Below are 144179 nucleotides of genomic sequence, written 5' to 3'. Positions count from 1 at the left end.
ATATAGTATACAGAAATGTTAACAAGTGTTTACAATAAGAATGAATCAAGTACCAATACATAGTAACAGGGGCGGATCCAGGAATTCTGTAAAGGGGGGGGGGGTGTAACTATTATTTTTGGTGCCACTTCCTGGTTTCATTTCATTTTCTTCTTTTTATTTCTTTTGTTTTTACCGATAAATAAAGGTGGGGGGGGGGGCGTGCGCCTCCTGCGCCCCCCTCTGGATCCGCCACTATAGTAATAGAAATTCAAGTTTGTGGGGATTATTTCACAAAGACCTACAAGAAAAAAAAAATGTTATGTCCGTCATTGTCATCATTTGGGAGCACACTCTTGCACATCTCCTATTCATTTCTTTGTGCCGTGATTCTTTCTTGGCAACACTCAACATGAAACAAATTTGGTTCTGCGCCCTTTGCAGCAGACATCTTTCAAATAACATCTCAAATTTCATGACACGTAAACGGATACTGAGATAAAATGAAAACAACAACCAAAAAATCATGATGTGTAACTTCATGCTTTCTGACAAAGGGAAAGGACACCAAGATGGTTTATGACTATCCTTCCATTTTCTTGTGAGTGTTGAAGGAATTTTCTGTCCATCTGGACGAGAAAAAGCTCCTCGTCCTAGGCAAATATTACACTGCTTGTGATAAACATGACTCCAGATCGCAAGCTGCACACAGTCCACCTGGCACAGACAGTACTCATTAAGTTATAAATCACAAACACAGACACGCTCACTCACAGGCTGAAAATCACTAATATGACCATTCTCTGTGTCTTCATGCTTGGGGGGGGGGGGGGGGCAAGGTCTTTCCTAGAGGGAATAATGAAAGAGGGACATCAAAGCCATTACACATTTTCTTCAGGACAGACAGAGCACTGCACAGGCAAGCACAGAAGCAGAGTTTACAGAGCAGCTTCCACACATCTGCTTTTTCCCTCCCCACAGAAAAGATACAATTAGGAAATAATTGGTGCTTTGAGTCTTCAAATAAAGCCAGTATTTACCATTTGCAGATGAAAAACAAAAAGCAACCCAGCGTCAGTGCTTCAAAATAGTTCCATAATATGAGTTAGGGATTGAAACAATCAATGTAAAAATATCAAACAATATAATCATTGTTAAGCACTGTAAATACACAAAATGTGAACAAAAGTTTATCACAATTGTTTCTAGAATAAACTATCTATAGGTAAGGTTTATCGAGAAAATCAGTGATCTCTCCTCATATTTGTGGCTTTATTGCAAAAAATATTTATATGCTAGGATTTTTTGTGATACAACTGAGCTATGCATAAACATCAAATGCAATATGATAACTCAAACACTTTTTTTTTCAATCACTGCTCCCAATGGTAAACAGTGGCTTTAAGGTTGATAAACAATTTTGTATATAATCATTATTATGTTTTTATAATCCCCATGACACTATAATCATCCATGTAAGATCTGGCACGACAGTAAACCCTACATGTATGTAATGAATATATATGAAATAAAGATGGCTGTTTACCTACTTTTACAGTAAAATGCATCCACAGGCTTGAGCCATAAACTGAGAAACAACTGGTCAGGTATAAATAATTCATAACCTATCTATCATTCAGCTTTTTAAGACATACAGACCATACTGGTCAACAGCTCAAATGTCAAGGAAAAAAACATTAAACAAGAGACCCGCGGGTCTAGCGCTCACCTGAGTATCGCAAGTTCACCTTTCACGCAGTCACTAATCTAAATTATTCACAGCTCTACCAAAATTTGACCAGGCATTCTCAAGTAGAAGATGAAAATGTACAACAAGGGCCCAATTTTTTTAAGATTCCTTAATTTGGGGGGATTGGGGCCCCCTGGGGCCCTCTGGGTGGGGCATGGTGCCCATTTTGATAAATTGAGATCCTGACCCCCTAGGGATGCTACCTGCCAAGTTTGACAAAAATCCATCATGAGGTTTTCAGGAAGAAGATGAAAATGTACAATTCAGGCCCCCATTTGGACCCTTCCAACCACCCCCCCCCCCCCCCACCCAAGAGGGGCACCCCTGGATCTCCTATGAACAAACTTGAAACTACAGTCATTAATGTACTCACTCATAGTATTATCTCAGCTCTATAACTTCTGATTTTAGAGAAGATTTATAAAGATTCCTTCATTTGGGGGGTTTGGGACCCCTGGGGGCCCCCTGGGTGGGGCATGGTGCCCATTTTGACAAATTGAGATCCTAACCCCCTAGGGATGCTACCTGCCAAGTTTGGTGAAAATGGGTCATGGGGTTCTCAAGAAGAAGATAAAAATGTACAATTTAGGCCCCATTAGGACCCCTCCTCACCCCCTCCCCTGGGTCCCAAGGGGGGCACCCCTGATTCTGCCATGAACAAACTTGAAACTACAGTCATCAATGTACTAACTCATAGTATTAACTTAGCTCTATCACTTCTGGTTCTAGAAAAGAAGATTTTTGCGGATTCCTTAATTTTGGGGGGTGGGGCATGGTGCCCACTTTAACAAATTGAGTTCCTAACCCCCTAGGGATGCTACCTGCCAAGTTTGGTGAAAATGGGTCATGGGGTTCTCAGGAAGAAGATGAAAATGTACAATTTAGGCCCCATTAGAACCCTTCCCCACCCCCCTCCCCTGGGTACCAAGGGGGGCACCCCTGATTCTGCCATGAACAAACTTGAAAATACAGTCATCAATGTACTAACTCATAGTATTAACTTAGCTCTATCACTTCTGGTTCTAGAGAAGAAGATTTTTACAGATTCCTTAATTTTGGGGGGTGGGGCATGGTGCCCACTTTAACAAATTGAGTTCCTAACCCCCTAGGGATGCTACCTGCCAAGTTTGATGAAAATCGGTCTTGGGGTTTTCAAGAAGAAGATGAAAATGTAAAAAGTTTACGCACGACGCACGACGGACGACGGACGACGCACGCCGGACGCCGGACGAAGGGCGATCGCAATAGCTCACTTGAGCCTTTGGCTCAGGTGAGCTAAAAAAAAACTCTTTTACTTGGTGAATGCTCTAGGGCATTGCTCATTTGACATTGTGTAGTACAACATATAATATTAGAAGGTAGGACTATCAACATTGGCAGATATTGAGAAAACATAAGATTTGTCATACCTGTTTCCTCCTCTATGACTTCAAGGTAATATGCCTTTTCTTTTTTAATCTTAAAGTGTATATACATTGGTTTTTTTTTTCTCAAAAGATACCAAATATAATTGCTATACATATAAGAGTGTGAGACACACTGTAAAACACTTCCACACAATTTCTACAATTTAGGGAGTTGATGAATTGATAGCAAACTGTCATGACTATTTTTTCCACCCTTTTTGCTTATTTCTTTACAGTTTCCACACTTTCTACAAAAATTACTCAATATATTGGGTGTTTTACATAATGCTGAGTAAGGTACTTTTTATTATTATTATCTCTAAGAACTTGTAATTTGTATGTTGATTTGTTTATTGAAAATGGTGAATGGCTTAAAATATGAAGGAGGAACAGCTATGATTACACTTTTTTATACACATTTTTTTTTGTTTTTTTGTGGGGGGGGGGGGGGGGGGGGCAATAAAAAAGGTTACTATTTCCAGAACGATGCAAATCATTATTCTTGACATGCTCAACCTGTGATTCAATAAAAATCTTTCAATTAGTTGTTATCTCAGAAATTCAATTCTGAAAAGACTTGGAAATGGATTACGGGTTATTGCCCATTAAAGGTTGCAACCTCTGCGGCCATGGTACAAACATTAGGAATCTCAGGATTGACATAGTTTGTGGATTAATTCACTGATCCACGACAGCTCTGTGATTTTTGCTTCCTTGGTGAGAGATGAGAGCTCACAGCATAACATGTGTGTGCATGTATGTGCACATATGGTGTCTGTTTTTGTGTGTGTGTGTACGTTTTCAATATGCAATACACTACTTCATTTTGATACAATCATGTGTGGCTGTGTAATCTTAACAACTGTACATATCAACAGATCACCAGCGCCCATTATTTTGAATTTTATAGACACCACTGACGAATGTTTCAAGTGTTGAATCAAGGGAGAATGCCCTTCCCTGCCCATCCTAAACCCATCAAACACTTAATACAACATCCCCAACCCCTCCACCTCCCCACTCACTATCCATCACACACACAGGACTACCCCGCCCCCGATTACCTAAAACCATGACCAATTCTCTTCCCGGCACCTAACCATAAACTAACCACACTGATATCCATTTTGATATTCAAATCAATTTCACATGTTGCATGCTCTTGGTATACCTGAGTTTCCCTAATGGCTAGTAAGTTAAGTTCAGAATTCTACCAAACTTGCGGCATAGTCACCACACTACTGTGTCACCTGCACAGGCTGATCAATCTTTACTTAGCTCATATTATCTTACATACAATAGTCAACATGTTGTTAAAGCACTTATATTTACAAAAAATTCAACAGAAACGTTCATAACTTGTTTGGTTTGTGTGTGCAGGTTTTAAAATGACCAGCATCTCATGTGGAAGTACCTCAAGAAGAGGCACCAGTATGGATGATCTGTACAAAGCATGCCGGTGGCTGGCAACAGCTCTAGTCCACGTCCAAACATGACTCCGTGTGCCGCATCAAGTCTGCATGTTTGTTGAGGGGGAATTCCCGCAGACAGCGGGGGCACTGCAGGGGCTCCTCCCCACCATCAGACGGACTCGCCTGGAGTTTGTCCACAGCATGAGATCCGTCCTGGGCACTGGGGCCGTCCACTTCATCCCGCCCCTTCCCAGAGGCAGTGGCAGTTGCGGGCTCTGCAGGTTCCGTGGGAGGGGAGATCGGGGGCGAGGAGAAGGAGGAGTACGCTGGCGAGGACGCGAGTGGGAAACTCTGGGGACCGTCACGGAGCACGCTGCGTGGCAGAGTTGGGAAATCCTCCAGGGATACATGGGTGTGTCCACCACTGTGTGGGATGAGCTCTCTCCCCTCCTGTCACAAGCAGAATAAAATAATAATCATAGGTAAGTTTCTGACAAGCAAATACTTCCTTAAGTGGAGAAAGATGGAGCTAAAAGCATTAAATCAATGCACAGTATCTCATAAAATATTTCATCCATATTACAAAATGTTGCGTTTACATTCATTGTCTTTACGACATCACACAGTCTTCACAAAAGTCACACCATGCTGTTCCACACATGACGAGTTTCTTTCCTAGCAAGCTGTCACTGAAATTCATTCTGTGCAAGTACTGATTACTTGTTGAAACCCTGGGATGTTTCTACTTACAATTCATCATGGGGATTTTCTAGAATATATCTGTACCAGGCCCACCTTCCCTCCACACAAATTCCCATGCTACTGGATCTGTAAGTATGAAGTTTCTTCCTAGAGGTCATGACCTTACACATCTCAATATTTACCAGGGTCATCCAAAGTGTTAGATACGAGCCTTGAACTCAATCAAAATTATGTAAAAAGTAATAAAAACATTCTCCACACTTTTATTTGTCTTCTGTCTATATTTACCTTTAATACTGATACTATCACACTTGCCCGTTACATACGCTAGCTGACTACGGAAGAAATTATGCGATATCTAATGCCCGTTTGGAGCCATACCCTGTACAAAATAAGACTACCTTTTGATTACTTCTCATTAATCATTTAATTGGCTTAATCGTATATCTATTGGTGTCTCTTTATGGATTTCTTTATTTATTCATGTACACTTTTTCTTTATTTACTATATGTGACCCTGCACCTCAAAACATACAAAAAGTCGCCAGACATGCATTTTTATTTACGACCATATTCTGAAAGAGCAGACTTTAAGCTTTAAAATGATGTATAACTCAAATCAAATGGACTCTCCTAACTTATCTAAATATTGGAAAGAAAGCACAAACTCAGGAAAATTGTGAACTGAGAAAAGAGGCTCTGAAGTACAGTGTCTATTCAAGCGCTTAATCTTTACCAAACCGTGCTGGCTGAGTGATGAATGGGACAAAAACAGGAAGTAAACCACCAGAGTAACAACAATGAAGGGATTATCAGATTAAACTGAAATTAAGCATGTCTCATTAACACATTCTGTCCATAATTAATGCCAACATTCAAAGCAGTAGCACTATCCTTTCAAAAGCTATTAGAGTTGAAAGTGAAGAGTGTGGACAAGGTTTTTCAGAAATGAAAAAGGGACTCTAAAGACACACCTAATCACGCTATTCTACCAAAAATGTTCGAGATAAACTGTTAAAAAACACACTTTCCTGCCTGTTTTATTATACCAAATTTTAGCATAATGTAAAAGAAGACCCGCTCTTTCAGAAAATATGAAAAAGTCAAGTTCAGCTAGGTTGACCCATTTCACTTATTTTCAGTCCTCACGCAAAATTAGTGTGTGCGACTTTATGTTCATTTTGAGGTGCACGGTCACATATTCATTCTGTCAGAGAGTATCTATGAAGAGCAGGAGTGAAAGTAGAGTAGCAGCAAGCTGTAGCATACCCTTGGTGCATTCCTTTCATCTTGGATGTACTGCATAAGTTGCCGGATGTGTGTCTTGAGTTCTTTGATCTCCTTATCAGCTTGATCCAGCTGAAAGATGGGGGAAAATGAATCATAACTCCATGAGGAAAGTTGCTGCATGTCACAACATGTTCTGAAGAAAACTAAACAATGAAATGTGGGGGTGCTGCGGCATAGTAGATAAGACTCCCAACTCCCGATCGGAGGACCCAAGTTCGAATCTCACCCAGTGCTTACGTCCTTAGACAAGATACTATTACCCACCATGTCCCTCTCGACCCAGGTGTATAAATGGGTACCTGGCAACACTAGGGTAATAATAATGGCAGGGCCCTCTGGTAGAGCAGTGGTAACATTGAAGAGGCTACCCTGGATAAATAAGACCTTAGTATTATTGTTATTATTAAAAGTAGAAAAGTTTGTTACTTTTTTTCCATCTGGATCACTCCCACGTAAGAAAGAATTAGTATGAAAGCAAAGAGAGAACATAGGTTAACAATAGAATAGCAGCAGCTGAGAATGGGAGTGCCAATAGTAATCCCACTTTGAGGTCAAGCTATAATCAGATATAGCAGGCAACCTTCTTGAAAGGTTTCAAAATCTATTTGACAAGTGCCCTTGAGTGTAATGTCATTGAGAGGGTTCTTCTTTGGAATGAACCAAGACCAAAAGACCAAAAAAAAAAAAACCAACAACAAACAAACCTGGAAATGGAAAAAAAAAAATGTTGCTAAGAGGTCTGCAGGAAGGCTACTTGGCAGCTGAAATAAAATTAAAACCAGGCTTGATATCATTCAGGTACCCTCACACATGATATATTGGGTATTTTTTTTCTCTGTTTGTTCATATCCAACATCATCTGATAACATCTGGCAGTATCACGCGGGAGCAACAAACACCACCGGCTTCTAGCTTGATCGATGCATTGTTACGTGGACCTTGATCTGCAGCGAGTGTTTTTTTTCACTGGCCCACAGCCAAGGGTGGAAGGTAAGTTTGTGGGTACATGAGCATCGGTCAAAACTCTTACTTTGCTGCTCAGCTCCCTGATGTAGTTATCGCTTTCCAGAATTCGCCGGTTCAAGATGCTGTTCTCAACTTTCAGTTTCTCTTTCTCCCTATGCTCCTTGTTGAAGTCTTCTGTGAACTGTTTGAACTACAAGGAGAGAGACAGCACGAGAGACAAAGAAGAGAAAGTTATGATCTTGTTGACAAATTCAAAAACTCTTTGCACAGTTGCCAAGTGCCTTGCTTCAAGACAGATAACACACACTAGCGCAGTCTACCACCACAACTATGTGCTCACAAGACTACACAGCCACAGATACAGCACCATTCAACAAGAGATGGCGCTCTAACACAGCAGGCAGGGACAGCACATTGATTACTTGCGGTTTACATTGTACGTAAAATGTGTCATAATGAGAGTAAAACAGTAGAAAGAAAAGCGGCAGCACATATAAGGACAATTCAACATCAACTGCATTTACTATCACATTTGGTATGCACTCCTCTTTCATTTTCTCCCATGCATAGATTACTGGCAATTACTCCTGCAGTATTGCAATAACTATTATTTCACGCAACACTGTCATGACTGGAGTGTTTACCACTGTGCATTCCGCATCAAAATCCCAACTCTTCTGGGAATGGTATTTCGTAAATCTTTTCTTAGGTCTAGCACTTGAAATCAAGGAATATATCAATTTATTTCCTCTAGTCTCGGCGGGTTTCCTTTTTTTTTCGCTACCATTCACCAAGACGGCTGCCATGGAATTGGCAATAGATCCATTGAGAGACAAAAAGAAGAGAATGGAGGGGGGACCAACAAAATGAAGACAGACCCTGGAATCACAAAAAGACAGATGCACACACACACACAACCACATCGTACACTCACCTGCTGCTTCACAACCTCCATGTCATAGCGGGAGCTCTCCTGCCTCATGCACGTTACCTCCCCCTCCAGGTCCAGCACCTTCTTGTTGAGCTTGCGGATGGTGCTCTCCCTGGCTGCCGCTACAGCGTGACCTACCCCTCCCTGCTGATGTTGCTGCTGGTCGTTCATTTCCTGGAGCCGCTCCTGGAGCCTTGACATGGCCTCCTCATAGTCCTTGATGTTCCTCTCAAGAACCTGGAAGAAGGACAAGAAGGTAAACTACAGGTAATCAAAAAAAAAAAAAAAAACCCAAACAAACAAAACAAATAAATAAATAAAAATTGATCTTGCACCAGATACCACCACAGAACATCTCCAGATAAGATTTTGTTGTTGTTGTTGTTGTTGTCGTTGTCATTGTTGCTGTTGTTGTTTTAAGCCAGGTGTTTAAAACCTCAGTTTAGATGCTCAGCAGGATGATGCATCAAGTTCCATAAAGTTATTAGAATTGGAAACATCTACTTTGTTGCAATACTTGGTAGAAAACCAAACTTCCTGAATATTACTTTTGTAAAAAAAGGGGAAGAAGTAGGGATATACAGAGTCTAAATAAGCATATATTTGTTGCATTAAAGGTACATAAAAAAAATCAAATTCCATGGCACCCACCATTAAGGGATCATCCTGAACCTAGTATACTGATGGAATACATTCTGGTTTATTTTATTCTATTTATCACAAGCAGTAATGTAATTGCTCATTGTTTTTACAAATTCTGGTAAGGTTTATCAGGCACAAAACAGAAATATAAACCTGAGAGAAATAGGTGTCACAAGTAAAAACACACAGCAATAAGAATTCAAAATTGCTTTTACTCTCTCCCATGCTGCCACACTTCAGATTTTGAGGGAAGGAACGCTAGACCAGCAAACAGCAATGAAAATTGTTGATCTCAGATATAATTATTCTGAGGCCTACTGAGTAGTTGACTGCCCTTGTGTTGTTGTTGTTGTTGTTTGTGTGTGTATGTGTGTGTGTTTGTGTGAGGCCACAAATGGTACCAGCTTTTTTCTTTTACCAGGATCAGCATGGGTCAAGGATATAGTCAGGCTACCAGGCAGTCCATCCTACCACATCAGACCAGTATACAAACATACTCTGTATTCAATATGCTTTTATAACAAGCCTACAACTTTACAACCACATAGCTTTCTTCTGTGCCTTGTCTCACAGAGCAATATTTAATGTTAACAAAGTGGTCCCCATGGTACACCGTAAACACACAGCACAGGCATATCAATTACAATAATACTTTGTTACAGGGATATGAGCAGAGGAATAAAAATTGCAAGCTCAGAAAGACAACAAACTAGTGGTCACTGTGTATTAAAGCATATGCCGTGATACTGATGTCATCACAGACAAGTGTAAAGAAGGTTCATATGGAAGGAACAAACATTGGGTGATGTTCATGATTTGAAGGGGTTGTCAATCTGAAAATGAAATAAAGTTCATTATATCAAAACACACAAATTCCCTATACCTTGAGGCTCCTTACCCAGAAAATGAAAAAGGGTTTGTTAATCAAAACATTTGCCAAGTTTTTCCGAAGGTTCATAATTCCAATCTAAGATAGGTTGAATATTCCAAAGGTTCTTTAATCCAAGAATGTATCAATGTTCGAAATTCCAAATGTTCCTTAATCTGATAATGAAATAAGGTTTGTTATTCCAAAGATTTGTTCAGCTGAAAATGAAATGAAATATGTTAACCCAAACATGTAAAGACGGTGAAAACTTAATGAACCTTTGAACTTAGGAACCTTATTTCATTTTTCAGATTAACAAACCTTCAAAACTTTCTTCCATTTTCAGATTTAAACCTATAAAATGCAGTCCTTATTTGATTTTCGGAATTTTTCAAACCTTGGGGAAAACGGACTATAACCAATGGACCTACCTGCTTCTGGCTTTGCACCTCATTCTTGGTCGTAACCAGTTCCGTGATGGTGGCCTCCTGCTTGGTGTTGAAGCGCTGCCACCTCTTGTTCATCCGTACCACCTCTTTGAGGTGTGTCCCGAGCTCGCTCTTCTGCCGCTCCAGGTGGTTGACCTGTTCCTCGGTCAAGCGCAGCTGCTCCTCCAGGCTGACTGGTGTGTCGCTGACCACAGGTAATGTCGTCTGCAAAGGGGCAAACAGTTATGTACTCTTTATAGAATGGGTTGAAAATGAATTAGTGAACATGTGCTCATTTATGCCAAGAACTATCATAGATTGGAACGCACTACTACCGTCAGACACATCATAAACAAGGATTCTTTCAAAACAGCAACCCTCCATCACAACCAAGAGCAAAGCAAAGTCTAGTTTCTAAGCTTCTCTCTCCATGCTACCAACATCAGCGCACCCCCTGAAGTGTCTGGTTGGACAGTATCAAAGAAGAAGTACTATTAAACTTAAAAATGCGATACCTTAGTTGCTTCATGTTTGATTTTGGTAATTTTTATTTTTCTGTTCCCAAATCTTGATTTGTTAACACTAATAACAGTCAATTTGGATATTAGTTTGGAATTTAAGAGTGAACACACAATAAAATGTTGAGATAGTTGGCAAAAACAGGTTCAATGTTTGGGAGTTTTGGATAAATTTACAGACCATTTCAAGTGGCCACTGGACAAGCACGTGAATCCTTGCAAAAAGCAGTGAACAGCAGCAACCAGCAAGATAGAGGACACAATCGAGGGCCTATATTAAGTATAGTTTCAGCACACAGTTTGCAAACATGTAGGTCAAGGACTTACAATATAGGCACACAAAGTAGTCAAATTGAACAAGCACAGACATGTTGTTGCAACATGCTATTCAAACACTTCCCTGTCCCTCTCTTCATTTCACTGAGCATGTCCCTTCAAGTTAGTCATTGGATAAAAGTTTGGGCTTCCAAACAGTCAGATACAATGAAAAATTTCTGTTCAACATTAAAGGTATAGTTTACCATTGGGAGCAGTGATTTGATGATGCATATTATGCATGTGTCAGCTGTATCTCAAAACATCCTACAATTAACATTTTACACTAAAGCCCAAATATAAGGAGATATCGCTATTTTTCTTTCAAAAAAAACATATCTGTAGACGGTTTATTCTGGACACAATTTTCTTGTAACTATTTTCACATTTTGTGTATTTAACAATACTTAACACATTATACTGATCAACATTTTTACTTTGGTTGTTTCTATCCCTAACTCACATTTAAGATCTATTTTAAAGTACTAAAGCTGGGTTTTTGTTTCATCTGCAAATGATAAATTATGCCTTTAAGACTGACAAGCACTAAAAGTGTATTAACTATACACTTTACTCCGACCACTGAATTTAAAAGCACTGATTCTCGACATCTTCCATGTATTCCATTCTAATTACACTGACAAAGGACATGACTCAAAGCAGAATGTCCTTCATCCTTTTCTTCCAGGCAAGAGACACGCCTCATCCTACATAGATGACACATGACTTCAATCAATGGAGGAGTTTTGTGAATTTTTATGAACACAAATGACTTCTGCATGTTTCAGTTCCTAATGAGGAAGTGCTATGCAAAAAAAAAGACAGCCCACACCCATGTCAAATATCTGACACACAAAGTAAATGCCTATTTGATACACCCACATACATTGTAAGTCCCCCACATTGTACTCCCTCTAAATAACCCCACTGACTATCAAAATCCAAACATTGTTATGTCCTGTTTGTATATGCTGTCATTCCATAGTAACTGACAAACGGAGTGAACTTTACATGAAAATAGAGCAAATCTGCTCGCACAGCGCAGGATATTTCTTTACCTAGACCTTATTACATAAAAGTTGAGATCAAACTTATTTTCCAAACTTATACATGTAAGTTATATTTCATGCATTAAGACTGATCTCAACTGTAACAGCGTCCAGATTTGGTTGGAATTAGTTTCAACAAGCTTGCTGATGCCCATATTAAGATGTTCCCATCGGTTTATAGAATCACACAGAAAAGCGTGAAAAGAATGCTAGTTATTGTCACTAACTTGCCATCTGCAAGTTCCCCATCCCCTCCCCCCCCCCCCCCCCCCCCCACTTGAAATACCAGAATGGGTACGTTGATGTAGACTTAGACATGTTTGATTTTCTGATTTTAGTAAGTCTCTGAACACTCAATCTGGATAACATTTGATTTTCTGAGTTCAAATATCTTTGATTGCTTTTTTTCATGGAAAAGGGCCCTGGGGTATTCAGACAGGCAGATGGATGGACGTCCTTGAAACTATCAAAACCTCCAACACTCTTTGGGTTAGAGGAATGAAAATACAGCTGTAGGGTTTTTGTTTTGTTTTTTTTTTTTTAGAAATGGGTAGGATCAAATCTCCAAATCGCTCATGACAGATAATGATCACAAAAGGAAGCCAGTAGGACAGAAGGAAGTCGTTGAGTCAATGCAGATGTCCATCATAGAAATTCAACGCATAGCAACCGGTAAAGAAGGGACAAGTTCAGTTTTTGCTCTTTGCCAACTGCAGGCATTGCAGAATGCCCTGCACTAACTTCAAATGTCAAATGTATCATGTCTAAGAAAGGGGATTTCAGACCACACTTTGCAATTATGAATGATAAAAAAAAATATGACAGCAACTGATTTTAGGTTTAATGACATGCCACTAGTACAGGCCATACCTTATCTCATGACACTATCAAAATCCACTAAACTCTGTATTTTTAAGAGAATTTATACATTGATCTTGGAAGCAAGCTTCAACTGGTGAAAGTCCACCTACACTGTACATGATGTAATGAACACACTATGCAAACACATGTGTAGGCCTATTTGGTCCAAGAATATACACATACATGTAGTTCCCTTTTGCAGAAATTAAGAATTATGTATGTGAATATGTTTAAACAAATATGGAATGTTTATTTCAACTAGTAGGCCCTGATATGCAATGTTGACTGTGTCAATGAATAAAATAAAAGACCCTTGCTGGTTTGATCACATCGAGATTTCACAATATTTCCCTACATGATCTATACCACACATCCCACTGATATCCTTGATATCTGCTAAACTGACCACAGCTTCCATGAGTCATCGGTCATCTCTTTAATAAATTATACACAACAACCTCATGGCCCTCAAAGTGGAAAGGAAAAATACTAGGTAACCATCAAAGGGGGCATATCAGACCAAGTCCTATTCTGTGGGTATCAGTTACATAATTAAAGAGGAAGAAAAAGAAAGCAATAAAAAAGAAAACCACACAACAGGGTTATTCATCGAAGACAAACTCTAGGCCTATACACCAGCATTGTGTGCTGATGATAGGTACCTTGCGGAGGTGACGAACGATTGGCAATCTGCAGGAGGATGGCTTGTCCTAAATTTCAGGGCTGCCACAACTCACGGTAAAAAAAATCAGGGAGATTCCAAAAGTTTTCAGGGACATGCACCTGTGTGTGTTGCATGAATCTAATGCATCAAAATTATATCCCAATTCGTGGCAACTTTTTAAATCAACTTATTCATCAAGAAAAGGGGAAATAATTTGTCAGGGATTTATCTGCATCTGCACAGAGACTTGGCAGATCATCTGAGTTCCCCATCCAATGCAATCTCCCCATCTCTGCCAAACCTGAATGTTTTGATGTTCTCCTTGGCACGGACACAGTACTTTGGAAGGAAAGCTGTGATGCAAAAGGGAGGGGGGCAGGACCACTGATTAACACAATGCCAGCCATCATCAACTACAGTACCACAAGAATCCTCTTCTTATACAGGACACTTTGTATACAAATGATCGTTTAGTTCCAGGATGATGTGTTTGTGGTTGGTGCAGAGGACCACAAAACCTTAAAAACAAATGCTCATGGTTGCAACACATCCTCTTGGGAATCAAGCACATGACCTCGGCTCATCTCTGGAATGGTAATCATGACCTTCATGCTTATCACTCTGTTCTTGGCAACAGCTGGAAACCTTTTCTTTCCCTTTACCTCCCACAAAATAACATCCTTGTTGGCCAAGGACGACTTCTGGCAAAAGATGCAGGCACTCCGGGTCGCCCAGGTGTCGCTGTACATTGTAGGTCCATTTCACAACATTGGCAAGTCTTGATGTTTGAAAAATCGACTTTCTGAAAGCTCAAACCTTGGACTAATCAATTACATTCCTAAAATCATATTACTAAGTGCTTACCTCTCTTCTTGGGAAGAGCTGACAATGTTTGCCAATCATCTCCTGTAAACTAATTAATTGTACACATATCCTATTTGGCCCAGGAGGACTTCACTATTAAAGTCTTCAGGCACAAGTACAAACATGTCAAGCTGTAGGTCCATTCACTTAAAAATGAAATGTCACAATGTTGAAAAATCATCGCGCAGGAGAAATTGATCATTCAAGCTCAAACATCATCTGTTACACTACGTAGCTTAATCTGTTACACTTACTCTGCTATAAAAAAAAAACAACAACTACATATTGTAAATAATATGGAATAAAGGACAATTTTGAGAACTTTTGCCACCATTATGTAGCTTTAATGCACAGAAGTTGGCTCAGCAGTCTGCACTGATGCATTTTCTGCAATGATGTAACAAAAACCTGGCCAGCTGGCTGATTATTACTCATGGACATGGGGGGGATCTCAATATTGAATGGGAGTCATATGAGACGAATTTCATAATTTTTATCAGGTGAGCATACTTATTGCAAAATTTGGCAGCAAACTTCATAGAAAAGCATTATAGCATTGCACCTTTAACAGACTCTTGATATTTCCAGGTAGATTGCGCGTCTTGAGAACTTGTCCATAGAGGTTCTCGGCAATTTTCATCCGAATGTGATTTCGGTTTTTACTTTTTTCAAATATTTTTTTTTATTCTTTTACTGACAGTATGAAAGGTTCTAATCATGTATGCAAAACCTGCGAGCCCAACTGCACCAGAGCTACTAAAATTCACTGTCAGACAAGTTACACAAAATGACATCTACAACTGTATTGCTTGTCACATGGATGTGCCCTGTTCCAACTACCCATTCAGGCAAAGGGGGGGGGGGGGAGAGGAATTATTATCATGCATGAATTTATATCTTTTTATTCTTAGGATTTTTTTTTCTAACACTCTGCGGAGCATAGTGAAGATTTACAAGTGTAACCACTGACTGCATGTGCTAGCAAAGGGACAACTACAGTGTACATGAGGACTACGCAGTTTATGTAGTATATATTCAGCAGATTATTACATGTATATAATATATGTTTGCATTGACAACAAACCAAAGAAGAGAATATTACAATTTACACTGTATCTTGTATAAGTTACGATCTGTAGCTGGTATGATTCAACCATGGGTTCATCTCACTTAAAATGAAAATAGAAAACTGCATTTGAAACTCAGTTTGTGTATGAAAATCTGTACTGGCCTGATACCCTTGCATTATCGACATTTAAAACCTGCAAGAGCTAAAACATCAATCTTTGTTATTGAAGAAGTTAAATTTTCACATGACTAGCCAATCACAGATCCCATTATGTTCAATGCTTTACAGACATGTAGGGCAAATAGAAATAAAACAAACATACAAACAAACAAACTTGTGCAAGACAATCTGCCTTGACAATGTCTCTGCTGTTTATCAGATCAGACTGTGTCCAAACATGCTTCTAGTTGTCTACACATCTTGCCTAGAAACTGCACTAACTGATGCCTTTTTTGCAAGTTTATGACAGAAAATACAAAGGCCTTTTATGTTCTATGTACAGTACGATATAGTACAATTGCAAAACCACTGCCTACATACACTGTAAGCTGGCAATAAAACCCATTGCGAATACAATGCATACACAGTAACAGTGGTGCCTTTGCGTCCCGAGTTTCTGCATACAGGCAAAAAGGATTTTGGCTGCAAGCCAAAACATGTAATGGGGAATCCCCTTTGTAGGATTGCTCAACTTATGAGGTACAAGGGGTGGGGAATTTATTTCCTTTTTTTTTCTTTTAGTTTCTACTTGTGTCTACCACTGGCAAGCAGTAAAATAATAGGCTTAAAGTACTTATTTCTCTTTATAATTCTGCATACAATGTGTCATTGTATCACCACACAAAGACATATAAAACAAATAATGGTCCTGTAGAAAACTACTTTACTGTACTCAGGGCACCTCTACAGTACAATACAGATTTGGGAACTTCTTCAGTCATGTAGACTTTTAAAACAATAAAGTGGTATAGATTACTATGCATTCAGTTTAAATGCATAAAAATAGCCTTTAATCTTGACCTTCCCAATGCTTAGTCAAATCAATTAGTAACTGCCATTAAATCTACGATGGGGGGATAAATGTTGAGCAAGAGTCCTTTGTTACATCAGAGCCATGCATGCTATACGTGTGCAATCATTGTATCTATCACAACTTTGAGAGGAAATTCCTCTTACCCAACAATGGATGTCAGATGAATCAATACTTAAGCCAAGCTGAACAAAAATGCACTAAACATTCCTTACAGTTGAACAATACCTAAAAAGGAGATCAAAAAGAGCACTGTGTCATGCTTGGTAGTCTCTCTCTCACAGGCTCTCTCTTTTTTTCCATGCATATTTCATCATTCGGATTTCATCCCTGACAGATCAGTCAGTCCGCAGCGCGTGCGATAATGAGGCACGAACGACAATTTTATTCAGAATCACGTTTGCGCAGTTTGTGCCCTTGAGACTGACAAAATTTCGCGATACTTTGCGAGAGTTTTTGCAGAGGTCGCAATAACAGCTTTCATAGCTTTCGCAGTGCATTGTTTGACCCAGGATGGTTAGGTAGGTTATAGAGCTGATTATGCTCATTAATTTGATACCTAATTTCCCTATTTTTTATCTCAATATAGTAGTCCATTTTAGCATCAAAGTAAACGATTATTTTGCCAGTGTTCAAGAAGCTTTTAGATCATAGTTTGATGTTTTGCTAGTTCCTGACTGGTATTGAAAACAGATCTCCGTAATTTCTTCGATTTCACAATCGTGAAACTTGAGCGAGTATGATCAATTAAAAAACGAAGAGGGACACCATTTTTAAGGTTGTGAATTTTGCTGTTGAAAACAAGGCAAATTATGTTTTCTTACCGGAAGTGGGGTAGTGAATGAACATGCGTGGAGTGTGTTGTTGATACCCAGACAATGGTCGTGGACAATGACCAGGATTGGAATGCTTCATGAGGAATTCCACTATCGCAGCTAGACTTTGTTCATTCTGAAATGTGGTGTGTGCAAGCACATGGAAACATGTGCTTACTTCTTTCCTGTGCATGCATTTCACCCTGTGTCAAGAATTCAGACTAGCAGCGCTCAGGGCAATCCACATGAATAATTGATAAAGCATTCATGTGCCTTGCAGCAGAGCTCGGGACAGGTGGTAGCCAGGTCCATTGTTCAGGGTCATTGTAAGTGCACACTCACATACACATCATTGGTTTCTGTGTAAAGTTCAAGTTTTGTATAGAGAGTGAAAATTCGATCACAATCTGGAACCTAACATTTAAAAAAATCATGGATTTCATGAAACTGATATAGGCTTTCATTTTCAAATTACCTCCAACTCAATTGCACACTATTCAGCTACTACTCATATCAATGACACTTCTATCTGATACATAGTTTTTGAACTCACAGCATTGAGTCAGCAGCCAATGGATACTACGCGATGTGACACGCCGCGTCTTGCGACAGATTTCGACCAATCACAGACCCAGAATTCCGGTGCGAACGCGAGGATAATCTTTTTAAACTCGACGCTAGACATGTCTCTGAATTTTGCTAGTTCCTGACCCGTATTGAAATGAAGATGAGAAAACTTGCCCTTCTTGTGATACTATATACATTAGCGGACATAGTCTTCACCGTATTTTAGAGGGGCATGAAAGATTTCAGGTTAGTTTCTTGGCGTCAAACGTGAAGGAATATTTTTGAATACAATACCGAATTTGAGAGAGATTTTGATATTCTATATTCTTCTTTTCCGTTTTACTTTGATCATGAGCATATTTGCTAATGTTTTCTCTTTCAGTCGATATTAAAAGTGTCAAAAACTGACAAGAAATACTCGTTCTACACGGATTCATTCATGACCATGTATCTGCTCATTACGTACGCAAGCACCGCTCAGCCGTGCATACGACTTGAATAAATACGTGCGTTTTCGCTGACGCTGCGGACTGACTGAGATGGGGGAATTTTTGTTCACCGTCTAGACAAAAAAGAAAAAAATAATAATAATGCTACACTTTGGGACCTATCATTCTGCAGCCACTTTTGGGCAAGTTTCAGCTGCAATTACCTTCCATAGCACCTCGATTACACTAACTTCATTATTCTTCTGTATAAAGACCATCTTCATTCCCGCCAGCCTCCTGGACTTTTCTAGACTCTTCCATCAAGTGAGCATTTCAATGGATTACCTATGATATGAATAAATTTTACATAAGTGCACATGCAAAAAGGTTTATTTTACTTGCATTTTCAATTTATATGCACACAACCAGGAAACAAAAACCTTTAAAAAACTTGTTCCTGACAACTACAAAGTTTTTCCAATGCTTTAATACTGAACATAGCAACCACTAAACTGTATATTCTGTATAAACTGCAAACTGGATTCTCACACTGAAATGCAGTGAGTTGTATCGGTGGATGAAAATAATTTGCTACTAGGTTCAAAGAGGTAAAATATCCAAGACTATGAATACATTGCATAGAAAAAAAAACCCAAGTCTCTTCATTCCAAAATCATGATGTTGGATTTCCATTCATCAAGAACTTCAAATCTCTTGAGAGGGCAAGTACACAAAGTTTCTCAAATATGTTTCTGCAGCTGAACTGACAATTTCTATACATGTATCTCAATATTACACATGTATGCTTTCTCTGATGGCAAATCCATCAAGAGCTGCACATGCTACTCACATACTGAGTTTAAAATAGATTGAAACACGCATATGATGTCAGGAAGGAACCAGCATGTGGTTTAAAATTTTCCCTTAACCTCAACAGCAACAAAACAAAAGAAGACAGCAAAAGCACTATAAATTAGAATTCCATGGTACTAAAAGAAAGCACATGAAAAAATATAGGGCCCATACTTGTATGAAATCGCAATGGAGGCATAACACAACTGGCACTGCCTCAAACAGGAAGAATGCAAAACTACATCCACTTGTTTTTTTCCCCTCTCTCCTGTGGGAACAAGATAACATAAACAGTTCTGAAATAGACAGACATGAGTCTGCATACTGGTACATGTGAATAATACAGCTGAACTCTTTTCCATGCAATAACCCTACATTTTAAAGGGAATGTACAGTTTTGGTGGAGATGAGAATTGGGCTTTTAACTTTTTGCGAGATACCAAGAAAGCACTTATGATATAGTACGGAGCATACCATTTTAAGAGGAATTCAAAGTTTATTTGATGAAAATTGGGTTTGGAATGATTGAAACATCAAAAAACAAAGTAAAACAAAGCCATCTTAATAAAGTGTGGGTCCCACACTTTATTAGAATTGTTCTTTTTAGGATATCTCAGCCATTTCAAAACCAATTTTCATCAAATAAGCATTGAATTCCTCAAAGAATTAAATGTTCCTTCATATTTCATAAGAGGTTTCTCATTATCTCACCAAAGAGTGTTAGAAACCTGAAATTATGTCTCAACCAAAACTACAGAGACTCCAACTCTCCCGTTTTCGACGGGAGATCTCCCGCCGAAAACCCATTTTTGCAAAATCTCCCGTTCTCCCGTTTGAGATTTAATTTCTCCCGCCCTGGCTCTTTGTCTCCCGTTGGAAGGGATTTCTTACTTATTTCTATCGTATGTTGAAAAAATAAGCCTTAGATAGCACAAGAGAGCATCTAGAACCCTAGGAACTTCGCGCTTCGCACACATCAAGTTGGAGTCTCCCGTTTGCTAGGGGTTTCAGGCGGGAGAATCTCCAGATCAGAAGGTGCTTTGGGTTGGAGTCTCTGAAACTATATGATCCCTTTAAGGCTTCTGATCTTTTAAATTTCAATGGTTCTGCTGTGGAAAACCTGTTTGATTGTGTGAAGGACACCAAATAAATTTCTGGAGGCTATTTTACAGAAGCCTGTGATACCAAGTCTACTTCATGAATAGATATAACACAGACCTTTGAGCCTTGTCCCTGCCCCCCCCCCCCCCTTAATGTCTCTACAAACATATTGTTGCTCCTTTCAGGTATCTATGGCAAATGCGTGTTGTAGCATAATCAAACCGTCCTCAACGGGTTAAACTATAGTGAGACTGGGAATCCCAACTACCCATTTCACAAGACACATTTCTCAACTGGTCTTCAAATATCAAGGGAGCTAGAACTGCATGCAAGCATTTTTGTATTTACACCCCTGTCTGTCTATATTTCTTTCACACCCTGTCAAGCAAACTCAATGGCCCGAATTCACGAAGGTGGTACAAATGAAACCATGGTTTAAACCATGGACAAAAACCATGGAGCACCAAGTGTCGCACGGAATATTTCGTTACAAAAATGGTCATTTCGTCGATGAAATGATTATTTTGTAACGAAATGACAACATTTTGTAACTAAATGAACATTTCGTCCACAAAATGATAATTCTATTAACGAAACGGTCATTTTGTCGACGAAATGACCAATTTCGTAACAAAATATTCTGTGCGACACTTGGCGCTCCATGGTTTTTGTCCATGGTTTAAACCATGGTTTCATTTGTACCACCTTCGTGAATTCGGGACTACAGGTGTGTGAACGTTTAAGTTGAGCTGGCATCATTTAAATACTAGCAAGTCAATGTTTATGAGCGCAATGAACTGAATATTTCATGAGGTGAAAGATGAAATGATCCATTCAACAAGGCACAGCCCAGTTGCTGTCCACTGCATTAATGAAAGACATAATATTTATTTGTTTTATGAATATAACACACAGAAATAGATCCTTGTCATTTGATGTTTTGATGAATTTAGAAACGAGAGAATGTGCAAGATCTGAGATTGAGAAAGTGCTCACTGAGCGCTAAATGCTCTAGTGCGCTGGATCGCATGCACACTACAAACACATCTATAGGCCCTAATGCATGTAGTGTGCTGGGTTCTCAGGGTTCGTGCAATGGAGCAAATCCTACAAGTATGGACCCAAGATTGCACGGTAAATGGAGCCACAATTGCACAAGTGAAATGATGACTTAAAATGGGACAAATGAACAACATCAAACAACCAATCACATAACAAGGATCTAGTTTTTGTAGGTGTTTTATAAACAGAGCTATTTTAGTCATATCACTGATATCCTTCTTTCTAAAGATCAATTACACTTTTTGCCAATAACAGCTTGTTAAAAAAACAAAAAACAAAACAAAACAAAGGTAAGAAAGGTCTGTACATGTAAATGAATGTACAGCTTTCACAAAAGTGTACTATAAAAGTGGAAATTTTTGTGGTGTGGAAATTTTCGCACATTTTGCGCAACCAGAAACTAGCATGAAAATAAAAGCACACAAACATTTGTGCTTCCCATATGTCCCAGTAGTTTATGTCTGTGGAATTAAAAATGCGTGAAACTCTTCTTACCCAGCCAAGCGCAAAAAATTAGTCGTGCGAAAACATCCACTTTTACAGTGCATAGCACTGTTGCTTTTTCTCTTTTGGTATGATTGCATGGCTTTCACGGGTGATAAATTACGCCCTGGTAATTAGTCTCGGAGACTTTTCAGTACTTCGTGTCCTCTTTGCAACCACAAGTCATGGAGATGTATGAGCCTATAGAGATGTTCTATAACTATTTTGGGAGTTTCAGCCTCGTCTGCACTTTACTGTACATATACATCACGTTTTTAGGAAGTTCCTGATTTAACTGCAGAGTCAAAATGCAAGACTACTCGCTCTAGTCCAATGACTTTTAATAATAGTGTAAAAATTAAACAATAAAAAGGGAGAAGTTTCATCAGATTCCCACTTGAGATGGGGAAGCCACAGCATTAAATCAAACTGTCCCCTTTTTCACCACATGCAATTGGTCACGACCATATGGTGATGACATCATTCCTCATTATTAAGTTTCCAATCGATATACAGCATGCACACACAAAAACATCATCAAATATCATGTGCTTGGTTGGCAATGTAGCCAAAAGTCCTTAATCCTAAATTGTTAAAACTGCCTTTTACAATATTCAGCTGGTAGAACCCCTTGATATGACATAATACTACTGACACTACTCTTGTCAAATTCACTTTCTGTGCGGTATGTAGACATTCTGTGTAATTTAATACTTTGAGAACAGTGTCAACAGTCATGTGCTAAGTTGGACCTGCATGCAAGATTATGTCTTTCCTCTTGTTCCAATTCAAATGAGGAAATTAAAGTCAATAGGGAACCGATAGGGTGTTGATTTTACCACCTTATTTAGAATGAGTGATGGTGACTAATCATCACTACTGGATGAAGAAAAAAAACATAGAAGATTTTAAAATGCCATAAAAAAAGTTGTCCAATTCTGATGAAATTTCAGTCATTAATGTTTGTTTGGTTTATTTTAAGTCAATTTGAACATGTAGTTGAAAATATCCAATGTTGTTAGTAATTGGTAATTTCAGCAGAGTATCAAATTGTCTCTAATTTTCCACAGTTATAAAATTTTCATGTAATATCCATAAAAGTCCTATTAAAAGGGGACTTTTGAACATTGCAAAAATTATCATTGTAAAATCTGCACTATTTGAATTTTTTAAGGTTTTACATATCTTTATACAAAAGAATATCTTATTTTTGAAAAAAAAATAGGATGGAACCGACTAAGAACTGCACAAAACAGGAAATTAAAAAAAAAAAATTAAGAAAAAGAGTTTTAATCTTCTAAAACACAATGCCAATTCTAGAATCAGTTCTCAATTTAGCAATTAAAAGGCTTTCAAAAATTTTGCAACACACACAAGCAGTGGCGTATTTAGGGAAAACAGCGCCCGGGGCAAGCGCGAAAATTGCGCCCCTAATTTCTGAAAAAGTGTTAAAGTCAACCCCAACCCCATCCCGGTAGTGACTTTAAAGTGAGCCGAAATTTGTATATTTCCGCGTCATCATCACGAATTGTTTACCTCTTTTTTTATATTCAAATTTTGGCGAGCGAGCGCAGCGAGGGAACCGAAAATTTGTGTATTTAAGCTTACAAAACATGGAATTATTGTCATTTTTTGGTTATTAAATCTTACAATTCTAATGAAGATATAGTGACGGCCTTATATAGATAACGATTTGTACCAACAAAATGAGGACTTGAAAAAATACTCTAAATTAGTACGAGCGAGTGAGCCGAAATTTGTATATTTCCGCATCATCGTCACGTTTTGTTCTTATCTTTTTTTTATTGATAAATCTTAGCAAGCGAGCGCAGCAAGCGAGCCGAAATTTTTTTTATCTCAGCTTACAAAACATGGAATTCTTGTCATTTTTTGCCTATTAAACCTACAATTCCCATCAAGATAAAGTGACGGCCTTATAAATAACGATTTATACCAACAAACTGAGGACTTGTAAAAATACTCTAAATTAGTACGAGCGAGTGAGCCGAAATTTGTATATTTCTGCGTCATCATTAGCTTTTGTTCTTATCTTGTTTGATTTGGGTTTTTTGCGCCTCCCACCTCCCCCGTATATTCGAAACCGTTGGCGCCCTCTTTTAATCCAATCGGCAATCGCTTCGGAGCGTAAGATATTGCAGTCGCTGCTCCGTGTAACATTTTGCCTGCTAAATATAAAATAGCATGTGTGAACACAATAGACATCGTCATTTTGTCCGCGTCATCATCACATTTTGTTCTTATCTCTTTTTATATTTCCACTTACAAAACATGGAATTCTTGTGTGAACACAATAAACATTGTCATTTTGTCCGCATCATCATCATGTTTTGTTTTTAATCTTGTTTGATTTGGTTTCCCCCCCCCCCCCCCCCCCAGTCCGGGCGAGATTTTTTCTTTTTCTTCTTCTTCTTCTTTTTTCCGTTCGTTTTTTCGTTTTTTGGCGCCCCCAAGGAGTGGCGCCCGGGGCACGTGCTCCCCTTACCCCCCCAGATACGCCACTGGACACAAGCAATCATACAATATGGATACAAAGAACAAAGGGCTAAAAAATGAGAGCATTTTTCACTCTTTTTAAAAAATGGACTCTCTCAGGTCAGAAAAAAAAAACAAAGTTATTGGTAAATTCTAATCTAAATGGGCCTTGAAAACAAATTTCAAGAGAGAGTTGGTGTCAGGTTAAAGATAGTTGAGAAGCAAGGACCTAAACAATAGAATCAGGCATGCACACACACACACACACACACACACACAACCAAAAAAATATGCCAAAATCAATAGGCACAGACAATGGCTGAGTGGAGGAAATTTGTAGGGAAAATAAAGGAGTCATATCAACGGTAGTCAGATGAGCGCATGTCAACATGAACTTTATTGGACAGCACATGAGTGAAGATAAACATGGCCTGTTAAAGGTAAACACCCCCATATATTTGAACTTGGCTTATGAGTGTTGATAGTCTTCTGTTTAGAAGAGGTGATGCATCTGTACTGCACTAAAGCTGACCGCAACATTCATATTTTTCAGATTTATCTCCCACTACCACAAGTGGGCCTTTTGGAATTGGCCCTAAACTACAACTCTGAGTGGGCAAGTGCGCGATTCATATTTCTTGCCTGGGAGTGAGTGTTAGCTGCTTCATGCAAGCAAGCAAACGGGTTTGTAGTGCCATGTTGACTCTCCGTATGACTTCTTTCATCCATGGCCCTGCTTCCTATCCCATCGTCATGACAGCCACCATCGCCATTTGCCTCTGACTGTAAACCTACCCTGAGTACAGACCCAGCAGTATGGGGATTCTGTGTGGTGGGAAGGTTTCAGACCCAATTTAGTCAATCTCCATCAGGGCCGGCGGAGCATTTTCAAAAGTGGGGGACCCACTTGCGGGTTTCATGAGCTAACAAGCAAAAAAAACAAAAAAACAAACACATACACACACACACACACACACAAAAACAAGGTCTTCAACTCATCTCTCCCCTCCCACTTCCGGGTTTCTTCAGCTGACAAGCAAAAGAAAAAAAAAGGTTTTCAGCTCATTTTTCTCCTTCCACTTCTGGGTTTCTTCAGCTGACAAGCAAAAGAAAAAAATAATAATAATTTTTTTTTTTTGGGGGGGGGCCAAAGTGATGACACCTTTATGTATTCCTTTGTATGGTGCACAAAAAGTAGGGGGGGGGCGAGCCCCCCCCCCCCCCCCCCCCCCCCCCCCCCCCCCCGTTTCACCGGCCTTGTCCATTCACTGGCACCACCACATTTTCAAAAACCATGACTCAAGAAGGCCTGCTAGAATCAAACTGCCCATCAGCAAATAAAGTGTACACTCATCGAATGTATAAAGCCATACACAATGGGTCTTTACGAGTTTTTTGTATCCCTGACGCTTTACTGAGATAAGGACATTTGTAGCTTTCGATGATCGGAGGTGGGAGGGGGGAAGGTGGGATTGATGGTCAAAATTTTGTATGATCCACATCTGGTGCCCCAATATTGGGCATTTTATTCACAAATGTGGGCACACACACATTCACACATACACACACAAAAGCAGCATTTCAAGAGACAATATTCACTGTATTAAAAACACAATAGGTAGCAAACGAACGATAACATCATGGTCTGTTCACACCGACAGGGATGCGAATATTCACGAATCATAAACCACGATGAATCTTTGGAGCAGTACAGCTGTATGGGAGATACATGTATTTGTGTTACTATATAATTTTAACAATGTACAGTTGCTCATCTATTGCAAATGCAATAGGAAAAAAATGCTTCATAAATTGGGTACAATGTTAATTTCAGTTGTTAAGAGATGAAGAAATGTCTTGTTTTTTTGAAGAGTTTGCCTGCAGGATCGGGAGAGTAGGTGGCTCCATACTGATTCAGGTTTCTCACATTCAGTACCAGGTCCCTGGATACAAGAAGAGACCAAAACACACACACACACACATACACACACAAATATCTTTGCAATGGAAAGGAGTTTCATTTCCCTCACCCTCTCTGCAGGCCGCTTGGCTTTCAAGTCGCATTCTGCAGCCAGTTGGGCAGTTAGTCTTCGGCATTCCTCGCTGAGATAATGGAGCCTGGCCTTCAAGTTCTCTGTCTCTTCGCTCAGCGAGCGGCAGATCGCTGCCGAACTCTGGCGGTCCACAGCGCTGTCATGCAGCAGCTGTGTGAGGCGGGCGATCTCTTGAGCCTTCTCGTCATTGGTACTCTTTAGGTTTTGCCTGAGCGTGTCGACTTCCGACTGGAGCACCTCCACTTCTTCATTCTTTTCCCTGAGTCGAGCTGTCAATTCCTGGAGCTGCTGACAATGAGCATGTGAGACATTGGGATGGTTAATCTTTACCGGTAGTCAAGAATACTGTAAAACAAGGAATGTTCACGTACATTTTAATTTTGCGAATTTCACGAGGGGCAACATTCGCAAAATTAAAATGCATGCGAAAGTTCTTACTTACACAATATGCATTGGATGCCAGTGGTAAGTCGCAAAAATATTGTGCTGCAAGAAAGGCCGTCGGCTCCAATTCGCAAAGAAATTTTCATGCCGCAAATATATTGCGTTTTACAATTATGATATTACAACAAGGCACATTTGATCATAAAAATTTTGGAGTATTATAAGTACCCATTCTTTATGTCTGGGCAAAGCTTCAAATAGAACAAAGAACTGATAAAAGCATTCATTCATACCAAAAAAAAAAAACATCTATCCAGTCAAAATTTACATTGATTTCTATGTGTAAACTACATGTACTGGGCTCGAGACTAACTTTTTTTTCTACAGTGGCCCATTTGATCTGGGCCACGAAAATCTTTGAATGTGAAATTTTGGTGGCCCAACAAAGAAATGTAGCAGCCTATGATAGTGGGGAATATAAAAATTGATTTTTTTTAAATATTTTAGCTTCCTGACTGGGCCACCAGAAAATAGCCTCTTTGAAAATTTGGTGTCACAACATCAATTTTTAGTGGCCCCAGGCCATCAGGCTACCACTAGTGTGGAGCCCCGGTATACGATGAATTAATCTTTATCAGTGAGAACCTTCTACAAATGATGTATATTGCTATTAAAAAGCAAACAAATATTCACACTTTGAGCTGTACAATGGAGAACAGACGTACAGTACAGATGAGCAATGCTGCCATAGCCTTACACAATTTATAGGCCTTACACAATTCATGAAAATAATAGCTTTATAAACAGCTAAAAAGATTATGTAAGGATCTTTTTTGATCATCTTTTTATTTTTTTTTATTTTTTTGCATCAGTCAAATAGATATGTCACATGTAGAATCAATCAATGAATGGTGTCACACCCAAAACAGAATGGTATCATGAACAAACAAACAGTGCTTTTAAAAAAATGCTCCCATGAGGTTTCATGAAATATGTGACCTTGATACAATCTTCCTGTAATAATTATTGATAGTTCATGTGTGTCACTATCAACAAAATGTTCGCTACATTAATTTTCAATAATGCAAACCTTTAGACCCCCCTGGTGGAGCACAGCAGACAACAGAGTAACACGTGTAGCACCCAATTGCTGTTCATGTGACCACACCCCCATTTGTGTTTTGCAATCAGGGAGCCCCATATGGGAGGATGCCAGAATGATTGGGGCCGATTGCAGTATACATGCAAGGCCTGCATGATTATTGGCCAATTTGGGCGGGGTGTGCTGATTTCATGTCCCAAAATTGCAAATAGAAAGCTCAGTTGGCTTTTCCATTACGACAATATCATCTTTTACAGGTTGTATAATGAGCTTTTATATTCATAAACATTTTATAAACACTCAAGACCTCTGACCTCAGGGATTGATTTTCAACCCTCTGTGCACAAAGGAAATATTTCTTGATGTACAGTTGTATTTCCATCCATCACACCAATAACATTATACATGTACTTTCCTTCTGGAAGTGCCAGTACGAAAGTTAAATTTTAGCTGATCTAGTAGGGAGTACTACCTTTACCTTTACTTCAGTTTGAAGTTCATTACCCTTATTTACGCAGCCAATTGTTTACAATTCATGACTTTCTTCCTTTGTACCAAATATCATTACCATTGGACATTCCTAGTTGAAGTTACAGCTGAAAATGAACTACCCAGGGTAAACACAGTGAGTGCAAGAAACCATGTAAATCCACCTACAGTGAAGAAATGCCAAAACTTGTGGAGAATGCCCTGTAAAACTACACTGTAGAAACATTCACAGCATGAAACTTTCGCAAATTGGGGACCGGTGGCCTTTTTTTATGGCATGAAACTTTTGCAAATTGCCACTGGCATTCAATACAAGTACTCTGTGTAGACAAACACTTTCATGCATTTTAATTTTGCAAATCTTACCTCCTTGCGAAATTCTCAAAGGTTTTACATACGCAAAAACATCTATTTTTACAGCAGCTGGTCACATTCAAAATTACCTCCTTCAGCTGAATTTAACGAAAAATCTCATCTTAATTTACTACATTGTATGCTGCTCTGTATGAAAACAGAAAAATAAGAGAAGTAGCTCAGGAAAAAAATCACACACACACACACACACACACACACACACACACACACACAAATCTATAATTTTTTTAAGTTTAGTGAGTTAAGGCAAATTCTATTTTGCGAATTATGGGTTGTAAGTTCAACACTGCTAAATAACCAGCATCACACTGCTTGCTAAAGTCAAAGTGCAACCATGGAGCAGCTCCCAGCTCCAAGGTACAACCCAAATAGCTACCTGCAACATTTTTTTTTCCTGGTCTCATGTCACAATATCATATTAACAGTCTTCTTCAGGGGCTTCCCCCACTCAGAGAAACCTGGTACAGAGTACATTGACTGTGGTCTTTCCATTCTTTTTTTTTTTTTTAAACAACAATTTTTACTTTCCCATTTGAATTCAATATTGTTCTCAATATTGAATGTATTGGACAACAACTCTGCTACTTTCTTTTCCTACAACTGATGATTATTATGCCTCCGCCACGAAGTGGTGCCGGAGGCATTATGTTTTCGGGTTGTCCATCCGTCCGTCCGTCCGTCCGTCCTTCCGTCCGTCCGTCCATCCGTCCTTCCGTCCGTCTTTCCGTCCGTCCGTAATGAATTTTGTGGACAAGGTAACTATCAAAAGCTGTTGAGGTATCCTAATGAAACTTGGCATGTATGTGTATTAGGGGGTGAAGTTGTGCCTATCAACTTTTGGGTGCACGTGCTCAAGGTCAAAGGTCAAAAGGTCAAGGTCAAATACATAAAATTTCACTATTTCCACCATATCTATGCAATGCCTGAAGATATTTTCTTGAAACTTAGTGTATACATGTATTACCCAATTTAGATTCTCTGGTGAAAGTTTGGGTCATGAGGTCAAAGGTCAAAGGTCAAAAGGTCGAGTAAAAGTATTAAAACTTCTTTTTTTTTCTCTGTAAATTGGAAAATTGTTCAAGGTATCTTCATGGAACATAGACATGTACTGACTGGCAGTGATTATCTAGAGAATGTAGGGTTCATGGGGTCAAAGGTTAGGGGTCAAAGGTCAAGTGCAACACTTCAAAATTTTACTATTTCCCTCATGTTAATGCAATGCCAGCAGGATTAGTTTTTTTTTTTTTTTTACACTTGGTGTTTGCATGTGTAACCTAATAGAAATTCTCTGGAGTTTTTTTTTCTTTTTCTTTTTTTATTGCCTCAAAGGTCAAAAGGTCAAAGATCAAGTGAAAGTGCTGAACTAACTTTTTCCTCCATATCTCGGAAGTGGCTCAATTTATCGTGAAACTTACTGCATATCTATGCATGTTCTACCTGAAAGTGATTATCTTATGAATTTTAGGGTCTAAGGCCAGATGAACATGGTAACAATGTACTATTCAGTACAGAAATTGCACTTTTTCTCCATACCGGTACCATGAAAATTACTCAATGCATAAATGTATGAATGGGTCAAAGTCAAGTTAAAGTCCTTAAAATCCCCAAATACATGCTCTCCTGTTCATCCAATTAAACCAAGTTCAAGGAAGGTGAACATTCAACACATTTCTGACAAACTTGTCATTTCAATATTTTGCCAGTTTTGTGAAAATGTAATCACACATTGTCCACATGTACTATCTAGACCTATTAGGAGAATCATGCATTATGGCGGAGGCATAGCAGTCGCCATAGCGACATTTCTAGCTTCCTCTCGTACTGTATGTATTCTATTTTAATCTTTTCCTAGAATTTGTAGTTTAGCTTTGTGTTCTTCATCTGCCCCAATGTCAAACAAAGAAAATTAATTTCAATCTTTCCCATTAATATCAAAATTGTGGTTTCTGTTTCATTTTTCTTTTGAAGGGTTTGGCATCTGTTTCATTTTTCTCTCATCAAGCAACTTCTGACTATGTTTCCAATCGGCACATGCCGTGTACAGAGCTGTCAACCTCTGGAAGCACAAAATAAAATGTTTACTCGGCACTTCCAATATTCCTACTTTTATGACCGGCTCTCTTTACAAATATATTCTATATACAGGGGCAAATGCATGCCGTGACGTAAATATTTTTAGCAGTCAGGAAATGAATTCCCTTCAAGAGTTACAAGATAAGATCCGAAATTCCAATATGTCGGACGCAAAATCAGACAATGAATGATATAATATACCGGTAATATCCATTAACAAAAAATCATGTTTTCCATTACGTGATGCCTGAAATAAATCCTAAATCTAACAATCTGATCGTGTTCGACTAGAAGAAGTAATGTAAGGGAGCTGGTTTCCACAGACTCCCCATTACCCTACCACCAACACCCTAGAGGAGTTATTGCCTCAGTCTTTTGCCAACTTATAATTCCTACTTCTAAAAGTGCCTTAGGTATTTGTGGGAGGGGGTAGGGGAATTCACAAAAAAAAATCTTTTAAGCAAGAAATACAATAGGCCCATTCTGAATGCATTTAACACTATAAGTTGCAAAATGTAAACCCAAAAGAATAGAACAGAAAATGTTGGAGGATAGATCTTTTTTACATCCAAACCATTCTCATTTGAGATGCTGAGAATATCTACACCGGTATGCAGAACAGTAACTTTAAAGAATGCCTGAAATTATCAAATTCTACTGAGTTTCTATTCCAAGTGTTTGTATTCTGCAACACTCCAGTGGACGCTTAAATGTGACCCTGCATCACAAAACCAACAAAAAGTCGCCAGACATGAATTTTCAGCTAAGAGCACATTCTGAAAGAACAGACTTTAAGCTTTAAAATGATGTACAACTCAATCTAAATATTGGAAAGAAAGCACACAAAATGCTCAGGAAAGGTGTGAACTGAGAAAAGAGGCTGTAAAGCACAGAGTCTATTCAAGCGCCTAATCTTTACCAAGCCGTGCTATTTATTTACACATTCTGTCCATGATTAATGCTAACTTTCAAAGCAGTAGCATCATCCTTTCTAAAGTTATTAGAGTTGAAAGTGAAGAGTACGTACAGGGGTTTTAAGAAATGAAAAGGGGACTCTAAAGACAGACCTAATCACACTATTCTGAAGAAAAAAAATTGTTCGAGATAAACTGCTTTAATAAAAAACACACTTTCCTGTTCGTTTTATACATGATCCCAAGTTTTAGCATAATGTGAAGACTTGCTCTTTTGGAAAATATGAAAAAGTCGAGACTGGCTAGCTAGGTTGACCCATTTCACCTATTTTCAGTCCTCACACACACTCTGTGCGTGCGACTTTTTGTTTGTTTTGTGATGCACGGTCACAAATGTGAATTGAGCTTTATTGTAAGTGGCTCTTTCAAAGATTAAAATGTAAAAATATCATCTTTTTTCTTCTTGTCTGACAGATTTTGCCACCTGTAGCTTCTCTGATGTAACTTTGCATACATATAAGCACATATACCCAATACACTGGTTGTTACGGCTTACTTTGTGTTGGCAACCCAGCACTGTGTCACCCACCTGATCTCTTCTTTCTGTCTCTCTGTGAGAGGTATATGGAGGTCTCTTCAACTCTACAGACCACTCAGTGTCTGGCACACTCATGCTGCCTAGCCTCAGCTGGGACAATCTCTCCTGGACACTCCCGCTGATACTGAAACCTCTCTCCCTGATGTCCATCATCAAGGAATCCACAATCGACGTGAGGGCCTCATTTTCCGCCCGTAAATCACTCAGAAGGTCCTGGAGAACACCAATACTCTGCACCTGCACCCGTAAGTGCTGGATCTCGTAAACCTGCATGGAAGAGCTTCTATCTCCTTCAAGCTCAGCAGCACTGGCGGCAATTGTTCCCAGCCTTTCGTCTTCCCTGTGATCAACGACCGTCCAATGTGGTCTTGTGTCACTTGCCATCATTCCATTTGTCTGTTCATTGCCAGTGAACTTTGAAGATGCATCTGTATATTTAGAGTCAGCTACTTTGTGGGCGGTTGAAGTAGGTATGAAATTGCTAGTCCTTGTACGAAAAGTGGTCTCTGAAAAATCTCTATGCGGATGTTGCCTATCCCGTTGCCCAGTGGTCCTTATCTCCTGGTGTGTCGGCGAGGCGTTCACAGCTGCCATCGTTCCAAACTCTGACTCATCTGGCACAAATAAAACACAAACAAACAATACAAACTAAATTGGTCAAACTGAATTCACCACATCAAATATGGAAATATTTGACTATCAAAGCTCTCTACAATGCTACAGAGCAGTTTGAAGGACTGTGGTACCGGTAGTTAGTTTTTTATAAACCGTAAATTATGAATAAATAAAACAATGAAACAAACACTGTTTGCATGACTGTGATTGTTGAATACACAGCACTTGCTCAGTCAACTTAGTTTAACACTGTACTATTGGATACAATTTAGTTATTTACATTCCTCAAATCGACATATCAGTTCGAAGTTCAAATAGTAATGCATAGTAATACATTGACTCTTAAAAGTAACTTCATGAGTGAGCACTCTCAACAATCAGAGTTTTAAATGCAAAGAGAAAGTAAATGCAAGATATCAATTCAATCTGAGCACAATGCAACATGTAGTAAATTTAACCATTAAACTTTACAACACCAGGACTGGAAGCTTGATGCCTACAGTATGAATTGATTGTTGGCAAAATCCGGAACATAAGAGCAGGGAGTCTATCAATCATACATGTAGAGCTGCTGGAAAGAAAGTGGCTGATATTTGATGTGAACATTATCATCACTTCTTTCTTTTCTGTTGTTGCAAAGTCCCCACTTCCTTTCAGTGGACCAACAAAAAAAACCTCAAATTTACAAAGACATGGTAGGAACTGGATTTACTGACACGGTAACAGTATATTGTGCTGTTTTAGATAAGAGTAAGACTCTTTCTCTCTGACTCTCTCTCCCTCTCTCTCAATAGTAGTTTCTCTTTTTGTTGTGGGATTTCTATTTTCAAAATTTGGGATTTTAACTTACTTTTACTTGTTGTTATTGCCATGCACACCACATGTACACGTATGTACACATGTCAAGTGTACAGTACTGTCAAAGGAAAGTGATATTTGGAACATTTCTTGATACCTACTGACAACTTACCCAACAAGTTTTGTTTCTATTTTATATTGTGCCACAGTAAGCACAATAATCTACATTGTACACGATAGTGATGAGGGATGTCACTGTTTAAAGTTCATGTCCACATTATCTAACTCCTAACAATTGCATTTAACAGCAAAGAACAGCCCCACTACTCACACTTTGCTTAATTAATAAAGTTACATATATACAACGAGACATGAAAACTCGTCACATTGAGGACGAGTTAGGTGATACGCTTGTGGTCATCAGATGACAGTCATCTGTGATCGACAAAGAAAAGAATGTGATATAGGCACCTTGAAGTTATATTGAGCGTGCATGTGAAACCGTTTCTGTAACCACTCGGCCACGGGTCATCCACGGAAATGGTAAGACAAAAAAAAAACAACAATGTATAGATATAACAGGGGGAAAGTGAATGCCCACTCAACCAACGTGGCCGTGTGAACATCTATTGCATTGCTAGACGGAAAAGCGGCCTTGTAACGACTGAGGTCGCTATGCCATTTCTGGCAACTTGGGAAAAATACGTCCCACAGACATAAAACCTATAATCGGCTGGTTTTCATACCTTGCCTTTAATCACAATTTTCAGTGTAATGACGTCATCAAATTACAAAACAATGACATCGTCTTGAAAGACAATTGTTCAAAGTACAACACCTCAGTCGTCATCATTACATACTATGATCGGTTTGACAAAGTCAACCTGCAAAATTTTGCTGCAGTCGAAGCAATGTGGTCTCCAACAAACAAAAAAGAGGGATATGGCGTGTGTGTGTGTCTGTGTGTGTGTATAGGTGCGTTTATATACGAACGTGATTTCTACATGGACGAATATGTAATACAAAATTGAAGAAAAAAAAGTAAAATAGCTAAGTATTTTGTTTCGTGATCTTGTGGGGTTCGAACCCGCAACCTTACATCTCTGAGACGTCGCCTTTAGCCACTCGGCCATACGTCTCGACGAGAAAATATGGGGAACGTAAACTTATGTATGTGAAAGATACATGAGGAATCGTTTTGTCCACATTCCATTTTCATTTTCAGTTTTAAACTGCAAAATTGTCAATCTGATGAGAAGATTTCAAAGAATAAAATGCATGATTACTGCAGCTTATTGTCTCAGCTACAACATACTAAAGTTTCAGAGGAAATGGAGCAAAATCAGCTGAGATAAAGGTGCTTAAACGTTGTCAAGTCAATGCATGGTTTTTAAAAAAATCACCTCCCATAGACATAACACGTAAACTTGTCCGATTTTGTGTCTTTACTTTTAATCACAATTTAAAGTATGATGACGTCATCAAATTTTAAAACCATGACATGGACTTGAAAGGCAAATGTTCAAAGCAAAACATATCTGAATTTGGGGTAATATTAAGCTTAAACAATAGAGATACGAGTAAATGAATGTCAGAAACAGTACCTCAAAAAAATTAATTCCACTTTTTTGATTTCAGATGATGATATGATGACGTCATGAGTTTTCCTGGCAATATCGGTACTTGAAACGTTATTTCCAATTCATATGCTTTTGTAATATGTAAGAGAAATATAGGGTCAATGGACGATTTAAAGAGCTATGGCGAAATAAACAAAGACATGTTTTTTCACTATATTTGCAGAAAGACGCGCGCGCGGAATTTCAACTTTGACGCCAGTGCATTCCTTTGTTATAGGTCAAAATCGATCGGAAATCAATGAATATTGTTACTCAAAGTATCAGAAATCCAAATCGGTCAAAAAAATTGCATTTTCATGTTAGTTACGCCCTCTGCGCGCGAAATTGCGCGGACGGACGCGCACGCGAGAAAATGTTTGAAACGCTTAAAATTGTCTGAAACTTCGAGATTTCCCATTGGGAAGTCGTTTTGAGCCTTTTAAAATTTTGACGCGCGCAAACGCGCGCGTAATGATGACCTGGGTAACTAGCGTTAAAATGTAAGATAGAGCGTGACCTGAACTTTATGTCCACCGAAAATGATACAGAAATGATATCTAGTTATGAAGTTATGATCGATCATGTGACAAGGTCCGAAAATCACAAAATGGCGCCTAGATGACGTCATAGATATGTTACTGTCATGAAAACCTTATTGTGGCTAGATATTGTTATGAGACATGTTGACTGAAAATGTCATGTTATTCCGTAATGTCATTGTTGAGATATTGACGACACAAAATGTGGCAGAAAGAAAGAAGAATAAAAAAAGAGAGAAATTTTGACAATCACAATAGGTGATATGCTGATAGCGTATCACCTAACTATATATTCATCAGCCAAAAAAAAAAAAAAAAATCAACATCAACAACAATCCATGTTCTTACAGTCAATGTGTAAATTATTGTACACAGTTTATAGTCTTTTAAGCCTAAATTCATGAAAGTAGTTTAATTTAGTGCATGGATTTGTCATCTATGCAAATTTTGTCTGCGTAAATGTGTGCGACAGGTCGCATGATTACGCCAACAGACATAGATCTATTATAGAGCGCTTGCACAAGCATGTGACAGGTTAACCCCAGCGCGGGGCGCTTGTTGTCTAGTAGGCCTACATGGTGGGGTCGCTGGTGCGGTTAGGGACAGGTAGATCAAAGGTATTGTACTCCTATTTTAATGTTCACTTTAATTCATGGACTAAATTTAAATCACCTTTGTGATAACAGGCCATGAAGTCCCATGATAAAGTCTCCTTTATAGTTTAGAACATCAAAACATTCTTTCTTTGGTTGGATAGTGTTAATCAATGCAGCCAGTAACTGCCTGTAACTTCCCTACAAAAGAGAGAGAGAGAGAGAGAGGGAGAGAGAGGGAGAGAAGAACCAATTGGGGTCTACCATGGAAAAAACACACTACAGTGCACTCCCCTTATAACGAAATGCTCGGGACCGGCAGTGTTCTTTCGTTATAACGAAATTTCGTTATAACCGAAAAAATACAATATATAACAAAAATAAAGGAAACCACGCATATGTCATATTCTGTTTGTTGACTACTCATCTTACACTGTGCAGATATGTGAAACGGAATGGTACACTGTACCTTTTAAATTTCGTTTGGATATTACATTAAAGAGAGCATAAAATTGACAGAAACGCTGTGCGTGACACACGGAGCGAACACACCGTGATGTAAAGCGTTCGCCCATGCTTGTTCCGCTACGAATTTTCGAAAGCGATCCGCATTTCGTTATAACGGAGCACATTTCTTTTGTTTTTCTTTGTCCGTGGGGCTCAGAAAAGACTTTGTTGTAACGAAAATTTCGCTATAACCGTGTTCGTTATAAGTGAATTTTGTACCATAGACATTAATGGCGATAATTTTGGGACCAGAAGTTTTACTTCGTTATAACGAAATTTTGTTATAACCGTGTTCGTTGTAACGGGAGTGCACTGTACAGACAGTATTTGAAGGTATTAAATAAAGTACTCCTACTAACCTGGCCTGGGAGATTCTAGCTCATTAATTAAGTTTAATAGAATCTAGAGTGTAAACAGATGTGAACTGCGAGAGGTATGCGCACATGGGTAGCTTATGAGATAGATAATTGCCAGCTAATGACATGTATCCACAACAAAGTAATTCTAATTCAGTGAGATAGTAGACCATCTACTTGAGGGGTAACTGCGACAGCCGCCACACTGCGTGTGGCGGCTGCGCCGTGCTCCCATAAAAGATCTTCATGTTGAACAAAGGGGTGCCTTTGCGGCGCTATATTTCCTTAATTTTTCAACAGAAACTACTAGGATTACTTACATGGGTCGATGAAACCTAAATGACTATCATCGGCGACTGTTTGATGCATTTCATTGCTTGTGATGCACAAAATGATGTCTTATAAGCAGCTCACCGATGTTCACAGAATTCACAATCACTTGCACAAGCGCACAGAATACTTAGGAACTAACATAAGCGAAACTGCGGGGAAGCCGCCAGGACCGCGCCTGGCGGCGCGGTCTCCGGGGCTACTTGAGGGGGTACACCACTTCACCGGTATCCTACTTACTGTTGTGAGTGTTACTGTTCACCCCGTCAGTGGTGAAGCACAATAAAATGAATTATTCCTGCCGAATATATTTTCCGCCGGCATCATCCTCACAGGGACCGAGACCAAAAAATGTCTTAAAAACTTAAGAAAACGACATCTATCTCAGCATGCTTACATCTGAGATCTGAGCAGAAACGGTTGTAGCGTTAGAGATCTAGACCACGTTTATCTCTAGTGAATTGTTCAAAACCGAGGCTACTTGTGAAGCCAGCGACGCAGCGTGACTTTGTGTAAAGTAAAGCATGGAATGAATGAAGTTTTGACATTTTATGGGCGTGAGTCAATTTCGCGGAAAACGCGTGATGAAGTGACTCAGTTTCTCCGACATATGACACCCGACACTCGGCGATTGAGTGCGGACGTCAAAAACCTCTTTTCACCGATATGTTGATCTAGCTCGCTGCGAAGATCTGGGGTTTGCACTCTCTTGCTTTCAATGGATTTCTTTGAACCGATGACTGCGCAGTACTTACCTCAGTCATAGCAACTCCCTACGAGCAGGGAAATTAGCGAAGCCTACTGCCACTTTTGTACAGGGCCGATGTACTCGCGACAGCAGCTGTAAACGAGCCAGCACTGCAGCAGAGGCAGAGCTGTGCACCTAAAGAACGTTAGACGCTTCGCCATTTCGGTATTTGTTCCTCTACAGAACACCCTCTTCAATTCAGTCAAATTATGTTTTCGATATTGCCGAAAGAAATGTTGGCATGCCGAAAAGTTTTTATCGGAGATGACTTACACAGAAAAGGTGATTAAAAATCAGAATAATAGGCCCAGTTCCCACCACGACGACTGCACCGTACCCTGTACACAGGCCACACACAGAGCTGCAAGAGACGGTACGCGGCAGTACGGTCGGTGTCGATGTCGTGGTTCGTTCGGTCGATTATTGTGTGTGTGTGTGTGTGTGTGTGTGTGTGTGTGTGTATGGTGTACTCAATACCCCCCCCCCCCCCCCCCCCCCCCCCCGTCGTATCGTCCGTCCGGTAAGCACTATTTGGGCACCCGTCCCGCTTCATCATGAATATTCATCATCTACATGCATCCGTAATACCGTGGAAATACATGATTTTTACATTTCCCGGCAAAACTGAACATTTTTCCATCTCCCGGCGAGACGTTTTAACGTTCCTCGTTGATGCAATTTTTCGAGATTTTTATATTTCCCGGCGATACGTTTTTACATTCTATGGCACGACGTATCCAGCGTGTTGCCATTTACTAGTACAGTATCATACTGCCTGATGAATATTCATGATGAAGCGGGACGGGTGCCCAAATAGTGCTTACCCGTCCGTCCCGTAGGCACTATCTGGGCACCCGTCCCGCTTCATCATGAATATTCATCATCTACATGTACTAGTATCCGTAATACCGTGGAAATACATAATTTTTTCATTTCCCGGCAGCGTTTTTACATTTCTCGGCAAAACTGAACATTTTTCCATCTCTCGGCGAGACGTTTTAACATTCCCCGTTGATGCAATTTTTCGAGATTTTTACATTTCCCGGCGATACATACGTTTTGCACGTATCCAGCGTTCTGCCATATACTAGTACAGTATCTTACTGCCTGATGAATATTCATCATTATCATCTATATAGGACGTTTTAGCGGCGCATTAAAAACGCGTATTGTAGTCCGCTCAATTTTTACCGTTCAATATCAGAGCTTATTGAACGAATCGCATAGACCAAAGTATTAATTCCCCATAGGCTACCGTTGTTACTTGCCGTTCAAGATCACACGATATTCAATTATCTGTCTCGTTTATTAAATGATGGATTTTATGTTCTAATTTGTTTAAGAATTATTAGAAAAAAATGTTCTAGTGAACGATTTTTTGATACATCACATAATATTCAGAAAATTTAGAATTTTGAGAGGACTTTTTAAGTTTTATTTTGGTTGGAAAAATAACGTCCCGCGTAAAAGATTAATCCGCGAGTGATGCGACTCTGTACGTGCCAGCGCGCGGTACGGTGCGGACGCCAGATGCTGCCAGCAAAGAGCTACCTCTGTGTGTGTGTGTCACTACGTGTGTGTGTGTATGTGTTGTGTATGATGTGCATATCGAGGCAGGAAACTGGGCTGGTGTCGCTTGCGATAGCTCCTATAGGCCTACAACACGCATCACAGCATAGCACGCACCCTGTACTGTACATATCGGATACAGTCACGCTCACAAATCACGTACGTCTTGCAAAACAACCAGACTAAATTTCTGTCTACTATTATTAGTTTACTTGTGGATTGGTTATGATCTTATCGTTGTTCATTTATATGGCATTTATATTTCGAAAGTGCACTCGCGATGCTCGAGTCACTGGCACTATAAAGCCGAGAAGTCGGTTGTGAATACAATCATGTCCGCTTAGCCAAAGTGCGAACGTAACCATGCTCGCCATGCCGGCTGCCCTGGCTTGCAATCGCGATGCTCTCTCGTCCGCTCGGCTCCCCGAATTTTACCGGCGGGGCTGCCTAGCTGCTGCTAGCTAGCTGCGCCTGCATACATACGCGGGGTTCGTACGTGTTGTAGGGCGCTCAATACGGTACATGTGAATCGAATGTAAACTGAATACCGAGCACGTACGTACGCACGCAGCGCACACAGGGTATGACAACACATAGGGGGAGTGGCTTCTGCGCTTGTTACGCGTATTTTCTAACCGCTGTACGCTCATTATCTGATCGCTGGAGATCCACACGCGAATGCAGCTTTTCGGCGTTGTTTGCAAACATGATTTGGGTCACATTTTCATGCGTGCTCGTAAAAAAATGGGGTGATATTGCTGTGATTTCAAAGTTAAATTTCTCAAGATAGAAACATCATTTCGCCATGAAATTTGAAATATGTCTTAATGAATATGTCTAAAATCGAGACGAGGAGCATCCCCGTCGTTTGCCATTCCATCTCCATCGAAAGGCAGCGGCTCATAGGGTTGCGGCACCCGTGGCCCTGCCGCTGCTTCCCCGGCTGGATTGACGTCGACAGCACCTTGCTCTCCCACTTCTCCATCGTCCTCTCCCCAGCTTACATCTTCCCAACTTCCATCGTCCTCGTCTATATTCTCGTCCCCTTCTCTGCTTTTGTCGCTTCATTCCTCTTCACTAACGTACTCCTCAAAGTCCATAAAAAGATCACTCTGATAACTCACTGTTCTCGGCCATTTTCGGAAGGAGTGAAAGCTCAAAATTGATCGACGCGAAATTTCGAAACGAACCGCTATGAAAAAGTTACGATGATACAAATGTGAACCGCACGTACGTACGTACAATGCATACGATACGAGCTGCGAGGTGATACGTCATACCGACCGACGGCCGACCGGATCTACTTTCGCACCAAAACTATGAGGAGAAAATTGTGATAATTGTGTGAAATTTGGGCTTGTTGCAGATCATAGTAATACAAAATAATTGTTTGAGAAGAAGCAGTTCATGATAATACTATTAAGTGTAGACAAACAGTAAAGAGTTGGTGTCAAAAGTATAAATAGCAGAGATTTCAGACTTTGAAAAAAAATTGACAGAAATTCTTTCCCGATGCCAAATGCTTTTCTACAGAGCATCCGGGGCCCGTGGCTCTAACTACCCTGGCGTGACGTCACAACTTTTGGAGTCCCGTACTGTGGCTGGTTTTCGAGGGGGAGGGAGGGGGATGTTTGGGACTTGCAAATAGCGGATATCTAGATGCTTGCGGGGATTTGAGCCAAACTTTTTGCATAATTGGTCAATTACCAACATATATTTCATCTACAAACGAATTTTACGAACGTGAGCGCTTGCTGAATGCGCAAACGCTCGCTACTAGTGCGCGTCATTTTGTTACATTTTTCACAAGCGCGCAAACATCTTGCTAGTTGTTTGTTTCATACGCAGTTTTAGGGGCTTCCCCTTTTCAGCGCTGGGATGGGACTGCCGAGTCAACTTCAAAGACGAGTATATAGTAGCCGGGTAATTTTGTGCAGTTTATGCTTGCTCTGCTTGATTGTATAGATGATAATAATTATATTGGATGGCCTTGATTCATGGAAAACCAGGGAATATTGCACTCGTTAGGGTCAATATTGCACTCATCTTCGATTCGTGCAATATTGGCCCTAACTCATGCAATATCCCCTGGTATCCCATTCATAGCCATCCAATATAATATAAATATTCAAGCGGGACGGGTGCCCAAATAGTGCTTACCGTCCGTCCCACAGAACTCTTACACATAGAAGAAGAGTCCACACGCACGTATATGGGGCGCCAATTTACAAGTGTCACAGTGCCTATTTCGTTACGAAATCAGTCATTTCGTCGACGAAATGCGTCGACGAAATGACCATTTCGATTTCGTTAACGAAATGTTGTCATTTCGTTACGAAACTATGATCATTTCGTCGACGAAACATTAATTTCATCATGATGTGATCATTTCGTAACGAAACATTAATTTCATTATGAAGTGATCATTTCGTAACAAAATGAAAACATTTCGTTATGGAGGATCATTTCGTAGACGAAATGTGGACAAGTACTTCGACTCCCAACTCCCAAACGACAAATATACGCACCCCACTTTGGGTATGCCCCAGTTGGGGACTCGCCTCAAACGAGGGATTGACGGCATGTTATGGAGGATCATTTCGTAGACGAAATGTTAATTCGTTACGAAATGACATTTTGTCGTGAATGATCATTTCCTAATGAAATGTTGACATTTCATTTTGAATGATAATTTTCGCAACAAAATATCGTCATTTCGTAATGAAATTACAATATTTCGTTACAAAATGACAACACTTAGTAATGAAATGTCATTTCATTGCGAAATGACATGATTGTTGTTGTATCGCGATTAATATCCATTCAGACAGAGCGCCTTGGCTAAAGGCTAGAGAAGTTCGTGACTGCTTGGGAACATCATCCTGACAAAAAAGAAAATACAACAAATAAAAAAAAAAGACAAAAATCCACGATTGCAAAGGTGCCTGACTTGGGGAATGGGAGGGGTACAGTATACAAATAATGACTGCTATGAGGGGCACAGTTAAAATTATGGGCCCAAGGTGATGTGAAAACCATAACTATGCCTGAAGTGAAGCTGAGGGCATAGTTATGGTTTTCACATCACCGAGGGCCTACATAATTTTAACAGTGCCCCGAATATCAAGCTGTCATTATTTGCTTTATATACCGAAAATATAGATTCTTCTTATCTGATTGGTTAAAAGGTTACCTGAATTAAACAAGGACTAAAAGCTATTTATTTACAGCACTCATAATCAACGCTGATTGACAGTGCGGCGGGCGTATCATTGATGCGTATACCACTATATGAGCGATCTATTGTGTACGGGGTTAAGGTTGCGACTGTCTCCAAACCTATTTACAGGGCACAGTTGATTCTATGCCCCGGGCACAGTAAATCATGACGTCATTTTGATCAAAAATGGGGCACAGCTATTTTCATGACTCCACTTTTAACCAATCAGATGAGAGGAATCTATATATATATAATAGAAACTAGAAACCGCGCGCACATGCAGGCGCAATCCTGGAGGTCATAAACAGTCTGGGGCCTCGGGAATGAACAGGGAAAGAACGCTACATGTTGATAGGAGTTGAGCGCATTCTTTTGTGGAACCGTTTTTTTCTTTTCCTCCTGCAGTATGTAGGCTCTACTCCTAATCTTCCACTTTTTAAATTTATTTCATCTGATCGCCTTTGCTCTTCGTCTTTCTGTCTGCCTTTTTTTCTCTCTCTCCCCCTTCCCTCCTCTCTTTGCACGGGTTAGCACTGTCACGACTAGTCCTATTGCACCAACAATCTTGAAAGCAACCTTGTGTAATGTACGTTCAATTTTTATCGGTCTTACTTTTTTAATTGCACCAACTTTCTTTACCCCCTCCTTTTCTTATTTTTTCACCATTTTCTCTCCTTTCCTATGTATTTTTTTGTATTCAAATCTCCTCATTGCGTAACGAAATGGTGTCATTTCGTTACAAATAAGATTATAATGATCATTTTTTCATCGACGAAATGTTCATTTCGTTAACGATCGAAATGGTAATTTCGTCAACAAAAATGTCTGGTTTCGTAACGAAATAGGCCATGCGACACTTGGCGCCCCAACACGTGAAGCTCTTAGATTCTTGTGTGTCTGCGATGGTATTAAAAAAACCGTAGTTACGCGCACTTGTAAACAAACTTACGCTCGATGTGATTGAAATCAATTTCACAATTATTCTGGTCCTATAGCTATATCATAAATCTTACAAGCGATTGATTTCAACGTGCGATTTATTGCAAATATCAGTCTTGATAATAAAGATCAAACTCAAATTGAGTTGAATTTCAAATTGAAAGAATCTCATATTATAGACCAGCCACACACAGTCATAACCCCCATCATCACTGCAGCAACTTCAACAACTTCCACAACAACAACAACAACAACAACAACAATAACAGTCAGTAGCATTCGGGTTTTTTTTTTGCGGTTGTTCTTGTTGATTTAGGTTTTCAGTACCAGCAGAGCTTCTACTTCCATATTATCCACTCGCTTAATACATACAGCCGCACAGTAATTGATTGATTTAAAAGTCAATCATTGCTGCAAGAAATTTGAGTCCTTTCTTCGATACTAATTTATTTCACATCAAATTTCTATAGCATTGTAGCGATATTATTATTGAGTTATTGAGTTATTGAATGCTTACCATCGTCTCACAGAGAAGAAAAAAAAAACCCACAAATTTAGTATACATATCTATCTATATATATATATATATATATATATATATATATATATATATATTGTAGTTGTTCCGCGTATTGGCAGTACTAAGAAATAGCAATAATAAAGTCACAACAGAGGATTGCAGGGAATGCATTAATAGCCAATCTTGATTTAATGAATAATCCGAATTTTCGAGGAACCTTCCTCTTCTTCAGGGATGACAGTGTGAATATTCGCACTGTCATCCCTGAAGAAGAGGAAGGTTCCTCGAAAATTCGGATTATTCATTAAATCAAGATTGGCTATTAATGCATTCCCTGCATTCCTCTGTTGTGACTTTATTATTGCTATATATATATATATATATATATATATATATATATATATATATATATAATGGTACAGAGGCATCATATCTTCACAATTATGCAGGCTCTTATATCTCCTTTCAATTTATGGGATTGACTTTAATATACTTTTGGCAATGATTGATGATACGTAATTGCAACTCAACCTTTAGACATCCATAATACTCAGTATAGCTATATATCGTAACAATTCTATGGTAGATTGAAGCAAAAGGTCTTCTCTAAAAATTCGTCTACAGTTAAGGAAATACAGAAAATTGGTGTGAGACCACACGGGAGAATTTGGACATGCCCTTCGACTTTATGTGATGTGCGAAGCATAAAAGTGTTTCGTATGTAGAAATAAAATGGAGAAGTTGAAATCTTCATAACTACCATACATAATTATCTGATGTTGTTTTTGTGCCAATGTGGACTTTATTAAACTTGTGCTGCTTTTTTTTTTTTGCTACCTTTACTCTGTTTATAAAAGTCATCTTTACACCGGATTTTTGTCCCCAGAATTTGGACATTACAATCGTACTAAAATAGATGTTGTCGGGAGATACGAGGCCTGTGTGTATATAGATAGAGGATTACGAATAACGACAAAATACTTGTTGAGCCAGTTTATTTTTCTTGTTTTTAATGGCTGTCAATATTATGTCACAAGGGGGTAGTGATCGAAAATTATGTTTGCGTATGATATAATTACTGCGAAAATGCTTATGTATGGACCTTTTTATCACTGCTTTCACGTATCTCTCGGTAATATATTTGCTTCAAGAATTTAACGATGTATAAGAGTGTTTGTGTTCTCGATCAACAGAGTGTTACGATATATAAATCCGAATTTGAGACCAGTTTTGGCACGATAAATGACTTCATTATGTCGTTGTTGTTGTTTTGCAAACTCAATATATTGTGTAAATGGTCTCTGCTCACGACGCTCTGCACCTATAAAGACTTTACACAATGGGGAAAACCAGATTGCCTTTCGCGAAGACAGCAAACTTAAACAAAATCAAATACACTATGTAATAGAAGTTGCAACTGATTGACAAATTGCCCTACATCGACGTAAATAAGCACTGAATTGATCAGTGTTTAGTAGTAGCCATGATAAAAAATCATGGGCGTACATACTCGAGCAGGATTCGACCCTACGACCTCCTGATCACCGGACAGGCGTCATCTCCACTAGACCACCGAGCTTTCGCCCGAAAGCAAGTGTTGGTTCTAAACCTTGTAGCATGCAGCGGGTACTGCTTTGTTATTCAAATTCATGAATTTCTTCCGTCGAGATGTTTTCATTGCAACTGATTGACAAAATAATTGCCCTACGTATGTAGGGCAATTTGTCAATCAGTTGCAATGAAAACATCTCGACGGAAGAAATTCATGAATTTGAATAACAAAGCAGTACCCGCTGCATGCTACAAGGTTTAGAACCAACACTTGCTTTCGGGCGAAAGCTCGGTGGTCTAGTGGAGATGACGCCTGTCCGGTGATCAGGAGGTCGTAGGTTCGAATCCTGCTCGAGTATGTACGCCCATGATTTTTTATCATGGCTACTACTAAACACTGATCAATTCAGTGCTTATTTACGTCGATGTAGGGCAATTTGTCAATCAGTTGCAATGAAAACATCTCGACGGAAGAAATTCATGAATTTGAGTAATAGAAGTTTTGTTTGATTTTAACATTAATACACTGCAAAAAGTCCGGTGTTAAATAGTGAACACCGAGCTGGTGTTAAATTTTCGGTGCTCATTTATGGTGTTAAATTAACACCTCTGGGTGTCATTTCCAAATTTTAAACTGTTTTTTGAAGAGTTTCTTAGTAACTGCACTTCTTGTTGATTTTTAATTTAAACAAGACGATCAAGAATTTTACATCAAAATACTAGATTTTTGAAAAAATGTGAAAATAAATTTACACCAAAGTAACACCAGCTGGTGTGGTCTCTTATTGAAGCTGGACGGGTGTTAAACCATTGATATTAACACCAACAAATATCAAATCAACACCATGTGGTGTCATTTTTGAATTAACACCAGTACAGTGTCAAAATAACACCAGGTACAGTGTCAAATTAATACCACGAAGTGTCAGGTGAACACTTTTCAACACCAGTGCATTTTTAACACCTGTGGGTGTGATCCTTTATTGAAGTTTGATCGGTGTTAGATTTAACACCCGTGGTGTTAAAGCTAACACCGATGTTTTTACAGTGTAAAAACGTACTGGAATATCGGAATTCCCCCTGTTTTCGCGAAACGTTGGTATTTGTCGCAATCGCACTGGTGTAAAAGAGGTAAAATTATCATACGGCCTTTGATGTCACAAGTTTCCCATTGACGTATTTAGACACAACACAAAAAAGAGAGTAAATAATGTCATTTTCAATCTGGTCAAAATACAAAGATTTCTATCTTTCACATCAAACTTACATTTTGTAATGGTCAATCATTTTTTTATTTTTTTGGTATAAATGTATGTCTAGTGATATGTGATTTATATTTTTTGGCAAGTTCAATATATTTTGTTTAATAGTCTCTGCTTACAACGATCTGCAACTTGAGACTTATTAATGGGAAATGTATTATGTGAATAAAGAATGATGATGGTTAACTTCCCAATACAGTATCTGTGTGTGTGTCGGTGCAGAAATCAAAGCTGGAATTTTGAGGCGACGATATCAACGTCTTATGTAAATAAACTGCATGTTGCGATAGTCTGTTTACTTTTTGTGAAGACATTGTGTATGAAACTCTTTTATACTTTATGTCTTTTATTATCATTTTATTTGTTGGTAAGTGATAAGTCCTTGAGAGAAATTCTACCACGCTGTAAAAGTTATTACTCAAATTATGATACTCAACCTATAGTGTAATAATAGTGATAGGGCATAATGTTAATAACGATAATAATGATAATAGTTATAAAAATGATAATAACCTATGAAATGATAATAGTAATAATAGAGTCTTTTATATAAAGCGCATCTTCAAATTTTCTCATCATCTTCAATAATCAATGCGCTTATTTACATGGTCAAAATTGTCTAAATGACGAGGTCAAAAAGAATAGGAACTTTTTAAGATTTTCTTTGAAAATTGACACTGAGGATGACGAACGAAATTTCTTTGGTACCGGGCCTATATTCCATGCTGATGGTCCAAGCAACCAAGCAATAATAGGAAACTATTTACTCACCAGCCTCATACCATGCAGTTTACGTGGTATCTGGAGAATTAGCATGCATGCGCATGCAGAGCGCAATATTTAAGTTGAACGTTGAAGAGAGGGTAATGATTAATCTGATAGATATTTTAGAGCAGAAATTAGCCAATTTAATGAAAACAAACAACGTGGCTCGTTATACGTGGCTCTTTCGTCTGGGATATACAGCCAACTAAACTAACGTATCTGATGATTTGAAAGTTGTTGGGTATACCTCCCTCTCTCCCTCTCTCCCTCTCTCCCTCTCTCTCTCCCTCTCTCTCTCTCCCTCTCTTAACCTAGGACCCTATACATATTGCCATATCAACATAGATTATATAACCAGCCTTTTCTGCTTACCTTAATCGCCTATATTAAAGAAGGAACAAAAATGCATCTCGCCGCAATACCGTGATATGTCAGGCAGTCGGTAACTTCGGCAGCTGATATGATTACCATATACATGTACAATGTCTCCGGAGGGAAGTATGAAGTCAATGGAAGTAAAAACGGAAGAAACAACAAGATGAACCACCGTTGTTGCCAAAACTTTATCATAACTAAAGGGAAAAAATTATAATCCAAGAGATCAGGAAGAGGGAGGAGGAACTACGAGGTGGATGGTACAATGACATGGACGTCCGGTACAAGACCAAGAACCAGGACACTGGAAACATAATGACCCTTACTGTATACAACCCTATGAAGACAAACATATACCAACATTCCAAAATGGGAGCAGATCCCAATTCCAAACTCACATCGAGCATTATGTTATACAATCACTGAATAGTTGGTGTTCCCGCGTATCCGCCAATGTTAAACGAATTAATTCAATTCAATTCAATTCAATTTATTTATTTTCATTCTTCTTTTTCCAACTAAGCCAGTCTCGGTATTTGGTATTGTTTTGTTTGTATTTTGTTTTGTTTTGTGCTGTGTTGTGTGGTTTTGTTTTGTTTTGTTTTGTTTTGTTTGTATTTTGTTTTGTTTTGTGTTGTGTTGTGTTGTGTTGTTTTGTTTTGTTTTGTTTTGTTTTGTTTTTACGAGGATGCTTATTTTGGGATCACAAAAGTGGACCCATTTTTGTTTACTCGTCTCAAACCCGGAGAGGACATGTCGTGTATTCACATCGTCATGTTGTGACCAGAAAGAGGTTCTGTTTGGACAGTGTATCATCTCTAAGGGAGAGTTCATCGTCGTGGCAAGCCGCAATGTCACTAGACCCCATATCTACATATCACTTTACGGATACTCCTTGTTCTCATGAGTGAATCCCATCTTACAGCTGTTGGTCTTACAGTCATCTGAGTGAAAACTAGTATAGTGTAACAGTATCTGCTGGCATAACGTAATCCTGGTCATTGTTAAGAATCAACAAAGGATTTCCTGATTCCTGGTACGCCATTCCACGAAAACGGACGCCAATGACGTTGTTTTATGCGTATGTAGCTACAGATGACATGCAAAATTGATTTTCTCCCTCTCTCTCGCTCTCTTCCCGTCCTACCCCTCTTTCCCTTTGTCTCTCTCCCTCGCTAACGATGATTGTATTGTTTGTTGGTCAACAGAAAAAAATGGTGATTTATGGGTGTATTATTATGTCATTGTCTATTGAGGTCGCGCGCGCAGGAACAATTATTAAGGGTTTATAGTTTCCTCGTTGTGTATATGTATAAAGACAATTCTGCGTTGTGAATGTGTTGTTATTATTCACAAGGAGCTTCACGGCTCCTTGCTATACCGAAATATAGGAGAAGATCGAAATAGATGTCGGGGTGCAAGTATATAAAAAGATGTGTTAGTATTATAGAGAACAAAATGTAAAAAAAAAAAGAATATCATGCAGTATTAGAAAGAGTGAAGCTTAGCAGAGGTAGCTAAGTAGTAGGCACATAGTGGCCGTACATTGTTAGTAGTACTACATAATTAATAGCAGCAGTATATTCATAGAATAGCACGTGAAGAGTGTAACAGTATTGTAAGTACATGGATCAGAATTCAGTAGGTCTATATGAAGACTAGCAGCAGCTCTATATAGCAATATAATAGTATACAAAATAATATAGGCCTATAAGAGTTGAGAGTTAATATTCTGGTTAAAACTAAGAGCAGAGGTGAAGTGAATAGTAATTTTGGAGACACCGAAATTCTGAAGAAAATGAATTATACAGTAGATGCTGATCCAGCTTTCGAACGAATCCGCTTTCCATAAGACGGAAATCCAGTATTACATTAATGTTATTTACCCTGAGTGACGTAACCCATAACAAATTCTCGGAACCAAAACGGAACATCAGCTGCAACTTATATTTTTTTTTAATGCAGAATTCAAGTGTTGTTTATTCCTGAATCTATCCTGTCATGTATCGGGGAAAGGGTTTGTTCATCCGAAAATTAAGAAGAGTGCGTTTCTCTGAAATTGAAATAGGTTTCAGTAATGATACTTTTTTATTGTGATATTGATGGAATTTGATGAGTGTTTCCCCGTCCTCTTTGTATATGATCCTCCTCCTTCTCCTCCTCCTTCTCCTCCTCCTCCTCCTCCTCCTCCTCTTCCACCAAATCCTCCTCCTCCTCCTCCTCCTCTCTCTCTCCCCCCCTCTTTTCCCTCTCCCTTCCTTCCCATTCTCCCACATCTCCTTCTCGAGCTCCACTCACGATGTTTGTTTGGTAAATAAATTTCATTTCATTTCATTTCATTTCATTTCATTTCATTTCATCATATTAATCGCTGGATGATAAGACTGCAACGGTTTGTGATGTCACTGCAGGCCAACAATATAAAGAAAATATAAACAATTTAATATATTTATTTTCAAAATTACAACATATTTTCATGTCTCTATAGCAAAATGAAAGAGCACCACTTACCTCTTTCAGAAAGCAGGGGAATAATTTCACCCTTAACAGTGTGCCAGTAACATGTCGAAGGAATGTGCAATTTTCATTGAAAAAAAAAATTCTTTATATCTTTCTTCATTCGTGACGTCACAAACTGTAGTAGTCTTCTAATCCAGCAATGACTGCACCAAAACTTTAAGAGTTTACAACTTTTGAAGGGGTCATCCCACGAGACCGACACCCACGAGTCATACAGCTTACGAGTTCGACATTGAAAACAGATCCATTAGTCATACATCTCACGAGTCATACAGCCCATGAGTTCGACACTAGGCAAATAAAGCCCTTGAGTTCGACACTAGGCAAAAACAGCCCACGAGTTCGACAGATACAACACGGCGCGTAATGTGTCGGTCTCGTGGGCCTTGTTGGCTTAGTGTCGAACTCATGGGCTATAATTATGACTGGTGAGATGTATGACTCGTGGGCTGTATGACTTGTGAGCTGTATGACTAGTGGGCTGTATGACTCGTGGGTGTCGGTCTCGTGACGTGCACCCCTTTTGAACGGATCGCTCGATTTTCCTCAAACTTTCATAGATGTCTTTTATTTATATCCACACATATATCTGCAGGGGCGGATCCAGGAATTCCGTAAAGAGGGGGCGCATTTACGAAAATAAAGGGGAGGCGCACGCACCCCTCCCCCATTTTTTCTTTTTATTTCTTTTGTTTCAACAAAAAATAAAGGGGGGGGGGGGCGTGCGCCAGTTGCGGTCCTCCCTGGATCCGCCCCTGATCTGGGTTAATGTCCTCTAACACTGAGCCTGCCTGCTTCGTATTTGGATAGGGACAGAATCATGCTCCGCATTTTATGGGGTCGGGAATGGGGTGCCCATGGGATCCGTTTCATTAAAAACTTAAAGAGAGGCTTTTCGCTCATAAGACACACTTATGTGACACTTCGTGAAATGGGTTAAGTGCTTACTTCTCTTTGAAAATCGCTCATAGCTACATATTAGCGACTTTGGCCACTCTGAAATTTATATGATGACTTCATGAAAAGAACCCCTCGTCCTTGTGCTCGATATATGCCCTGCATTTTCAAGAAGGTGATACTGGTGCGAGCGTTGTAGTCCCACAGGTTTCCGAGAAAAAAAGAAAAGAAAAGTGGTTCAGTTGTATCTACAAATGCTTCTTGTTTCTTGTCTTTTCTTCCTCCTACTACTTCTTCTAACATATTACATTACCTTTATTTTCTGTATTAATTTTATCATTTTAATTTCTCATTAATTAATATTATCACAATTATCGTAAATATCATCATCATCATCATCATCACTACTAATCAAGGATCAAAGAAAGCTTTTTAAGGATATGTCAAGGATATACCCCCACCCCAATCTCACCTCTGGGCAGAACCTTTGGAAAGTTGTGGGTTTTGCTGCATATTTCAATAATTTTTTCAATTTTCCTTCTTTTTTTTTCTGGAAGGATAGGTGTTTGTGGTTCTATTTGTGTGTGTTTGCGTCCCTCCGGCATCCCTCCCCATGCCCCCTCCCCCGGTTCAGCGGCCTCTATAATATCACTTATGCCATCATCATCAGCAGCAGCATCACCATCAATATTCATTGCTGGCATAAAGCTTTATACACTGTACGGTTTCTCATCCAGAATTTTCTAGCTTTTGCGATCTCTGCTGCACTTGTGGCTCCAATGTTCTGACAGTCACTCACGGTTTGCAAACCACACAGAAGACCTATCCCTCCGATGCGCTCTTTCCTGGACTTCGTCATATACCATTTTTTTTTTACTTTTATCAAAAGCCTCAATACCGCATCTAGATTGGCAACATATTTTAGAAAGTATTTTTTTAAACTTTTGTTTTGATGTGTATGTATACATACATACATACATACACATGCATAAGCCTACACAAGGACATCACGCACACACGTACACACACACACACGCACACACACACACACACACACACACTATTTGTAATACACTAGGATGTACTCACGGAACAATTTGAGTCCTAATACTGCTATGGACTATATTGCATATCCAGTATTCATGGATGCTAATGCAAACAAATGTACAAATGCCGTCTTCTGGGTGTCTTTATGTATACATGGTATTATGTCTCCCACAGAATAGGCTGTTCATCAGACCCCCACATTTCCAATACGCCCTGCCCTGCAAAGTGGCTGTTTTCCATCCTCAGGTCTTGGCTTGAACTACACTTGGTAGTCCCCATGCACAGTAAATGGTCCTTATTAATGTAATTGAATGCGATTTCACTTTCGCTGAAAGATGAGATGCTTGCTTCAACGAGACAAAACCAAGTTGAATAGAGCATCTCATATTTCACCTCGTGCAAAATCTTGTATACACACTCATAACCATTTGCTCTTGTATACTACTGCCATTTACTGCTTACAGTGCAATTATCAATTATAAGCCCTGTTTTAACAGACCCTTACCCGGACAAAATCCAGACAACGTCTGGAGAACAAAATCCCTTGCCTTGGCGATGAATCCACAGGAGAAAGTGAAGTGTAACGTGAGGAGTAAAATCTTAACAGATACACACCGAAAACTTTCTCCGGGTTGGTTTTCATAACAACCTACTCATTCATGCGCGAATTTTAGGGGGTGCGATTAGAATCCATGCATGTGATCAGCGAGAGGTGTGTCATTCTGTTTGGACTATTGCATACCTGCCAACATTTCAAGATGAAATATCTTACTCATGGATTGCAAAAATCTTATTTCATACGCAAACTGAAGTTAAAAATCTTACTTTCAGTCAAATCTTCAGATAATACACATGAAAGGTACATCTAAATATTTTTGTAAAATCTTATTTCTCTGACAGAAAATCTTATTTTGCTATTTTTAATGTAAAAAATCTTACTGAATCTGATAAAATCTTATTAGTTGGCAAGTATGCTATTGCGCATACTTGTTGAGTGCATCAAATGAATAATACAGCGAGAGCGTTTCAACCGAAGGGTTGTCAGGGTAATGTTGGGGGCATGTCGAGGTAATGTCAGGGTAATTACCCCCAGCTGGCCAGGGTAGAATTTGGCAAAAGTTACAGCGACAATGTTTGAGCAACATTTTGCGAGGATTGTTTAACAGGCAGGGTAAAAAAAGATTGCACAGACAGTGTTAACTCTGGTTTGAAAGGATCTGTTAAAGCGGGGCTATGATAATAGTAATCACCATAATCATACAAGACCATCATCATTAACATCAGCATCAGCATCATGATCACGGCAAGGAGATCACAGAAAGAATACTAAATATACACAATCAACAACAACAAAAAAGAAAATAAGTACCATAAAAAATAGTACCATGTGACAATCATGAAACAGAATAAAGTTCACAGTTCAAAGTTCAAATGTGTTACTAACTGGTTTTGATGAACTTTACTGTGGGAAATGAAGACATATGCTTGCGTCTCATTTACATGTACATGGCATAACTTGCTGCTAATCCAGCAGGTACATTAGTGAGTTACCTCTCTTGTTTGTTGGTGGTTTTTTTTTCCTCTACACGATAACAATTCACATACACAACACTGACAAGTATGTCCATATGTACAGACTATCATGTACGTACCCCTTTCTGCATGGTTTTGGAACTCTACAGAGATTTATGTTTACAGAACTTTTCTTCTTCTTCATCTTCGTTCATGCATTCATAGTGATAAATGTAGCACAACTCAGATGGGCAATCTCAAAGCTTTGAAACCAACTGCGCTTAAATGGGCCATGACTATGTGTGCAATATTTCCCCAGTAAAATTCTTGCGATTCCAGGAGAATGCCGACTGCTTGGTGTAGTTCAGTTCATCAAACTGAACAATCAAAGCCATCAATTTTTCATTAATTCCTTCCGAAACTTCAAAGTCTTAGGATTGGGCAAAACATTTTTCCACTAAATCTCAATCAAAGACCTGAATTCACACAAGTGCAGATTTTCAACCTTGCATGAGAGAACCTCTCAAACAGTCAGCCTTTTGAATGTCCCAAGTGTACTCTGAAGAAAAAAATTCCAACCATATGTAATAACATCTCACGGTAAGTCACATCATCATTGTTATCTGTTTTCCATCCCAACAATACGTGCCAGAGTGCAGTTCCTGACCTTTGAAGTGTTCAACAAGCTTGACAGTAAAATCTTGCAACAAAAATTAAGCCACAGGTATTCAGCGAGTACACTCGAGACACAATGCACAACGACACACAAAACAAATATTCAACTCTGTAAACTTTCCAATTTGTTTACAAATAATGTGATGTTGTGCACAGTTTCACAACTGGAGTTGAATTAAAAAAAGATAAGGAGTAGAAATTTTGATAAGGGAGAAAACTTTCCCAAGCATATGACTGTAGCAGCATGCACTGTGGATAATGCAAATGGTACTGTACATGCCAAATATCTAACAAGTCTAATTTTGTTGCAAATCAGGACAACCCGACAATATTGCAAGGGATTAAATTTGTGACTCGTGAGTACTGTAATGAATGGAGAAATGTATGCAAGCATGACACATTCATGTCGGAATCAGACTTATATTATTGCGCATTGTTAAATTTGTGAATATCACCCAGCTGGCGAAATTCGCAGTGAAATACATGACTTATACGGTAAACCATTCAGGAAATGGAACATTCACACGGTGATATAAATGAGAACAGCTCTCTTGCGAGTCACAGGCACAAATTCTCAGAACTTTTCTTTGCACCTACTTTTTTTTCCCATGCAACAGCTCAATCAGCAAGGTTTGTCAATCTCTGAAATTGAGTCATCACGATATCAAACAGTGTCTTTTTAATCCATTACAAAACAAAACAAAAGAAAAAAAGGCTTTGTTGCACTGAATCTTGAATACTCATACCATACCCAGAAAAGAGTAGGGGTAAGAGTAATATTAGCCAACTTTTGGTACTTGCAACATGGTCAATATATTACGGTGATACCACAATGTCATATCAGATCACTACTGTACACATTACGGTCTATTCAAGTCATCACTACTCTTTGTCTGTTACACATAGGAATAAAGAATGCCGATACTTTGATGGGTGATGGCGAGAATATTACTTTTTGCTCCCCTTCTCCTCCTTCTTCTCGCCCCCCTTCTGCTGGTCCTGCTGCGTCAGGTTGCCCATGGCTCTCCGCACGTCCTCGCTGGTTGGGTCCACTCCGGGTAGGCTCTGGAGGACGCTCTGCAGGAACTCGGGGTCATTCATTACCTCTGAGAAGTCCTCATCGGGCTGAAGATGAAAGGGGGGGGGATTCAGAGGGGGAACATAAAGAAGGGGGCGAGGCTGCTGGTTTATTCGGGATTTATTCTGGTTTATTGTGGGCTTAAGCACTGAATGTGGAGGCATGAAAGTATGTGTTTTTCTTTGCTTTGTTCACATCATCCCTGTATCAATACACAATATACAAATTTGAGGAGTTTTACTTCAAAAAGAAATCTCCCAAAATGTTGGCATCAAGCACAGAGGTCATGAGCCTTAATTCTTACGTCTGATTCAGGGTGCTCACATTACAATGAACACAGTTATAACAAAATTTGGTTGCAACAAAGTAAAATTTCAGTTCCTAAAATTATCAATCTTTGAATATCCTCATATTCATTTTTGTTATCTTGAAGAAATTGCCTGTTCCAAGGACTTCGCTAAAATGGGAGTTATCTGTATTTCACTCCATTACAATTCCACGATTATCTTTCATCTGTATGACTAAATCCCTTGACTGTCTACCCTCCAAGTTCTATCTTGCAAAGTACACTGGATAGGTCGCACATAATAAAGACCTGGCAAAACCTGTGTAGAGCGCCATCTTAGTCTGGAGCACTTGACTGATTGTGATTTTAAGGGGCAATACCTTAGAGGCAGCTGATTCTGCAGCAGGTGTGTCCATCTCCATGGGCGTGGCTTCTTGTGAGGGGGGCTCTGCCGATGACGAGGGCAGGTCAGCTGCATTCATGACATGGTAGGAAGTCATCGGGGGAGGGGAGGGTGGGGAAGGAAAAGATACCAACTCGTCACCTTATACTGCACATAGTGTACCTACAGAAGCCTCTACCTCCATAGGATAATATCTCATGAGACGGTCTATACTTCTATCGCAATCAGCAAGTAATTTCACATCGAGGCTCATGGATATAGCCCATATCAAAAGAATTGTACCATCACATGATCAAGAATGAATGTACTATGGCTTACTGCTGTCCATTTAAAAAAAAAAGTAAAAAGAAAAAAAGAGATGTGCAAAGATGATACAATAAAGAATGTTTGCCATTAAACATATTCAAATCTATATCTTTTTTAATAGATGCATATACAGAAGTGATCAAACTTAAAGGGACTGTACAGTTCTGGTAGAGGTGAGGATTTAGCTTTTAATTTTTTGCGAGATATTCAGAAACCACTCTCTGAGATGTCAAAGAGCATACAATTTTAAAAGGCATCAAAAGTTTATTTGATGAAAACCGGTTTTGAAATGACTGAGATATCCAAAAACAAGGTAAAACAAAGAGATCCTGATAAAAGGCGTGGCCTGTCGCCTTTTATTATTATCATCACTTTTTTTTATATCTCGGCCATTTGAAAACCAATTTTCATCAAATAAACATTGAATCCTTCTTCATTTATATGCTCTTTCATATTTCACAAGAAGTTTCTCATTATCTCACTTAAAAATGTTATAAACCTGAATCCTCCCCTCAACCAGTACTGTACAGTCCCTTTAAGTGCAGGTAACTGAAGTTGATCATTTCATTTCAATCATTTATTGTCCATATCATGGATATTTGTTTTGTTCACATGCTTTTCACAAAACCAAACACATTGTATACAATACAATTTCATAAACAGCATTTAGATGACATATAAGACATAAGAGAGGCATCTTTTTGCCAACATTATAAAACATGAAAACATAAAAACATTAAAAAAATGTTTTGAATGTCTTGATAGAGCAATCAATGTTAATTATTCCTATATTTCCTATATTGCAAAATATACCCTTTAACATTCAGCGTAAGCACCCTCATTTGTCAGTAGCATTTCAGCCAATAAACACCCAAATAAATGAGGGTTGTGATTCCAATATTCTCGTGAAAATTACAAGTACAATATTTTCTGCATGTACAGTGCTTCCAACTAAAGCAGGTCATGTTCACCAGTTGTGCACTGTAAACTTACATGCAACTGTTTGGCGCAATGACATCTGAAGGGCATAGGCAATCTGCTCCTCTTCCGTCATGGCACCTAGGTCTGGGGTGGGCGTGTCCTCAAAGCCTCCCATGGCCTGGTTGGACATCACCAAGGCCTGCTCCAGCAGAGCCTCCTCGGAATCTACAAGATTAGAGATGAAAATAAAAACAACACAAACTTTCCATCAATCTCAGTGCAACAAATGTACACCTTCATATGCCAGGATGTTGCGCTTCATGCAAAAGTCAGAGCTGAATTTCTAGGACCTTGCATCAATTCCCTTCTTCCAGTTATCTAGACTTTTCTTCTTCCACAGTTATCTAGACTTTTCTTCACATCAGGTTCACTCATGCAAGTGTCATCCCCTATGAGACGTTTAAGTCATACGAAGCCTGGAATAATACTGTATATTTGGTTCTGTTCAAGTTGATAGAGAAGTTTGGTGAACCATTGGGAGTGTTTAGCAAATCAGCTCTTCTTTGAGTCATTTTGTATTACCTGGTACCTGTATTTGTCGCGCATTACACAGAGAAACTAGGTATGTGCCATATGATGAGGCTCACTCACTGCAAAACCAAATCAAAATGGATTTTGAATGTTTGCTTCTATAACAAAACTTATAAAGTCAATTCATACAATTTGCTGAAGAGCAAACTTTCACTGCACCTCACTGCTATCTTTTGAATAGTGAATTTAAAAAATAAAATGTACAATTTGACTACCAAAAGTAATTGCTCTTGTCCTTTATAAGGTTTCCCTTATTTCTATTACGTAAATTGTCTTGACATTGAAAACTAAGATGTGGAATATGCCAAATGTAATGAGTTACTGTATTACTCTTTGCATAGACATATAAATCACTCTTTTACATTGATTCACTGTATTTGGCTTATAATCCTGTATGAGTAACTTTCCTTTGTAATGTTTACCCAGAGATCTAATATGCTACTATTATGTACCATACTATATGAAGTCTTTTGGGATAATTGTGTTACACTTTGTAAATAAATGTGGCATTATGGCAAAAACCACATAGAAAAATAAGAATAGATGAACATATAATTCAGTATATATAATGCATTCATCATATTGGAACAAAAGGGTGTACATTTTGAGTGATCTAGTGGACTCTTGCTATAAGGAGCAATGAGAGAACAAATTCATCTTAAAACAAAGAATTCTTTCATTGTTCCAAAGTTCAAAGTTTCTTTGTATTTCATTTTGCTTCAACTCTGACAGGACAAGATTTCATTATTACAAAGTGAATCCAAAAATCCCAAAACAACACGAGTCCTTTAAAAAGATATAAAATAAATGTGGGGAAATACAAATAATACTCCTGCACTGCACGAATCACAAAGTATCTGAACAACGGGACAGTCTTCCATACACACTCTGCTGATGAGTTCAGTCTTTGACCTACCTGAGGGTTGGACAGCAGGCTTGAGGGAGGGATCGGCAGCTGCATCCTCTGGCTTCTTGGTGTCATCTTCCTGCCTCTGCCGCTGCTCTTCCATGGAGATGCGAAGGGCCTGGGATAAGAGATAACACCATCCAATCATCATCTTAGTGCAATTTGTCTTGCTTATTTTTTTTTTAAAGGCATAATTTACCATTTGCAGATGAAACAAAAACCCAGCATTAATGCTTCAAAATAGTTCTAAAATGTGAGCTAGGGATAGAAACAACATATATAAAAATTTGAACCAGTATAATCAATGTTAAGTATTGTTGAATATACAAAATGTGAACAATAGTTATAATAAAAATGTTTCCGGACTAAACCGTCTACAGTTCTGGTTTAATGAGAAAAATAGTGATATCTCCTTGTAATTTAGGCTTTATTGCAAAAATTTTATATGGTAGGGTGTTTTGTGATACAACTGACCTACACATAGGTATCAAAAGTGATATCTTGAACATTTTGTAAAGCACTGCTCCCAAAGGTAAACTGGACCTTTAAAGTCCACAGTCATTTGTACATCTCCACTTCCCCATTCAGAGATATTACAACTTTGCGAGGCACAGAGATGAGAAAGAGTTGGAAAGCAAAAACTGACATGAGCAATAAGCTAGTTTACAGTTCCAGTTAGCGCAGGAGCAAAAAAAGATCATTTCATTTGTACTATCAGGCACGTTGGTTTTTAAATTCACTGATTCTGGTCACCTAGTCTAAATGTAAATTCATTCTTGTTTGAACATGAATTTCATAAATTGCTATGTCGGGCAAGCTTATACATAATGTTGCACTGAAAATGAGTGAAGTGCCTGACGAACTGAGAAAAAAAGACAGGTCATTTGTACCAATGTGCACATGAGTTAATCGTGAACTGGCTTATTGGAAACCCCAATACAGTGCACTCCCGTTACAACGAACACGGTTATAACTAAATTCGTTATAACGAAGTAAAGCATCTGGTCCCAAAATTATCATCATTAAAGTCTATGGTACAAAATTCGCTTATAACGAACACGGTTATAGCGAAATTTCCATTATAACGAAGTCTTTTCCGAGCGCCGCAGACAAAGAAAAACAAAAGAAATGAGCTCCGTTATAACGAAATGCGAACTGCTTTTGAAAATACGTAGCGGAACAAGCATATAAATAGCGTCTCTAAGCTCTGCATGGGTGAACGCTTCACACCACTGTGTGTTCGCTCCTTGTGTCACGCACAGTTTCTGAGGGGAACTTGCGTTTATTATTGTATTGTACAGTTATCCCATCACATTTCACATAGCTTTCCAGTGTATGATGAGTATTCAGCAAACAGAATATGATATATATACGTGGTTTCCTTGTTTTGGTTATATATTGTATTTGTTCGGTTATAACGAAATTTCGTTATAACGAAAGAAAACTGCCGGTCCCGAGCATTTCGTTATAACGGGAGTGCACTGTAGTAGTGGTAGTGGCAGTAGTATCTAATGCAAGTAGAGTTAGCATCAGCAAATCATGAACAGCAAAAGTAGACAGATGGCATACATCCACATACACACACACACAGACCTACAAAAATGCTCACTGAACACAAGAGTATAGAGAATGTCAGAGTCACTGTAGAGAATGAGGCATAATTATGATGATGACTCAAAATGGACAAGACCAAACAACATCTGACGAACTCACCATTGCCAGTTCGGGGTCTGTGGAAGGATCAAAGCCAAAGTCAAACTCTCCACCAGTGGCCCCTGGAAGACCGGGCACTGCTCCTGAGCCATCCTCACCGACGATGATGGGCGAGTTCATGAGGGCATCAGAGAGAAGAGTTCCCGGTGGAATGGTGACGAGGTGCGACCTTCCAGATCACAGACAAAAAGAATAAATAAATAAGTAAATAAAAAATAAGAACACTCTAATACTCATGCTGATGTTCCAGGTAGAGTGTGTCACAACATAACCATAAGCACAGTTCCCTCCAGCATTACAAACAAAGACAGCATTACACAAAACAAACGAGGCACAACAAATTGCATGGTTCTAGAAGGGAGACTTCTTTAAAGTTTGGCCAAATAATGCCATAAATTCTGATACATCAGTCATGTTTACCAAGAGATCCATGGAGGTTTCTGTTGCTTCAACTGACATTTCATCCCTTTCTGTTCATCTCTGTTGACACATTGCCCCTGGCATATATTCAGTATGTGTGAGGGGCAATGTGACTGGTGGTGAATGGTTCTGTAAATGATTGCCTTAATATGCTCACAAAACTCTGAACACTTTTTTTTGGTGCTAATTACAATAATTCACCAATCATACTCTTGTTGGTCATTCAATTACAATATCAGCAATGAATACTAAACAATTTTATGACAACCAAATCATGCAATTAAATTGCACTTTTAACAGGTTTGGCTGTTGTGGTGGTAGGAGATTGATGAGGCTTGCTAAGTCCAGTTCTTGTAAAGCCAAATTCTAGCACTGCCCTGGCAGGATGTGCCAATCCAGCAGTGAGTGTCTATAATTGGAACATGCTGTGAATACTTGGGTTTAAAGTTTTGCTGGTTGGGAAATTGTAATAACTGTAAGAACTGAAAGCTAACAGGAAAGTCACTGCCTTTTGTGCTATATATCTGCTTCTCCACGTTTAGCCCGAAAGTCCTACACAACCACTTACCCTGTGCCTTCATTTCCATTGATTGTGTTGATAAATGCAGTCAGCTTATCTGTATTCACCCTCTGATTAGGAAAAAAAATGACAGAAAGCAAAGAATAACAATATCCCTACCAGTCTCTTCAAACAGCAAGTACAAACATTTTGGTGAAAAGGAGGGAGAACTCGACTTGTGGTATATTCTCCACACATTCACAATGTGTTTCAAGAGTCTGTATTTAATAAAGTGATGAAACACTTTCATGAAAAAATGCACGCATTTTATACCTTCAGCAAAACTGCAATAGCACATAAAACTCTGGACCACAGCTTCAAGAAATGAAGAAAAACCCTTGCATGCTGAAGACTGGTCCGGCACGTGTGTCATAATACTGAGTATTGACTTTCCTTCAAACGTTAACCATCCCAATATCTATGAGGAATAAATATGCTACAACCAATACATTCTGGGGCTTTAAGCTTATACCAGTCCATATGATATATCAAAGAAATAAGTACCTACACTGTAAAAAACATATCATGCTATGGTGAACAAATGGCACTACACAAGCAGAACAAAAACACACATACAGAAAGAAAAGTAATTATAGAGTAAAAGCGATAAACACCAGCCACCTACATGTACATCAATTGTCAATCAGAACTTTTAATAACATTGTACTAGATGTCTCTTGTCCCACTACATAGGTAGAGTGTCCATTCAATAATATGAATACATACCAAAGAAAGTTTTCCTAAATATCAGTACTAATTTAAGATATCATGGATCACATATTCAAACTTACATCTTCTCCAAAGTTGATGACATCGACAGAAACTTTCTCCTTCTTCAGTTTCTTTGCCATTTTCACAAGCTAGAGGGTGGAGGAAAAGGTTGCAAAGAGCACATAACCAAATTTCATATTCTGGGGTGTAATGAGACTAAAGTCCTTGTTTAAGAGCTGTGGTTGACATGATCAGTCCTAAACACTGATATATGCAAAGTATGCATAAAATGCAGAATGTTGAGTGTAAGTCCACGATATAAAACAACAATGGCACATTTCTCATTCGAGTACAGAGGCACGTCTGTTTTACCTCAATGGAATTTATGCAACGACAAAGTCTTCATGTCATATCATGAACTTTTTATCTGTGAGACACATGTCTCTGTTTACACACTTAACATATTAACATTTTTTTTTTCTTTTTTTACATCTTGAGCAGTTTTGCACTGCAATTGTAAGCACAAACATGAATGCATTTAGAGTAAACTCTGAGAGCCCTTTACAGCCATTATAAAGATTATCGGTACAAACCTCTTTTTCTTCATTCTCAACCGGGCTGCCAACAAATGCTACAATCCTCATCCGGTGATTTTTCCCTTGTCTGTGCTTCAGTGCCAGCTGGAAATGATGTGAGATTGAAGCAAAACAGGGATATAACACATGGGCTGCATTGAGTGACACTGAACATTGGAAACAACCACAAGTAAAGATGGTACTAGACTGTGCAAAGCATCATATTATATACAGTAGAACATTTTTATTTCTAATTATATCAAATGTTATTACCAATTAAATGAGTTATGTCTCTTTAATGAAGAAGATATACATAATTCTTTAAAAAGGCAACGGTAATCTGAAAAATCATCTCCATGTTAATATAATCATGTACATTTTGATCACAAAAATGTAAGTAGGATCAATTGCTACACATGCTCACATGGGCAACCCTGATACCAGTCATGAAGCTCAGACTCCCTTTCGGAGTGACCTGATGAAGCCTTGCGAGAATACGCCCAACATCCGTAGTCATGGTGACAAGGCATTTCACCCTGTGAGATAGAATAAATATAAGGGGGAAAGCAAATCTTCATTTAAGGCTTGTTTGGCTCAACAGTCAACTCAATTTCTATGTCAAATTTTTTTTTTTTTATCGGAGAGAACCAAGCTGTACTACAGTGTACTCCCATTATAACGAGCATGGTTCTAACGAAATTCCGGTTACAACAAAATAAAAATTCAGACTGCAACATTATCTGTTCTATGCTTTTTATTGTTTATTTTTTCAGTTATAACGAAAGAAAACTGCCTGTCCCAAGGACTTTGTTTTAATGGTCGTCCACTGTATACTGTTTTCAGGGACGAAAATGAGTGGGACATGATGCACACTTTCAACATACGCTGCGTTTCAAAACACCGTAGGGATCCACAGTCAATGAAATGACTACCTGGTAATCATGATGATCACTGCATCAAACTGATCTGCAGTATACATCTCAGAATAAACAACAATAAAATTATGTTATGATGTTCTCACTCTTCATGAAAACCACACATACTGACAGCAAAGGAGATCACTGAGATTATCCCAAACAATTCACTACAAATCACATTAAATGTCTTGCTCTGATTCTATGACCGTGAAATCCACTAATGTGAATCTTATTGCACTTTCATTTAAAAAAAAAAGCAAATCGCAAGACAATCTGGTGGCATTTGAACACTCCATCTCCTGACAGGACTTCTTTATCAATTCCTACAACAATCATATCAAGACTGTGTTTCTGCTGTTCAGAGTATGGTATTTACTTGCCAACTTACTCTGAGAGTGTTATTAGACCAACTGTGTTCTCAGGGTTAGATCTGGTCTTAGACAGGCAAACCAGATTAACGGCATCTTGCTGGGCCTGGATCCTTGTTGGTATGAAGTCTCCATTCCGCATAAATTCACTTGTGTCCACACTATTGGAAAAAGAAATGAATGCAAATAGATAATGTATAAATACATGAAGTGGTCTGAGAATTTGTACCATTCCCTCCTCCTCCTCCTCCTGTGATAACATTCCTCAGAGATAAGGAAGACAAATTATTACGCCATGAAATCATGATCATGAAATCCATCTTGGCACAGGTCAACATATAACCTTCCATCACCAATGACAAGAGGTGCAGAGACAGTTAGCTTTACAGCATCACAAAGTATATAATTATGATTGATGCTATCAACTTTTCTGATATTCAATAGGGGGTTCCTACAAAAAAAACAACAACAACAACAAAAAAAAACCTATGATGGGACTTAAATTCACATGTTACAAGTTCTAGGTCTATGTAAAGTGTTGGGTGTTGTCCAGCTAACTAAAGTAATTGTCCCGGGCCCTGGAATAGTGTCTTTTGTCCACCTGAGAAGGAAGAACCTGCTAATCCTCCTTTTGTCTAAGCGGACAGCGGGCGGGCGTACTCTATTGAAATCGGCAGGCCTTTGTCCACGCGCAATTCCTATGCTAGCGTGGGGACGATTAGTTACATTCACCAAAACAAAAGGATGAAAGACTTGACCGACGGACGAAAGCTGACCCTCTTTGAGGGACAAAATCAAAGCAGCTTCCCGCAGGACAGTATCCAAGCGGAACAATGCGAGTGGAACCGCATAGACATTACACGCAGATTCAATAGCATACACACGCGTGGTTTACCTATGAGACTTTTGATCGATACACATCTCGCAGAGGGTGCGAACGCTGCGGATTTTCCCGACGCGAAAAAAAATACATGTAGCTGAAAAATCGTGTATTTACTCAAAATTTTCCAATGTAAGCATGTTCATATTTTTAGTGGAAACGATGGCTATGCTAATCAGCTACCAGTACATATCATTGGCAGTTGCTTGGTGTAACACATTACGGTACCACAAGAACTTAAATGATCAATGCTTTTCTTGCTCTTCTTAGTCGCCGATCGGCGACCACGGCACGTCAGGACTAAGGTCGCCGTTCGGCGACCATGGCACGTTAAGAGTTAATCAGAAGAGGATAGACCTGGATGCTTAACTTCTGTGGAATCTTCCAGTATCTTCAGTAAAGGTAAAGGTAAAGATCTCAGCAATTTGCCCTCTCAAACAAAAACTGGGGACACAAATAATGAATGCAATTAGACAATGACAGACAAGCAATGAAAATAAATTATCCATTTGTGCAACCTCTGGTCTGGTCGGTCACCAAGTTGCGAAGACAAGGAAGAGACTCTCTACAAATCTAATCTAAAAATTCAAGAAAATCGAGCTGAACAACATTATTCCCACTATACCTTGATTTTGTTAAAAAAAGAAGTAAAAAATCAAGTGGCCCTTGATTCGACAGCTTCCATGAATAGACCACTCTTACAAATAAAGATTTCCTGAAATTCATGAATAAAAAAAAGCGCATGTCAAGTACGAAATTCAATCTATGCAACTACCTCCACACGTATTCTGAAGAGCACAACAGTGGGCCATGTCACCAGACCCCCAAAATCATTGTCGCGACCCTCCCGGGTCAGCTCGCGTAAGCAGTTCAACAGGTAAGTAACGGCCTAACGGGTAAGTAAAGTTGCATAGCAACACATATAGACTTGTTTCATTCCAAGTTTCGAAGTTACTAGTCTGTTTATCTGCATTAAATCTGTACAGCGTGTACACCTACAGCCAAGATGGCAGCCATTCCTGAGATAACTTGAGTGTTTTCGCAATATTTATATTTTGCATGCCACCCGTGCCAGAACTTGCGGTATATCACCATGGTTCGATCGCAACGTGTTGTGTATGCGTTGAATCTCTCGCATAGTAATAGTAATACATTCCATAGACAGGGCGAGGGCACGGCGCAGTACGTCGTGAATGTCGAAGCATGGACATCCGGGGCCGAACAATGAGTACAGGCGTTCGAACGATGATCGCAGCGCAGGCGTTTGGATCATGCACGCTATTTTGCTTCCGCAATTTATTGTCGAACACTGGGTAACTTTAATACTTTATTCCAAGTTTTGGAAATAGAGATTATTACTATTACATTACATTGGGGCTAAGTAAAAAGTGAAGAATAGGCTTTCTAAATAACACGATAAAGTCACATGCATGTGCATTGAACAACTTGTTAACTCCACATGAATCTATGGGTGTAGAGTCTAGATTTCTAGATCTACAAGTAGAATCTATTACACTTAGGCCTAGATACTTGGCACTACAGTAAGTTCAGTGTAGCTCCATGCCGCACAGTGCCATGCCTAGACAGGAAGATCCGTCTGTCCGGAGGACTCCTTTATATTTTGCCATTAACGCTGTCCTCCGTAGACAGACGGAAGGTATCAGTACCCATTGCTGTGTGGATGTTCTTAACCACTGTCTCTATGGAAAATTGGGTGAGGTACCTCATCCTTCTCGATTGCGTCTAATTCACGGCCCTAGGTCGGCAAATTTAAGCTTGCATAATGAAATTAGCTTTTTAAGAATACATTGCACTCACCAGATTAATGAATAATCCAACATTTTATTAGAATTTTCAACGTAAAACACAGCCTGTCGCGTCGTCACATTAAAACTGCAGAAACATACACTATGAATATATTAGCCAATCACATGCGAGGTAGTTTCTACGTGTTTGTTTAACTAAAACACGTACCTCGCATGTGATTGGCTTACAGATTCAAAATGGCGACTTACTGCTCGCGAACGGCGATGTTGCGATATCGATAAAATTTCTGCATTATAACGGAATTTATGTAAGTATTTCGATTGCACAATGTGAGAAATTTATCCCAAATATTGCTGCATAATGTGTCATGTCATGTCAAACTTGTTTGAATGTAAGCTGTCTGAAATTTGGTTTATCGTAACGTTTGCTGTGCGCGACTGCCCCACACAGGAGCCGCAATCATTGACTTCGGTCTGTATACGGAGGGGATCCGTGAAGCCAGACGAAGTCTCCGTGGAACATTCCCCGACGGACAGATACAGACCGATCTTTCGGTCAATGTCATGCCATGCATAGGCATAGCGGTTCCATGACATTTGCTCCTGCGACAATTAGATCTACTCCCATGATATATCTGCATGCTAAGCCAAACGTAAATTCAACCCATAAACGTAACCCTAACCCTAATCCTAATTCTCACATCAAACTAAACCTAAAACCCTATCACAACCCTAACCCTAACCCTAAGTCCTTAGAGAAAATAAGACCGGAGCAATTGTCGCAGGAGCAAATGTCGTGTCACCAGGCATAGCATAGGCCTTATAACTACGTAACAAACATAGGTTCGATACTAACACGATATGCAAGATATGGGACTACACAATTCTACACGAAATTGCTTCATCACTTATCTACACATATCAAGGATTAAAAGGTAAGCTTTCGCTTTATTGTAGAAACAAAATTAATCGATTCCAATGATCAAGAAACATATTTTCATCTATTCTAAAAGCATAGGTGGTTTTTCTTACCAAATTACGGTACTTTCAAGCACCATTGTTGATCTTTCTCGATTAAATCTGCAGCGGAATGAGGAGAGCGAAGAGTGACGAAGACAACTGTAGATGGCGCTATCCTTCAAATTTATGTTCATCATCAGATCAGAGTCAAGTCGGTACAATGCACGCGGTGCTCTTTGCTGAACATCTTGAAAATAATGATTGTTTAAACTTCTGCTTCTACTTCTACTGTGATGCCTGTCACTCAAAGCCTCTTCTGGAACTTTTCTTTGTAATATTTCTCACTCTTCGATGCACTTTCACTGTACTTTCGTGACTTGGTAATAAGCCTACACTGCGACACTTCACAAAATCTCACAAAGGTCCATAAAAAAGAGAGATACTAGTAATAGATCGATGATTATGAAGGCCTTTGTCGGCAGAGTTAACGTTTCTGCCTGCTGCAGGCCTACAATTCTCCACAACTTCTTTCAGTATCAAATAAATGCCATTTTTTTAGTAAAACGCAAAACCATCAGTGATGAGATTATAAAGCTAATGTTGCAAATTTGGTGATTAGAGTAAAATCAAACACGCGTGTACGGTTGATATTGTTTGTTTTCTGAACATTGATGTCAGTTTCAACCACATGAGGAATGATTTATCATCGATAATCTCCTTTTAGGCCGATTTTGTTATCAAAACAACCATGACTACCGACTAAAACCCTCTTACTACAATTGAATCGCAACTCTACAATAGCTGGCCTATTTCGATGCCAAGGACTTGGTTTATTCTGAAAAAGAGGGGAAACTCGTTACGGTACTTCTTCTAATCCATACTTTTTGTGACATGAACGACAGCTAAAAATTAAATTATATTCAGTTTGATTAAACTCCTCCGTTTTTTTGTTTTTGTTTTTGTTTTTTGGTCTCATTTTGTTGCATTCTTTAAAGTTAACTTGAACAGGAAACTCAACAAACCTAGGCCTAGCCTACAAACTGGCTTCATTACATGATGACCAGAAATACTCACATCTGTTTAGCAGTACAATATAGACAGTCCTACATATTGGTCATTGTATTCAAATTGTTCTTAACATTAAAACAAAGAGAAAATAATCGTCTTTATCATTTTCTCACCGTCACCATCACCAGCACGCCTAACTTCACACTTTGAAGGTAATTCCTACATAGAAAACACATAATTAGAATATTTGAGGCGCTTGTATAGGTAGGCCCCTCAATGCTTGACTGTCTGCAATTGTTGAAAAAGAGAGAGGGAGAGAGATATGACGCTGTGTTCTCGTTTAGGCCTATACAAGGACAGTTAGAGCCCGTGAATCGTTTCGGAGCACAGACAAATAATATTACTGTGATACCCTCCTTTTTGTGTGTGTATCTTTTAAAAGCTAAAGGGGTGGAGCCCCGCCCTCCTCCCCACATTACCCGGCCCTGGCACCTGGGCCACTGTCTCCTCCCCTACAACCTCTGTCAAATATTCAGATGGGTTTAAATGATTCGCAGAGTTTGCTGTGATAAAATTCAAGACACTCAGGTGAGCTTTAGCTGGTGTAAAATATTTCAGAAATAAAAGCGCTCGGCCGACGTTCAAACGACGGACATTATCCGGGAAAAAGAGACAAATGTGTATGGCCCATTGACTTATAGGTGATATGGGGGTGATATAGAGGAACAATTCAATGTAATTATAGAGGCCTGTTTCCTCCCACATCCGCGGTTTTTGAGCGCTGGCAAGTTGGGAAGGAGGATTCTTGTTACGTACTAGTAGATGGTTGTCAAACAAAGCATAGGCCTACAGTAGGGCCTATAGCAAACTAAAGTATAAAAGCAAGGCAAAGCAAAATCAGAACAAAGTTAAAGAGAAACAAAGCGAGCTGCTGTATATAGACACAATTAAAACAAGGGCAACAACAAAGTCTGGCATAACAGTCGGGCTACAAAATCTGGAAAATTGTATGGCCTTACGTCAGTTTGTTTGTTTGTTTGTTTGTTTGTTTGTTTGTTTGTTTGTTTGTTTATTTGTTCTTTCTTTCTTTTCCTAGTTATATGTACTGTATTGCTTGTAAACAGCTGGCGCGCCATTACCAGCTGCTCCCATACACTTCATCGGACTGAGTCAGCATCATCATCGATCGATCGGCACCGGCACCCACCACCACCCGGAAGCGTGTTTTTTTAGACGGCACAGATTGGGGACACTAACCCCAACCCTAACCCTAACCCTAACCCTAACCCAACGTGTTTCCCATAGGTTTAATACACGCCATGCCCCAATCTGTGCCGTCTAAAAAAAGAACGCCACCCGGAAGATGACCAAGCCAAACGTAAACAAGGAGCGCACGTCCACTGTACTGCACTGCTTGGTAGCCCACACGGCAGTCAACAATATTTCTGGGATTTTGGTATAATATTTATCTATTTGATTTTATGTACTGGATAGCCGCTAAAGAAGATTTGTAGAATATTTTCAATCGCCCTGACCCAGCAATATGTCGAAGAAACGTTACAATCCCATGAATTTCTTCCAGGAGCTAGCGGAGAGTCGTGATGTCAACAAGCAACGAGCACTCGATAAAGCACTTGTGGATGCCTGCCTTGGGAACGATGATGATGCCGTGATCGACCTCCTACAAAAGGGAGCCTCCCCCGAGGGAGAAGTCTATGCTGTGGCACAGGCAATGAGTGGTGAGAACTTCAGACGACCACTCATGGCCGCTGTCATCAACGGCAATAAGAAAATGGCTCAGTTGCTTATTGAGAATGGAGGTAGGCAAGCTCTGTGAACGTAGTCCCATTCATTCATTTCCATGTTACTTCCCAAATCGGTCGGTCTGTACCTGTGCATGTGCTGTGGTTTATTCATAATATCCGTACGCGTATTCAGATGAAGTTTAATGATTTTAATCTTAATGAAGAGTTTGGGAGGGGGTCTGCAGACAACGGGCATTAACTTACTCCTCTCTTTCTTATGGACCTGTTGTAGACACACAACGTAGTTAAGCAGTTTTGTAATTGGCATTTACCACTGTTTGTTTAAATTAAAATATTTCCTTTATTCAAATGTATGTAAAGTTAATACAGTGTAATGTAATGTCATTAATGCAGTGTAATGGTAATAATGACAGCCTGAAGATTGGACATTAGTGTAGTTCTTTATCACTACATTCATTGTGAATGAAGATTTGATTCTGCATCACTTTTTGTTTTCTACACCCTCCCCTCCCCTCATTTATTGTCACATCACACATCCCATCCCACACTAGATAGAGAAACCTAGTTTCAGGGTTAGTTTCATCAAGAAGAAGGTCAAGGTCAGAGTATACCAAAGTACAGAATTGATTATGACATCACAAAATTCATTGTCTTTGAAGTATCCTTTCTTTTTTTTTTTGTAGATCAGTTTTCGTTTGTTGTTGTATATGCATTACCTCTTAAATCAACTTTCATGACATCTTGCTCCAAAACTTCACAGCTGATACCAGTGGGAAGGATAAGTATGGTGTGCAAGCAATCCACTGCGCTGCCCAATCTGGCCACAGAGACTGTGTGAGGCTGTTGCTGGATGCAGGGGCAAGTGCCAATGCAGAAACGGGCGACTTTAACAAGATTGGTGTTTACCAGAGTGAGGATCGATGCATCTCATTATTTCTTGCTTCCATTTGTGTGGGTGTCCTCTGTGTGTGCCTGTGTGTGTATGTTTGTTTGTGTGTGTGTGTGTGTGTATGTGTGTGTGTGTAGTTCCAGTCACCATTCAGATATGATTGTGAATATGATTATGCCCCGCCCTCCTTTTCTTCCTCAGCTCTGTCTGGTTTTAGACAAAACTGAAGGTACGACTCAGATGAGTTGTGAAACTGTCCTCTTTTAATGTCTCTAGGTAAATCCAGTTGACCGGAGGTTATCTAACTTCTGAACCACCGGGGATGATTGAATCAAGGTCTACATCAGTATCAATTTGGTTTTGCATATAGTATCAAGGAAAGATTTACTCTATGTTTCAAATGTCAGATATCATATAATAAACTAATGACAATTTGTTGTAGAGCAAGCTCATAACAAACAAAATCTGTTTGCTTAGTATAAGGTCCATCCTATAGTCTGCGTAATTGTCCACCATAAGTTTAGTCATCCCAGAATGAGCAACATCCCACTGTGTCCATGGTTCTCATCTAAGAGCCCTTTCGGCGTGGCACCACACCGCTGCACATGGCGGCCAAGCTGAACCATGTTGGCTGCATCGAGGAGCTAGTAGAGCATGGCCGGGCGGATGTCAACCAGAGAGACGTGATCGGGATGTCGTGCCTCAACACGGCCTGCAAGCTGGGCCACGAGGAGAGCATTCTAACCATCCTTCGACTGTCTGAAGGGCAAAAGCTTGGGACTGGCATGACCATTGGCACTGGTGAGCATTGTACCCCCACATCTTTTCCTGAAACATTTAATACTACAGTGTATATAAACACTAATGATTAAGATTGCTAAATCAAATGACACGGTTGAAGACAGGCATACAAGGTGCTAGTACCAATATGCACAAAAGGAAGCACAGCACGAACATCTTGTGCTTGGCAAATGATTACATTTTGCGATACTTCTAATGCATTTATGCATGCATATAAGCAGTGAAACGTCAAAAATTTTCTGGTGGCAGAGAAGAATGTTTTGAGTTTACCTCTGGAAGGCATGATTATTGATGTGTCCTTTGTAGAGGATGTTACATCTCTGCACACTCTTGGAACCTGCACTGCATTAGTGGAGATGCAGGGCACGTGAGGGTTTGAAACATGCATGAGGCACGACAGCAGCATGAATGTTGCACAACATTGTGAATACCTTAGTGAGCTGCATTTCCAGTAACATCATAAACTTAGATTTATGCATTGTGTGGTTTATGAAATGGGTCTATGAATTACATTTTTCATGTACCTTACTATGGGTGAATATTTGTTAGCTACATGTAGAACTTGCTCAGAAGCTAGAATGTTCAAAGATGTTCCAAACACTCTGATCCCATCCTGAACACAAACTTAGAAGCTGTATAGATAAGTGATTGAGTGCGTGCTGCAAAATTATGCATCTTGAATTCAGTGAGTGTGCAGTTATTTTTTTTTTTTTTTGCTGCACATTTTCTGCAGCCCTGTGCATGTTAGTGAGAAAATAAAGAGCTCACATGTGACTCATTTCAGCGCTTCTGATTGGCTACATTCTTAAGCCCATTTTATGATTTGTGATTTCGATTTTTATGACCATTGTAATATTCATTGTTATTCTACTGGCTGCAGGCAACACCCCTCTCCATGACTGTGTGAGATGGGGTCTACTAGAGGCCACCAAGGCCCTCCTAAGAAGAGGGGCTGATGTGAATCGGCCCAATCCCACAGGGTACACACCCCTCCACTTTGCACTGATACAGACTGACTCCACCGCCCAGGACATCACGGAAGCCCTCATTCTCCACAGCCAGGGGGTGGACCTGAACCTTCCGATGGGCAAAGGAAGTGAGTTATATTAAACCAGGTTTAGTGACTAAACATATGCCTTTTCACTGTATTGTCAAATATTATTTTTCTCACTACAAGAAGATTATTGGTCAATTTGATTTGTTTTGATCATCTCTTTAGTTTGTGTAGAAATTTTGTGGTTTGCTAGATGAATGTCTCTTCCTTACCTTCTTAAGTAGGTTGCTAATATTGAATCAAATATGCTTTGCTTCAATGTCATGGTAGGTGATGAAGTACAATATCAAAGAAACATTGTCTTATTGTGAAATTTGGTCTCCTCTGTGAAGTATGCAACATTCACATAGAAAACTGTCATAGTTGGAGCAGGTAGCATGTCAAAAAGGGATTTCATATTTCTATGATTTGGGGGCACTGTGGCATAGTGGATAAGCCTCTTGACTATCAATGGGACGTCTCAATTTTGAATCCATCAAGTGCCTACGTCCTTGGACAAGGTGATTTTACCCATCATATTCTTCTCAACCTGGATGGAATAAATGGGTACAGATAGCAATGCTAGGATGATCATAATGGCAGGACCCTGTGGTAGAGCAGTGGTAATACTGACGAGCCTACCTTGTATAAAAATATCATAGATGATATCATTAATATAAGGTTCAGTCCCATTCCGGTGGCCAACACTTTCTTTTCCTGAAGATATTAATGTAGATGGATTAACAATTGTGGCACTATAATCTATGACTTGCATTTGCATACTGGAAAAGATAGACCTTTTTGTAGATATACCAGTGTATAGCAAGTCTTCCAGACTTGTAGTACAACAGATGCAATAGTGTCTCTTGGTGAAATAATGATAGATGGAAATTAAAGTTTGTGGATGCCAAGGTATGTACATTTGTATTTTTACCTTTGTTCATGACTCATTTCTCTCAAGGTCTGAGACCGCTCCATTTTGTAGCCTTTGAACCTGACAGAGCGACGCATATACACATCCACACCATTGAGTACCGCATGTCCAATGACCACATCACCTGTGACCCGGGGAGACCGCATCGTGACCCCGCCCTGGCCCGCTTTCTCATCGCGTACGGAGCAGACTTTGAAGTGGAATACCACGGTGTATCTCTGCTGCAGCAGGAAATCTACTCCCAGTCTGACGACACCATTCTTGATGCCATACTTGCTGTCACCCATTCTTTTGAGATTCCCAATCAGCCGGAACAGGTGTCGTTCGCGAGAGCAGTGGAGGTGGGAGCGGAGAAGCGGGTGGCCAGACTGAGGGAGTTCTTCAGGGCGCCCCGGACACTGCAGCACCAGTGCCACCTGCTGATACGACGCCTCCTCACTCCGCGGCGTCTCAACAGACTGAACGAGCTGAGGCTTCCAGAGAAACTCAAGGATTACATATTACTCAGATCATGAGTGAGAACGAATGTCATACATATCTCTCTTACTGTATGTCCTGCATGAAATGCAGATGGACAGGAGAGCCAATGTGGTAGGCATGACAACAACCACATCTGCTAAAGGTATTTGCCATCAAACTCACAGCTCAGTGTGATGCTTCATTGCAGGGCACATGGCAGTAGCCGTTGTACTTAGATGCACCATGCTAGTACTAAAGTGGTCACATGAGCAAGTGAAATATCTAGAAAGGTAGAGCGAAGTTACAGTAAACAGAGTATGAGTAGGGGCTTTGCTGGTGAGCGAAATCAGAAGAATAAAGTACAAAACTGTACTCACAAAAGTAGATGATCTCACTTGATACAATGTACAAACCTTTGCACACATTCTGAGACATAACTGAAATCGTTGATGCAAAAAAAAAAAAGGTTTTGTGGGGGAGATACATGGTAAGATTTAGGGTGTGGTCAAAATGTAGAAAACTTTATGGTAGAGAGCGCCTTGTCATTATGCAGGCTGAGGATGCATCAAAGTGTGATTTCTGCACCATGTCCACATTGACTTAGACAAAAGAAAGTAGCAGAAATTTCATCAAAATTCTACTTAAACTGATAAACTCTTGCAAGCGTTCATCACATAATCAATGACATTGGTTCAAACGTGCAAACTACCAGTGGTTGAAATGCTGATGTCGTCAACTTGCTATTCTCCCAGTGATTTGTGAACTATGATGTCATCATAGCCCCCCCCCCCCAAAAAAAAAAAAAAAAAAAAGAGAAAATGTAATAAAAATTTGTGTGTAGATTAATTTTGAGGCAATATATTCTTTGCCAGTTTGAGTTTAAACTGCAGGGACACACTGAAACCAAAGTTCACAGAGCTTCTAGTTCCTTACCAATGGATTAATTGACACTTACTACACCCAACTCTGATACAGGCATGATGTCATAATATGAAGGGAAGAGGAAATTGACATAGGAAGATCTTAATATAAGGAGCTACCTCCTCTGAAAGATGCCAAGAAATCCTTCCATCATATGCCAAAGTATTCAAGTTTACACATCATTACATTTGTTTTTGTTTTTCATTAAAAGATTATATGGTGTACGAGTCAGCTTGATAGAGGCACTGTGTAACCTGTTTGGTAGAACCCCGTTTGCAGTACATTACAGGGTCTAATATACGGGTTCTTTATAGTTTTGCATGGTATGACGCTTTATTGGCTTTATGCAAAGCATGGTCATAGTGTCACATTTAAATGATAACTGTGATATCTGTCTATCTATCTATCTATCTGTCTGTCTGTCTGTCTGTCTTTCTGTCTATCTATCTATCTATTAATACATACTGGGATGACTGAAATATCCCACCTTCTCAAAGCTCATATACAAAAATTCAGGAGATGGTTGTATTTCACTGTCATACTTGGATAGAAGGAACTGCAATTTATCATTGTTCTCACATTGCATTTTTATGTGATGAAGGTTGCTACAAGCGACATACATACACCTCTTTTTCTTTTTTTAAAATCTTATGATATGTCTGTTGCATCATGGCTTTTCACTTCTCTCAGTTGGCTAAGAAACAATTGACTTCACATATGGTTAAAGGGATGGTATAATACTGGTTAAGGTGAGGATTCAGCTTTTAACTTTTAACAAAAAATTTTTATGAAATGTTAAAGAGTATACAATTCGAAGAGTAATTCAAAGTTTATTTGATGAAAATCGGTTTTGAAATGGCTAAGATGTCTAAAAGCAAAGTAAAACAAAGCCATCCTAATTAAGGATGGATCCCACCTTTTATTCAGTTTGCTTTGATTTGGATATCTCAGCCATTTCAAAACCAATTTTCATCAAATAAACTTTGGATTACCCTAAGAATTATATGCTGTTTCATATTTTGTCAGAAGTTTCTCTTCATCTCAAAAAAAAAATCATCATCAGAAAACGTTGAAAACATGAAGCCCCATCTCAACCAAAACTGTCCCATCCCTTTAAGTCATAGTTTGCTGCCACGTGCAGCTGAAACTTCATTAGAAATTTAAAAATTGAATAAAATTTGAAGTGGGCTACAAAGTGTCAAACCTCAATAGTCTCCATAAAATTCATCACTTTACACATGCCAAAATATGTATTGTTGCTTGGGTGACAAGACCTTGTATCTCAAATTCTGGCAAAAATTGCTATTTTGGATTAATGGTCAGATCATGGGTTAAGTGATGTCCTGTCCAAATTCTAGTTGTCTTACCCCAAAAATGAAACCACCACGGCATGTCAAAGGAAAGGCTATCCCATTTGATATAGTGCATTGGCTGCCATGTTTTTCTTTTTGCTCTCCTGAACATTTGACATGTTGTAGATATGAGGTCTTGTCACCCGAGCAACGATATGTGAAATCTTAAGATGAGAAACTAACCTTGAAAGGCACTAAAAAAAAAAAGAAAATTAAAATTGAGGTTTATTGAGGATGACAGCGAGTAGAAATGTAGACCGAGACCGCATTGTAGTGCATGGCTGCATACAGCATGACAAGATTTAATAGCGTTTCCATCTTTGCCATGTATGGGTGAAATTTAGATGATGCTCAGTGAAGTGTGAGGAAACAAAATGATTTAAAGCCTGTGTTGTATTAATGTCCTTGATAACCAAGGCTTAAAGATTACTTCTTACACTGTTATTTTTGCGAGGATTTAATTTTCACGAATTTCACGAAACACTGCTGCACCGCGAATTTAACAACACGCAAAAATGTCACAGTACACTAGACTAATGGTGCACTTACGATAGCCTTGGTGTCGCGAAAATATCTGTCCGTGAAAATAACAGCTTACTAGTATACAGTATTAGAGCAGAATTTGTGTTTGGATAGATTAAGTTCAGCCAGAATATTTTGCATTCATGTGTCACCTAGGGTGTCCACAATGACAGAAAATATTTGATGTTTAATCATCAAGCACATAAGTGTCTTTATATTTTTTTGGCCTTACAATGTTCAGCACAGTCAGTACGATGGAGCATGAAAGCAAATGACATTATATTCTTCTTGTTTTTTGTATGTTACAGGCTGACTAGGGGTGAATTTTCTCTCGCTACGCCCGAGAAGTACTGGTATGACTTGCAATGAAAAGATATTGAGGATGTATTCATAAACGTCCCGTAAGAGAAAGTTGGCTGTTGTGGCTTGCAGTCATGTAGGGAATACATTTGTATTGTGCAATAGCAAAGAGAAATTATTAAAACAGACGTATCTGTCTTAGTGAATGGAAGATTTGACTATTGTTGTTGTGTGTGGCTTAGGAAAAAAATGTTGTTAGCCCTCTCTATAGATTTTCTACGATGGAGTAAATGGGTGGATTTTTTTGTTTTTGTTTTTATGTTTGCTTGACCATGAGTGATCATGATGAAAATGTATTATGTGCTTTATGTTTATCCATTAGCTAGTGTGTGCGTGTGTGTGTGTGTGTGTGCGTGTGTGTGTGCGTGTGCGTGTGTGTGTGTGTGTGTGCGTGTGCATGTGTGTGTGTGTGTGCGTGTGTGTGTGCGAGTGTGCGTGTGCGGTAATGCAAGCTTTATATTATAGTATTCTGACATGTTACTCAGTGAAACTTAGAAATACTCAGTAGTACATATAATTTGAACCAGCAAGGTTATTTTGTCAGAATAGGGTTGTGTTATATTATGCTCTCTTTATGATGTGGTTCCACTGCATGTATACGTGATAGTGTGTGCAGGGAGGTGGAAAAGAGAATCTACCTCCCTGGTGTGTGGGAGTGTGTCATATATTATGTGGCTTCATACATTCCTTCTACACACATATTTGATTCTTTGGAATGGAGCCAAAGCAGTAGAGTTGGACCTACCATACAAACGTATCTCCTAGACTATAGTATGTCCAAAAAAAAAAATATATAAATGACCACAGGATTTACGCATTGATAACTTTCAGTATGATTATAAACTGTCTGAATCCTATTTCAGGGTATAGACATATAACATCTTACCTATATTTTACAGAAAATCCCATTCAATTTGGTTAAGTGGTCACAGAAATGTAAAGCATTTCATGGGGCTTTTTTTCTCACAAGTTTAGCACTTGGATGCTCTTGGAGTTGCATATTAATGTGTAAACACGGACAGAACTTGGAGGGAAGGGATTCCTGACATGCTCTACAAAGATCCTCATTTCTCTTTGACCACTGAAGCAAATCGGATGGGGTTTTCTGTATTCAAGATGTGTGTAATAAGTTATAGTTTCGTACCCTGAAATCGGATTTGAATAAATTCACTATTTTTGAAAAAGTTATCGTTGTGGAGGGTCCTGTTGTATTTTTTTTTTTTTTTGGGGGGGGGGGGGGAGGGGACATAGGCCTACGGTACAGATGAAGAAGTGAACACATACAGAATGTTTAATTTGGAGGATTAGATTACTTTTTAGGAACTTACTACTCTCGCTGCAAAAACGTTCCAAGCTGTGAGGCCAGGGCACTTTGTTCATATCCAGGCTACAAATGTCATCAACTGCTGAACTGATTTATATATGTACTCATCAAAATAGTATCAAAATTCACTTTAAAAGTACATGTACCATTGCAACAGATCGAAATTTACCCATTTTTGTGCTTTTTGATTCATGATCAACAAAAATTATCAAAGAAAGTAAAATAATCCAATCTAGCTGTACATTCTATTTTCGAAAGTATGAAAAATTTAATCTTTGTGACGCATCTAGTATGAAAACGCTAAAATGAGGGAGGAGATGCGTGGTTCTGCAAGGTAAAGGGCGCGCTAGTGTTTCAATTTTCAATTTCAATTTATTTTCAAATATTTCTTAGTAAAAAGTACATCAAATATGACAAAATGAAAATAACACGTATTATCCAGCTAGGAAGCGTAATAGAATATTACAGACAAACAGAACACGGTGGTCAATCTATGAAAGTTGGAATCTGAAAATAAATGCTAAAGAAATTATATGATGGAACCTACTTAAAAGTGTGACGGAAATACAAAATATTGTAAGATCTTTTCCAGTGTATATCGCAGATATGCGACAATTTCCTTCAGTTATCGATTCCCCGATAAGTTTGATTGCCCCCACTCACTTCGAGTCACAACCTTCACTTCAAGATGATGAATACCTCATAATGCCTTTCTGCAATTCAGCAATCTTGAGCGTTTATATCTTTCAAATCCATTATATTGTATTTTCGTTAAGTATCTATTATCATTATTATTATTATCATCACAACTGTGGGTTGCTGGGTTTTTTTTTCAAAGGAGGGATAGCCCTACCGAGGCCTACCATCAAGAAAACACTCCACCTCGTACAGCAAAAGAAACTTGCAAAACTCTGCTGGTATGATAGTTGCGTCGTGTTGGATCATTCAGAAATGTGCGGGCATTTCGCAAGGCAGTGATCGAAGATTACGTTGGATCCAACATAAAAGATATGCAGAGTTTTAAGCCATTTTTTTTTTCTTCTTCTTTTTGCATGGGATGTATAGAGCGGGTTATATCGCTGTGATATACTGTCGTCAGTTCTGCAACATATATGCCAAGGGAAGCACACAATCTAAGCTGGTGGTATGCATATTCCTTGAGTCCTCGTGTTTGTCGATATAGATGGCAACGAATTTGTGAGGTTGCAACTTGAAGGAGTCTGATGAACAATCATCGTGCAGTTACTTCAGTTCGAAGGAATATGGAAAGTATCAATGCTCTTATAGGAACGTACATCTGAGTGTTCGTATAGTTCCGTCATTCGCATGACGCCGTGCGTGTCTCAAAACATGGCAACAAATACAGTATCTGTCATGTTGACACTGATTTTGTCTCTAGCCTTAATTTCTTCATCATGCTGTGGTGCGACAGAGATAAATGCGTCAGGATCACACGCAAGAGGAAATATTCTTTTGATGTTCCAAGGCTGCGGTGTGAAAACGAGTCTCTTCAATGTCGGACTGAGGCTAGGCGCTGCCCTCTACGCTCACGGCTTCAACGTCTCGTTCGTTGTCACACATACCAACGGCACGTCGTCTGCTTACGATGAACTCAGGGATTACCAGAAAATTTTCATCAACTCCGGAGAGGTCTCGACTCAGTGTCGTTCCCACTTCCATGTGAGCACTCGGAAGGAAATCGGCGTACAGCAACTTTTAAATCTTCTACAGCCGCAGTGGATAGGATGCGACGTTTTACTCCGCAACGAAACGGCGATGAAACAGCTGCGAGAACTAGATCTAGACCTAATCATTGGGGAGTCATTCGGACCATGCTACCAGATACTAGCAGACATTCTTGGCGGCATCCCCTTCGCTCACTTTCTGGTAACCTCGCCGGAAATGCTTCCTCCCGCCATATTTCCGCAGACGATGGCCTACACGCACGATCGCTCTTACTTTCAAAGGCTCCAAGCCCTAGTACACCAGTTGAGCGTCCATATCTTTTATCAGCGACTCTTTGCCTGGTACGTCACACTTGCCAGAAATTTCAATGTGACATCACTAGATAGTCATTCGGAGCTTTCTGCGTCCTACGGGTCGGCTTCCCTTTGGCTCAGCAACAGTGACCCCGTCCTCGACTTCGCCCTTCCCATCCCACCTAACGTCATTCCTCTTCCGGATCTCGGTGTTCGATCTGCCAAGCCCATTCAAAACGATGTAAGAAGTCCCAAACGAGTTCTGTTTCTACTTGATTCATTTCATTTGTGTAATCTATGTAGTTGCTACAAAGAGAACTCAGAATTATTTTGTCTTACCCGACAATAACATCTAGACAATATATCTGAGATTTCATTAACTTCAAGTGAAGCAAGTTTGCCGCTAGACTGTAGACAAAACAAAAGATGTGTGGGCATAATTACTGTGAAGCGTCGGGTGTGCACAATCTTGATATTTTATTCATTAACAATACGAAACAAGTGACTAATGATAAAAATAACAAGAATCCATTTTCTTCAGGAACTGAATTCGATCTTGAGTCGGAAGGAGTCGACAGGCATCGTCGTTGTGGCAGTCAGCAGCATTGAGGGTCTGATGACGACGAAACTGCAGAATGATTTCGTCACTGGGCTCGGAAGGGTGCCGTTTCAGGTGGTGTGGCGGAGGTCCAAACCTCAACGGCTGGGGGTTGACGAAAACCGCTCCGTCCAGGCGATACACTTCACGGGCTGGCTCGAACACAACGATATGAACGACCTACTTGGTGTGTATGAACCACGGTTTAAAGTGCTCTTAACTCTTAAAATGAAACAACGACGACGACGACAACAACAACAACAACAACAACAACAACAACAGCAACAACTACTACTACTACTACTACTACTACTACTACTACTACTATTACTACTACAATGTACCACACTCCATATTCGGAAAAATTGATTGTTACTGCTAAATCAAACTGAAAGAAAGGGAAATACTTTGAAATAGGACAAAAATAATATAGATCATTCGTCACGTGTGTGCATCAGAAGAATTCCAATATGCTATGGGTATGTTGTCTAGTATCAAGTGTCATTACGCATACTTTTATTCCGTTGTTACTTCAAGATTTTTTTTTTCCATCTTGGGGATGGTTTCCTGTAACTCGACTATAAAGAGGATTACCGTAATAATCTTTTTACAGGCAGGACGAACACTTTGGTGTTTGTTACCACGGGAGGGCGCTGTGGTGCTTTTGAAGCCATTTACCACGGAGTGCCGACATTGTGCCTTCCCCTTTACTCGGAGCATTACGAGAACTGCGCCAAGCTGGTCCGACTAGGCATGGCCCAAGTGATCGATGTCAAGTCGTTTTCTGCCGAAGAAGTCCACAAAGCTGTCTCGGAGCTCGCCACCAACAAGAGGTGTGACTTGCGTCTTTCTCCTGTCATTCAATTCTCAATATCTATTATGCCTGTCTTGTGATTACAGTATATAAGCCAGTTCGGAGTTCCACTTTGCGCATGAGCAGAAAAAAGTCATTCGTACCACCAGTCATGTTGGTTTTTTACTTCATTTGGGATAAGCATCTGTGATGTAATAATGATTCATGGAATACTTGTAAATGCTGCTTGAGAGCACATCCACCTGACAGCAAAAGTGGTATTTGAATGAAATTATTAGTGCATTCAGTGCAAAATAATGAAATGGATGCTTTCCCAACTGTTAATTGACGGATCATTCTGGTCATCATCTGGTCTAGGCAAGTTCATTCTTTATTTGAACAGGATTGATGAATCCCATAAATTGATACGTAAAGCTTTATGCATTTTGTCGCTCGGAAAACGAGTTAAGTGCCCCTAACCGGCTGGAAAAAAAAGAGAAAGGTCATTCGTACCATAACGACTTCCCTCTTCTTCCGTATAATGTGAGCATTCGTTCTTATTGGTATCATCTAAAGGTTTACTTCTAATCAGCTACAATATCCGCGTCCATTCCATTAATGTCTTCGTCATCTCTTTTTCCTCCCTTACTGTCGTAAGCAATGACAAGGAAAATATCAAACTCTTCATGCTGCGTTGTCGTTAGGAGTCTGATTTCAAGTAATGTTCCGTTCTTACCTCTAGACATCGGTTTGTGTGTGTGTGTGTGTGTGTGTGTGTATTTTGTATTATGAGATTTATGCAGAATTTATATCTCTTTTGTACACATGGTATGATGTGCATGAGATATTCTTTTGCATGTTAACCAAAGCTGTGATTCAGCAGCACAAAATTGAGAAGAATACAGCTGCTTATCTTTGTCTATACTCGTTTCGCCGCGAAAATGGTGCCTGATATCGAATGAAATTCAAATAAAGAATGCCATAAAAAGTGCGTGTGTGTGTTTGTTTGTGAGAGTAATCCTTCTTCTTATATTTTTATTTGAAATTATCCGAATTCAGCAAACTTTTCATCTTCCTGTTTATTGCAGCTTCAAAGAACAAGCCCTCCACGCATCCAAGAAATTTCGCTCGAAGCCTGAAACGGCTGGGGAACGAATTGCATTTTGGGTAGAGCACGTCCTGCAAAATGGCGGCAGTCACCTCAGGCAGTCGGGAACTGGATCAGTAATAAACTTCCTTCAATACGCGTGCCTAGATGCTCTAACCTCCCTGCTATTCATCTTGATGATAATAGTATATCTGTCGTGGAAATCAGCTTTTACACTCGGCCGATATATCAGTCTATTTAAACATAAAGAACGCAAGGCAAAACATCACTGATTTTTTTTTTTTTTATGTTGACGCTTTGAAGTTACTATGAAGGGATATGTTCAGGTGTAAAGTTTATTGGAGTTGTATTCCTTGTTTCTGTTTGAATGACCTTTGATAGAGATTAGTGTATAAAGTGAAATGTTTTTATCTATACATGGAGGAAATATGAATTGCATACCACATTTGTATATCTCCTTCACCGTTATGTCACATCGATGCGAAGCTTTTAGTCACCACACAAGACTGCAGGATGACAATTTTTTAATGCAGAGGAGTTACTATGAATAAACGGGTGCACGTCACGAGCTCGACACTCATTGAGTCATACTGGCCACGAGTCGTACTGGCCACGAGTCATACAGCCCACGAGTTATACAGCTCACGAGTCATACAGCCGAAGAGCTAGACACCAAGTGAACAAGGCCCACGCGCTCGACATCAAGTAAAAAGGCTCACTTGCTATACGCTCTTCAACCTATAGATATCAGGCAAAATTTATATGCCCACGAGCCCATTTTCATGATATTACATCATGGGACATTTTGTACATAGTGTTAAGCACATGGGCCTTATTTGGTTAGTGTCATGCTCATGGGCCTTCTTTGACCACTGTCTGGGTAATGGGTCTGTTTTACTTGGTCTCTAACTAGTGGGCATGTTTTAATTGGTGTCTAGCTCATGGGCTGCATGTCTTGTGGACTGTATTGTTTGTAGGTGTATGGGTCATGGACCTTTTTTCAATGTCTAGATCGTGGGCTGTATGACTCGTGGGTGTCGAACTCGTGGGATGAACCCGAACATCATGAGTTTTAAGGAGACCTCCGGATGATTTTAAGACTTTTATACATTTCAACAATTATAAATTAGTTATAATGAGTACAGAGTTTCAGAATTTATAATGATTGGTATAAGGAATAAGAATGCTTTCAAAATGTCTAACAAATCACAATGAACAAAAATTATGACTTGGCAGCTTCTCCTTAATGTATCAGTGGGGCTCAAGGAAGCCGAACAAAAAAAGAAAGCATGTGTAAATTCTACACATGTCAACTTATTAATCAAGCAGTATTGTAATGGGATTGCATTGCTATATATATGAAATATATGTGTCTCGTATGGTATCATCGTTCAGTGTAACATGTTTTCATTTTTTTCAGAGTATTGGCTTTTCTGCACAAGGACCACAATAAATTCCACAAATTCAATTTGTGTACGTGGACTTGACGATAGTCTCATGTCTTAGCTGAATGATTCAGTTTCTCATAATTGCATAGCAAGTCATTCACTTTAGTCACATCTTCACATTCAGACAATCACATCAAACTTCGCTGTGAGCAACACGATCTCACATTGTTCCACAGAATGAGACATGCACTTTTGCTGCTGGGGGATTATGTATAATTTCAGTATATTTCACTATATCTATTTACTGTGGCATCATGCGTTGTCAAATTGCCATATTATTTTTATTCTGATAGCTAATTCTGTGTGTCAAAAGCTACAGAACTAAATGTGTCGGGGACAATAAATACAACATTTAAGGCAACTATCAGTAGTAGCAGCAAAATGAAAATTGGCATGAAATTGATCAAAAATAGTTTAAAGCATTCAAATAGCCACAGCGCCATCTTTTCTACTAACCACTGATCATCCGCTTTTGCGAAATCTTAATATGACGTTTTGTGTTGCATTGGGAGGTTAAAGTTCATCATACAGTAGTCGTCAAGTCTCTGTTACGTCGCGCTGAGTGTTTACGGAGATGGCGATGATTACCACGTTGACGTGTCGGTCCATGTCGTTCATTATCGGACGTCGACACGGATTCGTCACTGCCATTGCTGCTTACGCCGGATAACGCAGGGGACACTGAAACATCGCCGGCCTCGGAGCGACACGGGGTCGACCTTCCGCTCTTGTCGCTCTTTCGGAGGAGGAGGAGAATCTTGTTGCCGTCCAAGTCGGTCGTCTGCCATCGCTTCTCGCTGATCGGACTACAGACATTGGGCAGGATTGGTACTAGTAGGCCGATGTCGTCGACTTTGAATTGCAGGATGACGTCCTCTAAGGGAAGTGGCGTATAGGCGGCTGGCAATCGTTTCAGAGCTAACTGGATTTCGAGATTGCGTTCGACGCTCTCGTAGACCACGAAATAGCAGAAATCTTCCCTTTGGTACTGGACGCCGTGGCCGAGGAGGGTGGCATACAGCTGCATCATGCCGATCCAGTGTTCGTCGGAGACAAAGAGCTGACATCGCAGGCGATCCTTGCCGCAGTGTACTTGTCGGACTGCCCAGAGCGGCATATTGTCAGCGTGTGCATAGTAGTCCTGGTTATTAGTAGGATACGGTGCCGCGTTGGGACCTAGCTCGGAACGGTGGTGCAGTGCCCATGGTTCATGCTGCAGGTACCGTTGGACGCCGACCAGACGATCGGCACCGACCTCCTCCTCGATGAACACGACGATGGCGAGAGCCAAGATACTGTTCTGGTCATCGTCGGGTGGAAGGACGGATGCGTTCACACTGCGCTCGGCGTAGTTAAAGATGGCGAGTCGAGATACGATCGCCTTCGTCAGAGGCCGGAGAAGGTTGCGAAGCTTGTCCGACTGACCGGGGTCTGTGATGAAATGAACAGTGAGCCTGTAAGGGTCGTGATACGCCTTCAACGATGGCTCAGATCCTGTAACAAGTGAAGAGAAAAGATAGAAAACACGTCACTTACATAATGTTTCGACCTTACACGATTTTAGTGAGCTGTGGTGCTGTTTAATTGATTTTACAGTGATTTTCACTACAATTGTATATGATTAGGTAGACCTACGAGAAATTGTGATTTTTATTGTGGTTTTTACAATTGAAAAAAAAAAAGATGACGTGAATAACTATGAAGAAGAACCATAATTCTTGCATTTGGATATCAGCATCATGGAGGCCATTAACCCCTTTATCCCTCTGGTTCCATCTTTGAAGAGAGAGAGAGAGAGAGAGAAGGGGGGGGGGGTTTGAGAGGAGGGCGGATACGTATAAGGTCTTGTCTTCTTGACTTTTCGGGTCCGAGAACTCGAGAGGGCGAGATATGAGGTCGCGTCTTCTCAATTTCTTGGGTCAAAGAAGGTGAAAAAAAGGAGTTGTTAGATCTCGTCTTCGAGAAACCGAGAAGTGGAGATGTAGATCTCACCTTCGCGGAGCCCAGAAATCGAGAAGACGAAATCTCACAACTCACTTTCTTGTCTTCTTGGACCGGAGAAATCGAGAAGCGCCATCTTACATCTCGCCTTCTAGTACCTAGGAGCTCGAAAAGACAAGATCTTATACTTTGCCTATTTTGACTTTTGGGACCTGATGGAAAGGTCGTGAAGGTGAAGAAATGTTCATGTAGTTTTCTCGGCGGCACCAATACTAAACTTTCCGTAGCCATAGGAACGGGGTGATAAACACGACGACCTTCGTGCATTTGCGTTGGTTAACTCATCGTAGAGATTTTAGCAAGGCAAAGAATTCTAATAACGACGCCACATCAGCAATGACGCAAATCACATCCAACCTCAATAGCCTCGCGCGAAAAGGCCCCGTCTGGCGCACAATGCATCGATCAAGAAAGATGCCGGTGTCTTGCTCACGATGGGTTTTCTCAGCCTCCAAGGGAGGTCAGCAGCAAATTAAATCACACCTAGACAAAAGGTGTCATGCCTGCTCACGACCTCTATCTTTGCTATTACACCAGGTTTGACTTGTCGACGAAAAAAAAAAAAATCCCAACAACAACACAAAAAATCAATAGATTGACATGAGAAACATAATTGGTTTTATTGTTCGAGTTAGGTGACCTACTGCCCATGGAAAAGTACATTCTTTGGACACCGCTGCCAGTGGATCTGTCTTCATTATATTCACCTGTTTAAAAAAGTGATGTTAGCATCATTTTTTTTTTCAAACCATCACAATCGTAATTGCGAAATTGTGGCAAGCGAATGACCAATGTGAAAATGATGAGCAAGCAAAACAAATGGATATGCCTTCATGCAAAAAGAAAGAAAGAAAGAAAGAAAGAAAATGACTACAAGAAATTCAGGCGTCTACAATGCTACGTGGTCTTCAACTGAGGCAGACGGAAAGGCTCCTTGTCGGCACACAAAAAGTGGGCAATAACAGGCAAGCAAACTAATCAAACCAGTCCAGGGTTCCACTTTGCGCATGTTGCACATGAGCAGTAAAAAGTCATTCATACCAACAGGGTCTATAGGGCATGCTTTTTTTTTTAATTCACAGAGATAAAAATCTAGGATGATACGATTATTCAAGTAATCCGTGTAAATGGTGCTTGCCAGTACAACCACCTGACGGAAAAATTGGCATTCAGCAATATCAATAGAAAGCGATTGCTAATATGTTCAATGCAAAATAATGAACTAGATACATTCCAGGGCGTTAATTGACAGACCACTCTGGCCACACTCAAGTTCTTCCTTTGTTTGAACATGATTGATGGATCTATAAATACGTCGGACAAACTTCGGCATTATCGTTTCTAAAACGAGTGAAATACCTAGTCTACTGAAAAAAGAAAAAAAATAAAGGTCATTAATTGTTACCCAGGGTGCTCTTGAGCTAACTCTGAACTGGTGTATGCAAGTTGAAAGTTTCATCAGGCAGGTTGGCTAGTGGGAGAGCTCTCCCTCCCTCGTGGTTCTATTAACACTACATGCTGTCTCCACCAAGTGATCATTACTGTGCTACTATTGTTGTGGTGATTATTTACGTCTGGCTATTTTCCACTGCCCCTTTTCTATTCTCGACACTCATTATATGGAACCCGGTCAAAGGAAACCATAGAAAGGCAGACTATGTATAGCACTTTTTATAACCTATACCCTCGGCTTCAGACAGGTGTTTGTGTATTACCGTCTCACAATCAAACTGTTTTTGACACATTATCAATCTCTTTTCAAACTTTTCAAACACCCCCATTCATTCCAAACTCTCATCATCCGATCGCATAAATAATGTAGTTTCAGCTGACTTTAGGATGGGTTCACCAAGAAAGGCAGGAAGAGGAAAGAAGAAGGGCAAATGTGACAGTAAATATTTCCCGGGGTACATGCAGGCGATACGATTGACGATTTCTTGCTTCTTGTCACATCACGTAATGATAGCTGATCGTCTGACAGTTAGCTTCGACATAGTTTGACAAAGCACCCCTCGAAGTATTAGAGGGAGTAAGCAGGAATACAGAACAATTATTGTAAACTCATATCTCAATCCACATTGTGCAGCAGGATCTCAAATCCAGCGCGGTATCGGTAGCGTGTCGAAGACGATCTAGTGAAACCGTGGACCTGCCACATGTATGATGCATCTACGATGATCCTACATTGAAATGGCCTCATTGTAATCGCATAGTTAGAAGCCACTCGACCTTTCGCAATACGAATTCTAAGTGTATGAATCTATCATCAAATCATCTAATTTGCACAATATCCTTAAATTGCTGTGTCCAATATCACTGTCCAATGAAATCACACGAAACTTTACAACATGAAACATTACAACTTGCTTACGTCATGTCCAATTTTCATGAATCTTCCAGTATTTTTATTTGATTTTACTCTATATTTCAATCAACGTCGAGTGGATTGCTCTCTAGGGCGTGGTCCGATTAAGTGTCCCATAATCTTTATTGAGATTTCATTCATATCATCACAATGATGAATATCAAACTTGATAATTCCTGTAGAGTCATGCGTTCGACTGATAAATATAAACCACAGGAACTACATCACATACAAAAACACAAACCTACATATATACACATACGTACACACACGCATATTATAAGTATATACTGTATAATATGCAGCCGAGACGAAAGTATAGCATCTGATCATTCAGTGACACGAATGTGTTTCAGTCACAGCGAATCCAGGCCAAGGCTAGCTGTGCTTTGTTTGAGCTGTCACGATACCAGTGACAACACTGCAATAGGGTGACATGGCTTTAGTGAACCCACACAACACGACGTTTGCTTTTGTTTTTCCTTTTTCTTCCTCTTTGTGAATGTTCAATGATGCCATTGAACATACAATGAGCCCACTGCTCTGAACACAATACCGAGACACTTGTTGATTCACCAAGGCGACAAACCCCCTTTGTAACATCTAGATTGAAGATGCCCCTTCAGGGCCACCAATTGTAGACCCTATCCTTCGGCTTCGGCGTATCACTCATTAAATGAACAGGGAAAAAGGAAATATAGCGAAGCATTTCATCTTGGCTACCCCCTCATAAGGGAGTGAGGTTTATCACTGTGTTATGGACATCCGTCTTCGTTTGTGTGAGGATGATGATGATGACGATGATGATGGTAATGATAATAATGATGATGATGATGATGATGATAATATGACTGACTTGGATAGGTGTTGGGTAGAAAAGAGCAAGTGGTTGGACAGGCCTACGTACACAATAGATGTCCTTGCTCATGTAGGCCGCATGAGTACAGTTATACAAGCATTGTGATGGAACGAACTCCAGGAAATAAGCGATGTGGGATATGCAGTTGACATAGGTTTCCATAGAGTACTCAAATATTCTATGTATGCTTTGTTCTCAGAAGTTGCCCTTAATAACCACAAAGTGAATTTCTGCCAGTGGAACTTAAATGGAGATAGCAGATGAACGAAGTGCTTCCCTAGGCTGTACGAAAATTATTATCCACTATCATTGTAATACATTACAGAAAATGTCTATTTCTGAACAAATAATTCCCGACAGCAGGCGTCATCCCTCTCGAAATTGTGAGCAAAGATGGACACACAATTATTCATATTCTCATATTCGACTATGATCGTATAAACATCGGGTCATTCGTAAAGGCATCGTAAGCCGATGGAGTTTCTCAGGCTTCCGCAGAAACTTCGAAAGCGGCGGCAAAACCTTGTAGTAGCCATGCGTTGTGTTATTTCCTCCGCGAGTCCTTCGGGTAAACTTCTTGCAAAAAGATTCACATCTTCGTGTGTCTTCTATAGCCTTTGTGGGTGGTTCGGGTACCATCGTGTGACCCTGTGTGAGCACCATACGTTTGACAATGTTCGGGGCCAACTTCGTACGAAAATGAGAATTCCGCATTAGTATTGCCATCCTGTGTCAATTTCGGGACAGTGTGACGCCACAATCATGTGCATATAAATGTATCTGAGAAGAGAGTTGTCACCTCCCTGATCTAAGAGAGATATTTATAGGACAGTGAACAGGAAAGTGAGGAGAAAAAGAGGGAAGAGGGAGAGAGGAAAATGGGATGAGGAGGCCGGTTATGCCTTATCTGCTCATAAATGCTTCAACAATGTGGCGTCACCTTTATATAGATACAATGTATTTTTACACATCTAAAGAGAGTCGTCTCATGTCGCTGTATAAGGCCACGCATTTTCGACGGTGCTGTTATTGCAACACGTACCACCCCCTGTACACAAACTTAATAACGATTCATGACAATTTATTGTTAAACTTTGAAAGAAACTGCAACAGTTATTATGCCATCTTTATCGGAATTGGATCTTTAAATGCTTTCCATACCCTATGGAGCTAACTTACGCGTCACCCTCATTCAGCAGGCAATGATTTGTGGGGGCGGATTACAGGACACTACAAAGCTATCCATGATGACTTCAGAACATGACTATTAAGGTCGCCAGTCTCAAGACATGAAGCAAGCATGCGGACGAGTATACTTAAGGTTGTGTGTCAGGACCATAGACAATAGCGTCACATTTTCTTGGTATCGATCTTCTAATCTGTATGTTTAATTACACTGCTGCTGTTAGATATAGCAGAAAACAAAGACAAAAACAAACCGTACCACTCGCTACAAATATGTATACAAAGGATATTAAATATCAGACTTATTGTTCAACTTATAGAAGTTAATGGAATAATGGATAAAGTCATTCATTTCTTTTTATCATCATTATCACTATTTATTATCATTTACATCATTACTATCATTGTTATTATCATTATCATCATCATTATCATTATTATCATTATTATTATCATTATTATTATATTATTATCATCATTGTTGTTGTTGTTGTAATTACTATCGATGTAATTTTTATTTTGGACTTAAATAAATCTCTCCCAAAACTGCATATCATTGTGTTTTCAGATATGAATATGATTTGCCTTTACATAAAGACTAGTATCTATCTATCTATCTATTTATCTATCTATCTATCTATCCATCTATCTATCTATCTATTGGGGAAAATCCACAATGGAAACGTACTTTGCAGTAAGTTTTTAAGTTGGAAACTTATATTTTTGCCTCATTTGACGACAAATTAAAAATGTATCTTATTTCTTTCAGACTTGAGCGAGCAAACACACACACACACACACACACACACACACACACAAAACAACAACATAGATCATATAAATTTGTTTCTTTTTCTTTCTTTCTTTGCGTTTGGCTGATCTAGCGAAACTTATCCGTTTTTCACAAATTATTTGATCAATCAAAACTCAAATCATGCATGATCATCAGTGCAACTGAAGAAAATGCATGCTAAATCAAGCATCGCTCGCTTGTTGATTTCCCCTAGTTGAACATTTCTAATCTAAGCTTATTGGTTTGTTGCTTCTCATCATAGTCTTACTCAAATAAAACAACGATGGAATAAATGTTGCCCTACTTGTGGCCAAATCTAAAGCATGTATGCAATCTGAGGAAGTCTCATATAGCTAATCAGTGAAAAACATTTCACCCCCTTTCAATTATGATGATATAATTATAGTTTGTGCTGATAAAATGGCGTCTGCAGGTCTGGTCCGATACGACTCCAATAAAACGCCACGGACCGAGGCCTTGAGAAGTTCGCCCGTGAAGATGGGATAAATCGAAATTGTTGCAAACGACGACATTGCGATAAATTTTCCCCATTCAACCGGGCAAGAATACCTCTAATCCCCTCGATAATCCCTATGTGTCATGATCGAAACGAGTTTGTGATTTGATCACAATAGTTAGCTGCACAACATCGATCCGAGAAGCTACTGGCAGAAACAGGGTGGTTACTGGTTAATGGACTGGCAAGAAGTCGGAGTAGCTTCGTATTGATCGACTTAGCCTGATATTCAGACCCTTGGCGATGATCCCAACTTATCTTTTGCCTCCCCCTCCCCATGTTGAGGGCAGACTTCTGCCGTTTCTGAATGCAGAAAATATTGTTATTTTCTTACGGAAATCAAACGAAATTACTGTTTGTTTGTTTTTTTACATTTAACTGTTTGGAGAATGCAATATTGAGTTATGAGTGTGTTTCCACTTGCAAAAGGTGGAACATTTAGTAGGTGAGAATGTTTGCATTTTAGACTCAGATTCGTCTCTTATTGGTCTATGATGCATGGGACAGGGATGTATATATATATATATTTTTTTTTTTGGGGGGGGGGGCGTATTGCTCATTACAAAAATCCCAGGTATATGGCATGTCCATAGCTTACTTCCAATAAAAAAGTAAGGACGATATCACTCGAAGATCCTCAAGATAACAATATTCTCAAACTCCACGTGGAATGGAATCAGGAAGGGATAAATGATATAGTTATGATGTCATTGAAGTAACTGATGTGGTCTGTCCGTTAAAGTCGCATCGTATCTCTGATTCGATTAGCCTTATTGCTTCTGATATGACGAAAATATCAACTCGCATCTATTCTGTTTTCTTATTTTTCCCAAGTTCACCTATCTATTATAAGTTATTATGCTCACACTTCCTCTTACCTCTGTATTCAACTCATTCCATTATATTTCATCAAACAATACATGCATGATGATGTAGGCCTACGACGGTTTAATCGGTCTTGCTATAGCATCATCACTTACTGAAACATGAACGAATAAGTAGGGCCTACGTAGATTGTATAACTAGATGAACTGAATGAAGTGATTACCAACAAAAAGAAAAAAACAAAACAGAACAACAGTTATCAAGATATATGAATATACAGATGAAAGGCAGAAAAAGGCATTATGTATAGATAAGAAACATCAGTTCGTAAACCTGGAAGAAACGTCATGCTGTGGAAAAGAAAAGCATAATAGTAATATATATCTGACCATCAAATACAACTGAATAGACAAAAAAAAAGAAGTAAAGAAAAAGAAGAAGTGGATTGTCTGATGGATTGATTGGAAGTGGTGCACGAAACACGTACTGCGGTATCCTTGTACGTCAGTTGTCCAAGGTAAAAACAGGTTCGCTCAAGGTCTGCGGGACAAGACTATACTGATTTTTCTGTATTCTCTTGTCATCAATCGCGACAAAAAGGGTTTCAAAAATGACACTCGAGGCGTAAGTAATGCATATAACTGCTCCTCGATGAAGCGAGTAATTTGCATACATCCGCTGTTCATTCTCCGTCTTGCATGAAAATACGACCAACTGAATAACCGTGAATTCAATGGTTAGACGTATTGTGGATACAGAAGAGGGGCTTTTTGAATCGCAACTGATATAAGTCGTCATCATTGTTCCTTGTTTTTTTTTACAAGAAATAAACAGCACATGCCATTACACGTGTATCACACGACATCTACGCCTCGCCGTATTCCATAATGTTTCCACGCCACGATTCACTTGTAACACACTTTGTGATATACTCAATAAGTATGTTTAGCTGTATCGTGCGTTCTCCAAAACATAGCGATAAATAGGACTCACTAATTTGTCCAACATTTTTCAGTCTTGCCCATGCATCACGCACAAGTTCACGCTGTCCCTTAAGTATGCCTGTTCAAGCAGTAATAAAATGACTTTAAAAAGCCTGTTTGAAGATCAGAAGCCACGGGTCCAAATTCTTTTTCCTTATAATCATTACGTTATCTTAGTTTTGAAAGTGAGAAAAAATATTACGAGGAATGTTATCACGTATCCGATCACAAGTCAGCGTTTGGTCTGTCCAAACCAGTTGCTCCTTTATTATTAAACTTGCGTATTTGTAAGTCTAACTTTGATTTCATTTTTTCATTTCATCTTTTTATGACGAAATATCTACAAAGAATTTGGCTTTAAATTTGTCTATACCGGAAGAACTTTCTCTTGACAAGTGCTGTCAATCCTTACGGACCAGTGAGTCAAATTTACTTTGTCGAGTTAAAGATCGTCGGTCTTCCGGTCTACTTATTGTGCGGTTAATAAAAACACAGAACAGTGCACAGGACCGGACATGTTACACATTCAGGACTAATCCTTTCATAATACCAGAACTTCAGTAAGTCTCTGGAAAGGATCAATCGGAGTTGTCGTGGTTCTTAAAACAGACTCTGTCGAGCATCCATGGCCAAGCAGATAGACTGAGCTGTTTTCAAGAATGATTCATACAAGAAGTATTGTAACTGCCGAGTATACATCGCAGTTCTGATATCGACAACTACATTCTCTCTGCAAGTTCGAGTTCTGTGAACCAATCACGTTTCCTCTCAGTCGGTCTCTGACATTATCTTGAAAAGATTTGAATTTTTTTTTTTAATTGTATGGGATAAGGGTGTCATCAATTTCATGTTTTCTGTCGAGATTTTTCTTTTATTGTTAGTTTTCCTTCTCGACTCATATGCCGGATACTATGCATACTTAGCAAGCCCACAATAGTCGATTCTTTTAAATAAATTGAAGAAGATAACAGTTTTTATCTTCGATTCTACAAACGTTGACCACAAGTATTCATCTTGTGGCAAAGCTTCACTGTGATAACACCATTTTAATTTTCAGGATATATATTATATTTTTTTAAGGGGGCAGGGGAATTTGCAATGCTGATCTTTACAGTGGCGCATCCAGGTGGGGGGGGGGCACGTGCGCCCCCTTTAATTTTGTAATCAAAGGGGCGCCGCTTTACGGAATTCCTGGATCCGCCCCTGCCTTATGGCGATGCTTTTAGGACATTCAAGTAATTCAAGTACATGTAATCATGAGGAGTCTTTCATCGGTTTTACTGTAATTCTTTTGTCTATTATATCAATTATATCTCTTATAACCCTAATACTTATTTCTCACAAAATACAAATAAACTTTCGATCTTTCTCAATAATTATCAATATGAAGATTGAGGGAGAAAGATTTGCGGTGACACCATCAATGGTGTCACCGCAAATCTTTCTCCCTCATTTACTTCACCCCGCAAACCTTCGAACAAAATATGAAGATTGTTCATGCATATTCGTATTACATTATAGTTTAGGCACGAAAAGGGACTGAATTGTAATTGTATTTTGACAAAGATATTAAAAACGTGCACTTTTTGCGTTTCGATGTTCATGGCTTTGAAGCATTACGTAAAAAAGACGGAAGACATGATAACACCTGTTTGGGTTACAAAACAGAGTATCACAAAGATCCATTTGGTAAAAATAAAAGCTACCATGATAGTAAGTAGTGAAAATCATGCGGCAGTTTCTCCAACTAGAATATGTTACAAAATGCTGCTCGACACCCAAGTTACGCACTCTGAATTACTTCACACAACGTTTGGCTAGAATCATTCTATTTTTTTTATTGATGCAGATGTAGAAGGATATGACATCTTGAATGCACCAGAAGTGACAGAATCCCAAAAGTGAGAATTGTTTCATACTTTTCAGTCAGGCAGTTGGGTTAACCTTTAGCAATGAAATAATTTGACGCGTTGGGTATGAATTGGGCACGGCACGATAAATGAATAAAATACGATGCATAATATTTTCCATTGAAATGGCTTAATCTGTTGGAAGTGTGTTGGTATCAACCGGAGTCACTATATTGATATGCCACTTTTCATATAGGCGAACTTCAACAGTGCAGATGACACGTAAGTTCACAGTTATACTGTAAACTATACTCACCGCCGTGGTAAGAGGTCTCTCGAAGAAGGGTCAACGTTGAGATGGGTTTGACATTCGAATGAGTTCCGGTACACGCCCATGATGACCGTCTTTTACTTCGTCGATACATGGCAAGGCGTCTCTCGCTCTCGGCATTCGACATCGTGGAGTCGTCGCTAGATTGCTTTGGAGACGACGGCACCTCTTCATCCACGGTGACGCTGATCAGTGGTGTCGCCGTCGACACGGTCTCCAAGGAGGAACTTTTGCTGATGCTTGGTGATCGCGGAAGATGTAGATTGGGGAGGATGTGCGGGATCGAACCCTGGGACGCCCGGCGCCGCTGTAGGTAGCGTGCTCGCTCATCGGGCGACGTCAAGTCCGCAGTCTTTGACGGTGCGCACGCTGATTCGTTTGTCTCTTCGACGTCGGCCTTGTCGGATTGCTCGCATATCGGTGGTTGACGGTGTTTGTTTTGCAGCAGTAGCTGGTGCTGCCGGATTTCTCGTGCAAACGATTGGTCCTGGACGACGCTCAGACCCATGTTACTAATGTCGGCCAGCGAGTAGCGGCGAGGGCGACGGGTTGGCTTGGAGTCGTTGAGCGGTGGATCCCTGGGCGTGTTTGGTAAGGACACGGACCCGTGACTCGGGGGAGTGATTGTAGGTCTTGGACTTTTCTTTGACATAGAATCTATGAAGTCTGAATCGTTGTTGTTGTTACTGCTCTTCATAACACTTGAAGGTAGTCCGTTTTCTAAATTCTTGTCTATGTCATTCCTTGGGGACGATTTGACGAAGTCTTTTTCATTTGATCCCTTTGCAGACAACTTTTTAGCGAAACCAATGAGATCATCCCCCGCCATGTTAGCCGACGAGTGTCGCCTTTTAGTCATCCCATGGTTGTGTCCGTGAAGAACTTTGTCGGTGTTTCCAGTCCCTCGATCCACGTTGTCTGTATGCACCATTATGACATTATTTCCGTCTCTATTCGACTCAGCTAGATTTTGCCGAGATTCGTTGGGGCCTGGTGTTGTCACTTGCTCTCCGAAAGGACCGGGTTCTACGCCGATCCTCCTCAACACCACACCGCTGGATTCTCTATCTGGATTCACGTCAGTCTGGCTACAGGCAACTTCGCAGTCCGGATAGTGTCTGTCCCCTGCCGGGACCTTGTTTAGCGGCCTGTTGTAGGTGGTCTCATGGTCTTTCCTTGACTCTTTCACTGAATGCGGTACTGTATTCTGAATGTTATTCGCCTGAATGCGACGAGAATCGATTGCTAGCTGATCCACGCATCTGAGAGAATTAGTAAACAAAATTACGGCTTTATTCTCGCCACTTCTACCCTCTGGCAGCTTTTCACAATAGAGTTTGCGGCTCTCGACGAAAAGTTCAAGATCAGGGGCGACAGATCTTTCTTCTCTCTCACTTGTAGTCTGGGTGTACAGAGACACGGTGTTGTCGTATTCGGCAAATATTGTCATTGCATCGTCCAGTGAGGGAATAAAGTCATTTTTGTCGATCGGTTCGCATTCTTCAAAATCTTTCGTCTCTTTCGTCTTAGAGACTTCCGCCATGATAAATGTCCCCAAAAGTGTCGTTAATACCCGTAGACTGCATCGACTAGGTCCCAAGTAATTTCCATCGATGAAAATGTCTTAACAAAGCTTTTATCTTCTCCCCGAGGACTCGGCTTCGCCTGTTCTGTAACGTTCGTCTTCTGGCTACTTCCTATTTTTAGCCGCTTCTTCAGATCAGCAATGCTGAGAAAACATCAAGTCCTTCATGACAGTTGAAATAAGAGGTTAATTTATCTCCTTTTCCAGTGCATTTTAAAGAAACGAGATTTGGTGAGATCCTGGGAGGAGAAGAGGAGGCGATCAGAGAGTCCACACTCTTGATTTGACTCGCCGGCCGAGTACAATGCCGAGGGGTGGAGGAAAGGTTGCCGAAATAGCTGGCCTCTGCAAAAGAGCGGTAACAAACGAGCAGACGTCTTTTGTGATAGCTCTCCGCCGCGGAGGCATCGATTTTGTGGTGAAGAAATAAGCTTGAGTTGCAGTCGCGATGGACTGAAAATAAGAAAAAGCGTCAATGGGTTTTGCTATTATTGAGGTACTTCAGCCAAATCGCTTATTGTCATCGTTCGGATAGAGATATCGTAGAAAAGAGAGAGAGGGAGAGTTTGGATCGAGAGTTGGATAGGGCAACAACTGACGAATCCACAAAAATGCTGATTATGACGCCAGACCGCCTGAAATTTGGCCGTTTCATTGCTTATGTTGTGGATGCAGCATGGCAACACGTATGAGATGTTTTCCAAAGAGATGGCTCTGACTCAACCCCAAACCCAGCAAGCTAATTGAAGCTGATTATTCCAACCTAACGAGGGAATGACTCCTCAGTAGTGCTTCCTTTTTCTTTCTGAGTGAGTGTATGTTAAGATCTTTCAAAGCCTCTTAGTCTAATGAGCATGGTAAGACATTACCAAAGTGATAACGATGTGCACTTAAATGATTGACAGAAAAGGTATGACATAATTCTAAAATAAATCATTCGTCACAATTTCTATCTCTGCTTACTGGATATAATGGAAGCAATCATCGTAGAGAGTTTAAAGATTGTTTATAGAAAGCTATGCGCAGAGCCCCTCTCCTCGTTAATATCACCATCAATAAAAAAACCCGACAAAACTTGACAACAACCGAGTATAGTTTGGGATTTAACTAAGGAGTTTTTAGACCACATACATTAGAATCCGCGGGACGCAGTCTCGTCCGTTCGACAATCAGAGAGTCATTGGGGGATCAGGCAATTCTTGCTAAAATGTAGCAACAGCCAATCAGAAGTTGGATTCTTGACGTTATCATGCATACCAGGAAAAGATGCTATCATAGCATTTTTATACCTTTTTTTAAGGAAATGGAGGCCCAGATCACATCGTACTGAAAATAGCGCGTATACACACCTCTCTCATTCTCTTGCAGTGCGCCTTGTCTGCTGTGAACGTTCATGGATTTGAATCGTTTTCGTAATATAATGTCTGATCCTCATATTTCAAGGAGTGACCGAGAAATGACCTTCTCTCTATAAAATTCATCATGTACTCCCGTGCGGTGTTGTGTTTGGTGAAGGAGGTTCAAGAAAATGGAGTCACAACTGTCTTATTTCCTTCGAACTCTCATTCGATGCCGCCACTCGAAAATATATGGAGCACGTGCGACACTGGGTCTGGTAGATAAGAAGACAACTAACTCGTGTCTCATTGCATAATCACCAGCCACTTTCTAAGGTAGATAATTATGTCTTTGTGATGGCAATTACTTTTGCTACCCCTACTAATAAAAGCTAGGTGATGTGTATAATGGTAAAGACAGGGGGAGCGCGAAAAGAAATTGCGCAAACGACAACATAGAAATGAAAATTTCTCAACTGGGCATGCCCGGGCACAAAGCCGAAAATGTGCAAAAGTGACAAAATCGGCTTTCCAGGAGGGTACAGTTTTAGACACTTTCACATGAGACAGCTCTGATTTACACTTTGCAAATATTTCTTGACAGAATTGACTCTTGTTTAAATTGCTTTATCATGAAGTGAGATTTCCTTTCATTTGATAGATAAAAAAGCAAAATATAGCCAACATTAAGTTCACGTTTAAAATGAATCCTCAGATTGCTCAGCAAGACGGCGACATCGAACATCGCTCATCAAAGGCACATAATGCACCTGTGGAATTCTTTTGTACATCAATAGAAAACTGTCAACTGCTTGAATAATTACAGCCAGTGGGAACTCAATCTCTTAAACTTCCTTGGTTTGATACTAAGAGGAGGAGTGGTCATTTGTCTGCCAAAATAAATGCCAGATAGTTATGCTTCAATTCCTAACCAGTCATTCGGTGACTTCTTTCTTTCTCACCTTTCTATAGAGAGATGGAAATAGAAGTCGGTGATTTACTATGACCAATATAAAGGGCTATGTCGCACGTTTTCACACCACCATTGTAGACCTGTTCGGTATGGGTTCTGTTTTAATGTCTATATCAGCCATAATGGGGGGGGGGGGGGGTTCAGTACGTCAGACAAGTAAAGGACTTCTAACCTTTTTTCTTTTTTTTTTTCCTGGAGAATTATACAGGCTAGGATTACTCCAGCCAAGAATTGAGTATAGCAACATAACCACACACGGACACACGAAAACTCATAAAAAAGAATCATAAAAAAGGACCAAACACATAAAATCACAGAAAAACCAAACCATTTCATGTCAATTTCTTGGTTTTTTTTATTACAAACCTAAATCCTCTACGAATTTTAAAAGAGTCCCATCAAAATCCCATTAACACACTAAGAAGTATGGCAACACATTACGCTATGAGAGCATTATCTGACGAAGGAGATTCTTAGCCCTACTGACGGAACAGTGTGCTTTGAATACAGTGCAATTCTTTACAAAGGTTCATCCTCGAGGTTCCCATTCATATGAAACACAAAAGGGGAAATCATTGTTCTCAAGCAGCCTACACGTGGCCATCAGCGAGTCACACATTGCTAATTTTGCTCACAACCACATAATGCTAGGCCAATGACATGACATTTACTCTTGCGACAATCGTCCTATTTTCTCCAAGGACTTTGGATTAGGGTTGGCATTGTCATAGGGTTTGAGGTTTAGTTTGGTGTGAGGATTAGGGTTAGGGTTGGGGTAATGTTTGTTGGTAGATTTATGGGAGCAATTGTCGCAGGAGCAAATGTCATGGAACATTTTGGTTCAGTTCTAGGAGACCACATCATGAGTTGGGGTGCCTTCAAGCACTCAAAAGCAAACCAGAACGAACCATACTGAACTGTGCCAGATTAGGAGCGTTCAAGCTCTCTGTGGAGAAAGCACACCTCTGATGAATTTTTAGAGGAGGTCACGCATTTTGTAACAACACGGTCATTCACCTGTCGTGTTTGAACTACTTACAGATGTCCCAAACAAAAAGGAAGAATTCTTTGCATTATGATGTATGTGTGTTCGCACATTCTTCACATGCAGACTTTTGGTACCCTTTTGGTACCCTTTCGGAGCACATTGCAGAAGGTGGTCCACTTTTGGCTCTGTTTGGTTTGGTACAGGACACTTCAGAAGTGTTTGACCGTTCCTCTAGCGCAGGTTTGGTACAGTTCGGTTCACTTTAGGAGAGTGCTCGAATGCACCCTTGGAGTTTGTAACATTCGATGTCATTTGACCGACGTTTTACTAACCTCATGAATGGAACCCTCTAAAACTTGATCAAATTTTCCTCTCATGGGTTACAATTTCGCATGTGATTCTGTGCTACAGCTACCCTGCACGTAATTCTACAACAATTACTTCACATATACTGTACCGAGTCATTTGCAAGGACCGATTAATCTCTCTGCAGTGTGCACCTTCCTCAACACATGAAAGGGTTTCACACTGGTACTCTCTCATATTATACATGTCCATGACAGGGCTAGAATGCAGGCATATTACAGAACAAAATACAAAAGGTAAAAAAACAGACAGACAGACATCCTATGAACCAGCTTGTATGTAACACAGCATGATACCTGTGGCACAAAGTTTTCTTGAGGTGGGATTGACCATACTGTACACACAAGCACAGATATAGGTAGTCTACTGTACAACAGCTTGTTGGTTGACAGATGAAGACGGCTGCTGTGGAATGGTATTGACACCATTGGGCAGACTTTCCATGATACCCCTGTATTACACTGAAATTTTGTTCTGTCTCTTCGACAAGTAAACATGTTCAATGCTCTTGTAATCTGGCAACACTCCACTTGACTATGCTAGATATAAGTGAGGTGATTTGTTTATGGTTGGCCTTTTTTTTTTCTGGTCTTCTTTTGTGCATGTCACGTGGAGAACGGCTACAAAAAAGTTGAAAAAAGACAACAGCAACATATTACTTGCAGAAGCGACGTAGGAAGAGATCCACCTTACTTACTGTGCCAAACACATGCATGCATGCTTTGGTAACCATGCATTGTTTGGCAACCACATGAAATTTAGAATTCAAGATATGGCTGCCTTTGTACCAGTAACTTTGTACCAGATAGAATTGTAATGTGATCACCCTTTCTGCATGTCTCATTTTGGCAACATTATTGAAAATGAGTAAGGGAAAGTGGTATGCAATGAAACAAGTGCATAGAGCACCTGAGGTACAAAAGGTTCTGATGAATGAGGACAAGTGTAATTTCATTGAAACCATATCCAGCAGCATAATAGCAAGAGTGAACTCATCGATATACAAATGACGCACAGGTCTGAGTGCGTCAGTCGGAATTGTGTGCATAAGGTAACTATGGAATGCTTAACCCACGAGGCGAAGCCGAGTGGGTTTAGGCTAAATTCCATAGTTACCGCATGCACACTATATTCCGACTGACGCACGAAAAGACATGTGCGTCATTTGATTTATAGAATGGGTAATTTTCTTGTCAAAAACCCAGTTTTCTATCGTGTTACCCGATGACAAAATTACTGGATGCATTTCCTTTTGGCTTTCCGTAAACGGGCATGCATACCCGTACTTACCGTTTTTACTGGATGCATGGCCAGCCATGCATCAGTTTTTACTGGATGCATGGCCAAGCTGAGTGCGCGAACGCTTGCTTTAGTGCGCGAACCTTTGTTACAAGTACGCGTACTCTTGCTAAGTGCGCGATAACATGTTTACCACTGTGACTCAGCGTGCGGCCAGTAAAAATGAACACATAGCTCTCGACCAATCAGATCGCAGGATTCTCGCTACCCATTCTATAATGTGTTATAAAGACTTGAAACCTCAAATAGTGAAAGTATACGCAATGCTTCTCTATGTCGCCTTCAAAATGGACATCAATGCATCTTACACCCATAAACAGATGCCTCTAAAAGCCTCCACACTTGCTTGATTGAAATCAGCTCTGCTACATCCAAGGGCAATCGCTGAAAATCATTACAAGATCCTACTGCACAGAAGTTATTGTGCATTGCATTCATGAGACCCACCACGTTTTGCAGCGCTGAAATCCTGTCGTCTTGTGGCCAACTTGGACATTAAAAAAAAATTACTTATTTCTTTTCTTGTGATTTATTGCAACTTCCTTATGCTGAAAAATCAACCAATTTACATCAATGCTTTTAAAAACAAGAGTTCAGATTGGCAAGTTGTGAAAGTTGGTCAGCAGTGCCATGTGGACAAGTTACTTTGGTGCAGCACTTTCACAAGGAACACAGACCAAAGCTAAAATATGCCCATCATACACCATTATCACCTCTGCCAAGGGAGGTTATGTTTTCATCAGCATTGGTTTGTTTGATAGTTTGTTTGTCTGTGTGCAAAATAACTCAAAAGGTTGAGAACGAATTTGGATGGAACTTACAGGAAAGGTTGAGAACGACACATGTAACAGATGATAAAATTTTGGTAGTGATATGGGAAATTTCATATATCTATGAAGGAAAATTGATATTTTGGCAGGTAGGATCAATGAACTTGGGAGTTCAAGCTGTACATTACTTTGAAATTTGCAAATGTGCACTAAAGTGCAGGCCCTAGTTTCTGTTAGGGCGAAGAGCCGTGCAGCTGGAAGTTGATGACATAACAAAGGGCTTTTATATTGGGAAATCAGGTGATTTTCAGCATACATATGTATGGGTGGAAATCACTGATCTCTTAGGAAGAACAAGATCAGTGGTGGAAATGAGTAGCTTGGCAGAGGTCTGCACTCCCAGAGTGCTCTGGTTACTATCATTTTTATTATTTTTTTTTTTGTAATGATGATGATGAGAATACAATAACAAGAGTCTAATGACCATGATGTCTTGGCTACAATCCAGGAAGAATCTCCACAAAAACATTCAGATACAGACAAAATTTTATATCAGAACAGCAGGATCAAGCATTGAAAAAAAAAAATGTCTTTGTGTTCCCTGTGAGGAGCATCAATTAGGAATAGAGCTTTTCAATGGGCTCCTTTTGGAAAGTAGACATTGTAGTAAACTTTGAATGAACTTTGAATGAACTTTGAAGTCCCCTTTCTCACCTCAACTTCCAAACCTGCTATCTATTCATTCCTCTCCACAGAGTGGATTGGTATGAGAACTACTGTAAAAGTGGTTTCTTTCGCGTACAAAAACTTTCGCGGTTTCCATCGGTGTGGACTTTTTCGCGTGTGTTTAAATTCGCGGTCGGTAATGATAGCGTTATACAAGCGACGAGCTCAAAACATTTTCACGTGATGTTAAATTCGTGGTTCAACCTCAAAGCGCGAAAATAAAACCACCGCGAAAGAAACCACTTTTACAGTACTCTTTCCCTTGTGCATCGACTCTGCTTCAGTAAATCTGCTGCACTGAAAAACAACAATTTTCTGCTTACATCTATCGACTTGGGTAATGAGGGGAGAATTCTTTTTCTAAAACTCTTATGCAGCATGGCCATGTCATTTGGAATTCTTACTCTGAGGGTGTGTTTTAGCAGAATATTTGTCATTTTCACCAACTGTTTTCCACACCACATGCGTGGAAATATCACACGATATAATGAATTCATAATACAAGGCCACGAAACGACACAAAATACAGATATTCCTCATTACTCTCTCTTCAAGCCATGATGTCTCTGCTGCCCGAAACAGGTGTGCAATGAACAAGACCTAATTTTCCTCCATGTTCCTAATGAGGCAGGATTCACCTCACTGCTGTTTCAACTGTGGTACAGCGTGCCCATAGCACAGGTCAGTAAGTAGATGGGAAGAGCATAATCAATAAGTTACTTCACATTGAACAATAAATAGATACATAAGGGGCCATTGCACAAGACCATAATGGACGCTAGTGGTAGGTAAAAGCTTTCAACTTGGTGCTACTTAGCAGAGTCGCTATGGCGATAAAGGAAACACACATACTTTAAAAGAGATGATGGCAATTATAGTAAATGCACCTCTTGCTCTCTTGCCAAAATTGCATTTGACTACATGTTTAAATTTCCCACATCATAGGTGAAATTGACGAAAACTATGCACACACACAATCTTGGCTAGTTAGTATCAGCAGTGAGTGTGTCTTGCATTAAGACTACTCATATGTTACTTGAACAGTAAATGAAACAGTTGCTTTATTAACAAATTAACCACATCAACAGCACCATAGTTTGAGTACAACATTTCTCAGTCAATTTGCAATTTGCATGGACAATCCTGATGTCATTTGCTGATTCTGGGACACTGAATTCTGTCAAATAGAATGTGATTAAAGTCTAAAAACTATTGAGTGGATATATACTGGGCACCTGCAAAGTAGTACAAGATGCTCCTGTTACAGCAAACACAGTTATAAAGCAATTTTGTTTAATACAAATTAAAAATTCAGGACACAAAAATTATACTCATTAGAGTCTAAGGTGCAAACCTTCGGTTATTACAAAGTTTTGATATAATGAAAGAAAACTGCCGGTCCCAAGGACTTTGTTATAATGCGAGTCTCCTGATGTGTGGTGAGGAGAGATATATGTTTCAGCATGAGCCATACCAAGAAAGAAATTTGTAAGGTATACTCATATTGCCATCCCAGATGTGGCCTGCCACAACATTGGAGTGGGCAACATCTCCAAGACATGAACATTTGCTCATTAAAACATACAGGGAGAAAATAGTACAGTTGAGGGCTCATTGCTCGTACATTATAATTACATCTATTAAGTATAAAGAATGTTGATTAAGTATGAGCAAGATTCTCTCTATTTTAAAAAAATGTACACATTGGTTGCATGCATGATATAAACAAGATTAAGTCGCCTAACTTGGACTACTTTCATGTTTACGTGGATCTTGTCACACACAGATTTGACAGGGAAATTGTCATGGTCACCACGGCAACATGAGGTGGTAATTATTTGTATTTTTATCTTATTTGCTTGTACTTTAAGTAGGGAATGGCATATCACTCGTGCACATCGGCGAAAAAAAAGAAAAAAAAAGACACAATGAAGAAATATCTGACCTACATTCAAGGCATGCCAAGAAACAAATCCCCCATCATCATGAGGCTACTTTTTGTCCATCTAAAAATGTGAAATTAATGACTTTTCACGGATCTGAAACACATAGGGTACAAGTAGCATGACCACATTATATCATTAAAATGGCTACACATTGATATCAATCATACGTGACTGCCCAGCTCAAAACTCACAAAAATTCGCAGTTTAGTATTCTCTGTAATGGACCAAAATATGTCATTTTGGTTGACTGACTCAAATTTTTAAGTTTTCATACCTAGGACAGTAATTATTTTCTGTACCTTCTAACAAAGTTTTGCAGTTGAAAATAAACCAAAATCAAGATATTGGCAGTTTATGTGGATCATATTTTTTTTGGACAGGCACTGCTTTCGCTGGGAAAGAGAATACATTTTCACAACATGTCTGAATGATCCTATTCTTTAAATCCATCTTTTTCCTTTTTCTATAAAAACTACACCTCCTAGCTTTCTCTTATTTACCTCAGTTTTTGAATGGGTCAGGACAGTCCCATTTCTACAAGTTATATGTCATTTCAAGCTTAGAGCTTACTCTTTAAAACTATGTAGAAAAGTGGAAATTCATCTTGGCCTACTTTTTGTGGGTTTTGAGCTGGTCTGTCACATATGCCTTCAGAGCTGATTTACCAGCATCTAAATAGCCTATCACTATATTTCCCATTATGCTCTGACTTTGTGTATGTGGTATATCTGTTTCTCTAGTATCGTTGCCTCTGGCTTGGATAATTTCTTCTTTCATCTCCTGACTCCCATGTCTGAAATGCTCTACTTTCCTGTCTGCTAAAAAGATCTGATTTTTTGGACTGGTGAAAGTTTTGTCAAAGTGGTAGTTGGATATAGCACCAGATGTAAAGAGTAGGGAGCTTTAGATTTTCGCGATGTGGACGTTCAGTAGGAAAAAAAAGCCTGTTCTGCGTATGTGCAAAATTGTCTATCAAAATTGATCTCAAGTTGTACGAGTTCTCACTAAGCGTTCTAGGCCATTTTTGCGTCCACTCAATTCACGATGCAGAGAGCTACTTGATGCAGTGATCATGTGGCAGCGCCATTGTACTTTACATAGGCTGCGTCCTCGTGTAATCTACAGCTTCTTTGCAACACAACACCGGGAGAGCGGAGAACAGCTAATGCAATCAGTGTCTCAACGTCTGCGTCGCAAATCTAAAGCTCCCTATTGTTACAAAATGTGGGGGAAGGAAGTGATTGATAACAGACATCAAATACATTGTTACAAAATCACAACACCAGTAAAGAAACAGAACACACACTGCATTATAGTTGCTTGAATGGTAGCTTCACATCATTTTCTTTCCCTACTAGTGGCAGCTTCATGATTATTCCCCTTGATCAAATCACTGGACCACGGACAGAGTTATATATTATACAAACAAACTTTACCGACTAATTTCCTGTACAGAAAGGCAATGAATACTACTACTCCTCAATAAGGGCAGATTAAGTGTCTCTACAGGCAAGATGGAACATGTCCGGCCCAAACTTCCCAATGAGGCAGTTGTCCAATGGCATGACTAGGTGTGGATGGCACGGCTGAGTGGAACAGTCCTCGGTTTGAAGTTGTTCCACAATGCAAAGGATGCTTGTGTTGCAGGATCTCCCTGTACAACCAGCAGAGCGCTCGAATTAACATCATTCACATTATGAGCACCTCGCAGGTGGGAACTCTTGAAGGTCACCCTTAGAGTCCAAAACTCACAACTACGCTCACCCTCCGCTTCTGGCTCTCATGTGTAGGTGGGATTTCATCGCAATGATTCATGGCCAATGGAGCCCTGGCCTTCAAAAGATGGAAACGTCTGCCCTCCGGCCTCCCAGCAAACACAGTTTTATGACCCCCAACATTGGTGGAAGGGAGGGAAAAGTTTGTGGGAACTCTTTATTGCAGCTGATCCCCTCTCAGTTCGACGAACGAGTCTAATCCAACTCCTCTGTTCCAGACTCAAGCGGGCTCACTTGTCTGTGCTGTCGGGCTTCACAATCTGGAATGTGATGAGGTATTCCGGAAACGCCTGCCAAGAGAAAGAGGGAGTAGAAAGTAGGACAGTTTTGCAAATGATGCATTTATTGTGCCATCAAGAGAATAGCAACCAGTGAATATTTTCATAGATACTCCATTGTGTCCCCCTGTAAGACCACATACATTGTACAAGAATTTTCACTGACATTTACTTAGCCTCCCACTCCTGAAATAAAGTGGTTCAATTAAAGTATATAACTCCTATATGAAAGAAAAGGAAAGAAAAGGAGAGAAAATGTGAATCATGGAATACCACACTACACTGGTTTACCTGTTCTCCCCTGTAGATGACGTATTCTGCATACGCCAAGCCTCCCACGCTTGGCCTGCCAATGACCGAGTGATGTCCTGGCGGGGCATGAGCCATCTTCATGGCTGAGAACTGCAGGAATGCCTTCCCAAGAGTTACCCGGCAGAACAGCAGTTGTCTGGTTGGGTGGGGCAAATAATATAGAAATTGACATTGAGAGTGATAATCATAACAGAGTGTTATTTTGGTCTTCCTCTGCCGTGTTTCTCCCTGCTACCATATATATGGCTTCAGATTTTGCATTCATCTTTCATGACATGAATGTTTCCCCACACACTTTCATGGTTATTACCATTCACCTATCAAAATCAGCTATGTTTTAGAAGCAAGCTGGGAAATACAAAATTGGTAAAAAAATTTTAAAATCAAGAATCCATTTGCATTCTCTTATCACAACAAGAATTAGGATACTATAGGTTGGGCACACACGAACACGGTCATGATTTCAGACCACAAGAAAATGAAGGTACATCCAATCAGAAGGGTGACACATATTGACAGGATTCATTACCTGTGACAGATGTAACAGGACCTGTCCTTGTGTGATGGACACCCGGTCCCCCCACCGATGCCGTAGACATACTGGTTGCTCTTGGACGAGTCCTCGGCGAAGTAGATGCCGGCACCAAACATGCCTCCAATGTAGGCGTGTCGCTCGTCAAAACCTTTGTTGACGATGGCGTTGATAAAGGGTGAGCCTGCAGAAGATGACAGAGCAAGATTGGATGTCATGTAACACTGTAGCGCCTGAAGCTGATGACAATCTTTCACTTATAGGATTGCAAGCAGGATGATTTGACTCAGTTCTTTTTTTCATTTTAGTTTCTTGTACTGCAACCACATCACTGCATAATACCTGGCTCATTGTAATTTCAGTAAGTCAACACATCTGATTAACCAGCTTCATGACACACACAGTGACATTACGCCACAGAAGAAAAACAGATTAAAGGTCAGGTTTACCTATGGGAGCAGTGATTTAAAAAAATGTTCAAGATATCACTTTTGATGCATATGTGTAGGTCAGTTGTATCACAAAACATCCTACCATGACATCAAATTTTTGCAATAAAGCCTAAAATATAAGGAGATATCACCATTTTTCTCACTAAACCATAACTGTAGATGGTTTAGTCTGGAAACATTTTTTATTATAACTATTGTTCACATTTTGTATATTTAACAGTACTTAACATCGATTACACTGGTTCAACTTTTTACATTGGTTGTTTCTATCCCTAACTCACATTTTGGAACAATTCTGAAGTACTACTGCTGGGTTTTTGTTTTATCTGTAAATGGTAAATTATGCCTTTAATCTTTTTTTCCTCTTCTGTCGTATGACACAATACAAGGGGGAGGACATTGCCTCATAGGTTTAGAGTCATCTCACAAACATTGAGACCACTTGCAGTAACATTCAGTAACATTCACATCCCCTTTTCCTGTGGACAAGACATCCTGCTACACAATAGCACGGCATCACAAATATTGCCACTTACAGGTAATCAGAAGGTAATTTGGGATGTGCTGACATAGGACAATGAACTAATTTGCATAGAGACTGATGCTCACCGTGGAACAGCATCCTCTCGTTGTCATGGTTGTGGTTCTCCTCGGAGACCTCCTTCCGCCGGTGCTCGTAGCGGTCCCACAGCTTCTTGTTGCGCACCTTCTGAATCTTGATGATGTTGTAGCGGTTGAAAATGCCCCCAGCCTGGCCATTGTCCCTGTGCTCCCGAATTGTATTCTGCATCTTTGGGGTGGAAGACATAGACAAAGGAAGGGTTGATGTGGCATCCTGAAATGAAGGTGATCTGAGCTCTGAAACGAGCAGCTGAGTGCCATTACCATTTATAATGGGTATTTGTGACCCTGCATCACAAAACCAACAAAAAGTCGCCAGACATGGATTTTTAATTAAGGGCAGATTCTGAAAGAGCAGACTCTAAGCTTTGAAATGATATATAACTCATTACAAATGGACTCTGCTAACCATTTAAATATTGGAAAGAAAGCACACACTCTTGAAAAGTATGAACTGAGAAAAGAGGCTCTGAAGTAAAGGGTCTCTATTCAAGCTCTTAATCTTTACCAGACCGTGCTAGCTGTGTGATGAATGGGACAAAAACAGGATGTAAACCACTGGAGCAACAATAATAAAGGGATTATCAGATTAAGCTGAAATTGAGCATGCATGCTCTATTAACACATTCTGTCCATGCTTAATGCCAACTTTCAAAGCAGTAGTATTATCCTTTCCAAAGTTATTAGAGTTGAAAGTGAAGAGTGTGCAAAGGATTTTCAAGAAATGAAAAAGGGGCTTCTAAGACACACCTTGTCTAACTACTTTACAAAAGAGGGTCGCAGAAAAACTTCTGAAAACACACTTTCCCATTCATTTTATGATCCAAAAGTTAGGAATAATGCAGAAGAATAGCTCTTTCAGAAAACATAAAAAACTCAAGATTGACTTAGTTGACCAGTTTCACCTTTTTCGAGTCCTCACGTAAAATCAAGGGGTGCGACTTTTTGTTGGTTTTGTGATGCACGGTCACATTTGGTGTCCTTGGTTCCACTGCATGATACATTGTGGGCATACATGAAATAAGCTGTATCAACATTGCCATTCCCCCCCCCCCCCCCCCCCCCAAGAAGGTACTACATACACATCCAATATTATGGCTAAGTAAAGCTAATTTGGCTCACTCACATTGCTCCTACAAGTTTTTTGCATTTTAAAACCAATTTCTTTGCAACTGATACATCTCTGATTCAAAACCATATATTTTTTTTTTATGATGGTGTTTTCACAGAGCATCCTTGCTCCTATAAACGGCCTTTGGAAACAGCAGTAATAAGCCATGAATTGGATATGAGTTTACTGCGTGCCTACCTCTAAACCCAAGTCCCCCACCCCTGAAACCCCCCCCCCCCCCCAACAAGAACATACATTTATGACAGCACCAATTTGATAATGCAATGAGGTTAATAATCACAACAACAACAACAACAACAACAACAACAACAACAACAACAACAACAACAACAACAACAACAACAACAACAACAACAACAACAACAACAACAACAACAACAACAACAACAACAACAACAACAGAGAAATAATTATAGTACCTCATCGGCCACAGACTGATATTCTTTGGTTTCTGGAAGCATGTCAATGAGGGTGGATCCCTGATGATTGGTGTGGATGGCGAGGTGAAGATTGGCCCCACTCTGTCCTCCAAGGAGTCTCTCCACCCCCTTGATGATCTTGTGACGGTGTCCAAAGGCGTTGATGCCTATCTCCTTCAGCTCCTCATGGCCCATCTCTACCAAGACATCCATGGTTATCTACGGATGGAGACATTGGCAAAACCATGACGATGAATAGTCTTCCATCTGGTTGCTTGTATAGCAGCCTCCATGAAATATATTCTAGTACCCTGGTACTTGCGTGATAGACGCACTTACAGTGTATTACTTTCGTTTGTGACAAGGAAACTGGTTGCAGAGTCTTCAGTGACCCATCTCACAGCTATAGTTGAAATCAGTATACAAGATACAATACACAAGGCTATGCACTACCGTAGTAACTCACAAGCTGATTTTCTCAGAGAAGAGTAATCCTTTTACTCAGGTTTTCATACAAATTATGCTTCATGATCACTAAGAGACTTTACCGAGAGAAGTTTAATGGGTGGCATCATAGTTGCTGAAAGATAGGGCATTTTGAAAATCTTCATGCAGTTACCTGCATCGCATGATCTGTTGGTTGGCAATCCATCATCTCCTTCTTCTAGTTTCTATTGTGCCCTACCTTGTCCTGCAGATTTCAGGAAGACCCAGGCATAGATTCGGCAAATCCTCATGTCAAACATGATCTATGCTATGAAAAGCTTGGCTTACTTGTTGCAACTTAGCTCATTCCATGCAGAAATGGTGGTCACCTCAGCTTTATAAACTTTGAGCTCTGTACTCACCTGCTCCTTCTCAAATATATCCCTCAAGTGATCAAGCTGGAGGTTGCTGAGGAAGGCTCCCACACTGATGTCCATGGGGTTGTTCCCCTCCACCGCCCCTCGCTCAAACTTCATCACGCTGTCTGCGGGCAGCGACTGCCCCACGGCACCCACCATCCCGGCACCGCCAATGGTTCCCACTACCGCTTTGCCCATGCCACTGTTGGCTCCACCCACGGTGGTGCTCAGCCCGCTGCCGACGCCTCCCAGCATGTTGAGTCCACTGCTGGCACCCACGTTGGTGCTCCCCACGACCGGCGCCGAGGCAGGTCTGAAGTTGGTGGTGGGCGGTGCACTGACACCCATACCGGCAGTCCTAATGCCTGGGTTAAGAGTCTGAGGGTTGGGCGTGGTGGGAGTGGTCGTCGGTGCTGGGATTGATGATGGAGACCTTATGGCTGTCGGAGGAAGCGCATCCACTAAGAGGGAGCGGACATCATCAGCTGTCGCGAGGTCAAGGGGCGTCTGCCCTTCTTGGTTCTTCATCGTTGGGTCAGCACCATGAGCAAGCTAATAAAAGAAAAGTATGGGATTTCATTGTGAGTATACACACTGTATATGCTGAAGATACAATCCTACATTTGCACTCCCTGTCCCTCATGTTAGGGACAGAATACTCATGCCTGTAAATATTTTAGAGAACATTAGGACAACTGTATGAAGCTGTTATGCTGCTCAGCTGGTGTAAGAAATGTGCTCTTCACTTCACTGTCTGACACAACATTGATAAACGATGATCTATCTCTGTACATTAACTGTCATTCTATCCATAAGATAGACAGTAGTTAATACTTTTCATTGCTCTCGTTTTCTACTCATATTTAAAGAACTGAACGCATATTATAGAATGACACATCTCTTAATACAAAATTATGCCTAATGGACAAAGAAAAGCAGTAGTAGTCTGGACAAATTACAGCATTCTCTTTGCAAAGGGAGCACACCAAAAAACACTTATTATGCACATGGTAACCCCCTTCACAGCAGATGCGAATTGGAAACATCTCTTCAATGTTCTAAAACAGTAAATTACACTCATTGCCTGACTGTGAATTGCTGCATCTATCACAAACAAACACAGAACTATGACACTGAAGACTTACAAGTAGGGCACAAAGTTGCGTTCTGCCTTTCTGAGCTGCTTCATGAAGGGGTGTGAAATTCCACCTGTCTACGGCATTAACACACGTCTTGTGTTTGATGAGTAAGGCAGCTATGTCCAGATGCTGCAAATTAAGGAGGACATGAGTGGTAATGTAAATGCAGACATTTTTATGCAAGTTTATCATTTTTTTTTTGTGTGTATTCTGCTGGGTATGATGAATTTCATGTGATTTTCATTTTGCGGACGGTCATGACAACTGAGCAAGTATTTCAAACAGCTACCCTCTGCCACATAGCATGTCCGACTGCACCAGTCTGCATTATGACAGCACATTCACTAATGCTACAAGACTAGCAAATGTGAAGAAAACTACAAATAACATAACAGTTATATCCCTACAATAAACCTACCTACATATCAAGGATATGAACTCTTTGATATTATCATATGTGTACAAGCAAAATAAATTTCACTCACTTACATTTTTACACTATTTTCATGTTGCATTAAATGTGCAAACATTTCCACACAATGAAAATTTCAATGTTTAAAGTAATCAAAATAAAAAAAAAGGTGTAAGATTTGCATCACATGCACATCGTAATTGCTGATACGAGGTTTTTTCACACTAAAACTGAACATTTCCAAAGAAATTGTTCCACTGCTTGCAGTGGTAATACAATGTATAAATCATTAATATACATTCAAATCTGCAAATAATTGTAAAGATATCAGGCGGCTGCTATCACCAGTCTTTCAATCTGCAATTATACCGTATGTCTTGTATGGTGCACTATCTCACAGAACTTCTCACATACATGCTGATGAGGACAATTGGTGTGGATATCAAATAATTTATTATGCTGAAGACTTGGAAGAAACATTTCCCTAAAATGCTAGGTATGGAAGAAGCAGGGACGTGGTCAACTTACTCCATAGGAGGACGCATTGTGGAGAGGAATGAGACCGCCCTTGTCTCTGGCGTTGACGTCAGCACCGTGTTCAAGGAGGTACTCCGCCACCTCCACATTGTTGTAGCCAGCTAGATGCAAGAAGGTGGAACAACATGGCAGTTCAGTGGGTTGCAACAAAGGGAAAGACAGCAAAAAAAACTCAGCACGATACAAAAGCAGGAGAATCAAGACTTTTTGCTGCATGTAAAAAAATCTGTCAGTGAAGGTCAATTATATCTTTCAGACCAAACACCTCATTTGCATGGTATAGAGGCACACAAGGCAGGTTCTTGGAAGAGTTTGTTTTCCTTTGTTCTGGATCTTAAAGAGACTGTACAGTGCTGGTTGAGGTGAAGATTCAGGTTTATAACATTTTTGGTGAGATAATGAGAAACCTCTCATGCAATATGAAAAAGCATGTAATTTCAAAAAAAATTCAACATTTATTTGACAAAAATTGGCCTTGAAATGGCTGAGATATCCAAAAAGTGATCCTAATAAAATCGATAGGTCACAACTTTTATTAGGATCTCTTTGTTTTACTTGCTTTTAAATATCTCAGTCATTTCAAAACCGATTTTCATCAAATAAATTTTTGATTCCCCTTAGTATTGTAGGCTCTTCAACATTTCATAGAGTGGTTTCTAATTATCTCGCAAGACGTTACAAGCTGAATCCTCACCTCAACCAGTACTGTACAGTGCCTTTAAAGGACATGTTGCTATCAAGAAAATGTGAGATGGGATATTTCTTGTGAACAGTATAAGAGGCATCTGTAAATTAATCAATGTTAAATTCCTCAATGATTATCAAGATCACTATCCCATCATCAAAATCCATAAGACATCAATGACTGGATGATTACCGGCTAGGTGCAAGGGTGTGGAGTTCCTGCCCTGCGAGTCGCGACAATTGATGTTGTCGGGTGTGACCAGCTTCTGCACCCTGGCGAGGCAGCCCTTCTTGGCAGCATCAAGGAGGGCGGCTTCGCCCCTCAGGAGGTCTTGGATGTCTTGATCTCCGTCCTTCACAAGGTTCAGTGGGGTATGGCCATCACGATTCTTCTTGTTCACATCAGCCCCATGCTGAGAGAGAGAGAGAAAGGGCATGTTTTGAGGGGTATTATGTTCAGGTTTGCTCCATTTTTTGGCTTTGTCTACAACAAAATTGTCATGGAATCCACAGGCTCATGTTAAAACTTCACACTAAATAATTATTTTCAAATATGAAAGGGGAAAAATCACACTTTAACAGTTACAGTCATATTTTCAGTATATGTGATTCTCCACAGTGTGTGTACACCAATAATTAAGGTTACCTGATATCATATACTGAGAACATGAAATAACAAATTTCATTCAAGGGGACAGTGATTAACAAAACCATGTAAAGCTCTGAAATACTTGAGCAATAATTGGGAATTCTAAGTCTAGCACAAGAAAACCAGGGATATAAATTCTTATTCATCCCACTATTTGAAGCAAATGCCATTGCAATCTCTGGAAAAATTTTCATGAAAATTGGAGAAATGTGAGCAGTTGTCATACAAAATTCAAAGATGTTTCAAATGGCAAACCGACATTGTACAATTTCGGCTATTATTACTAAAACCCAACGCATTTGTATAGCCATCAGGCTAACTCAATGGAAGCTCTGCATAATGAAAAAACAAAAAACAAAAGTGGCACAAATGAGATCAGACCGGGGAAGCATACCTGAAGGAGCAGCTTGCATATGTCGTATTTCCCCTTTGCTGCCGCCTCGTGGAGTGGCGTGAACTTCCACAGGTCTGCCGCATTGACCAGTGCACCCCGTTTGAGGAGCAGTTCGGTCACCTCGTAGTGGCCAAAGGAGCAGGCATTGTGGAGAGGAACCAGACCCCTGTGGGAAAGAGAGAGACAAAAAGATGTGCTCATACAGGCTTGGTGAGTACCAAACTAAACAGCACTGCTCACTGTGAATCCTCACATGTCTTCTGGAAATGAGCGTTTTCATTACAAAAGCAATCATCATTAATATAATATCTCTGACATTATAACTACAAAAGAAATCATTGACAACCTAACACTACCAGTACACTTATATACAAATGATGCTGTAACCTGACTAAAGAGTTAACTTCTACATCTCTTCTACTCATGCTAAATTAAAAGAAAGGAAAACAACAGCAACATAATCACAAAAACATTTCATGAACAAGACATAGTTCTTCCGTATGACAACTAAGTAAAGAGAATGTCTTCATACCTAGGAATACATCTGTCTGAGAGTTGAAAAGAACTTGGATATTATTTAATCTGGACATTTAAAGAAATCACTGTGACAATTACATCACTGGTACATAGACCATAGCCTTGAAGAAAGAATCCCATCAGGAATGGAACTACACAGGATGAGTGATAAATTTCATCAAATCATAGAATGGGCCTTTAAAATTGTAATGTAATGCCAAAGGAGCTGTACAAAAGGTGGAAATAGAACAACGCCACTCCTCCAGTGAACACGGCTCAAACAAGGGCAATCCCAATGTCACAGGGAACAGAGTCTACAAAAGAGTGTTAAAGACCCAACAGCATGGGGATACCAAGGACTAGAAAAGGTGGCCCGGCTTAGTTATATTCAAGAATTCCTGTAACAAATAGTGTACAGCTTTACCACTGATCTCTGTGCAAGTACACACAGCTGAAAATCTCAAATGGAATCAAACATTACCGATGAGTGTACACTTCGATTCACATATTCGCTGACCAGTGATATTCATGGTTTTCGATTGTACCCTGGTGGGCACTGAATGAATCGGGCCTCACATGAATCCCAACACTACCGCGTCTCTCAAAGAAACTGGCGTGATGACAGTGAGCAGAACGGTATGGGAAAAAGCTTTACCCTTTGTCCTTGGCGTGAACGTACGCTCCGTTGGTCAGCAGGTACTCCACTACGGCCACCCGGTTGTAGCCGGCGGCGAAGTGCAGAGGGGTGGAGTGCCTGCCCTCCTTGTCGCAGCAGTTGACCAAGTGTTTGCTAGTTTCCACCATCGCCTGTCAGGATGCAGCACAGATGCAGGGGGATAAACAGAGAATGAGAGTGAAAAGAGATTAAAAGGTATTTCCATCATGGCAAACGTGGAAAACATGAAAAGAGAAGGCAAACATGGAAAGCACACACACTTCCATACACAAACACTTACCCCCTCCCCCCCCACACACACACACATATATACACACACACAACACAACACACAAAACTAAAAGTCATGCACAATCTGCACTGCTTTGTGCATGGTGAATGAATAGTATGGCTGAAGGAGTACATAATTGATAAAGATAATTGAAAAAGTTACTAGAAAAAAACAAAATCTACATGGAATCAGCATGAATAAACAGTAAATATCTAAATAAACAATTAAATTAATAGTACTGTTCACACACTAATGGGCTCACATACACATTTTGCATCTTCTGGACATGATATTTCGTCTCCTTGCTACCTCCACAGTTGCCTTACTTCAGGCCTGACAGTTTAAACAGTGTGACCAATGCTAAACCTGACGGACATGCCTATAAAAGGTCCCAAATATGATACACAAACTAGATATATCGCTACGGCTACTGATATGCCTCCGCCTTAATGCATGGTTCTCCTAATAGGTCTATAGTACAATGTCTTGACAATGTGTGATGACAGTTTCACACAATTGGCAAAATATTAAAATGACAGGTTTGACACAAATGTGCTGAATGTTCACTTTCCTAGAACTAGGTTCAATTGGATGAATGATTAAAATGTCAGAGTACAGGTATTTGGGGAACTGATGATTTTTACTTGACTTTTGACCCTTTTATAAGTTTATGCATTGAGTAATTTTCAAGGTATTGAGAAAAAGTATAATTTCAGTATCAAATGGGAAAATAGCATTATCTAAACCTGGCCTTTGACCTTTGACCTCACAGTTCCAAAGAGAATCACTGTTAGGTTGAACATGCATAAATATGTAAGTTTCATGATGATTCCTTGACTTACTTTCGAGATATGGAGGGAAAAGTGCAATTTAGCACTTTCACCTGACCTTTGACCTTTTGACCTTTGACCTTTTGGCAAGAAACTCCCCCCAAAATATATATTGGGTAATACATGCCATACATCAAGTTTTAGAAAAAAAAACCTTCAGGCATATTGCATTTCAAGGAAAGTAATGATATTTTGAGGAGTTGACCTTGACCTTTGACCCCATGACCTTTGACCCATGACCCCCAACTTCCCTAGATAATCACTGCCCATCGGTACAAGCATATATACTAAGTTCCATGAAGATACCTTGAACCATTTGCGAGATATGGAGAAAAACATGAAATTTCAATTTTTTTTTCCCACAAAATAACCTGTGACCTTTGACCTTTGACCCTGTGACCCTAAAATCCACTAAAAGTATTATCCCCCAAGGATATACCCTCATACCAAGTTTGATATAAAACCACCACACAGTTCTTGAGATATCGACAAAAACAAAACGGGACGGACGGACAACCCGAAAACATAATGCCTCCGTCCACTTCGTTGCGGAGGCATAAAAAGGTCATGATGACTACAAAGCAGTCAGACCGCAACGTCCTGAAAAGCCTTCGCATTTATCGTACGCGTATGCATGGACCTCGCGGACATGAATACGTAATGAGCTGGGAGACCACATTTTTAGAGTGTCTGTAAATCTAAACGACACTATCAATCTTTATGATTTATACATCGATAAAAAGCTGAAGACCTGTACTTTGATGAAATTTGACCACTTAAAAGGTTATGACATATAAAATATACTGAACAAGGAAATTATGAAACACAAAATTTGCATATTTTTCATTTTTTTAAGGGGTACACTAGACCAACGAAATTAAGGTGGATCAAAATGGAAAAGGTACAAAATGAAAGAGGAAATATCATTCTATGAAAACATAATGACTTTATGTGGACTGATCCTATGAACGGGTCAGGTTGGCGAATAAATCATTGTGTTGTACAGTTAATTTTGACGAGATTTCAGTTTACCGCGAATACGCGTTTCTGATTGGTTAATTCCCTCTGAGAGGAGAGTTGAACGAACCTCGCGGAATGACAGTAAACGTGTACTCTACATAACAGTAATACACTGTGTGTAGATGACAGTGTAGGACCCTATGGTGTGTGTGTGCGCGCGCACAATGTATGTATACGCGCTCAGGTTCAGGCGCAGCTAAGATCTCCACGTAAAGAACAAGAACAACTCCACTCTGATCAATCGACAGCTCAACTTTGGCTTGAACTTTGTTTGCACAACTAGATAGAGTAGCGTGCATTAATAAATAGCATACAAATCAATAATAAAAGATCTAGCACTAAGTTTGCGCACATGAGTTCTTTGGGATTCTCTATTTTGTATTAGAATAATTATTCCTTATTAATCCATTGTATACATCGCTGAGTAATTTATCTAATGATACCCTGGGAGCGCATGATCATTCATATATCTCAAATTGCCACACTCTGATTTTTACCCGACGAGACTTTCAATTTTTATTGTTTTCTTAGCGAGGGACCAATTCAGTTCTTACTGTGCTATTATAACAAGTATATCTAAAACGTTGACTATCATTCATGTGGTGATTCAACCTATGAACGGGTCGGGTTGGCAGTAAATAGAAAGCCTTGTTCTAAAATTTGTCTCAGGGTCGTTTGGAAAATATCGATATAATGCAGAGATATGAATAATGGTATCATAAGCTCATTTTATGTAATGTAAGCATTAAAAGGTGTGATTTATTTCAAATATTCACAAACCATGTCAATTAGTCGCGGATAGTAGATCTTCATGTCGTCAATGAGTGAATCTCGTAGACCATGCACTTTGTCTCTGAATTATCTCGCAAAATCTCGGGTGCTGAGAAGGACATGCGCAAAAACCTGCGCGTACGATAAATTTTTGATTTGAGCTCATTAACAGCAGCGTTGCGGTCTGACTGAAAGGGGCTTACGACTGTTGAGCGGTATTCCCCATTACAAAACGATGAAGCAGATCCTAATTGAATGCTTGGTTGAGAGCACACACATGACCAGGCAATTATTTGGCCAAACGCATATTTTTGCTTATGACCGGTCATAAGTAAAATATGATAGGTCATTAGCATGTTCATGTTGCCATGCTGACTGAGTGAGCTTTCATTGTTTTTGTTTACTTGCCAAAATGGCTGTTGTGGATTTCAAAATGCCTGTTTGATATATTTTTTTTTTTTTGAGCAAGGATTCACTTCATCATTTTATACAACAAATAACACACATTATTTTGCGTGGGCATTAATACATTAACAGTATACTCCTTACCTTCATGGTGTCTAAATCTCCAGCTTTTGCGGCCTCCAGAAATTGCATGGTGTCGTCTGTCACTGACAACCTTTGGTCTTCAGCTGATGACAAACAAATTGATGGTGGGAAAGAGAATTGATTACTGGAGGAAATATGAAGTTTTTGTACTTCTATCTTTCTCAATATTCTATGTATGATGTTTGGAAAATGAAACAACAACAAACACACTGTAGATCAATCCATGTCAATATATCACGGGCGGTCACCAGTAACATACCATTTAACTAGCACTTGCAATACAATTTACAGTCATACACAACATGTAACACCTGCTACAACAACTTTTTTTTTCTTTTGCACATATGGTCTTGTTTATCCATTCTATTCTTCTCTTTTTTTTTTGGTCTCTCTATCTCTTCTACCATGAATTGCAATTTGCATTGTCCTCCACAGGTTAAATGAGGTGAGAAACACTCTAACACATATATTTTCAAAGACTACCGATATTCTAACTTGGCTCTGTGTCATTTCTTTCATTTAATTAACATTGAAAAATTTTCACTCACTCACAACAGAACACTGTAGACCTCTACATACCAACATTCACTTGCAAAAAATTTGTAACGTGATCTGTGACCAAATGCACCTGTTCAGCAAACTACTGTGAAACGAGGAATTTTCGTGTGCATTTTAATTTCGCGAATTTCGCGAGCGCCAAGATTCGCGAAATTAAAACGCATGCGAAAGTTCTTGTCTACACTATATGCATTGAATGCCAGTGGCAGTTCGCGAAAATTTCATGCCGCAAAAAAGGCCGTCAACTCCAATTCGCGAAAAATTTATGCCGCGAATATATCATGTTTTACAGTATGCCAGTGTGTCAGAAGTTATAGGAAGTGCTTGTACCAGGAAAGGCCAGCATTATGTAATTTGAAATAATCCAAATTTACACTTTGAAGAATTTGATAGGAAAACAGAATAAGTGCCATTTGTAAGCACTCTAAAGCAAGTCCATCATCAGGTAGAGCCAAACAAAACCTTTCAAGTGATATTTTATTTGGAACATAACAAGAAATATTCTTGAAGTTATGATTAAAAATATCCCATATTTTCTTATCATTTTCTCTGTTCTTTTTTTTAGCAGCTTTAATCAAAATCATCTCAACTTAGCAAGAATGGAGTTAACTCCTTCTGCAATCAAACTCTTCAAATGCACACAACACGCATGGACACACACACTCAGAAGTTAAATGCTTGACTCTACAAAATGGATATTCAGGAGAGACAGCAGTGAGAGATAGGCAGGGTGGGGCAACTTACCCTGGAGTATTTTCTGGATGCCGTCAGATGCCAGCTGGCTGGGCGTCAGTCCCTGCCTGCACATGGCCCCCGTATCAGCCCCGTAGGAGAGGAGGAGCTTGCAGGCCTCCGACAGGTCATCCCTGGCAGCGTGGTGGAGGGGGGTCTGACCCAAGTTGTCTGTGGAATTCACCTAAAGGAGGACATTAACATTAAAGAACCAAAAGCAATGACAGGAAGGGGGCTAGAGACAGTACAGCCCTTAGTTACATTTGCAGGGTTGCCAGCTTCTGTTGATAATAGCACAAACTGATGCACATTAACAAAACAAAATAAAAAAACAAGCAAAATGCATCTTTTACAGGCACAAATCATATATTGGTTAATGATGGGGAATACTGCCTATAGTAAACATGCTTAAACAGGGATAAAAAAAAATATCATTTAAAATGTCAGTTTTATGAAGAAAAATCAAAATCAATATGGTCAAATACATTCTAGCTGGCAGTTCTGATCCATCTTTGACAAGAGGTATAACACCTGTGTTCTTTAACTCTCTTGTATTCTTTACTTCCCTTAATTTTCTTCCTGATGATGCAAACACAACCACTAAAATCGCCACTGTAACTGTTTTTCTCCCGCAGACAAGCTCTGAATTATATAGCTAAATCCCCTTCATGTATGTATCTGACTTCGTAGGGCAATAATATGGTGTTGCTTTTGCAATAACAAATGATTTTGAGATGCAATTATTATTTTTCTTCTCAGCAACATCACATACCAGTGCCAGAAAGAAGGATGTTTTTCGTAGATGACATATCTCATGTGCGAGTCACAAACTGCAACCTTCATATCAACAGATCCCTGCAACAAAATGCTGTGCACTGGAACCCTTCATCTACGTGAGCACTGATCTCATGAGTGAGGGTACAGAACATCACGTGCAGGAATTACGACGAGCATGCAAGAGATGATGTGCTCTGCATGGACATGCCATTTGTGCCACACCTACCTTGGCTTCATGCTTGAGCAGGATTTCCATGACGTCGAGGTGGGACTTACTGGTTGCCACATGCAAAGGACTCAAGCCACTGCACAGAAAAATCAAAAGGAGGTAATACTGATAACTAGATCGGAAACAGACAGACAAGCTCCCCATTACAGTGTGCTCTTTTGGTTGTAACCTTGTTTCATGTCCGACTGACAATAAAGTTATTTCAGGTCTAACAAAGCTGTGATTCACTACTGGTTTACAATAGCTATAAGGTGGCAATACAATGTGTCACAGAATGACAAGACCTGCTTCATGATTCACTGACCATTGATTCATTTTAGGTGCGACACAGCTGTGACTCACCACTATCTTTAGAACAGTAAGATTCACTCCTGTCTGAAACTACAGCAAATTGTTCACACAACAATGAATATGGGAGGTGCAATATAGAAAAGGCTGTCTCTTTTATGATTTAGATTACCTGGTAGCTGACACTTTAAACACTCTGGAGAGATGAGCAAAGGAATCTAGCTACAGACTATGAAGCTTATCGTCGCTGGGGAGACAAGACCTCGTATCTACAAAATGTCAAATGTTCAGGAGAGCAAAAAAACATGGCAGCCAAAGCACTGTATCAAATGGGATAGCCTTTCCTTTGACATGCTTGTGGTGGCTTCATTTTTGGGGTAAGACAGACCTCTAGGATTTGGACAGGATATCACTCAACTGATTATATGACCATTAATCCAAAAAAGTCATTTTCACAAAAATTTGAAATACAAGGTCTTGTCACCCCAGCGACATTATGAAGTTACACATCACATCATAAATATATGGAAAGTGACAAGAAAACTTAGAACTCATACTCTCAGGAGGACACATAAATTAATCTTATTACATTCTATGAACAGGTGTGAAGAAAAAAATTTTCGGGAGTAAAAAAATTACAGCTTTTTTTAAATACGAACTGAATGGTGAGCTGCTCAACAAGTACATCACACAGAGTTGCCAATTCGTCTTGTTCTCTAAACTTTCACAGTTCAAAACTTTTTGTTTATGTGTGTCTGATAGCTTCCCCAAATTTTCATTATTTACTTCCTTCATTTCTCCATTTTCACTCAAAGCAACATAATACCAGGATGGAATTTCGCTTTAATATGACAAATCACATCAAACTGGTGAGGATATATGTGTGGGTTAAAAGTAGATCAATCTCCACATCAGAATGTAAGAGAAGAGCAGCTGTTGCGTACTCGCTGTTCTTATCCAGGAGATTGGCTCCCTTTCTGATGAGGTGGTCAACGACCTGCCGACGCTTGGGAAACACAGATGAGGAGGCACAATGCTGTATAACAGGCATATATGGAAAGAAAAAGGAGACATCACAAATTGCTCTTTGAAAAGACTGACAAAGAATGGGAGAGTGAACACAATCTGAACTTCAGTGGACCTTATCTCTTGGGCCACATCAACATACATATACCACAAACCTACCCCCTTTGGTTTGTAGAAGTCCACATGGACATGTACTGTAAATGCTTAGCTTCATTAGCACGAGAGGTGACCCTTGTAACATGAAATCACAATGAAAACATCTATGACAGCACACAAAATTTGTTCACAATATGATAGTGTGTGAATTGGCTAGTGCAATCGCGATCGACCAACTAAAATATATTTCATTTCATTCCGTGTATATACAAATATGGACTACTTCTATAAGGGGCATTGTTGATATAATTACCGGGAGGGATCTCAACTCCATGCCGTGACCCTCAAAGTAAGCTCCTCAGGTCATAGCATGGAGTTGAGATCCCGTGGGGCAAATAATATTGACAATGCCCTGAAAAGCAGTTCATATATGTACAAAATCATATAGCTTATTAGATTGGGTGACAATGTCTTCCCGAAACATCTCTCCAATTGGCTCATATGTTTAATAATACCATGGTAATCATACTTTTGGTCTATAATCCAGCTCTTATGACCTCTTCAACACTCTAGCCCTATTTGCATAATGAATAAAAAAAAGAACAATAATTTGAATTGAAAGATGCAAAACTGGCTTCATGATTTCCTTTAAAAATAATGAAAAACATCCTCATGCAGGCCAATGGGAGACTTGTGAGGTGATGACATCATTACCTCATCTAACAAATTTGCTTAAATCTATTATCACTAATCTTTTACAACAGGCAAAACTAACAGTTCCATATTTTTATCATTCCACGTCAGATTTTAAAGGAAAGAAAATTAAAATTGTGCTTGTATAATTCAAGTTTATCTAGATCAGTCAAGTGGAACATGGAATGGAGTAGGGCTTTAACATGTGGCTTGTATGGGGTGAAGCCATGTCAGCTACCATACTCACAAGGGGTGTGTCCATGGTGTGAGGGTGCTTAAAGTTGACCACGTCTGCTGAGAGTTGTTTCTTGACCTTCTGGAGGTCGGCCTGTCGACACGCTTCCAGGACCTGATGGCCGCGGTACTCATCTGTTTTCCACATCATTATCAGAAACAAAACAAAACGAGAGAACAGATACGTGATACAAGAATGAGGTAAGGGCAACACTGATATCCACTTTTCTCTACACCACTTGGGAAACTGCACATTTAGTTTCCTGTTCACACAACAAATGAACATTGTACACCTTGTATTATGTACAAGTAAAGTTTTGTATAATGTGTTATTTGGGCACGATGACATACTATATTCACAATTTGTGACACCTTGAAATTTGGAATAGCTGCTTAGACTCATACACTATGGACTAAGCACAACATACATACTGCAAAACTTTGAGAGCTGCGTCACTGTGTCATTTGTGTCATTGCAAATCATAGGAATCACAAACAAATGTACCCATCATATTTCTGGGGCTAACTTTTTGTTTGAGTGAAAAGAGTGTATGGGATATACTACTCATATGTGATAGACTTATCAAAATGTAATCAAATTGTCATTGCAAAGGATGCATTCATTTATTTTCATGTGTAAATACCACGCCGCCAACATGTAGCCACTGCTGCCAGTTTGATAGTATGCAACAATCTTTTTCTTAAATTGAAGACTTTAAGCTGCATCAAACCAAGACATAATTGGCTACAATACAAATACAAATACTATCATAGCTATATAACATTCTGATGCTTTTTCAATTTATTCACACATACTAAATAAAGCTTTAATTTGGTGAATCAGTCTTCATTTTGAGTCCTTAAAACAGTGAATCAAAATCTGACTGATTACTTGAATAATTCAGATCCCAGTAGGATATCATGGATATGAAGGAACACACACACACCGAACCCAGAGAGCCATGATAAAGTCCAAGCTTGATTATCTGGCCATCTCTTATCCAGACTTCTCTAACGTCAGGATGTCTTCATGTAGTGAAGACATCCTGACGATAGTGATTTCAAACTTACATAAAAATTTCTATGAAACTCTTAAGATTTGCCTATAATATTACCAACAGAAACAACTTTTCTACATTTTACATTAGAATGCTTCAATTTCTGTAAATAACGCACTATAATTGAAAGTAGTTAGCATAGATTACACCACTGTTGTGGTGTAAGCTACCACTGGATCGGCAGGTACATGTGATGTACATAAACGTTGTTTTTTTCATTTCTAGAAGAATCACTTATCCAAACAGGCGCTGGTCCCCCAACATGGCCGGGTAACAGAAGTGGGACTGTACATTTCATGGTTTCATGAAGAGTAAAGAGCAGTCCTAAAACTATTTCAGGGCACCCATGCAGCGATACATGTAAAAGTAACACCCAGCAAGAGCAGGCATTTCATGTCGTAAGGACATCATAAACACTCTCTTGGCTCATGACAACATGGTCAAGTGGCAAAAAAAAAGAAAAAAAAAAGATTAAAATGTATTTCTGCATGAGATGAGAGAATGGTGACAAAGTCCATCTGGGTCCACAGTCAACCTCACTTAAGTCGCATCTATTTGGACTGAAGATATAGCTTTGACTTGTAAAATTTGACATATCAGGGATCAATAATAACAGAATATAAAGAGAAGAGGACTTGAAAAGACCTTCAACTTAGGCGATTATTCGACTTATGCGAGGTCCACTTTAAGCAAGGTTGACTGTACATCAAAAAGAGTACTCGTTGAACTCACACTGAAGAGCATCCTTCAGTTCCCTTGTTGGGGCTGCATCAACGGCGCTCTTGGAGTGACAGTTCATGAGGAAGGGATCGGCGCCTTGGCTTAATAAATAGGAGCACACCTCCACTCTGCAAAGACACAACAGCAGTGACAGAGAGACTGACAGTCAAACATACGCCAGTACCAATGTTTGAGAGACCAAGGTTGAGAAATTAACTAGGGTTTTTTTTAATATTTTATGTGAGAGATACAGGCTAATGAGCATGCAAAGTAACATTAGGGGAGGAATGGAAAAAGATGGTTATAGAGTTGAGCATCACATTTAAACATGATCTTTGGAAGATGCTTGTTCATGTTCTCACAATAAATGATCACAAAAGTTGATGACCCTAAATGTCTTGGCTGAGAAAAGGTCTATCTGCACATCATATACCATACAAATGTTTCTTAATCATTGAGTGCTAAAAACAGAACAAAAAAAAAATTAAGTGGACTGCAAGATTCTCCCTACACATTACAGCAAGCCATTGTAGTCTCCTTAATACCTGCAATAAAGTTGTGTGCGTTTAAGCGATTGTACAGTGTCAAATTTATAAAATCATGTACCGCTATTCCTGACTCCTCATGATAGTGTGAGGCTTCGTGGATGACTGTAATCTTTGATCGACATCCTTTCACAGAAATTCAAATATACTTCACAGTCTGCAATATACAGTGGTTTCGTGGTAAAAACAAAATCGTAGTGAAATTTCTGTGCCATAACCTCCTTCTACTTCTGTCTATCATGCCTCATGTAAATGAAAAAAAAAAATAGAATTTTGATGAGCCTCTACTGTCAGCGTGCAACAGCATGACTCACCTTGATTTTGAAGCCGCCTCATGCAGGGGGCTGAACTGCCACAGGTCCACTGCATTGACGCTAGCACCATGCTTGATTAACAGCTGTGTCACTTCGAAGTGGCCGTAGGAGCAAGCATTGTGTAGGGGCACCAGGCCACTGAAATCAAACAAGATAATCAAGACTTCACCATCAATTAAATGCAATAGCATTTCATCTGCATACAAGACATGTAATTGAGTTTTGTTTTATGAGATATATATGGAAAAAATATATTTACACTACAACTGACACTGATATCTTATTCAAGAACATGACACAAATACTTATGGTTTATGCTTCTGTCTCGTTTTTCCTGTTTTTGTTTTCTTATATGCTGGTGAGTGATGAACATTCAAGTCTTTAATAGGCTTTTTTATCTTACATGATATGCTGACAAAATTGTACAGTGAAAGCACACAAAGATAATGAACAAAAAAGGAAGAGTGTACTGTAGCCCCCTATCCCATGTACAACCATACAGAGTTTATTATGTTACTGGTGTATCTAGTTGGGGCCCATCTTTAAAAGATGCTTGATGCTCAATGCAGGAACAATGGGTAATTGTGTTGTCGGCAACCTTACAATAGAGGCATGACGTGAGAACACACAATTGCTGATTGATCACCAATGATCTGAAACGAGTGTGCCAATACAAAGCACTCGATACTCGTGGGATATACATGTAGACATTATATTAATGATCAGCCTGTGCATACATACACACCCATACTGTCATTTGCACAGACTTCCTAACACATGTGAACCAACTGCTAAGAACTCCAGTGATGACTGGAGCCAATATTCTGATTGAAAGTCTGTGCCACATACACTGCTTTAATACTACTAAAACTAATGTAGTGTTCCTTCTACGATTTCCAACCTCTCCATAGATAGCAAACAGTGATAGATACAGTGTGATAGCATGTAAATATAGTACTGTAAAAGTGGATATTTTCGCGTGACTAATTTTTCGCGCTTGGCCTGGTTGGAAGAGTTTCGGGTGTTTTTAATTCCGCGGAATCAAGACATCACGCACAGGCACATATGGCAAGCAAAAATATTCGCGTGCTTTTATTTTCACGCTTGTTTCTGGTTGCGCGAAATGCGCGAAAATTTGAACACCGCGAAAATTTCCACTTTTACAGTATGGGGTCCTGTCTAGAAGCTTATAAAGACATACTGTACATGTATTATTCTTTCAGATCACAACAATCATTTTTTTCTTTCTCTCTTACAAAGTATTTGCAAATCTGTTCATTTCACATGATGATAATAGCAAATCAAGGGGTACAAGTATGTGGTGATACCAGCACTTATCTTCACAGAGTAGTATATGAGTAATCATAGCATAGGCAATGCCAGAAATTTTAGCATCTCCACTTTAAATCTGATCTGACCGAGATGTTAGGAACTGTTTAGACTATGGACGTATTTGCGCTTGTCTTAGCTTTTTGTCTTTTGGTTGGTCCCCCAAATAGCACAATAATATGGTTGTATGTAACAGATTAACCCTAATTGGAGGGGGGGGGGGGGATGATTCTCTAATGTGAAATGTAGGAAAAGAAACCATGACACAATGGGCATGTACAATATACAGGCACCTCATCTTTTGATATGTAGCTTTTCTTAAATGTGCAACATCAAAAACCATTAAAGTGTACCATTACCCTGAATATTATGTTTGCTATATTTGTAGAATGTACTGGAGACATACCATGTGCAAAATATCAGAATCATTTGTCACTCTGATTTTTATTCATTGGGGTCAAAATGCAAATTTCAAAGAGTATACAAAAAAAAATGATAACTTGAAGTAGACTAGCCGATCACCCAATTCTTTCAATCAAATGATTACATTATCAATATTTTTTTTCCAAAATATGTCTTGAAAGATTGTGATATGCAACACATGTGCTGGCGTGCATTTACATTGTACTTGGGTTGATACCTCGCTAACCGATCGACAAGGAATCCCAATATCATTTGTAAAAATGTACACATATAGCTAGAACGTACCGGCGCTTATCTTATAAGCCACGGCTCAAAATTATTGATTGGTTAAATGGGGAAGCAAATCACTACAAAATGCTTCTGTGAGGCCAGGCATCAACTTGCACATATCATATTCGAACAAGGTCAGAACACACTAACCCTTTGTCTTTAGCATGCACATCAGCACCCTGCTGGAGGAGCATCTGGACGATGGAGATACGATTGTAGCCAGCGGCGAGGTGTAACGGTGTGGACTGCAAAAAAAAAAAAATATGAGAAAAATTATGGTGTGACATTTGATGCATACATACACAACTTTAGAATCTGACTTCTCATACCACACAGATGTTTTATACTTGTCTCCCTCCTCTGCTATGAGTTGGTTTGGGATATGCATTTATCCATCCTCTCCAAACCTGGATTATATACTTTCCTGTTGTGCCCGATAAACATCACATCTTTTCATCATTAATTTATCAATTTCTTATGAGTATGTATGAAAGAGAGACAGACACTGTGTGTCAAATGGGTATGAATGTACAAAGGTATATGTCAGGAGTGTGTGTCTTCATGAAATACATGTACTCTGACCAGACTAAAACAAACAACTCTACCCCCTAAAAAAGCAGAAGAAATATCCCCAAAATGGGACAGCACAGGTTGAGAAAATCTGAAAGAAATGAAACTTTGGTCTTACCATTCATGAGCATCTATGGAAAATAAAACAAGTATGTGCTGACGGATACTGTTGTACCTGCTCATAGAGCAATTATTTTGTTTTTCAGAAAAGCACAACAAAATAAAAATAAACTAACTGGCCTGAATTCACAAAGGAAGTCTCAATCACATCTGTGGCTTAAATTCAGTCCATTGACTAAAACTAGCCCAAAATAGGTATTTCTTGCACATCAATATGCACATGTCCACATGCATGTATTATTGGATGTCTGCTTGTTCACCTGATTCGTTGAGCCCATTTACTCACTGTAAATTTACATATAATCCACAGGTTTTAAAGTACCTTCATGAATTCTAGCTGAGTTTAAAGGGAGAACATCTGTACATACAGTAAATGTAGTGCAAGCAACACACATCAAGAAACACTCATTTTACTTGTATCATAATACGAGTATCATATCATCATAAACAAAATTCAGACATACCCTTCTCCCATCACTGGCATGGCAGTTTACATTTAACGGTGTAAGGAGGGACATCAACTTCTCTTCATTGCCACTTCGCGATGCTTCCAGCAGTTCATCTTTCTTGTACTCTCCTGTGAGTACTGACCTGGCAGGAGGATCAGCTAAATCAAGGGGGGTTTTGCCATCTGTATTGCGTATATGTGAGTCAGCACCATTTTGTAGTAACACTGCAAAAAAACAAAACACCAATAACAACAGGTGGGATTGTAGCAGTTTGACCACGAAATCTGATGCATTAACACAACTACAGTAATACACAATCTCACTTTAAATCATGTACAACTGACATCACAATTGACATGGCATGAAATTGATGTAATGTTTATCTGAACAGTAGTGAGAGATCAGCTTTCTTTTTTGTTCCCTTTTAAATGATTGTATGAGAGTTAAAAACATGATGGCTATCTTAAACCCTAAAAACTGATAAATAGGACACTACCATCATTCTTGTTTTAGCATCTTCAACAGATCTGACAAAGATGTGTGCATGCTTTCTGCTTCTCAAAATTTGCAAGCATCTGCTTTAATAAAGCAGGTTTCGTCACTGTCTTTCAATGTGATGTACTCACCTATACAAACATCAATTTTGCCTTTGATGGCCGCCTCATGAAGGGGAGTATAGTTCCAGTTGTCTCTGGCATTAGCGTCAGCCCCGTTTCTGAGGAGGAGTACGACCACCTCAGCGTGACCAAAGGAGCAGGCATTGTGGAGTGGTATCAGTCCACCGTCGTCACGGGAGTGAACGTTGGCACCATTCTGCAGTAAAAACTCCACTACATCCTTCCTGCCAAAACCTGAATGAAAGTGCAACTTGGTGAGAAATGTAACTCTTCCAAAACAGATACTTGGCATGCTGTAAAATTTGGTGAAAGGCAAATGGAAGCAAACAAAGAACAGATAAGAAGAAAATAACACTACGAACTGCATTAGGCCTAGTGCCAAATTTAAATCCCAGATCACTCTTTCTTCTTCTACAGTGCTTTTCATCAAAGTCTGTTCAGCAACTGGATGAGGGTTGTGGTGTAGTGTTGCTAACAGTGCAGTGGATTGACCCATTTGAATTCTAAAGTGAAGGGAGTTACGAAATTGGTCGTTTCGTCGACAAAACAACCGTTTCGTTAACGAAATTATCATTTCGTGGATGAAATGTGCATTTATTTTTAGTTACAAAATGTTGTCATTTAGTTACAAAATAATCATTTCATCGACGGCATGACTGATTTCGTAACGAAATATTCCATGCGACACTTGGCGTTCCATGGTTTTTGCCCATGGTTTAAACCATGGTTTCATTTGTAAATTTACCACCTTTGTGAATTCAGGCCCAAGTGTCCGAAAACTGGTGGTTTTACTCCAAACTTTTACATGTATGTTGTCTCTATTGTCCGTACTGATGCCATTGAAATCTTACTTACAAAACTATCTATGGGTAATGCTACAAATTTCCAAAGAAAAGAGAAAGAGTGCTTTTCAAGTGTATTGTCAATAGAGGGAAGGGGTGTTGGTTTCAAAATACGGTGCAACTGAGCGGGTCAAACCCACGCATTCAAAGCAATTATCTTCAGCCTAACGAGTAACGTTAGATCTTGGATAACTGCGACCAGCAGCCCCATACGCATAGCGTAATGGGGCTGCGGACTGTAGCATTCAGGATCGTGACTAGGTAGTATCCCGCCCAAATATTAACTTTAAATCGAAAAATTTATTCAATTTGAAGACTTACCAGTAAAGCTGAAGTATTGACAACAGGGTTCGTGCAACGTTTGGTTCTGTCAATAGACCCTTTCTGTTCGAATTGATGACTTAATGTGACTCGGTCGAGAGAAACCTGGGAGAGCCACACTAAATTGACGGCCAGCGCATGCGCACAAATTTCTAATCCTTTGACTGGATAAGATGTCTGTGTGCGCATGCACTGGCCGTCAATTCAGTGTAGCTTTCCCAGCTTTCTCTCGACCGAGTCACATTACATCATCAATTCGAACAGAAAGGGACTATTGACAGAACCAAACGTTGCACGAACCCTGTCAGTCCGGGAAACCCGCTCATGAGGACCGCTCCCGCGTACGAGGACTGCCCCGCCTTATGAGGACCGCCCCCACGCACACACGTGTTTTGATGGGCGCTCTGCATCGGTTGATTAAAACTCGATTTTTAAAAACGGATAGGATTTTTTCTTCTTTTCATCATGGATAGTGGACATGTGTGTGTAACAAAAAATCACCGTGCAAAGTTGCGACAATTTATACGTCAGATGTGAGATGAATAGAAGTGAATAGGGGGCCTCATGAGGCGTTCCCCCCCCGGGCCTCATGAGGCGTGGGGGCGGTCCTCATGAGTCAGGGCAGTCCTCGTACGCGGGAGCGGTCCTCATGAGCGGGTTTCCCGGACTGCTGTTGTCAATACTTCAACATCGCACTGGTAACTCTTCAAATTGAATAAATTTGTCGATTTAAAGTTGATATTTGGGCAGGATACTACCTAGTCACGATCCTAAATGCTACAGTCCGCAGCCCCATTTACGCTATATGTGTATGGGGCTGGTGGTCGCAGTAAGAATAGATCTTGGATTTGGAAGTTGGAGCGCGTGTGTAGATTTACCGCAAATCACATTTTCAATGCGCGCTGGTGAATTCAGAGTATTTTCTTTACATCATACATCAGTTCGGGAAACCCACTCACAAGGGGGGCCCCTCCTTATAAGTAACTCGTCCCCCTGGCGACTGAGTACGGAGACATTCGTACTCAGTCGCCACGTCTGCACTCAAGCATTGCCGCGCCGCCGCGCCTGGCGACACTCACGCCAGTAATCGCTCGCATTTCAGCATTCGCATGGGTCGTTTGACATCGCATTTAAATCCATGATTTTAGATATGATGCCTCAAACCGATTTTGCTCAAATTTCGTGAGTAACTAGGAAACTTGTGAAGCTTTATGGACATAATCAAGCGAATTGCCGCAGTCCTTTCATTTTCGCGTTGCATTGCAAAAAAGCGTGGAGACTCCTTATAAGGGGTGCCCCGGGGGTAACCCCGTCGCGGGGCGCTGTAACACAGTAACAGCGCCCCGAAGCAACCCATGCAATTTTAGGAAGCACTCAAATGCACTGCAACACGTAAACAACTCACCGCTCAAAAGGACACTTGGATTCGCAACGAAAAGCCACATGATATAAAACCATTATTGTTGAACAATAGAAACGACTATGTATTTCTCACCATTACCTCCGAAAACAAGATAAATAGTCATCTTTGAGACCGTCTAGTCGAGATACTGTCGTTCGCCGTTTTGAACGTATCACGCAAATATACTGATCTGCGCATGCGCAAATGAATATTCATATTTTACGTCATCTGCCATATGTACAATGTTGCTCGTTTGTTCGTACCAATACGATAGGTATCATGGAGTTCAAAGATGCTCTAAGTGAAGTAGAGGAGGATGCAAAAAGAGTTAAGTTCAAAGTGGAGCAAATAGAAATTATCAAGAACGCAGTGAAACAGAATGACACCTTCCTAATGTTGCCAACTGAGTTTGGCAAGAGTGCTTGCTTTGGTTTCATCACCAAATCTTGGAAGTTGGATAAAGCAGGGCTGCACACTAACCCATTTTTTTTTTTTTTTTTTTTTCTGCCGGTCCAACCTGTCTCTGTCGGATCAGTAAATATCCATTTTTCCTCCCCATTTTTGTACTGGTCGGAACAGAAAATTTACTGGTCAACAACAACCTGAAAAAGCATTAACTGGCTTGCAAATTTATTTTCATGTTTTTGTCGACAATAATATTACCTCCCCCCCCCCAAAAAAAAAAAAACATTTTGCAAATAAACATTTTGTAAACTCAAGTGCCTTGTTTACGGATCATTTTCTCGAGAAGGAACAAAAAGGAATCATTTGTGAATTGATTTGTTGATACGAAAAGGAAGTAAAAAAAAAGAAAAAAAGAAGGGACTGAGATGCGGTTTTTAACTTTCCTCCGAAAATTTCTTCCCGTATCTTGGCGTTCTTGAAAGTACACTGCAGGGTCGAATTTGTAATGCTTTGTACTCCTATCTCTTCTTCGTGTATAGAACCATTTTAAAAGAATTGAATGTTTGTGAATCAAAGTGTTAAATGATTATGAACAAAATCAGATTGTATCAAATGCGTTTGTGACTTTTTGTCAACATCGGCGCACGTAGAGTAACACGCGTTACTTAAGTTCTGCGCTTTTCACATTTTTGGTGCTCAGCTGGATTGTAATGATTATATGAATTATTTTTGCTGTATAGTATTTTCTGATGCACGTGCCAGAAGGGGTTCTTTATTTTTCTCCCGATAATCTTTTCGCATTTGTGCATGCGCTCTTGAAAGGTATATACGGCAGCATACGGCATCAGGGTCAAATTCACGATTCTTTTTGCGCTTATTTCTAACTCAAATATCAGCGGGATTGTGACGATTTCATGAACTTTACTTCGGATCACTGTTCGGATGTAATCTGTTGTGATGAACACACCAGAATTGTTGACAATGCACCCTTTATTTTGCTCCGGTAATCTTTTCGCATTTCGTAAATGCGTCCTCTCGGATTAGAAGAAAGATACGGCCGAATTCATGATTCTTTTTGCACCTCTTGTTCTCCTCAAACTTCAACGGGATTGTGATGATTTCATTAATCATTTCGGCTGTAATTTTTATAATGCACGCGCCAAAAGAGGTTTAAAATGTGTCTTATTTTTCTCCCGAATTTGTGCATGCGGTATGCGTTTTTGAAAGATACACAGCATGCAGGGCCAAATTCACGATCCTTTTTGCGCCTATTGTTTCCTCAAATTTCAACGGGATTGCCATGATTTCATGGATTATTATTCGGCTATAATCTTAATGATTCACGTGCCAAGAGGGGTTGAAAATGTGTTCTTTATTTTTCCCCGATAAAATCTTTGAATTTCGTAAATGCGTTCTTGAAAGATCATAACACGGCCGAATTCATGATCCTGTTTGCGCCTATCAATTTAATATCAGCGGGATTGTGACGATTTCATGAATTCCTACGGCTGTAATCTTTTACTTTGCACACACCAAAAGGGGTTGAAAATGTGTCCTTTTATACTTTTTACCGATATTCTCTCCCACATTTCGTAAATGCGCGTCCTCTCGGATTAGAAGGTATTCACGGCCGAATTTATGATTCGTTTTGCGCCTATATTGTCTCCTCAAACTTTAACGGCATCGCGGTGATTTTATGAATTATTTCGGCTCTAATCTTTTGTGATGCACACACCAGAAGGGTTGAAAAAACATTCTTTATTTTTCTCCCGAAAATCTCTTCGGAATTATTCATGCGTTTTTTGAAAGACAGTATTCAGGGCCGAATTCGATATCCTTCTTGCGCCTATCGTTTCCTCAAATTTCAACGGGATTGCCATGATTTGATATTCGGCTGTAATCTTTATGATGCACCACCAGAAGGGGTTGAAAATGTGTCTTTTATTTTTCCCCCAATAATCTCTTCGCACTATTCGAATATCACGATTTTTTTGCGCCTATTTCTATACCTCAGATATCAGCAGGATCGCGATGATTTCGTGAATTCTTTCGGCTGTAATCTGTTGTGATGCACGCACAAGAAGGATTGAAAGTACATAGTTTTTTTTCCCGATAATTTCTTCGCATTTGTGCATGCGTTTTTGATAACCAACATGGCATGCAGGACCGAATTCAAGATCCTTTTCGCGCCTACTGTTTCCGCAAATTTCAACGGGACTGCGATGATTTTATGATTTTTTTTTTTTAATTTTTTCTCGTCACATTTTGTGCATGCGTTCTTGAAAGGTAAACAACAGGACAAATTTCGTTATCCCTTTTGTGCCTATCTTCATTATGAGACCATTCTGAAGAAATGAAATGAAAACAAATGCAATCACATCTTTATACTGCTGTAATTTTTTCAATTTTTCTAAAAATCTGCACAAGTAAACTCGTTCTATCATGTCATCTGCCACGCTGCTGCAAAGCCGGGATCGGATCATGGGTTAAAAAAAGGCATGAGTGAAATGACCACAGAAATGCGTGCGCCTCTACGAATACATACTCCTTGTCTGATGGCATGACCGCCGATCGCAAGCAAACGAACGATGTAAACGCGTTGGGGAATACCGGCATGCATTTCAGCAGTATTGTACATACACGTATGTATAAGGCTTAAAAGGGTATTGATCAAGCAAGACAACATTAAAAAAAAAAAAAGCCATGGGGAGCAATGGAATACAATCCCAATGACCATGTGGATGGATCTGAAAGGGTTAATTTCTAGTTTTTCATTAACCAATCCATTATGCCTTTAAGATGAAAGCCAATCTAAAATTTTATCAATTTCACGACAATGATAAAAAAAAATCCAGCAGAACAGTGCAAGAATGATAAAAATCGGATAAAAAATAAGGAAGTTATGACATTTGAAATTTCAAAAATTTTCAGAAGACACTTCTTGTCCCATTGCTATGAATGAATGAATGAATGAATGAATGAATGAATGAAAATGAATGAATACTCAAGAGTCAATTTTATTTATCTGTATGTCACAGTACATAGAAATTTAGCTTCCAATTCTTCCAACTTGTTACACACAATAATTATGAAACACACACACACGCGGACACACACACACACATACACACAATCAAACAGAAAGTGACAAGCCTGACAGAAAAAGAAAGACAGGAAGGATCTCCTCTCATGCGATAGAAGTCTTGGGGGGGGGGAAGGTCTCTCAATAAATAATCAAACAATTCTCAACTATTGGAAATAAACAAAACATGTATGTAACAGAAGTGTATTCAATTCAAATCACAGTAGAAAATGAACATGAAGCAAAAATGAATATGAGTCCCCAAGAAGCAGAGCTTGTGAGTGGAGCCCATTGTGAATGTACAACATTTAATAAAACTATAATGTACAGTGTGAAAGGAAACTTGATCTACATAGATGAGACATCTGGGGCATTTCCTCTGCAGACTGGGGAAAAAATAAAAAACAAAACAAAACATACCCTCTATCATGAAAATCACCTATTATTTTCTTAATCCTTCACATCTCCAGATGTTCATTATGTGTGCACTTCCTTTATTGCAAATAAATAATGAACCACACATTCGAAATGCGCTTTAAAAACGAAATAAATAAGTGCCGGTAGGCCCGATAGTAAATCATCGCCTAGACAGAAAGATCCGTCTGTCCGGAGGACTCTTTTGTATTTTGCCATTAACGCCGTCCTCCGTAGACAGACGGAAGGTTGTAGTACCCATTGCTGTGTGGATGTTCTTAACCACTGTCTCTATGGAAAATTGGGTGAGGTACCTCACCCTTCTCGATTGCGTCTAATTCACGGCCCTAGGTCGGCAAATTTAAGCTTGAATAGTTAAATCAACTATTCAAGAATAGACTTCACTCACCAGATTAATGAATAATCCAATATTTCGGTCGAATTTTCAACGCAAAACACACATCAACCAGCCCGTCGCGTCGTCACGTTCAAACTGCAGAAACATACAGTATGAATCTATTAGCCAATCACATGCGAGGTAGCTTCTACGTGTATTTTTTACTTAATAAAGTACCTCGCATGTGATTGGTTAACAGATTCAAAATGGCGACCTACAGCTAGCGAACGGCGATGTTGCGATATGGATAAAATTTCTGCATTATAACCGCGTTACTGTGAGTATTTCGATTGCAAAATGTGAGAAATTAACCCCAAATATTGCTGCATAATGTGTCATGTCATGTCAAACTTGTTTGAATATAAAAAAGCTGTCTGAAATTTGGTTTATCGTAACGTTTGATTTGTGTGCTACTGCCACATAGGAGCTGGCATCATTGACTTCGGTCTGTATACGGAGGGGATCCGTGAAGCCAGACGCAGTCTCCGCGGAACATTCCCCGACGGACAGATACAGACCGATCTTTCGGTCAAATCATCGCCCAGCATGCATTCTATTTGTTACGTCTCATGAATATTCATTTCAGTTCTCAGCGAGCCGTCCGGTTTTTTTTCCACACGCATACATTGCGTATTACAGTATGTGCTACGTTTTATCCATATTAGCGCATGCGCTGTGTAAGTCATACTACAATACGAAATGCGGTAGGACTATAAAAACCTCGGATAAACTCTTTCACAGGGCTCTCAAAACAGATCATATTGTAAATCGACTTCGCCTGCCGTGATTGTAAGTATCTTATCTAAGAGTAAGGCCACTAATTTCGGTATAAAACCCTCTATTTTGGTCTCTGGTCACGTAAATGCTTAGCCATATCAAGTGCTTCCGTGACAGGATAGGTTTGCTGTGCGACCCCTTTACGGTACGTATTTGTCCGTATGGGGTCGCTGCTGCGGTTACCCCGGGGGTTACAGTACTTATATTAAGGGGGACGGGGTAACTACACGCAGCGCTGGCGACAGCGCTGCACCTCTATTCCTTCGCGGACGTTGTTATCGTTCACTGTTTCCTTCATGAATATCTTTATTAATCGTGGAAAACTAAAATATAAGGAATTATCGTAATCTATGACCATCATTCAATAACCGGTATGCGATTTTTTGTTTAATTACGTCTAAAACTTACCGAAATCTATGGCTGAAATCAGGTCTGTAAACGTCCTTACTGCTTCACTCCTCATCTGCGTGTTATATGAATGGCATTCACTCTCGTATACTACAACGTAGGTAGTCGGGGCGGAAGTGATGAGATAGTCGGATGACCCCGACTAAAAAAGTTCAAATCATTGCCGGTGCAGCACGCGCGGATCTACTACAAGCTTTATGTAACACATGAAACGCACGGGCGCACGGGCGTACGTAAAAAGCAACCACTTCTGAATGTGCATGCGTGGTAGTTTGTTGCTTTTGTGAAGCTCTCGAAGGAAAAGATGCCACCGCACGATCTACTCCGAAAAATTCAACAATAAGGTCTGGATACCAACAAAACGCCGAATTCAACTCAACCATCAGGAAAATACGCTGTAGGTAAGTGTTGCAAATTATATTACTCTTAAAATCATACAAAATAAAAGGTATTTTATGTGATTTTGCCATCAATAGTGACGGTCGTTTACAACGTTGAAACACTAACACATGTCAGACCCTGTGCGCAGCACAGTGTCTGGTCAGGCTAGGGGACGGGGTTACTTATAAGGGGGACGGGTTACTTATAAGGAGGGGCCCCCCTTGTGAGTGGGTTTCCCGAACTGACATGTGAGTAAAACTTTATTGATAGAAAAACATTAGGGTGTCGATGTGTTGGACACCCAACTATAATCAATGTGGAAGTTGCTAACTTAACGTTAGTTGTGCAACTACAACTTGGTCGCACGCCCATTGGCAAGGGCATAACATATAACACGATTTTCAATACGTGCGACTATGGTAATACTAACGTTAGTTATCTTTGTGCTGAACAAGAGACAGATCGTCAAAACAATGTGTCATACCTGCGGCAAAATGTAAGGGAGAACTCTTTCTCCCAGAGGTATCTCTTGCATTCACATTGGTCGGAGAAACAAACTTCTTCACTCTAGTTAAATCACCGTTCCTGCATGCCTCAAACAGTTCACGATTAGGTTCACTTTGACTGCTGCTACTTGGCAAAAATGACGACAGAGGTATTCGTCTCGTCGCCATATTTGCAAGTAGGGTCTGCCGCTGCGCGCTGCACACTACTTGCACTGTACTGTCGAACACACAGTGCATGCAGTAGTGGGCCATGGGAGAGTAATGTACTGAAATCTCTGCTATTGTTGTTGTTGTTGGGTACTGCTAGGTTGTGTTGGTGTTCCAACAGAGCTATTTGAACGTCTAGAGCTATTTGAACGTTTGATCTTGCCTATTTTGCTTTACGGCAGTGAAATTTGGGGTTTTGAAGACCTCGCCCAAATTGAAACTTTCTTTTGTAGATATTGTAAGGAACTTCTTGGATTACATAGGCGAACTCCGAACTGTATGGTTTACGGAGAAATAGGTAAAGATAAATTACAAAAAACAGTGACCCTTCGGATGTTAATGTTTTGGTTTAAACTTGTTAACAGTAATATGTCGAAGATAGCGCATATTTTGTATAATTTTCAATATGTTTTATCGGCGAGGCAAGAAAATTCGATGACATGGGTAATTCGGATAAAAGAAATATTTAACAACTTAGGTCTAACTGCAATTTGGAACAGCCAAGCAGCACATCTCACTTTAGCTGGCTTCAAAAGTTTAGTTAGTACCAGATTAAATGATATTTATAAACAAGAGTGGCATAGTAATGTAGACAAAAATTCTCAATGTTTAAATTATCGAATTTTTAAGCAGGATCTTCATTTTGAGAAGTATTTTCGACACCTTAATGATTCACAGGCAAAAATTTTATGTAAATTCCGTTGCGCTAATCATAAACTGCCAATTGTTTCTGGAAGATACAATCAGATTCCAAGAAACGAAAGATTTTGTACCCATTGTAATGAAGAGAAAATTGGTGATGAATTTCACTACCTTTTTCAGTGTAGACTCTTTAATGAACAACGAAAGAAATACTTAAAAAGATATTACTGGAAATACCCCAACACTATGAAGATGGATCAATTATTCAATTGTCAAAAGAAAACAGTCCTTTCCAATTTATCCAAGTTTTGTAATTATATAATGACACATGTTTAGATTATTAGTATTTTTTATCCTTTTTGCAAATACTACATGCCTTTTTTACAGGCTGTGCCTTCTTTACAATTGATATGTAACTTATTTGTCTTTTCATTCTCTCCTCCTTTTTTCTTCCTCTCTCTACTTCTTCTTCTTCTCGTCCATATTTCCTTCATTCTTGTTCACTTAGCGTATGAATTCATTTCCGTATGTCTTTGCGTTTTTTTCTTTTTTTCTGTTTCTTTTTTTTTCCTGAACCAAAAGTCACTCGTATATCTTTTGTTAATTCACCAGTCTTGTGTCCTTCTCACTCTCCCTCTTCACCTCCATATATCCCTTCTTTCTCTCTCCTCTCTCTCTCTCTCTCGT

At 39.7% G+C, this 144179-nt stretch overlaps 6 protein-coding genes across 7 annotated transcripts; 2 read left to right on the top strand and 4 right to left on the bottom strand.

The window, feature by feature from the left end:
• Positions 1-3606: 3606 nt before the first annotated feature.
• On the bottom strand, positions 3607-33168 carry LOC139715699 (uncharacterized). Of its 2 annotated transcripts, none has more exons than XM_071627248.1 (7): positions 32526-33168; positions 26576-26887; positions 10378-10599; positions 8440-8673; positions 7570-7695; positions 6519-6608; positions 3607-4997 (listed from the first exon to the last, which is right to left on the bottom strand). In XM_071627248.1, the coding sequence occupies exons 1-7, from the start codon at positions 33126-33128 to the stop codon at positions 4611-4613; spliced, it is 1974 nt and encodes a 657-aa protein (XP_071483349.1). In that variant the 5' UTR covers positions 33129-33168; the 3' UTR covers positions 3607-4610. The 2 variants fall into 2 exon arrangements, with proteins under 2 accessions (XP_071483349.1, XP_071483350.1); XM_071627249.1 differs by having other exon boundaries at positions 26576-26884.
• Positions 33169-54749: 21581 nt separating this feature from the next.
• Positions 54750-68991, bottom strand: LOC139715635 (26S proteasome non-ATPase regulatory subunit 4-like). The gene is made up of 11 exons (XM_071627192.1): positions 68925-68991; positions 65267-65407; positions 64386-64497; positions 63980-64066; positions 63467-63535; positions 62685-62746; positions 61697-61865; positions 59993-60101; positions 58558-58710; positions 57236-57327; positions 54750-56616 (listed from the first exon to the last, which is right to left on the bottom strand). The coding sequence occupies exons 1-11, from the start codon at positions 68948-68950 to the stop codon at positions 56440-56442; spliced, it is 1197 nt and encodes a 398-aa protein (XP_071483293.1). The 5' UTR covers positions 68951-68991; the 3' UTR covers positions 54750-56439.
• Positions 68992-71330: 2339 nt separating this feature from the next.
• On the top strand, positions 71331-76523 carry LOC139715634 (transient receptor potential cation channel subfamily A member 1-like). Its single transcript, XM_071627191.1, has 5 exons — positions 71331-71680; positions 72387-72536; positions 73089-73316; positions 74197-74412; positions 75311-76523. The coding sequence occupies exons 1-5, from the start codon at positions 71404-71406 to the stop codon at positions 75796-75798; spliced, it is 1359 nt and encodes a 452-aa protein (XP_071483292.1). The 5' UTR covers positions 71331-71403; the 3' UTR covers positions 75799-76523.
• Positions 76524-81571: 5048 nt separating this feature from the next.
• Positions 81572-85710, top strand: LOC139715664 (UDP-glucuronosyltransferase 2B19-like). Its single transcript, XM_071627220.1, has 5 exons — positions 81572-82441; positions 82742-82989; positions 83416-83631; positions 84680-84838; positions 85677-85710. The coding sequence occupies exons 1-5, from the start codon at positions 81572-81574 to the stop codon at positions 85708-85710; spliced, it is 1527 nt and encodes a 508-aa protein (XP_071483321.1).
• A 960-nt stretch (positions 85711-86670) lies between these two features.
• LOC139715663 (uncharacterized) lies at positions 86671-99399 on the bottom strand. The gene is made up of 2 exons (XM_071627219.1): positions 97842-99399; positions 86671-87641 (listed from the first exon to the last, which is right to left on the bottom strand). Exons 1-2 carry the CDS (start codon positions 99397-99399, stop codon positions 86671-86673), a joined length of 2529 nt encoding a protein of 842 aa, XP_071483320.1.
• Positions 99400-107245: 7846 nt separating this feature from the next.
• Positions 107246-142811, bottom strand: LOC139715701 (poly [ADP-ribose] polymerase tankyrase-2-like). The gene is made up of 22 exons (XM_071627252.1): positions 142622-142811; positions 133718-133942; positions 133107-133315; positions 132103-132197; positions 129931-130068; positions 129084-129199; positions 127307-127428; positions 126189-126280; positions 124954-125032; positions 123963-124134; positions 122661-122743; positions 119199-119350; positions 118028-118193; positions 117178-117397; positions 116292-116401; positions 115358-115480; positions 114216-114764; positions 113368-113586; positions 111805-111985; positions 110741-110927; positions 110191-110347; positions 107246-109911 (listed from the first exon to the last, which is right to left on the bottom strand). The coding sequence occupies exons 1-22, from the start codon at positions 142809-142811 to the stop codon at positions 109852-109854; spliced, it is 3645 nt and encodes a 1214-aa protein (XP_071483353.1). The 3' UTR covers positions 107246-109851.
• Positions 142812-144179: the final 1368 nt, after the last annotated feature.

This window comes from Diadema antillarum, unplaced genomic scaffold (assembly GCF_040938485.1).
Source record: "Diadema antillarum isolate AM-2024a unplaced genomic scaffold, OU_Dant_1.0 scf00000053, whole genome shotgun sequence".
Classification (NCBI taxonomy): Eukaryota; Metazoa; Echinodermata; class Echinoidea; order Diadematoida; family Diadematidae; genus Diadema; species Diadema antillarum.
Note: the sequence above shows the minus strand (reverse complement) of the source record. Positions and strands in the feature narration are given on the sequence as shown.

Excerpts from the sequence above, each read along its gene's own strand:
- LOC139715664 (XM_071627220.1), top strand. The coding sequence starts at position 81,572 with ATGGCAACAAATACAGTATCTGTCATGTTGACACTGATTTTGTCTCTA. Across the intron at positions 82,442-82,741 it reads CCAAGCCCATTCAAAACGAT|GAACTGAATTCGATCTTGAG; the intron begins GTAAGAAGTCCC and ends CATTTTCTTCAG. Across the intron at positions 82,990-83,415 it reads ATGAACGACCTACTTGGTGT|GACGAACACTTTGGTGTTTG; the intron begins GTATGAACCACG and ends TTTTACAGGCAG.
- LOC139715663 (XM_071627219.1), bottom strand. The coding sequence starts at position 99,399 with ATGGCGGAAGTCTCTAAGACGAAAGAGACGAAAGATTTTGAAGAATGC. Across the intron at positions 87,642-97,841 it reads AGAGACCTCTTACCACGGCG|GATCTGAGCCATCGTTGAAG; the intron begins GTGAGTATAGTT and ends CACTTGTTACAG.
- LOC139715701 (XM_071627252.1), bottom strand. The coding sequence starts at position 142,811 with ATGGCGACGAGACGAATACCTCTGTCGTCATTTTTGCCAAGTAGCAGC. Across the intron at positions 133,943-142,621 it reads TCCCTTACATTTTGCCGCAG|GTTTTGGCAGGAAGGATGTA; the intron begins GTATGACACATT and ends ACTTTCATTCAG. Across the intron at positions 109,912-110,190 it reads TCATCTACAGGGGAGAACAG|GCGTTTCCGGAATACCTCAT; the intron begins GTAAACCAGTGT and ends TTCTCTTGGCAG.
- LOC139715635 (XM_071627192.1), bottom strand. The coding sequence starts at position 68,950 with ATGGTGCTTGAAAGTACCGTAATTTG. Across the intron at positions 64,498-65,266 it reads GGTCTAATAACACTCTCAGA|GGTGAAATGCCTTGTCACCA; the intron begins GTAAGTTGGCAA and ends TCTATCTCACAG. Across the intron at positions 58,711-59,992 it reads GCCTGCTGTCCAACCCTCAG|ATTCCGAGGAGGCTCTGCTG; the intron begins GTAGGTCAAAGA and ends CTAATCTTGTAG.
- LOC139715634 (XM_071627191.1), top strand. The coding sequence starts at position 71,404 with ATGTCGAAGAAACGTTACAATCCCATGAATTTCTTCCAGGAGCTAGCG. Across the intron at positions 72,537-73,088 it reads CAAGATTGGTGTTTACCAGA|AGCCCTTTCGGCGTGGCACC; the intron begins GTGAGGATCGAT and ends TTCTCATCTAAG. Across the intron at positions 74,413-75,310 it reads CCTTCCGATGGGCAAAGGAA|GTCTGAGACCGCTCCATTTT; the intron begins GTGAGTTATATT and ends ATTTCTCTCAAG.
- LOC139715699 (XM_071627248.1), bottom strand. The coding sequence starts at position 33,128 with ATGGCAGCTGTGAACGCCTCGCCGACACACCAGGAGATAAGGACCACT. Across the intron at positions 26,888-32,525 it reads AGACAGAAAGAAGAGATCAG|CAGCTCCAGGAATTGACAGC; the intron begins GTGGGTGACACA and ends GCTCATTGTCAG. Across the intron at positions 8,674-10,377 it reads AGGTGCAAAGCCAGAAGCAG|GTTCTTGAGAGGAACATCAA; the intron begins GTAGGTCCATTG and ends TCCTTCTTCCAG.